We start from the raw sequence: 136300 nt of genomic DNA on the forward strand, positions 1-136300 counted from the left end.
AGAAATTAAATATAAAGATACATGCTTTGAGCTAGAAAGTCAACATTTTGTTTTAAAAAAAAAATCATAAATAGGTTTCTACACTTGTAGCAAACAACATCAACAAGATAAAATGACGGAGGATAAATGCATATTTATGTAATTTACAACCAATTTGGAATGCTTGTATAAAGATACAAATACACCAAACATTTAGGCTCTCAAACAAGGTTGATCAAATGTCTGAAATATCGTTCGGTTAATAATTATGTAATCCCCTCCCTTCACATGTATATGTACAGATTGCTAAAAAATACACCCCATAATAAATAGTTTTATCTACAATATATGAAAAGGACTAGCTGACTAGATTTTCAAATTCAATTGGATACAAACACAGGATTTTGTTTCATCATTGCTGATTCTATGTACAAACTCCATCAATTGATGACCAAATGTCAACATATTTTTCTGCACGTATTGTTAGTCTTACAACAAAAGTAAATTAAATTTGACAAAGTACTCCTCTTCTACACAAAAAAAAGGCTACATCATTGTGAAATTAATTTGGCTACCTGCTCCGCAACCTACCGGGTATCTACAATGCGGATATGAAATTGGCTTTAACAGGAGTTTCAAAAATTGAATCTAAAGTTTCCTGGAACATGATATTATTAGCTGCATGTAGGTATCAATTAAGCTTCGCATGATCGAACATAAAGACAGGAAGCACGACATGTGATCTCTTCTTTTTTACACTCTGAAAGTCCCGTGTAAATCAACACATGAAGATATATCAAACGTCAATGTATAGAAGAGAGTGTTGTTTACACCAAGGACGGATATGTAGTTGATGAACTCTCGGATGTGAAATCATCAATGCGGCCATGTTTGACGTCTGTGTTCGTCAGAGGATGGCTAAATCACACATCTGGGCTTCGTCTTACAAAGAGTTACGATTGATCCAAATCAATCGTAAGTCCTCCAATCAATCGCAAGTTTGCAGTCTCCTATCTCTTATGTACATAGTTGTGATTGATATCTATTCTTTATATGACAGGGCCCAGACTTGGTGAGCAACTGGACTTATCACATCATGATATAATGTCCCTATGCACTTCCACAGGAGTTTGCATGATGTAATTTTTCATTTATTACATCACATTATTTCGATAAAAATGACACTTCCTTGTCTAACTCTAGTGGTCGTTCTATACATGTTTGACTGGACACTAGGGCCCTGTCTTATAAAAGAGTTGAGATTGATTTGGATCTCTCGGAGTCCTCCAATCAATCGCAATTTTGCAGTCTCTTATCTCTTATATACATAGTTGCGATTGATATCAATGGCAAATAAGTTGCGATTAATCATGGCTGTCGATGAGACGATGCCCTGAATCATTTTCAAGATTAATTCCTGATCCTAACCTGCGATTTCTTGTCCTCGATGATATGCATGTAGTGTTTTGTGTTACAGAGAGGTAGCCTTTCTTTCATCAGCAAAAGCAAACATGTGCATAAATCATTTACAAAGTTGACTTCTAAACTGTAGTTTGTGCTAGTCCTGTCTTCAATTGTTCAGAGGAATGTGGTATTATCAGGTAGATCTCTATTACGACCCCTCGCTTCAAACAACTGCCTTATGAGGGCAGCCTTCTCTTGTTCCAGTTTGGAGATCCGGTCACTCTTGGATGAAACCTCCTGAAATGCAGATAAGTGGGAGAAAAAAATTCTGTGTGAATATCAGAGCCTAAATGACTTAAAGTTATGATTTTATAAATTGAAACATATATTTCAGTATCAAAATTTCATTTTGGGACAAATTCAATGAAATATATCAATTGAGAGCATGAATAGCAACCCCAAAACCAATAATTATGTCAATCATCAAATACTAAATGAATGTATTCATTCTAATAATCCATTGATGAATCATAAAATATAGGATCGTCTTGGGGTTTAATAATACAATGAAATATTGGATGAGCTTTGCACAAAATAACAAACGAGTCTTGGACGAATCCAACATAGTTTGTATATCAAGTTCAGTATTTCCTGTATTTGGCCAAATCAAGACATCCAATATCATACATGTACATGTATATCACATAGGCCTATTTTTTATTCTAGTTTTAGTAATATCATTGATGTATTTCCATACCCCTTTTGTTACCTAACTGCAAGAGAGAAGGCATCAAGAATCAATTGTACTTCAAATGCTTTGGTAACAAGTGTCTTAGTTGGTTCGCAAACCTCGTCTTACTCTTGCACATGAAATATTCAGCAGTCTGAAGAACAGACTATTGGTTGAGCTTACAAAATTCAAGTCAGTCAAAGTTCATCAAATATCCTAACAAATAATATTTTGACTCTGAAATGTTTAAAATATTTATATAATTCAATCTATCATACCCTTCTTTCCTTCCACAGAATACTTCTTTCATTTTACTAATCCATTGGAGATTAAAGTTCGCGATGGCCTTGGACTAAACCCATCAACAATGCCTATTCAATTGAAATCTAACTGTCTCCAAAAGGATGAATGAAACTGCTCATCAATAACCCAACTTATTCACCAGACCAAAACAATGTAATCTCTCTTTCAAGCAAGAAATATTCTTTATTGATGAAACTGCTCATCATTAAACCAACATTTCTTTTTGAATGAACAACATAATCTCTTTTTTTTTTAAGCTAAAAAAAACCTTTTGGAAAGTAGGGGTGCCGGGGTGAGGGATAAAGCTTGTCCAATAGCATGAACAACGTAATCTCTCTTTTACGCAAACAAAAATTACTTTGTAAAGTGGGGGATGGGGGATAAAACTAACTTCATGGTCTATTAAATAAGTGATATTGGCTTTGATGGTAAGCCACATATATCTTCTTATAAAGATATCTGTGTTGTTACTAGTACTCCTATTACACACAATAAGCAAAGAGCCTGTTCCAGTGATACTGTATTTTCCATTTACCGGTATCTGCAAAACATTTTTAAAGTAAAACTTTGAAATTTGGAGGTGTTGTGGTCGAGTGGATACGTCACCGGACTGTGGATCACAAGGTCCGCGGTTCAAGTCTCACCGTAGCACTCTTGTCCTTTGGCAAGACGTCATCTACATTTGCCACACTCAACTGGGTGATGTAAACAACTACCTGGCAGGATGTTGGCTCCACAAACATATTTAAACCATTTTTCCCTATCTTGAGCAATTCTATATGCCTTCTGGAAGATACCGCCTACAAGGATGTCACTTTCCCATCTCTTCCTTTGTCTTCTTTGCCTCAGTATTTGTTCCTTTGTTACCTACCTCTGTTAATTGTTTATTCTGCTGTTTGAGTTTGCCCACCATGAGGGGTGCACCAATGTCCAGCTGACTACCGGTAGACTTCCCATACTGGTGGTTGATAGCGAGGTTCATGTGGTTCGGAAAACCCTGCAAGAAAAAAGTACAAATAACAAGTTAAAATAATCATGTAATAATATCAATAATACAGTCAAACCTATTTTAGTGACCATTTGTCTACAAAGACCACATTTTTTTGTTTCTCATTGAAACATATGCACTAAAGGAACCTGTACATAAAGACCACCTGCCTATAAATACCACTTTTCTTGTCTCCCTTGGGTGGTCTTTATAGACAGGTTTCACTGTAGTATGACTCAGAAGGCATTTTTTTTTCCTGAGAATACGAGTTCATGACATTTTTTAATACAGAGCAATTTGGAGACTTTTTTATTTATTTATTTCTAATCTAATCTTCTAGCCCATTCACAAATAAGTACTGGTAGTGGTCTTCCAGAGAGTACCTCGTCACAGCGTCATGTGTGTTTGATATGGTCACAACTTTAAAAATTCATAACTTTCCTACGTTTAATGGGACATTGTTCAAACTTTCACTAATTTGTTTCTCTCTTTTTTCTGCTTCTATCAAAACCAATTCAGTATCAGGATAGACCTCTCCTTTAAGTTAATCTGTCCCCACCGCCTTTCACAAAATCCTTAAAACATCCAATAAAGCCTTCAAGGTAGAAGCTGGCAACAGACAAAAGAACTAGACAAGGAAAACATTTAACTAACAGCCTGCCAAGCAAACAGAGACACAGACGGACAGACAAAGGGAAACAAACAGACACGCAGATGGACAGACAAAGAGAAACAAACAGAGATGGGAGGGATCATAGGCGTTGATGGATGAAAAGATCCTAGCAGAAACACAACATAAGACTATAACAACAGGCATTGCATGTGAGAGCATGTTGGTATTCCCTTGAATTCCAACAGTCATGGCCCAATACATGTATGGCTAAGTCTAAGATACCTATTTAAAATGTATATCATTTCCTGTATGTATTTCATGATGTATTGTACGTATCTATTTGTACATATGTATTTTTATTTTTTTTAGTTGAAATGAATACCGTAAACGATTGAGTAGATGCTATAGTGTACATTTCTCAGACTTGTTAAAGTTCTTATACACTGTTGATGAATCTCTTGTCTCCATGGCAACATTGGTTTCAAAATGATTAGTTATGTTTCTAGGTTTTAATGCAAATAATATAAACCTATAAAATACACACCACACACTATATCAGCATTATAACTACATGTAATAGTTTAAAGATAAGCTTGAGTTCTGGTAATGGTAGAGAATAAATTCTTACAGAAACGAACAAAAATTACACTGAATATTCAAGATTACAAATAAAAATGACATGTGCGACATGATTTTGGTTAAAAATGTATAGTGGCTGAGTAATGAGCATAGAAAGATATGGAAATCCAGGTACATGTAATGTAAGTAGGCCCAACACTATGTGCTTTAATAACACAGGTCACTATGTGCAATCGAGAGTTGTGGTTTTTATTGAAGATGTTTTCCAGCAAGTTTTTGTGAGTTTGTTTTTAATCGACTGGTTCAAACAATCAATCTACTGCAGGATAAACAATCCCGAATGAATTATAGCCATGTTCTCTCGAAAAACGATTCCCATACCAGAGCTCGAGTTTAGCTTTAACTTTCACATTCGAGGACGAAACTTAACGCAGCGAGTACCAAACTTGTCATTATTGCATGACGCATGTTTGAGCATGTTTGAACCAATCGCACAAAATCAACAAACCACATTCTAGGGATAATATGAAGCTTTAAACATGCTGACCTAGATCATTTCCAGCATACCATTCCAAGACTCCCACACAAATATGTGAGTCCATTCAGTACGAGACAATACACAAGTTAAAAAGTGATAAGAGTTCAAATTGAACACTGCTCATGGATCATTTGATTTCCTTCTTTTATTTCATTTTGGAGGGATTTTCTTATTACTCAGTTATCCATGAGGGTACATGTATGTAATACTTTCAGAATTGTGACACTGTGTCAAAAAATGATGGATAGAATTGTGAAACTGTATTTTGATTTTAAAAAGGGACATGTACATGGTAGTAGGCTTGTCTATAGACTTGCTTTTCAGAACTTCAAACTTTTGCTATGAAGGAAAATATATACTTTTTTGTACGCACTTAAGAAATGATTCCCATTGCTTGTTCCTAATTTTAAGTTAATGATATAATCAAAAAGTAAATTATTAGTTTTTATGCTACTACTACTACTACTACTACTACTACTACTACTACTACTATTTCTACTACTACTACTACTACTACTACTACTACTACTACTACTACTATGATGACGATGACTACTACTTCTATTACTACTACTTCTATTACTATGATTTCTACAACTGCTACTACAACTACTTCCACTCCCACTACTACTGCCACTACCACTACCACTACTACCACTACCACTACCACTACCATTACCACTACCACTACCACTACCTCTCCAACTACTACTACCACTACCACTACCACTACCACTACCACTACTACTGCCACTACTACTACTACTGCCACTACCACTACCACTACCACTACCACTACCACTACCACTACCATTACCACTACCACTACCACTGCCACTGCCACTGCCACTACCACTACCACTACCACTACCACTACCACTTCCACTACCACTACCACTACCATTACCACTACCACTACCACTACCACTACCACTACCACTATCACTACCACTACCACTATCACTATCACTACCACTACCACTATCACTACCACTACCACTACCACTACCACTACCACTACCATTACCACTACCACTACCACTACCACTACCACTACCACTACCATTACCACTACCATTACCACTACCACTACCTCTCCAACTACCACTACTACTACCACTACCACTACCACTACTACTATAACTACTACTCCTATAAAGAAAATGCTAATTAAGGACTAATTAACATGAAATGGGAGCTCACGGTCACATTAATTCACAATGACTTTTGACAGCCTCAGACACTATTGAAATGCAGCAAAGCATGCAGAATTCATATGACCTCAATTAACAATACGATCAATATCAACGGGCTATCACAGGCAGCTGCTCACTTTCTGACAATACGATGATTGTTACAGTTCCTATTTTTCAAAGGGCAAACCGTTTCAAATGTCATCACCACCACAACCCCAGCATAATAATTGCTTGAGATCCATGATGCATATATGTGCAATCTAATACTAGTAGTGACTCAGGGAGCCAATATGGACAGAACCTCTGCTTTTTATGTTCTTTCTAAAAACGATTCCGCCGTATGAATTTTCTTTTCATTTGCTTGCCATCCATAAAATGCATGTTCATGCCCTGTTCCAATATCCATATATTCACTTTGGTTCCTGTTTATATTTTGTTTATTTTGCTTTTGATTCATTCTTGGGGTTTCAATCTGATCAGTGGAAGATAAAAAGCTCAAAATCTGTATCATCTGCTGAATACAAAATTAGCCAACAATACAATAGAAGTACCATCTGTCTACTAACTTTACAATTTGAATTTCAATCTGAATTTGGAATTAATCAGAAAATCTTGATTCTTTTTAACATGAACAAGCTCAAAATGGCCTCCTGTTCATCAGGGAAGAAATCAGACGTGCACTTTTTATCAGCATCCTTGAATCAGTGGTTGTATCTATCCAATAATCTTGTTCCTCTAGGCCTGTCCTCATCAGCTTGAGTTTACCAAATAACCCGCTATTTTCAGACTCTGGATATTATCCCGAAGATCAAAATTGTGTCTTCACCAGACCGATACACTCATCACAAACTAGCTCGGACGGGCGCAAAAGTATAGCCCGCTATTTCCCAAATAGTGGGATATCTAGGAAACAAGACCAAGATTTCTCAGGATACTTTTTTGTTATATTTTCTTGACCAAATATCCTGCTAATTGCAAAGTTCTGCGGGCTGATGATGACGCAAATTAACCGGTTAAATCGCGATCGGGATAGTTAAAATCTGGGTTATTTGGCAAACTCTAGCTGATGGAGCCAGGCCTTTTGTATCTATCCAATCATCTTGTTCCTCTGCGTGCAAACAAGGTGAACATGACTTCTCTTTACAACCTCGGTGCTATCTGAAAGCAACGCCCCGAGGCAAGGAGAAGATGATATCTCGGTCGTAATTGAATTGAGGAGAGAGCTTCATATTGGCTTACCTTTTCCGGAGTAGCTATGAGTGCCCTGAGTTGCCTGTTCAGTTCGGTGATACGCGTTGTCCTGTATACAACCATGTCTTGGTGATCAATGTCCTGAAAGAAAGAAAAAAAAGAGAAAAGGGAATTCTAAATACAGTTTCTTGAAATGCAAATGTAAAAACACATCCCCCCCCCCCCCCAAATAGTAGGGAAACTCAATTTTTAAATTTCTATTTTCCAAAATCCATCAACCATATGTCATCATCATCATCATCATCATCATCAAGTACAAGGTCTGTAATACAGACATCGGCAGCCATAGCCCTCCATTTCTGTTAATTATCTGCTATTCTTAAAAATCATATTTAGTATACACCGATTCGGGCGACTTCTGGTGGAAGTGCGCCCTCATAAGGTGACGCCATAACTGGGGGGCGTCTGAGCTGACTGCAGCTAGCTAGCGCAGCGCGCGAAAATATGCAAGAAAATTAAGCACTGACGTAGTGCAGTTTGATACCGTATGTTGTTTCTTCACTTGGTTGTCTCCAGTTTGGAGAACTGCAGGTGGTGCAGGATGACATATATATCATGCAGGACTACGTTGACATGGTGACATAATACTACGTTTAACATGTAAGTCAAGTACAAAACTGAGAGAAGAGTTGTAACTGTTACTAGTGTTAGTGTTAGAGTTCTAATAATATTTGCCGGGACGTGACACACAGAGCGTGTGTACGGTGTACCGTTGTAACGTTAGACCTATGTTGAACAGACATAGACCTAGATCTAGATTCTAACTGGTCTAACGTTAACAGTTAGGGATCTAACAGTTAAATCTAATAATTTCATGAATGGATATTATACTAGAGGTTATAAGGAAATGGTGTGTTCATTTATTTAGGAGTTCTTTCGTGGATGGAACTTGCAGTTGGCTGGTACGGTCGTGAAGGTGGTCAGCTGCAGTGGTCCGAGTGATCAGGACAGGGACCGTGTGGGCCTGCCTTGATAGACAGTTCTTCTGGTACTCTATTTCAGGAGGTACGATTACACAATGTTTAATGTTTAAATGTTTTCATGATCATTGTTGTATGAAGACTTGCATGAAAATAACTGAATATTCTATTGGTTAATAATTTGTGATCTATAGACCTAAAAGTTACAGTAATGTTATCCATGAATTTTATTTGTTTAATTCATTTATGATATCTATACATACGACACAGTCACAGAGAGTGATGTTATATATTGTAAAGCAAACTGGTTAATATGGATTGGGTCGTGTGTTATAAGGTCGCCGCCTTTTGCGTTACATGCCAAGTTTACTACGCACAGCGCCTTCTTCACTTCAAAAACCTGTATCTCCTAAAGTATACACCCTACCCTACAAAAGTATACATTTTCTGAAAGGAAATTCCACAAGGAATCTAAATCTGCATTAAAAAAGTATACCATGTGCAAGATAAAAAAGTTACGAGGACTAGACATCTAGTCTGAAGAAATTTACATTTTTTTTTAAAATCTCATTGTTTTTATCATAACAATATCTACATCACCTAAATGGCAAAAATATTGTTATATTCTGGTAGAAGACATTAAAACCTTTCAAACAATGTATAATTCCCTATGGTTTACAGTTTTAGAATTAAAAATACAATGACCTGAACTTTAGCATTAAACAAATAGCGATTTTCAAAGTTGTTAGGTGGTTGGATCTTGCCAAGTACTATTGCAACATTAAACCCATTTTTTAGTGATATGATGGTATAAAGCAGCTCATAAGCTTCAATTTGGTACCAAATTTATAGTCATATTCCAAAAATTGGCAGAGAAATTTAAGTTTTCCCAAAATCAACCACAAAATCTCAAATTTCCCATTGACTTTGTACAGGCTGCGCCGCTTCCGGCACCACCCCTACTGTCCCCTACTTAAAACGTCGTAACTCCGCCAGAGTCTAGAACAATGATATTTCACAGGGAGCTAGCACACTAATTGAGCTTCAAAATGATACCAAACTTGTTAAATAAACTTTATTACTTTTGGAAAAATTTACAAATTAATGCTGAAAAATAGCAAAGAGCGTAACAGTACCACCCTATTTGGGTGGCGAGCTCATAACACACGACCGTTGTTTCTTGAAAGCCTTATTGTTGGGATGATTTAAATTAATCAAGCTAATAGTGTCATTTTCTTCTGTTAGGACAAAGAAAGAATGATGTATTGAGTATTTGAATTATCAGATGCTAAGTTAGATATAATATTAATAAGGTGAAGACTAATGTGACAAGACAAAGCTTTGTTGTTGGTCTTTAAAAGTGACCTCTTTTATTGGTAAAAGGAATAAGTGAGAAAAACTTGATTGCACTTGGTTGATTTACGGTAGGGTTCATTCTTTTTATTATAGGTGTTCAGCTTAATACGAGATGATGAGCTGTATAGCTATTGATTTGAAGACATCGTAGCTACAACTCCCCTCCCCCCTCCCCCTACAATTTCCAGACCAAGATGGATAATTGGGTCGACGACATTCGCCAGTGGCCTTTTTTAACAGATCAAGGTAGGCCTATGATTTGTACCACAAACAATCACGAAGACGAAGTAAAAAACAATTATTTTTATACTAGTCTAAGTTAAGTCTAACAAGTTACAGTCGAGATCGGCAGCCTTGCATACCTTCAGTGACTCGATCAAACAATCTAAAGTTATGGGGCACTTGACGGCGAGGCTACTCGTCAGCTGCTGCTTCGCGACCGGCGGAGAGCCTCTGATTGTAAATTGTCCGTCGCTCCAGTGGAGTTTCGGAGTAAAATATTCGTGTTAATTCACCTTTTTCTCGTCAGTTTTTTTAGATGATAAATGATATGGGTACCGTCTTCCCATTTCAATTCTATAGACTAAAGTAAAGTGAATTGTTTATTGTTATTGTCTTCACTTCGTGAATTTTTACAAATAATGGTTCACATTTGTACAGTCAACAAAAAAAGAAATTGACCAGTAATGTATTTAAAAACTGAAAATGAAGATGAATACATCATTAAATCCTGATCATCCATGCACACTGATGCATGACATTGATAAATTGCGTTCATATGCAATTTACTTACTTATAATAGATCTAGATCTAGACCTTCTAGACTCTAGATCTAGATCTATATGAATTATAATTTTTTATTTGTTTTAATTCTTTTTAAATAAATTAAATATGGATTCATGGGGGGATTACAGCAATGGCCATATCTAACAGAAGAAGGTATGATGCAATATGTAGTTCAATTACTTTTTACTTAATTTTCTTCATAAAATAGTGTTAATCTGATAGAGTATTGCCAATGGGGTTTCAACAGGGAAGATCCGCTTCATGTTGCTGCATTGCGGTATGTGTGTGTGTGCAATTGTGCATGGAGCACCCGGGAGAGCGAGATAAAGAGTGACTGCGATCATGTTCAAGCATGATAAAAAGATGATAGGTCTACCATTAAAAAAAAAAATAATGTTTTGTTAAGTTTCTTTTCAAAGATCTATGTGCTTACAATGCGAATGTTGAAATTAATGAAATAAAATGAAATGCAGGAACGAGCAAAATACGTCTCAAAATGAAATTAAATTAAAAAAAAACAACTTTAAACTGTAAAATCATTAGGCATATGTACTACATGAGCAGGAATTAAATAGTATTTACTTTTTCACCCTTTTTTCGGTAGGTATCCAGGATTACTTCTTAAAGCGTTTGGCCTGTGATGAGCAACCTAATGCTAATTACCGATCTCTGATTGAGGGACAAAACTATCTAAGATCTGGATGGGTTGGTCAAATAACACACCGTTTGCGAAGTACAGAGGTCATCGTGCTGAAGGGAAAAGTGCGATACTCCCAATCCATTAACAAGTACCATGAAGTAGAAGTGACAATACAAAGAGACAAAGCTGAAATACTTGAAGTTAAATGTGACTGTATGGCTAACCAAGGCAGATGCTGCAGCCACACAGCAGGTCTTGCTTACAAGATTAACCAAGCCGCTCTCAAAGGCTACATTGGTGTAGCATGTACAGATGTGGAATGCTTGTGGAATAAGTCAACGTCAACAAATGTTCTCCCAGACTCTGTTGAAAACATCCGTGCTGGAGACAACACTGTTGCCAAATCAACATTTGCAATAACCACGGCATTCGAAACAGATGAAGATGTCATCAGACATTTAACAACTGATCCAGTGGCTGGCCTGGCCGCCATCCCTGGGACAATCTTAAATCATGTTCTCAAGGCTACGGCAGTGAACTTTTCATCAGATAAGGCCCATTTAGGCCTACCGAAGAACCATGGCAATTGTGAGGCCCGAGATTGTGATCTTTGTAACAAGGTGTATGAGAAGTACATTACCTGTGATGAGCAGCAGCGTGAACACCTTGCAACAGCTACCACATCTCAAGATTCAGCACTATGGCAAGATCAACGCAAGATCCGAATTACAAGTAGTGGGGCTTTTGAAGTGCCGAAGAAGGCCGACCCAAAGAATTGGTTGGACAGAAAACTCAATAACAGATTCATGGGAAACTCCTCTACTCGCTATGGCCAAGAATGTGAACCGATAGCTCGGAGCTACTATGAGCACACCTTCCGCAAGAAAATTACATCTACTGGACTGGTTGTCCATCCAACTGACAACTGGCTGGGTGCTAGCCTTGATGGGATTGTGGACAGAGACACAATTTTAGAGATAAAATGCCCAACTGAAAAGAAACTTGAACAGTACAATGGCAGTTTAACCAACATGCTTCAGGCCAACAAATATGATGTACGTGTTGTGAATGGAAACTACGTTCTACGCCAAACTACAGCTGGTTCTGGCTATTATTACCAGGTGCAAATAGCAATGCATTGTTCTGGTAAAAGTAAGTGTAATTTTCTTGTGTGGACACCATCTGAGCAAGTGATTGTAGATGTTCTGTATGATCAGGAGTGGGTGGGAAAATAGTTGCATCATCTTAATAGAGGAATGTATTTTGGACACTTGCTTCCAGCAATTTCTACCATGATAGCTCATGGACACTTGAAGATAAAGGGCCTCTAAACATGTCTAAATTGTTCTACATCAATCAAGAAAGATTTACCGAAATAGTAGAAAATATTAAAACTTATCATTGCACTTTTGTGCTGATCAAATACTTTTTTGGTAGATCTCCATGATTTAAAGTATATTTCAAGAAATGAGTCAAACACAGTAATTTCCCTGAAAAGTCCTGACCTGAAGCCCACAGTGACACCCAAAAATGTATCTGTCCTTATTAACTGTCAGTTTTTCAAAAGTTTTTTATTACATTATGCTACATGTACTTTGCTCTGAAAACTGGAGTTACACAAATTTGTATTCTAAAAATGTACACTGCAAAACATATGATTGGATATTCAAACAAAATAGGATTAAAAATGAAACTGCCTGTTCTTGTAAAAATTGTAATTCCAGGAAATCAGTAAGATAATCCTAAATCAAGTTCTTGTATGAATCATCTCTGCAAAGAGCTTTTATAGGTTGAACTTTTCTCGGAGTGGGAATATATGTACAAAAATATCAAACATTTTCAAGAAATTAAAGTCTTAAAAATTCACTTTATAGTAGTTATGTTAACAGATAGACCAACACATTCTGCCCTGTAAATTGTGGTCAGGAGCATATAAAGTTTACCCGAAGATAACATTAAATTACCGGTATTTGCACTATTTTGAGCCCTTATCTCATTCAGTAAAACGAATTTCAGTAAATAGATTTGTGTTTATTTAAGCATCTTATTTTTGTCAATTTTTGTTTTCAAAACAGAATCACTGTGGCTGTGCCATGTAAGTGCAAGCTGATTCCAGTTGGTTTGAAGTCCTGAACATATAACTTATGATATTTAAACTGCTGAATGTGTTTGATAAAAATATGTTTTGAAACATATATATTTTTTGCAAACTTGCTATGCTCCACCCTAAGGAAACAACATACACCTGTCGACTACACAACCATCTTCTACAATAGAGGGTGGAGTGTATTTTCCCCTAGCTTAGCACATGCTCATAATAGAATGGCAGTTTTCATGTACAATTTACCCCCCTCATAGCCTATGTATTCTGTGTGATGCTAAAGGATGTCTGACCTACAAGGGGAATGAGATCTGGAAGATTATTTTTATTTTTATTTTTATTTATTTTTTATTTTTTTATAATTTTTTTTTTACAGTGGAGCTTCAGCAAGTTTACAAAAACAAAAAATCATTCATAAAATATTATAAAAACTCTTAAACACATTCAGAAGTTAAAATGTCAAAACAAAATATTTTAGGCTGTCTATCCATTATCTCACTCTCTTCTTTATTTGAATTGAGAGCCTGTACAAACTATGTAACTCTTATCGAAAGATGGCGCATTTATATTATATTGACTAGGCTTGAGGGGTACATCGGAAATATTGACCAAGCTCAGATCATATTGCCCCGAGTCGAAGACAAGGGCAATATGGTCTTAGCGCGGTCAATATGTCTGATGTACCCCGAAAGAAGCCCAGTCAATATAATTATTATTACCTATTTTATTTAAAAATTTTTTTTTTTTTTTTTTTTTTTAAAGAGAAGGTTGAGTTCTGGGAAGAGGTCAAAAATAATTTGTGAGCGTTATCATTCTTATTATGCAAGTGTGGAAGAACATCAGATAGGACATGTTCCCTGAAAAGCATGGCTTTTCAAATGCCTTCATATTCTAAATATGTCATGTAACATCGTAAAACTCGGGGGTAGGATTTTTACGCCACGTGTCTGTGTAGTCCCATATACATCTTTCTGTGTACAGTGTTTGTAACTTTACCAAGACTTGGCCAAATTTCTTATCATTTTGATGATTCCACAACCTTGCAATACACACAAATTCTTATATGCTAGATGATCAACCTTTTCTGGTCGATTCCACACCGTTTCTTTCACAATGCAATCACATGACCAGGACTCAACTTCATCTTTAAGGGTGGAACATCGCTCAATATCGCCCTTTGTTTTTGTAAAGTGGTCTACAGGGAAAACCCGGAAGAAGGCGACATCGCAAATGTTTCCTCCTCCGGTTGGGGATTCGTAGTAGCGCGCAAAATACAAGTTTTTATTTTGCAGCTAAAATGCCTTGTATAGGTAATAATGCTCTATATGCATTTAGAAATATCAATCTACATGTATGCACTCTAACTGAATCTAAATATGCTTTGTTTTACCAGCAGTTAAAGTGCAATTATTCAACCTTTTGTTCGTCAAGTAATCATCCTCCTCGCTGGTCATTGGAAAAGTGTGTAGATTGTAGAGTCAGGTGATACTTGACTGTGAGGCATGTGTTAACGTAGATTTTCAGCTCAAATAAAAAACTTGTTGAAAACTAATATCAATTATGAACTAAGCATTGTCTTGCATATTCCTTTCCAGTTCATGCCTTCTGCTGTATACAAATAAAGAATAAGACTTTGTATAATAGATCAGCTTAGAAAAAGATTATGAATGTTGAATTATGTGAGGAAATCTTTATTAATTAATGATTAAATGTAGATAACTATGATGATGATGATGGTTAAATGCATCTCAAGAATACGATTAATAAACTAACATCGTATGGCCCATTACTTCCATTATATCCTTTCCCTTGTAATGATTTAGTGATAAATAGAATTTTTAGAAATGAGAGAGAGAGAGAAAGAGCAGTACAGTCTACTCCCGTTATAATAACCACAGATAGAACAAGATTTTGTTATAACGAGGCATTTCTCCTAGTCCGATTTCAACCATGCGCACATGTGTCTATGTGTTCAGTATACATGTAGCGAGATTTTGTTATAACGAGGTAATTGGCTTGGTCTCGAGCACCTCGTTATAACGGGAGTGGAGTATTATACAAGAAAATTGGTGGGAAAAAAGAACGAAGTAAGGAAAAATAGAGAGAGAAAGGACAGATGAAGTCAGACAGTGTAGAATAAAGGGGCATAAGTGACCAGCAAAATAGCTTAATGAATGTTTGGAACTGAGATTTTAGGCGCAAAAGTCAGGAATTTTAATACACACGTTATTTTATTGTACATGAGCAAGAACATTCAATACAAAGATATGTATTTTCTAGCTAGTCATTTCAACATACTAGTACAACGAGATTTCGTTAGAACAAGTTCAATTTCCTGGTCCCAACTTCAAGCATGTGCACATGTGTCTATACGTGTGCCTATGTGTTCAGTATAACAATATTTCATTACACTAGTAGGTAATTGGCTTGGTCCCGGGCACCTCGTTATAACGGGAGTGGACTGTAATTAACAAACACACACACACATACCTTTCACATGTAAAACCAAACTATGTTACCGATTTCAAGGGCATCAAAGAACATGGAATGCCTGTAATGATGAATGTGATTGGTCCTCATTTGTGAGGTCGGCGTGAGTGGCATATAAATCATGAAGATCACGATCGAAGTCAATCTTGATCAAAAGGTTTTTTTTTTAAAGGAACCTAGCACATAGATTCCACCACCCCCTCCCCCTTCTTGACAAAAATGTTTAGAAAACATGCTCAAATACACTCAAATAGTCTACCATTAATTATTTTAATTTATCAATCTATTATTTATTAAAGCATTTTTATACAGGATAACAGTGTTCAGGTATATTGTGTTTTCAACAAGTTCCTGTTAACATTGAAAATAGATTAAAATGTGAAATAAATATGTAATCTAGAGGATATAGAGAAATCTTTCCCAGTCTCATACTATAACATCAGCATATCTCCAGATGTAATAGATTGTGCTCAAAACATGCTTAAATACACTAACATGTAAATACATGTAGTCTACCATTGATTGCTTTAATCAATCAATTATTTATTAAAACATCTTGAAGCAGGATAACATGTTCAGGTATATCGTTTTCAACAAGGTCCTGTTAACATTGAAAATAGATTAAAATGTGAAATAAATATTTGATAGTAATCTAGAGGTTATAGATTGCACATCTTTCCCAGTCTCATATACTATAACATCATCAGCATATCTCTAGATGTAATTGATTGGGCTCAAAACATGCTTAAATACACTAACATGTAAATACATGTAGTCTACCATTAATTGCTTTAATTAATCAATTATTTATTAAAACATCTTTAAACAGGATATTTGTTCAGGTATATTGTTTTCAACAAGGTCCTGTTAACATTGGAAAAAGATTAAAATGTGAAATAAATATTCAGAGGTTATAGATTGCACATCTTTCCCAGTCTCATATTATAACATCATCAGCATATTGTTATAACTCCAGATTTAATAGCTGGTGATATATATCATTTATAAATAGAAATAACAAAAATCGGAGCAAGTACTCCTCCTTTAATATGGTAGGGGGACTACTCCTACTGACATTTCCTTTTTTGCAGGAAGTTTACCTTGCGAGAGTACAACTTGTTTTCTTTCATTCCGATAACTTGAAAACCATTTAATCATAAATGATTCTTAAGTTATTGTTCAGAACCAAAAATAATTTTTCCTTCACTGCCAGTGTCCTCACTGTTATCACTGTCCATTGATTCACTTTCTTCATTAATCAAGAGGGGCTGCAGGTTACATAAGCCAGCACATACAATTAAAATGTCATCAACATTTTGAACAGTAGCAGGGATTGTGCTACTCAATATTTTGAAACATTTCAAACGTCGGATCGCCCTCTCGACATGGATCCGTACATTTGCAATTCGTCTGGTTTCCGTCACACATTTTTCGGGTAGGCGACGGTCTTTGAATCCCCTCGTGAATGTTGGGATCGACAGTTTTACACCTGGTGGTAAAATGTCCGTAATGGTGAAGCCTCTATCGGCTAGCACTTCATCCCCTGGTAACAAATGTTCCCCAAAACCACAATTTCTTGAAATAAAAGTGTCACTTGCACGTCCACCAAAGAGTTTCGAGACAAAGCACACAAATCCATTAGGTGCAATACAGTAAAGCGCCTTGTATGTGTTATGGCTTTTGTAGTTTGAATAAGTTTGGGCTCGTTTCATCAGATTTAATGGTCTTTGTACAAAGATCTCGAAACAGTCTATAATGCAGGTAGCTTTCGGATGGAAAGTAGCGAAGCTTTTGGGCCGAATTCTTGCCAGAGTGTCACGTGGCGGCCAGAAGATTATGTTACATCTCATGTAGTTTGCCATGAGTGGCAACCATGTAGAAAATATTGTACATGCTGTCGTCCTGGAGATGCGAAATCGTACTCCAAGGTCTGTGAACATTAAGCCTAGTCTAAGCCTCATGAGAAGAAGAAGAATCTGATCGTGGACCGCAATTTTAAAATTCGGTATAGAGGACAAAGACATGATAAGAGAATTTACAAATGCCCAAAACACAGCCAAACGTAATCCTGTGTAAAATTTCACGACACAATTATCCATGTTTGTAACAGATGCTTCAGGACAATGGTCTGTTTGTGATGCTTTTGACACGGTGCGCCACGATTGGTCCTTAATGGCATAGTTGTGATCTTGAAGGGGGATATCCTGCCACTTAAAAGGGGAATCCTCCATCTTTGGCGTTTCGGTCTGCATAGAAGTGTGAGTAGTGCCATTCCCTCCCTCATCATTGTCAGGCAGTTCATTAGGCTGTTCGTCATCAGTCGCCATGTCTGTCGAGTTGAGTGGCACTCGTCGCTTTGGCTGTGGCCTTCCAGGAGTCAGTCGTTTCTGTTACAGATCAAATAGTATTAATAATAAAAATAATGATAAATTAATAATGTAAGGAATTTGAAGTTCATCACAATCATACTTAATTGAAGGACAAAATTCACGCCCCTCCCTAGAAAAAGAAAAGAGAAAATTGAAGGGGGTATATTTCGCAAATTTCATGTTCGTAATTCTACCCTCCCCCCCAACTATTTTTTTTTAATTTTAAAACATAAATTCAATGGGGGGGGGGGGGATACATGGCATCATTAGAAAAACAAATTAAATACAAAAAGAAGATCATTTTAAATGTCTAAAATAGTCTAAAATCTATCATTGAATTTTCTTTCCACTCTTTTCTTTCTTCAAAATGTCAGATTGTTATTACAATTCATTGGCTATTCTATGTGTGTGGTTTTTTAAAGAATAGTATAGAACAAGATTGTGGTAAATTAAGTGGTAAATTAACTTACATAACTCTTGTAACCCAAGCATTGGAATGGATACGGCTGGTCTGCAGTTGGTTTGCCATCCTTGAAGTGGACAGAACACACCTGCATAAGAGAATAAAGCAGCAATGAATAAAAGCCATCCAGCATACTACTCTAGCCCATAACTAGGGTGCATAAAACATTGTCGTGGACTGGTAAAATGATTGTTTCACCCCTAATTTCGCTTGGAATTTGACGATGTTCCACGCCATTGACTGATGATAAAGCCTCCGACTCCGACTCTGTATTATCAAAAAGAGATAATTACATCCCAAAGTTGTCTTTACAAACCTTTTTGATCAAGAAAGGACACATTTAGACATGTTCTGTTTGTCCAGTTGTACCAATTAACGGCTCCGAAACTACTTTTGGGGTTGGCTACTCAAAACGCTTTGTCCCATTATTGTGATTCCGGTGCTATACTATTATAAAGGCAATTAACTTTTCCTACCAACCACTGGCATAATTGTGGGGTGCAAAAAAAAGGTCCTAAAGTCCTTGATAAATAGTTGATTTCAGGTCACTACTTCAACTGGTTCTAGGACAACTACCCCCTGGACATTTACCCCCCCCCCCCCCCCCGGAAAATTAGCCCCCAAGGACAATTACCCCCCGGAAATTTACTCCCCCGGAAAATAGCCCCCCAAGGACAACTACCCCCCAAGGAATTACCTCCCGGAAATTTACCCCCGGAAAATTACCCCCCAGGACAACTACCCCCTAGGACAACTACCCCCCGGACAACTACCCCTAACCCTAAACCTAACCCTGGGGTAGTTGTCCTGGGGGGTAGTTGTCCTAAGGGGGGTAGTTGTCCTAAGGGGGGGTAGTTATATATCCAGGGGATAGTTGTCCGGGGGGTAGTTGTCCAGGGGGTAGTTGTCCTTGGGGGGTAATTTTCCGGGGGGGGGGGGGTAATTGTCCTTGGGGGCAGGAAGCAGGGTAGTTGTCCGGGCGGTAAACTTCCGGGGGGTAGTTGTCCGGATACCACTTCAACTTATACTTCAACAGAATTTGGCGAAGCCCTCATTACGTCACTGCTGCCAAATGACTAAAGTAAACCCACCCATCTAACGTTGAAGAATTTGCCGAGTAGATCTACTAGATCTATTAGTTAGATCTTTAATAGACCAAAGAATTCTGTCCCTGGTTTAGGGAAGGGGTGACAGAATTCTTCGGTCGACAGTCACTAGATTACTTAGTCTAGATCTAACTTAGGCTAGCTAACGTTAACTTAACTTGTTAGACTGTTTAAATTTAATCCGTTGTAAATTTTTGTTTAGTTGGCAAAGGTTGTAAAAGAAAGAAAAAATTGAAAAACTCACCCTGCTGTTGGCATTTGGTATAAAATTCTTGCGATTTATATTTTTCAACCACTCCTGAAGTTTTCGGGCAGAATCATGATAACGTCCATTTGGGAAACGGTGCATTTGGTAAGGTTGCAAGCACTCACATTCATCGTGCGTCAAAGGTGAATGAATTTCACACACCAATAGTTTCCATTTTCGAAGTTTTTTACTATTGTTTGTGCATCCAACCACTGCACAGTTTTTCCCTGTTCCTGTCTTCGATTTTTTCATGATGAAACAATACACATGAAATCCTTTTTGTCCAAAGAAAAACGTCACAAAACTCGCGAGTAACAGAGGTGCAGCGAATAGAATCGATCGCTCAACGGGTATGCTATACCTATACCTCGCCCAGGCCGGCCAGGGTCGCTGCGCCGCTAGCTAGTAACCGCTCCCGAGCTCTCTGTACTGTCAGCTGGATCGGAGAAGCCCCCCAGTTATAGCGCCGCCACCGGCGGGCAGGTACATAAAACCCCCAAACCGAATCGGTGTATAGCTAGTGAATATACTGATGATGATATGATGTAAAAAGAAACAACATATATTCTAAGAAATATTGATTTTAAAATCTATTGTGAGAATACAGCACAGCAGGTTTAGCAATGGCATCACTGTATTATGCAATACTGTTGTCAGTTGATAAAACTGGATAACATTTACAATTTCACATACATGCTTATTTGATTAACTTTTTTTTTAAATGTACATATGAACAATCATCAAATACCCTTTCCTTTACGCACCCCTTTCTCCCATCACAAAATAAATAAAAATTCACAGCTCCTTTTGGATTTTCTATAGATAGATCTTTCCTAAGCTTTTACTAGCCTGTCATGTAAAATTGCTGTCTTGTCCAGTTCTCGTCTCTGTTGACATCCCCCCTTTTTTTCACCTGTTTTGTTAATTTAATTACTCATTATTTCTAATATCATTTGAGGTGTTCACACTTGTACAATCATTGCCTTTTAGAGGACCCCTCTGTTTCCAATATGTATTTCTACATTTGTTGTAAATATTTATAATTGATTTGTAATAATTTGTTGGAAACATAAATAAATTGAAATTGAAATTGAAGAAAAGAAAGCTTGTGTATTTTATTTTTTTTTTCTATATTTTTTCTTTAGAACGTCATACCTCTGTGAAGTCAACTTGTGCCTTGTTGATCCTGTCCTGTCTGTCCCTGATGCTAGCTAGTTGTTGTCGGTACCAATCTCTGGCTAGCTCTAGAGCCTCCAAGCCCTGCAGGAAGATGTCTCTCTCTTGCTCTAGCTGCTTCATACGCTTCAGCTAAAGAAAAACAATATTACAAAATAATTAAATAAATAAAATAATAATGAAATAAAAATTAAATTGCTTCATCCAGTTCACCAAAGAGAAGTCCATGGTATAACTGGGTATGTTTCTTTAAAAACTTATGTCCCACTACTATCGATTACATTAAGTGAAAATAAGTTGAAATCATATGTTCCATTTTAGCTTCATGCAGTTCAACAAGAGAAGTCCATGGTATTACATAACTATACCGGTATGTCTATTTAAATATGAAATAATTTTGCCACACCACTATCGATTACATTCAGTGAAAATAAGTTGAAATCACATTTTCCATGTTTAATATACCATTGTGTTACGTTTAATATACCATTGTGTTACGTTTATAGATCGACCTACTCGGGAATAGTCCTGTCCATAGATCAAATACAAAAACATCTTCAATGTGGAGTTATTATTCCATGAAAAATTAATGGATTATTTTTAACAAAATGGGGGAAAAACTTATCAAATACTATGCATTGGTTTGGTTTGCATTGATTTCAAACCAAATATTGTACAGATCAAAGTCCTCATAGTTGATTAAAGAGAGAGAGATTACACAGAGATTACTTGGAAAAAATGAATCAAAGCTGCATTATGCACAAAAACTAAGTTATATTACATTGAAATTAGAGTAAGAGCATGTTTAATCAATTAATCTACATTTGCCTCACTCGACCCAGGTGATGTAAATGGGAACCTGGCAGGAATTAATTCCTTGAAATGCTAGAGCGCCGTAATGGCAGCCGTGCTAAAGCCGGGATAATAGTTGTGGAGTACCAGGAGTGTCAAGTCTGACAGACATGAGCGCTATACAAGAACCCACTATTACATATGCATGTATACATTGTACTTATTTTTCACAAAACTTTAAGAACCTGCATCCAAACAAAAATTCAGAGAAAGATGGAAACATGTTCTGACTTGCAAGTTACAATATCTTTTAAAAATACATGAGAAAGTAAAACGTATATCGAACCAAGTAGACACTGCATGTACTAGCACTGTGCATAAACAAACAAAGCATGTACATGTACTATATACCTACATGTCTACAAATGATGAAGTACCCCTTTGCACAAAATAAACAGAAATCTTATCACTTGTATAAACTAGTAATTATCTGAATCTAAATACAAGTTTGCAAACATCATGTACATGTATGTAAAGTGTTATGACATTGGGTCAGCTTATCCACAGAGATTATCATTACTTGGAGCTATGACTTTTTTGTTAAAAAGCGTTCCACAAAGCCCAGACACTGGGGCAATCAATAACGTTGCCCCCATTGTCGAACGGTGCTGATCTTGAATCAGAAATCAATACGTAGCTCTTGTCATCGTCAATTATTCAGGAGGATTACATCCAGAACACAGCTGAGTCTGTGTTCGTTGAGGGGGAGCACGTTTTTGTGTTAGGTCCATGCTTTGATGTTCAGGAGAGAAAAGCAGTGATGTGGGCGGACCATTGTTTAGAAGCGTTGACAAGGCTCAAGAGTTGGTCTTTGCAACTGGCAAGACTTAGGTTAGATAATGGGCAAGGCATCTATTCATGTTTCAGAGTAGCCACTTATGGGTAATATGGTATAAAAAAATCCATGCTTTGATGTTCAAGAGAGAAAAGCAGTGATGTGGATGGATCATTGTTTGGAAGTGTTGACAAGACTCAAGAGTTGGTCTTTGCAACTAGCAAGATCTATAGAGAATGGGCAAGGCGTCTATTCATGTTTCAGAGTAGCCACTTACATGTATATGGTTCTGCAAATGTGACACAATAGGTCCATGCTCTGATGTACATGTACATACAGGAGAGAAAACCAGTGATGTGAATGGACCATTGTTTGGAAGTGTTGACAGAGTTGGCCTTTGCAACTAGCTGGCAAGACATAGAGAATGGGCAAGGCATCAAGATCTATTCATGTTTTAGAGTAGCCACTTATGTGGTTCTGCAAATGTGACATCCATTATGTTACCCCTTCCACACCACTTACGACACTACTTCTGCACCATCTGTACAAAGCTTGCAATCAATTTCAAAAGAAGTCGCATCATGATATGAAAAACATGAAGTCTGGTAGTAAAGACTAATCATCCAGGACATTCTATTGTGGACATCATCTCCTCTGGTCACTAACTGGTCAGCTACCTTCCTGGGCGGTCAGTTACAATGATCAATGGAGTCATTTACCTCTATTCTCTAAAGGACATTGGTCTACTCTGACCAGGAGCTGGTCATCTACCTTGGTAGTTTTTTTTTAAATTGACCAAAGGAGTCGTTTACCTCGAAGACACCCCTAGTACAAACATTGGGCTCTGTTCACTAACTGGTCAGCCACCTTAAGAAGCTGTCTCTGAAAGGGAGGAGAGGAGTCGTTTACCCCTAAGAGACCGGTATCATGTCCTGATGCAAAGTTCACTGACACCCATCAAAGGAATCCGTGAAAGGGTTTAAACATTAAAGAGATAATTGCTCCTTGAAATCAATGAATACTTGGCACTGCTTCAGAAATTTCTGATGGGGGATATGAGATGAAGACAAGTCTGATTCACATTTGAACTTCATATCATGTTTTAATTAAGAGCCATAATGGAATTAACTTTTATAATTGTATCATTGACTAAATACACACTTAATGCCCTTTTGTTTGATGATAACATGCTTACAACTTTATGAAGGCTTGTTTGTATATATATATGCTGTGGTGTACCGCTGCAATTAAACCCAGTTTTTATTTAAAGTGTTCTGCACTTCACCTCTTCATATCTGTAATAATAAAAGACACAGATAAAATGAGAACACAACTCCACATACAACTTTTAAATCCCTGTCTGCCTTTCATTTTAAATGAATGCCAATGAAGTGGGGTGAGAAAAAGGTACTTGTATCTTTGCCCAACAAAGCCCTCAGGCGCGCTCATTGGTAACAGAAACGTGAGGAGCACCAAATGTCATTTTATTTTGCCGTGGGAGGTTTTTTAACGCAGTTTACCGCATCGTACGAGCAAGGCTTCATCTTCTCGAGATGACTCTGTGATAGTATACTGAGGGAAAGATTGGATGAAGGGGTGATGCACTTTGAAAACCTAGAACAGATAAACCTTTTATATATATTCTACCATTCTTATGAATGACTGCAATGATGCAATCAATAGTATTATTGTGTCTTCCTCTTCAAAAGTTTAATCTCCGTCTCATCGCCCTTCAGTGCTTGGGTAGTCTGTGTTCTCTGGTAAACACATAATCGCTCTGTCTAGTTTGCTAAATGCTGACCATCATACTACCTACGTATTAGTGACTTTTCAAAGAATTTGTTACCGGTAATAATACATGAGAGGTACTTAAAATGTACAGTGACTTTAAACAAATCAAAATCAAATCCAGATATTCAAGGTTAGGGTTTGGGTTAAGGCATGAGAATTACAAATGAAATAGACACTATCACATATTTCCAAATACAATCTTTTTTCCTTTTTTATAACAAAAATTAAACAATAAACCATATACTCACTGTTCAGTGCTAGACTTATATAAAATCCTTAACCCACATAGAAAGTACCCGGAGACAAAAGTCTTGCCCACCAGGATTTAATTTATGCCACCTTTCCTATTCCTTGAATATACCGGTAGCTAATAGACGTAATAATTTTCTCTGTAAAGTCAATGGTGGAAGAAAATAGTCCAGTAGTAAACAATTAGCTCATGTATTGAAAAAGGCATCTAATTTTGAATACCCACATGAACATCTAAAAATGTTCTTACTTTAACTTATTTAAGCAAATTAAGGTCAATTTTAACATTTTTTGTTCTACTTTATTTATTCCATTAAAAAAATGTGTTCTATCGGCACTTCATGATAATAAGGAAAGATATATGGCATTTATACCACTTTTGTTGAGACTCTGCTTTATATTTCCAGCAAATAAAACGCTCTTTTATTTCTTACAGAGTGCCGGGTCTAAACATCACATGTCTAAACTTGTTTACAAGCAGGCCTCAGGTGAAAATATGTACTGGTACTTGTTTCTAATAACTTCCTAATACATCGGGGAGCAATTAGTGCCTGCATGGGGGAGTCAAGCAACTTTCTGATCACAAACACCAGAACGCCCCTACTAATGTGAATAGCAAGACAGCATGTTGTCCCCACGCAGTGTTTCCCTTTATGATACCAAGAAGGAAGGCATTGTTGTTTAATATTGATCAGGCACACTGCGCTCAATTAAAGAGTTTCTATTGATGTTTCCTGTCGGGGGTCTGTGGAGTGGGTTCGGGCAGGGATTTACACCTGGTTATTTACTGCATGGCTGGCTTGGTTACCAGCAAGCTGTGACGAACAGCTAGCTCGATCCACTCTCATGATTTATTCATGGTTCTTCATGGAATTTGTACTAGCTCATGGTGCTTACATCATTTCTTAATTAACTTATCAGCAAAGAAAAAAGATACAATACTACTTATGATTTATTCATGGACCTTGATGGAAGTATCATGCAAGCTCATGGTGCTTACATCGTTTCTTAATTAACTTATCAGCAAAGAAAAAAGATATTATACTAGCTACATGTAGTTCTCAATGCTGCATTGTTTATCAAAATTCTAGAAATTAATACCAGGTTTTAAAGGAAAGATGATGTGAATCTTAAGCAAAGGCTTATCACGTCAAGCTGTGCACCTAGAATTAGTTGTGCATCATAAGGATGTCAAATAACTAAGTTTTGATTCAGAGCTTCTCCCTACAAAGTATATTCTATAAATACAATTTGTATTTTACTTCCAGATTCGCACACACTATGAAACAATAAAAAGCCCAAATGAAGAATTATACACAAATTTTTAACTGCCTTGCAAATACATGTATGCAACAAACATCTCTAAATTTCAGAAATGTAAATTTTAACTTTTTATATATCACAATGGCAAACTTCCCAAATATCAATAGAAATACTATTTGCTCATGAAATTTGACTTTTATGTTTTTTGTTTTTTTATGTTTTTTAACAGAGACAGAGACTTTCCTTCAAGTCGATTTTACATTGCAAATTCATTTTTATTTGAATTAATCTGTCAATCACTACTGTTTAAGAGTCTGTGAATCATGCCCGATGTACACTTATTGGTCTTCGTGGATATCATTGATAGGAAGGGTTCCCAAGATTATTCCAGCAGTCCCGATGATTGAAGTATACCGACCTCGCATTCCAATTCTGTTCTATTGATGTTTTAAGCAAATACTACAGAGAATAAAAGATGAAGAAAGTACGGAACAAAGTCTCATTTTTCACGCAGCGAGCAGAAATCTGGATGTCAACGCTGGGCCATTCAAAAGCTCCTTTATGCATACTGTTAATTCAACAATACCCCTGTTCAACCCACCGAAAAATATTTGATATTTTAAATGGTTTATTCTTCACCATCTTAGCACATAAACTGTTTGACCTGAAAAGGAAACATGTTTGAATAAATCACATCGACCCGTGGGAACTTCATTGTTTACAAACGCATTGATAGAGAAGTAATGGGAGGTCATATACATTAATTCCCATCATTATTACATTAGTACTAATTATAAGAGTGTAGTCCTGGGAAAAAATTGCTTAGAAGAAGAAAGAGCAAATACATGTACATACATTTTATAAAGGGGATGTGTAGGTGTGTGTGTATTTATTTAGGTTGGCTGAAGGCTCCACCCTATTAAAATTATCATTTCCAGGGATCTGGGATGACAGTTTAGAAGTTTGTGCGTACAGGCAATGTCCTCTAGGCTAGGATCTCCAAGCCTTTGATTAAAGTAGATATTCATTGAATTTAAAAACTAACTTAATTTCATTATTGCAAAGTTGAACCTTTGATTCGACAAGGTTATCAAAATTCAATGCTTGGAAACATTCGAAGTAATGATTATTATAAATTATAAAACGCTTAAATACAGCCCCGGCATAGCACCTGAAGAGCTCTCCGAACGCTGCTGAGGTGTGTGAGATCACAGTATGGACACGAGTTGCACAAGCAGACGATGTCCCATGACATCTCACACATTTTCAGTGCCTGTGTTTTGATCTTCTCTTGAGTTCTTTCTCTTACTTCACTACCGTTAGGTTAAGTGTATAATCTATTGCCTCACTCTAAACCCCGCACGTGGTTTTATTTTGATGACAAATGCAGCGATACAAAAATAAAGGAATCTTTCGCTTGTAAACAAAATAAGACGCCATTGAATATTCAGCTGCACAGCCCGCGGTATGTTCGGCGTTTCAAGAGGGAACAAATGCCGTCCTTAATATCATTCCGGGGGGTTTTGAATTCGAAAGTCTGGTTTCTGTGATTGTTAATTAACCCCTATCTTGTGTATTTACAAGCAAAAGATTTTAGTTATCGGAATCGGGTCATATCCCCTTTTGAATGGTTTGACATGCCATCACATTTATATACACTAAACTCTTTATAATTTGACAAATAAAAGCTTTGCAATTATGTTCATTCTTTATGGGATGTCGTCTGCTTGGGCAGTATTGGTCCATATAGTGACGTCATTAAAGCATCGTTATTTTTCCTGCGAATCTCTCGTATATCCCAGCTGCTATGCAGGTGGTTGTATTTGTATTTTTATAAATCACCCGATATGTAGTTGACCTAAAACTTGTACGATGGCCGTCTGATAGCTTACCAGTTTCTAGTCATACATTAGTTGACATATTTGTTATTTTCTTTGAATTTCACCTTTTGATTAAGAACCCCCATTCATTTTCACTACTCAATTCTATGATGACTATTTTCCACTATTTTCATGCCCAAATTTTGTCATACTTTATACATTGATCCCCTGTTGCACACAGCCACGCTTTAAATTACAAAGAAAGGAGGGTGACCTGAGTTGGTGGATCCATGGCAAACATAGGAGTGTTCTGAGGACAATCCTCAACCGCACCTTTGCACATGCCTGATCGTGATGATATAGAAAACAATACCTATTTAAAGAGATGGCTATGCTCTACCTGGGTTCCTGTCCTATCAAGAATTGCAATAGAACCACATCAATCCCAACTCAAACTGATTTTGATATCAATTGCAACGCTGTACATAAGAAATTAGCTAGACAATTTTAACTTTATAGTTGAATGATTTCGATTTGGATCAATATGATAAGACGGGCCCTGTACCCTGAAAGCCCAGACTGAGACATCATCGCTCCTCTATCCTTTATACACAGAAGAATGTGTCTCAAAGGAGTATTAAACTGTGGAGGCCGTCAATTTGTTAAGTTGTGTAGATTTAATCAATAGCATTATATGCATGATAACTTCAATGAGCAACTTATCTGTCTGCGAACAGTGTGATATAACTTGGGCCAACTCTGCATTTGTAATGCACACCCAAAACAAATTATATATCCTTCCTCTTACTTCCTTCTTAAAATGTGTCTGAAGTGGCAATCATACACAATTTACAATAAAAGGGAATTCATTTTTTTGTTAATTGAAAGAGTCCCATACATGTATCTTCTCGCTGGGACACTACTCAAAATATATTATGGATAGCATATCATTATAGTACATGTAGGTCCTCTAAAAACGTCTGAAATTGGCAATTTCATAGTCGAGTGGTTTAAGCACTTGACTTGAAATGCAAAGGTAATGGGTTTGATCCAGAATATGGTACTGATGTATTTTAGCACTTGGCATTAATCTGCATTAAGCGCTATATAAATCCAGATTATTATTATCATTTCCTATATATATATCGTCCCTATTTTCACGAAGTGACGGTAGTGAGGAAAATCGTAACACAAAGTGAATGCAATTTTTTTTCACTACCGTCACTTCGTGAAAACAGCGACGATATGTAAGGCCTATTCTTTTCATTTTGCATTGCTATTATGTATGGCCTATAAAATACAGATGTACTACTAAATTGTAGCTCAAAGCTGTACCAATACAATGGAGATAAAATGATCACCCAAACCCCAATTCTAGAGTTCAGCAACGAAATCAAATCGGCATTTACAGGACAGATGAAGAGCAAAAAGTTCAGAAGGCCCCCAGGTACAGGAAGATATTACAATCGAACAAATTTCATCATCGACAACACAGACTTCATTGTCTGCTTTCTTTCAATAGAGTTCACTTAAGAAGGTTAAAGCCATCATGGAGAAGAGCGACCCGGGGCGATATCATAATTATTGTTAAATTGAAATTTCATTCTTCCCGAGCATCACTGGATTTTCCAAATGGATTTCCCAATTTAAAAAAAAACTCAACAGTCATGCTTTTTTGTAGGGGGAGCTTGTAGAATTATGAATACCATTTTTTTTATTGAAGGCACGCACTGCCTTGATTTCATGTTTTAGGCTGGATAACCTTTCATACAATAAGCCTTTTTGTATCATTCTCCCCCCTCCCCCCCCCCCCCCCCCCCCCCCCCCCCCATGAAATGAATTGGAGTAAATTCTAAATATAAAAGCAAGCCCTAATCAAGAGATGAAATATTGGAGGTCAGAGAAGCTGGTGTATGTCTTCATTCTGTACTTTGGCAATTGAAACCTCACTAAAAAACACTATAGTCCATGTCCTATATAAATGTAGCACAAAGAAGAATTCTAGATATTAAACTGATCCTTTAAGCACTTTATTTTTTCTCTCCTTATTGTCTTTTTACATCGATTAACGAGCTGAACAATGTTGAGGCTCCATTTGAACTACCTTGGTTTAGTCTGAATTCTTACAATGTGAAATAGTGGAATACACATCATATCCATACGCATACACTTATTGAGGCACTATGGCTCAGTGGTATCCAGAGCAGGACAGGAGCTGCTTGGTTTGAAACCAATTTGATACGCTCAAAGGGCTCAAAATAGTAAATGTATACAAACAGGAAGCTCATAGGTTTGAATTTCACTTGAAATGGTAATATAAATGTTACTAGCAGGACCCGCGGAAATCCGCGGGATTCTAGAGGGGGCGGGGGGTGTAAATAGATATATAGAGATCGTCAAGAACTTTATTTGCCATTCAGGCCATTAAAAAAATATACATGTTTAGCGTCCCCGCCCGCTTCCTTTTTGGGGGCCGCCTCCTATTTTTTTTTTTTTGTAATATTTTTAATTTTTTTTTTGAGAGAGAGAGAGAGAGAGAGAAAAAAAACAGCGTCCCCGTTTGCTTCCTTTTTGGGGGCCGCCTCCTATTTTTTTTATTTTTTTTTATTTTTATTTTTATTTTTTTGAAAGAAAAAAAACATGAAGAGCACTGCTAAAATGTATTTCTGATTTTAAAAAAAAAAAAAAAATTGTCGGCCGCCATCTTGCAAAATAGCTCGAATGTCAGGGAAAATGTACGGAGCGGCCATTTTGAAAGGAGAAAAAAAAAAAGGGCCTCCTCATTCCCATTTTTCGAAAAAACAGGACGCTAAACATGTTTTTTTTTTAATTTGGCCTTATATAAAAAAAAAAAAACAACGATCCAACTGTACCGGTAGTTATCTTTAAGCCACTGGAACTGCGTAGAGTTCCGTAGTGTGGCGTACCGACTACGCAGAAATTAGGCTGCGTATTAATGGGAAAATTGTCCCTGTGTAGGTTATGCGTAAGCTGGCATACAGGTTTGCTTATGGTTGCTTACTGTGTGGAAAACTTTTACTGCTTTGTCGATCTGGCGTAGGGTATAGCGTACTGTTGCGTAGTCATGTAGCGTAGTGTTGCGTAAAAAGGCGTACTTTCTGCGTCGAGTTTCTACGTCGAAAGTACGCGAAAAAAATTAAACATGTTGAATTGTTTTCGTTCATCTTGCGTACCCCTTTCCGTTCCTCAGCATATAGTAACGTAGGCCAGCGAAGTTGGTACGCAGTACTACACAACTCTACGTATTAACCCAACGCCAATTAGTGACCCGCAAGTGTCACAAATAAAGTATTAAAAATATGCTCATCTGACCCTAATTAAATGCCTAAACCCCCCGAGCTTTCGGGGGTTTATGGCCCCTTGAAACCCGTGGACCCCACGCCTATATTATATATATACACTCAACTCAGGACCCGCGGAAATTCGCGGGATTCTAGAGGGGGCTCCATTTCAAATTTTTGGGAAATTTTCGGGGGCTACTTTTTCAACTTTCGGTGGCTCTTTTTTCTGGGGCTACTTTTTCATTAATTCATCAAAGGATAGGCCTACACTTTGTTGAGATTTATTTAGTAGGCTAAGGTTTCAGGCTTCCTACTTCATAATTGCCTATTTAAAAAAAACACAACATTTTTCTAGTTCAATAACTAAGTTTTCATGCATTGATTTGATGCAAGAACTGTAACGTAATAGATTGTGATTATTTCTGACCATGAATTTCGATAATCATTTTTCAAAGTAAAATTTTCACAAGAAAATCAGACAGTAGTTTAAAAACGTAGACATTAGTAATACTTTTACTAATTCTAAGCTCAGGTTTCGTAAATCTATTCACGAAACTATATTGAAATCGCGGCAATAATGATGCAAACCAACAGAGAACAATTTCAAAGTGTCAAATCTCATCGACTCGAGCTCAGCTCACCTGAACTCACACACACTACAGCATAACTCCAGAAAGCTCGAACACCGGCGCCGCAGGCGTCGGACGCCTACGGTGCCCGGTGCCTGTGTTGGAGCTTCCTGCAAGCTCATCTCAACTCTCACACACTGCACAGCAGCACTGCACTGTGTGTTGACTGAAGGCAGCTTGCGACTAAACTGTCAGTCCAATGGTTTTCTTGTAAAAACTTTCCTTTAGAAAATGATGATCAAAATTTTATATACATGTCCGTAATAATCACAAAATAAGCTTTGATTTCATACCTCCATTCACGAAAACTATATCAAAATCGCGGCAATCATGATGGAAATAGGTCTCTAAGTTTGGACGTCGACGGGAATTAGCCCCGTGTATCTCTCGGGCTTTTGCAGCTATAGTACAAAGCACACCCTATAGCAAGATGGCTTACTCGTGTGTAATCCCGCCCTTTGCATAGAGCATTTAATACGCAACATAATGTGAGTTGCTCGTCGTCTATCGTGTGTCTCTTTGATACGGATGTAACGTTGAATATGCATGAGGTATCTCTGTCGTCACGCATATCATGCATTATGCATATCGCGTCTGTTTTCGCCCTGGACGTCGACACGGAGGAGGACCTCGGGCGGAGTATAGCCAATTCCGCAGAGTAGACTCTCCCGCGGACGATGGCACCGGGCACCGGGATCCCGAGGGGAGGGTTCAGGAGGAGATAGCTGCACCAACTTCGGTCGGCGATCTCATTAAAAAACAATAGAATACAAAGGCTCGCGGAGACGTCGCGCCCCCCCGCGGAGCCTTAGCGTATTATTATTATAGATTATGTTTGTGATGATGAACATTTGCTATATAAATTGTAATGTATTTCTCCTTGTATTATGTGCATGTACAATAATGTACAATGATTGTAAAACCAGTGAAAAAAGGAATTTCCTGAATGGACAATAGATGGCAATTCAATTTAATTCAATTCAATTCAATTCAATTCAACGTAGGCCTACAAATAACAATAAAAACTTTCCAACACAAGATCGAGTAGCAGTATATAGTGACTGCATGGAAGAAATAAACAAGTCTTCCTTTTCATCAGGATTATGCTAGAACGGAAGAATTCCTGACAAGCTTACAAAGAAGAAGATTTACTGATGTGGAATATCCCAGTAAATTGCACTTCAATCAATCCTGAAAATTTCAAAAGGAAAAACTGACTTGTTTTGATTTGTTGAACCTTCTATGAACTTTCATATACCAGGTATATAGAGAGCTGAATGAGGTTTAATCGCAGGGGAGGAAATATTGTGCATGAAAAGAAAACCATACGACATCCACAAGCTTACTTGTGTTTGTAAAGTGCTATTATAATTATATAAACCATTTATGAGTGCTACATACACTGTACTGTATGTTCAAACAAACAAGTATCATTCATATTATCATAATAGGCACAACCTACTGTCGAATAGGAACACTGTACCAAGAAACTTGTCTTGGAAGGAAGTAAACAGTTGTTTACTTTGCATTTGTACTTGAGTTTCCACTATTTATGATCAACAAAATATCACAACACACAGCACCACTTACAGGGAGCATGCCCTCACAAGCGAAAACCTTCAGTCAAATACCCATTTACAAAATCATCATATGGCTATAGGGCTAATAATAGTGTTCAAACAACACATCAAATATACAGAAATAATTTGCAAAACAATACAGACAAAAATATCTTCTGGTAAACCAGAGATTTTAATACACAAGCAAAAAAAAATCTTTACTTACTTCATTTGGAAGAGGTGTCTGTGAAAAGTGGAATAGAAATAGTAATTACATGTACTACCTCTGACAGGCTCTGTCTAGTGTCTAACCATCGGAACTAGATAAAACATTATTTCATTTTATAGTAATGGCAACAAGTGGGCTGTGGAACCTAGCTTTCTCTTTCCATTTCAAAACAAAACTGAATAATCTTTTGGTCTTAATGTTTCGCCTTATAGTCTAGACGTCTAAGGGTTGGTATTTTTTTTATCTTACAGTGTACGTCTTCTTGACTTTAAAGTTAGCTTGAGTCACTAATTTGTTAAACACTTTGAAGCCTGGTCTGGTAAGCTCATCTGAAATCAGTGCATGGTTCGTTTACACCTAGATTATCCGCATGAACCTGATCAAGGCTCATTAGAGGGGAGATTAAACAGATCCTCTTCAGCCTTCATCAAATCAAAAAGAAAAACATGTCTACAGAGTACAGACAGACGGCCTGATTGTACATAGAAGGCTGTTACATCAGACACATTAGCTGTGGTTGTGTAGCCTCTACTATTCACTATTGTCAAATTCCTTGTTGGTCGTAATCGTTGTTATTGTGGGAAGATAGATAATATGATAATTGTCTGTAATGATTGACCTTAACAAGTCGACCTCGGATCCTAACGTGCGTGGACACTGGTCAGGATTAGTTGTGAGCTACTTTTAGAGAAAGAAAGAGTGCGAACAACAGCCATTACAACTTTGAAAGCTATACCGTCATGATAAAGATATTTCACATGTGAAATGACTCTAGGAGAAACAGATGCTGATAATATCCATAATTCCACATGGTCTAATAATCATTTCATATTAGTATACCTCCCATTTGGTCTATTGCACATTTAGTCTTATTTCCATTCTGACAATTGAAAAATATATATGGGAAACTGAGGCACTAAAAATGTCCTCTTCCACACACTTTGTCATGATGAAAAGTAGGCGATGAATGGTGAGTGATTAATTAACCCATTGGCTATGGGAACCTGGTAGTTCCTGTACTAAATCTATTGGAAAGAGAAAATGCAGTAGTCGACAGGTTAATAATTCTCTTAAAGTCAGGTCTATAGCAATATACATGCAACAGCTCAAAAAGGTATTCAAACACACGTACATTCCGCACTTTGTGTTGAATTCAAAAAGTCTACTGCCTTACCCTAATTCCCATTATTTGAAGATTTATTTTTTCTATCTACAATTATCACGTAAAGCTGGTCTTAAGACATCCCGCCGACTTTAAATCTTTGACTCTTTCTGCCAATTGACATCATTCAATATAGAGATTGGGAGGGATTTGGGGCCTCTCTCACTTTTAGGATACGTCTAGAAATGTGTTTGTTGCTCGGTTAGTCCGGAGAGGTGTGTACACAACACCTGTACAATCACTAAGATACTCAACTAGAACAATCTAGGTATCACTCGTTAATTGTTTGTTAACATCAAATAGTTGAATACGGGTTAATGAATATAAGGGGTTAGTGTGTCATTGTCAAATTTAGTAGTTTTGGCATGGACTTACTAAGGATAATTGTCAACCTCATAAAGTCAGGGCAGGGATTATAGGGTATACATTTGTAGATCTGGGCCCCGTCTTATAAAGAGTTGATGTCAATCGCAACATGTACATAAGAGATAGGAGACTGCAAACTTGCGATTGATTGGAGGACTTATTGATTTGGATCAATTCTAACTCTTTATAACTTAATAAGACTGGGCTCTGGTATGTATATGATGCATAAAAACAGGTACATGGAGGGTGGATTCATAACAAATTAGTATCCAATTGCCTAGAGTCATTATCAGTATCAATTGATATTGCTTCTTGGTATCAGTATCGAGTGATATTGCTTCTTGATATCAGTATCGAGTGATATTGCTCAAGTATCAGTAAAGAAAGTAATTCAGCACACAAAGTAATACCCCATTTATTAAGAAGAAATTAGGACAAGCGAAATCATTAATCAGGCCTACAACAAGGATCAGATGCCAAACTGCAGCAGGAAAATACATTTCCCGCTATTTTTCTTTAATTATATTTACTTTTTCCCCCTTTTGCACCATCACATAAAATCTATCAACAACAAAAAAAATCCAGGTAAACTCAAACCCTAAAATCCTAGCAAACAAAAGTAGCTCAAAAGGGAACAAGGGATTGCCCACCTTCTGAATCACTCGCAGTTCTATGATGTTAACACTGAGCAGTGGCTGCTAATAGGACCATGACTCATTCTCAAGTAAATAATTAAAGGATATAAAACCCGTCCATGCTACCATTAATAAAAGGACAAACCCAAACAAATGATAAGGAATGATAAGGAATTTTATTAATAGAACATGTCTTTTTCAACTTCTTTGTCAACTCTCTTTGTACAGCTGATGGAAAATGGTTAACCACAGTATTGACAAAGGTCAGAGATTTGTAGAAGAAAAGAATTTTTTTTTTTTTTTTTTTGGTGCAACCAAGGAGCTTTATAGACAATCCTACCTCCTTGGTGCAAGTAGAGGTCGTTTGTAGCCATTTGGTCTATTCCTGTATGTACAACACCCAGCCTGTCTACTATCCATATGTTGACTAATCATTTGGTCTAATTACCATTCGAGCTAATAGTCATTTGGTCTAATTTCCATTTGGTCTAATCTCCAATAAGTTTCTGACCCATTTGGTCTATTGGCTTTGCTCATTTAGTCCAATTTCCAGTCAGTCTCATTCCCAGTTCGTCTAATGCCCATTTCGTCTACAAGTACTCTCTAAAAGGTCTAATACCGGTAATCATTTAATGAATATTATTGCTTATGATTAAATGATTATTAGACCATATGGATTATGGAATTCATGGATAGTAGACAGAATGGGCATTATTAGACCAAACAATCAATACAATCTGACAAAATAAAAATAACTACATACAGATACCGTAAGCTACCTGGTCTTGTTTTTGTGTATGGTAACAGACTACCATAGTTTAAGGAGAGCCCTTGATCGGTTTGATGCCAGACACATGTTTAGGATCTCATTCATCATTCCTACCATTTAATACAAAGGTTCTCCCTGTTCTAACAAGGTTGCTTAGACAACTTGACCTAACCTCAACTTTTTCTCAGGTCACCCATGAATAACTCACCAAATATTTGTCATTTTAAACACAAAAGACGTAGAAAAGTTGACTCAGGAATTACATGTTTGGTTTCATTTTCTCCCGCTCTTTTCAAACTAATATCACTGGCCTGGGAGTCTGTGATACAGAGAGGCAGCCAACATGTTCATACAGTGTACATTGTACATGTGTAAAATGCTAATCTATGTAAATCATATTTCAATTAACTATCAAGGGCACCTCATTTTCCACACACATTAACAATAGCCTTGCCACAATGTCACAAGAGCATACAAAGTCAGGATACTGGCCTTGAAATTGAATATTATAATCATAGGTTCTTTTTTGTTTGTACTAGCTAATAAGCCTTTGATATTTGAGAATTGTATTTTTTCTACAAGTGTATCTTGTTTTCACTTCAATCTTGCATAATGCTCTTGAAAACTGATTGATGGGTAATATAATCATAAATCACTACAGATCAATCTTCCTTCTATTTTCACTTTAGAATATTGAAAGTGCTTAGAGGAACCAGGGTCCAACGAGATGCAAACGAGGTGAAAATAGTAGAAAATATATTATATTATATTATTATACACAAGAAGCATGGATTGTAATTCATAAGCGCTCATTTGAAAACTGTGTAACCATACTTTTATCTATATATATATATATATCTATATATATATAGCCATGTAAAACAATGAAACGCTCACTTCGCCTGATGAGAATAACTCGAAAGCGCTTGTGAAGTTTAACCCATGCTCCTTGCATATTCCATGTACATGTAGCGCTCTGAATTAATTTTCTCATATTTATATCAATATATATTTAATGCCCACACAGACATTTACTATAAACAATGTCATCTCATAATAATATCTTCAACTTCCTCGAACATGTTTACCTTCACCCTCAGATTATTACAACAGAAATAACTTGGAAGTTCTTACCATATTATAATCGATGCCATTTGAAAGGGTGTGTCTACGAGGTTCATCCTTTTTCCTCCTTCCTCCAGCTTTCTGAGTACTCTCACTCGTCCTCCTCACCGCCTTCTCGTAATGGGACGACTCTGCAGGGTGTTTGGATATATCTCCTGAAATAAAGTGTAGAGTGACAATATATTATAAAGAGGTGTCGTGGATAAGTGGATATGTCAACGGACTGAGGATCACATGGGCCGCGGTTCAAGTCCCACCGCGGCACTAATGTCCTTTAGCAAGACATTGATCTACATTTGCCACTCTCCACCCAGGTGTTGAATGGGTACCCGGTCTTGAAAGCGCTATAAGATCTAGCTATTATTATTATTATTAATTTATCTTATTTTATAAGAAATTTATGGATGTTTCTTTCCTGGGGACCTGGAGATGAGTTATTCCATTAACCCATTTAAACGAATGAACTACAATACCATACTTGGAATCCAGTCTGCATACATTACTTGTTGTTATGTCAGGCAAACCTCGGGCAAGCTTTCAGGGTGTCAAGAGCAACATTTGTTTAAAAAGCATGCATAAAGTTTAAATATGGTAGTATTATTATTTTTACTATTGCATTTACAAAAAACAGTAGCACAGAAAATTGTTATTAATTATGTTTTTTTTACAGAGAATCACAAATAAATATTCAAGAATACATTATGCTATTCAAAGAGAACCTGGTAAATCTACATACCGGTAAAATCAACTACTTGTATTAAAAGTATGAATGGCTAATTTGGCAATTAATTCAACAAAAAAAGGACCACTGGGGGTCTGGGGGAGAGGATTAGGTTTAGAATTACAAACATTATACATGGGACTGTTCTCAGTCAGCTTATAATGTATCTCAAGGTTCATTCTCCTCTCGTCTGAAGGACAAGCTTTGATTTCATACTTTAATTAAAATTTAATTGTATCTCAATTGAAGCCTAACTCAACTTTCTAATGGTATAATACATGTAGTATGTCAGAGCATGGACCTACAGTATTTCGTAACTAGTAAGTCCATGATCAGAGCCAGGTATAGCTACCTTTAATACACTAGTAAGTAACAGGGTCAATGGGGTACAGTGCACTGCAGTCTCTCCTCTGTAGTCTGTCAGTTCAAACCCTATCACTATGAACATGACTGACAATGAGAGCGGACAAAATATACAGTTCCTCAGGTAGACAAAGGAACATCCCTTACTGCTATTATGTAAAAATGTGTAGAACAGGTGTCACATGCATATTCACCTTTTTACATCATAGCTGTGAAGGGATGTTCCATTGTCTACCTGAGGAACTGTATATTTTGTCCGCTCTCATTGTCAGTCATGTTCATAGTGTATGCTATGCAATAAGAGAGTTTACAGATAGCACATGGTACAAATGACCCCAAATATCCACAGATCTTTTACACATGGAGAAGTTCCACTTTGAGCATCTTAGAATAATAACTGCCAAAGTCCTAGATGTGCTTCATGAATACCTTTTGTTTGACCTCTTGAAAAGAATACTTCCACCTGCGTATCAAAGAATGTACCGTTGGTGCATAAATTAATAATGTTACATAACTATCATGAGCGCATATCCAGTATTCATCTCTGTGGGTTTTATTATTTTGGTACAAATGACCTTTATCTGCCCATGCGCAGATTGTATCTGTAAACTTTAACTCCCTTATACAATTGGTAGTGATAGGGTGTGTGTCTACAAACCTGGATTTACTTGGATCTGAAGCAGGATTTTACACTAAAAGTGCCCTTTAATAGCGAATATAAAACCTTCAAATTTTCTCTTATCATCTCATGACCCCCCTCCCCCCACCCCCCCCCCCTGCCCCCTGCCAGAGCAGACATACTGTACAAATATATTTATCTAGAACAATGATAGACAATAGACATTGCAATAATTTGAATTGAATTGATACAATCTTGAAAGTGGTGGCAGTTTTATAGGTCCTTTAAAGCCTGTCTGCACTAGTTTGGCCAGGGGGATTACACCTTTCTGCAAGGTCACTGACAGGTGGTTATCTCATCAAATCAGCTCTCAATTAACATAAGAAAAATGGGATTAGTGGGTGACCAACAGGCACCAATTAGGCATCGTTTGCTATATATGTAGATGGTGCAAATACATGTAGATAAAGTAGCGCAGTGGGGCTTTAAGGAAATGTTCTCCCAATTCAAATCAGAGCTCATTGTCTACATGACAGCAAAGACCAATGATGTGTGATGCCAGACATGTTGGAGCGTTGGTGTTTGACCAAGAGCCACCTCATTTTAATCATAAAAGCAACTCTCTCTGTCGCCCATTCATAGAAAGCGGTGCACGCCTCTGTCAACAAAGTTGAACAAATTGACACCTCTCCTATTCATGGTCAGTTTGTCTTGCAACCCTCTCCTTCCATTACAAGAAAGTAAGTACAAACCGCGTGTGGCAGTGCGTTCTTTCAATTTGAAATAAAAAGAAACAAGGATTTGTTTGGGATGAAAATCTCTATTGTTTGGGCTACAACTTTATATACAGGTAGGTTAGTCTTGAATTGCATGCTTTTTTGGCTGAATGAAACTAGATTATGGATAAAACAAAGTACGTATTACATGTATTACTTTAGTACCAAAACTGATTTTACTTCAAGTCAAGTCAATTCAAACATTTCTTACAAAACTATTATCAACATGTACTGTACACTGATAAAATAATGAAGCAATCCTTCTTTACAATCATTTTCTTAAATGGTTCTTAATTGAAAGAAGATTATCTTTCGCATCAGGAACAGCAGTTTTCATTTCTTTTTAAAACAGCTTTACAAGAAGCCATATACAGTGTACAGAGGTCCTTTTGGATTGCGATGGAGCTCTGTGCTCAACAGTGCGTAACGGCAACGAAATGTTGGATCTACACAATGCTCATTGAACTTACAACTCATTACAAGCCTTTTCAAACACCTTTGGTGCACTTTTCAAGGGCTCTAAGACTTTTTCCAGTAGCTATTCATTGACTATTTGGAGCTATGAACCTTTTGTTAGCTGGGGGTTTTGGTTTAGACAAGTTTTCATTTGTCTTCTGGTATTGAGCATTGTTCAGAAGAGAGTCTAAAAATATATTTTCTTTAAAGTTTAGAAGCCTATCATTTGCAAAGGTGCAGAGTATCAACAGAGGAATGTGAAGAAAAAAACTTTAGAGGAGAAATAAAAAGACAATGAAGCCTAACACCCAAAGCTTTAAATATTTCTCTTTATGCTAGCTCCAAGGAATCAGGGAATTAAAAAAACGGATCACTGAAAATGATGACAGTTTTAAGGGTGGGGACATACCCACAAGTGCAAATATTGCAACTACATGTACATGTACTGTACATTGTCATCAGCAGGGCATTGAGCATATAATTATTGCATAATGGAAATGGCTCTTTATGTATACATGTAAAATAATATCAATATTAATATCACCATCATGTTACCGCATACGCAGCATTATGAAATAATGAACTCTTACAATGCACAGTAACATGACTGCTACATGTAAGTGCATTCCAAATCCAACATTTATTTGGTTGTATTCCCCTAACTTATCAGCTTTGTTTAATTTCAAATTAGAACATGCATACATTCATTATGGTGTACTTTTAAGGGTATCAATTCTCAATTATTTTATTCTATGGGTCTATTACAAATGATATGTTTACATTGGTATTAATAATAACATGAATAATAACAATAAGATTAATGACGATTGATAACGATGATATAAAGAAGAAGAAGAATAACTTTATCAATGACATTGTCATAATTTTTTTTTAAAGCACCCATTTAATTTTTTTTCATGCATTATTCATTTATTGTCTATTTGCTTGGTGTCTTGTTTGATTATATTCATGGAGACGGTTTTCTTCCAGAAGCTTTACCTTGATTTACCTCGATTTACCTTGATGTTGGGCTTCAAGTATAATTACTTATATGACCCTCTGCAGCAGGATTATGTACTGGGGATTGCGCCTACGTCGGAGCTTCGGACCATGCAATAGCAAGGAAACATTTCTTTAGGGTTGTACATGTCATATTTAGCTCTCCATGCTTTTTCCAGGTTGGATTTGAAAGAGTTCACAGATGGGCTATCAATTACATAAGCTGGAAGCGCATTCCATAAATTGACGACTCGTTGTGAAAACGATCCTATTCAGCTTTGGTATTCAAGGTATTCATTTTGTTAATTTCATGTAAACATTGACTTTAAAATATAAATCAGTAAGACCCATCTTTTTTTCTTCTGATAGAGTACTGCGATTCCTGTGAACCTTTACTTTACGACAATGAAATGAGCTTTTTCAACAAAAAAAGAAATGTAAAATTAAAAAGAATTGTGAATACAATACTCAACACATATTTGGATCTACTCACCAGGAAAGCTTTGTGGAGGTTTAGCATACACACTGGTTTCTTGTTTCCTGCCATAAATAAGATCTGGTTGTCTTTGGAATTGAGAGGAGCCTTGTTGCTTTTCTTGTTTCCAGCTTTTAATTGTAGCTTCTACACGCTTCTTATCTGCCAAGGTGGGATTGGCCGGACCATCTATGTGAGTTTGGTGTTTGGAATACAAGTCATCAGATTTATCACTGAACTTCCGTGACTTTTCTTTAGTTTTCTGCATGTGCGCGGCATAGTTAGGTGGGTTAGACGTTTTCTTTTCATCTGGAAGTGCTGAAGTAGATGATCGGGAGTTCCTCATTTGTCTAATCGGTTTTGTAGGAACATCCTGAAGTTGTGGAGCACTTTTTGCCCTCATCGGATGAACGACATTGTTTGGTCGCACAGTTGCAGTGGTCGGCTGTTTTTCATCTTTTGAGTTTCGTGATCCTCTGACCTGTACTTGCCTTGCTTTGCTGATAGATCGGTTCTTCTCGAGGGTGATTTTGAGTCCTGTGCAGAATCGGTCAAAGGACTAAAGTAGGCTGTACGCCTACTTGTTAGAAGCAACCATAACTCACTCACCTAATTTGGCCTTGAGGGTAATTCGTCCTCCAGGTCCGGATAGGTGCTTGATACTTGGTTACTGTCAGTGCTGAAGAGGTAGAATCCGGTCGTGCAGCTAGTGGTGTAGCCAGTAGCTCAACTCGGCTGGCCTCTGAAGTGGAATGCCGCCCTCTAATGGTGAGGGCGGCACCTGTCGTCTGCTAGCTCTGGCTGCTCTGCTCCACTATATTTATGGCCTGCTACATTCCCCCCCGTTTTAAAAAATTAGTCCCCGGGAGAGCCCAACCCAATTCAACCCCAAATCAATCCCAAATTAACCCCCAAAATCCCCCTGCATCACAATCCGTGACAAAGGCCTGAATATTGAATGAAAAACAACAGGCCAAACTACAAGAAGAAAAACTAGATAAAACTTCAAAACTGGGAAAAACCCAAATACCCAAAAACTCAAAACACCCTAACCATAAAAAGGAATAGAAAAAAGTTAAAAGTTATGTCGCCAGTAACCGTATCCCTTTTTAATGTAAAAATGGACAAGGAAACCCAACCAAAATAATTTATGCCAAAAGAAAAACTCCCAGGCGCATTGTGAGCCGGCAAGATACCAGGGCCTTAAATCAATGTGATTCATACCCCCTGACTCCAATGGCACTTCACCCAGGATAGACCGATATTCTTCCAGGTCCGCCCTGGGTCTAATGATGCTTCGCGCGGCATCCAGGGACCCGTTCCCTAGAGGATGTCACTGATAGCGTCAGTGACACCCCCTGCCGGGTGTACGGTAACACCCCGCACGGGGTAGCAGGGGTCAGCCATCCGACTCCCTATCTAACAATGCAGGGGACACTGTCATCACCCCCCTGCACCCCCCGCTCGGCAGGCAGGAGCCTACCGCTGCCTATACAAAAACAGGCCATTGCGGGCGGTGAGCTCGAGAACCTCGAGCACGGTCTCCCGCCGCGCCTTGGCCACCATCTCGGCCACCTCCCCAATATATGCCGGGGTATTCAGTCGGACCCCCTCCGGCGCAAAGTGGGGAGAGTCTGTCTCGAGGAGAAGTCTGTCCCGAGGGACCCCCCTCAATGCAGCCTGCTGGTCCGGGGAGAATGACCGCACCATGGGAGAATACCCAAAGTAAACATGGGGGAATGCCTTCCTCCATGCCTCGGTCTCCCCTGGCCCCAGCGTGCAGCAGTGCAGGTGAATGCGCTGGTGCCGCGTGACCGCGGATAGCAACATGTTCCTGCACTCCTGCGAGGGGATAGTTCCAAGTTTGTCTGAGGAATTTCCTCTAAGATGCAGGATCAGGACCCGCCCTGGCCCCACCAGGCGCAACTGCGCCCGCAGCAAGCTGCGCTGTGCTGGCCATCGGTCAGACGGGACCGAGAAGTCCAGCCCCATCTCACCGATGGCCGTCACGCCACTGCCACATACCAGGCCCGCCACCCTGTCCACGTCGCGTTCTCCCACCTTAGAGGCGTGCTTGGGGTGAATCCCCACCGCCACGTGGAACTGGGGGCTCTCTGGTATTTTGACGTCCCCGAAACGGCCAGGGTCTATGTAATTGGTTACCCCCCCGCACAAGTGCACTGGTATGCGGGGCGGCCTGCCTGGGGTGGCCAACACGCACTCCAACCCCTTTTTCCCCCGAAGGCTATCCTCCAGTCTATCTAAGTGAAAGTGGCTGTCGAAAGCCCGAGGGAGGTGGGGCTGCTGAGCCCTATTGGCGTACGAGGGCGCCGAGGTACTACCTGGTCGTCTTGAAGGCGGCGCCCCACCCGCCGGCGATGATGCCACTCCCGTCCCCTGAGGTGACTCAGAACTCCTGGGTGCTCCTGTTTCCCCGTGCTCAGAGGAGGAATTATCCGGAGCCCCCGACCCGGCAGGTAAGGGACCTGTGGTACCTGACTCGGGACCACCCGGAGCTGTTGCCGACTGCGGAGTCGCTTCCGGCTGCGGAGTCCCCTCCGCCTGTGGTCGTGGCGCATCCCCACTTTCCCGAGGCAACCGACCCAACCGGCGGAACTCCGCCCATTGATCCGTGGTCAAATCAGCAACGAAGCATTCTAGAATCCTCCAGTGGATGAGCACTGCCGGAGAGCTAGGGGGGAGCACGGTTATTGTGGCCTGAACCGACCATCCTGCCGCCGAGGCAAGGTGACGGACCTCCCTCTCAAAATGGTCCGGGATATTGTAGGCATACGGATGCGGCCGCCGCTCGAAGTATCCCTTCAGCCCCCGGACACTCTCTGACCCAGTCAGAATCCGTGCCAAGTAACGGAGGCACGTAACCTGCTGGGCCGTCGCGTTTGGCATAGGGCACTTACCTCCCATCCTAAATCTGAAACATTCAGGCATATGGTCATAGATATGCCATTTCAGACGGTCAACCTGGGCGGTACATCCCGCGATCGGGCAAGCCCGAAGTCGACGATCCCGACGATATTTGTGGGACGGCCCCCCAGCAAAATCGTCGCCATACCCCCTCTTGACACCCGCCCCGGGCCGGCGAACCCCCCCAGAACGCGGTGCCGCTGCCTCATGTGGACGGTCGTGCCGTGGAACTCCCGCAGATGACCCCCTGGCGCGGTTCCAACTTCCCGAGTGCCCAGCTCCTGCGGGCGACCTCGAAAATTCAGGGCCCCGGGGACGGTACCGGCTCCCCGAGTGCGGAGCTTCCGCGGATGACCTCCGCGACTCTGCCCCTATCGGACGGTGCAGGCTCTCCGAACGCGGGGCGCCTGCGGACTGCCCCGGAGATCCAGACCCCCGGCTTCGATGCCGGCTTTCCGAGCGTGACTTTGACGATCCGAGCCCGCCTTGACGACGAGCCTCGCGGCGCGCCTTTGCCCTCGCCTTCCGGGACCTCGGTTTGGTCCACGAGTAATAGCCCTCAGGGCGGTTCGCGGGATCGGTCTCGTCTTCGTCTTCGGGGGTGACGTCCATCGGGACTTCCGAATTCCCTGGAGTACTTGGGTCCGGGTTCGGATCCCCCGAAGCAGACGGGATATCCCGCGTAGCGGAAGAGTCCGCATTACCTGAAGGGGAAGAGGTCGAACCTCCCGAGGCACAACTGCCTACATTCCCACTGCCCTCCTTTGGCGCGGCAGTTTCCATTGGAGGTGTGTCGGGGCGTTCCCCCGGCACTCCTTCGTCCTCCGATGGTTCATTGCCACATTCCTCCGCGAAAAATCCGGGAGTCGGACACGCTCCACTCCCCCACACTTCGCGGGAGGAACATTCCCGGTACTTCCGGGACAGTATCCCGATCGAAACCGGGACACGATGAGTTAGTGCCATCTCCGGTCTCCACCAGGGCACCTCGGGGTCCAAATACATCCAGCCCCCCTGGCCCTCATCGTCCCGGGGGCAGATATTTTCCCCGGGGGGGGGCACCGGATAACGGAGGCACAACACACTGTGGGGCACGCTGTCCAGGAGGTACTCCTGTAAACACCCCACCCATCCGATGTCCTCTTGCTCCAAGGCCATCTGATATAGGAGGTCACACTGTCGGAGAACCTCCGACCAGGGCACCCTATCTGGCGCCATCCGGGTAAGAACCCCCGGATACGGCAATCGGCGGTTCCGCACCGCCTCCTCCACTAGTTGGTCCAATGCCCCCTGGTACGTGAGATCCGTCCCCGGGGGTTGCGGCTCCCTGCCGCCGGTAGAATCCATCTGTGAGGAAGACAAAAAGAAAGGGGAAGGGGAAACCATTACTCTACCACCAACTTAGTATAATCCCAATTTTCCCCAACTTAGTGCCCCCCCTGACCTTCGGTCCGACAAGGGGGACATGAATATTTCTTCATGGCCTCCCCCTCACTCTGTGAGACGTCCACACACTTACCGTGGTACCACTCATCGCAACCGTCACACTGGATCATAAAATCCCCATCATCAGGCTTGCGGCACAAGCAGTAAATGCCAGTCTGCTGCAGCCGCTGCCTCCTGCTACTCCAGATAGGTACGTCCCTATCTGTACAGGGCTTCAGTCGGTCCTGGTGCCTTGTCGAAATAATGTTACGGAGTTCCACCCGATATAGATCAGGCGAAAGCCTTTCCGCTATACGGGCGGGTCCCTTCCAGGGGGGGCTCAGTTTCTTACAAACTCCCTTCAACTTTGCGGAGTCAAGGACATACACCCAATCCCCCTGGTTGTACTGTCGACGGTAAGAATTGACATCATAATCCCGTTTCAACCTCTTCTGAGTAGACTTCAGCTTCGAGCGCGCTACCTCATGTGCCTCCTCCGTCGCTCTTCGTAACCGGGCCTGATAATCCCCAGCCTCAGTGGGCGGGGCTGACCCCGGCACCGGATACAACAGGTCTGCCGGCTGATTCACTTCCCGGCCCAGCATCAACCGGTTCGCAGTGAATCCCGTGCTCCTGTTGACCGTGGACCTGATGGCCCCAGCAATCTGGGGAAGGTACTCATCCCAGCGATTTTGCGTTTTCCCTATGAAGCATCTCACCGCATCCATGAGAATGCGGTTATACCGCTCTACCTGCCCATTCGCCGATGGTCTGTATGGGGTTGTCTTCGCCTTGTGGATCATCAAGGATTTGCAAATCCCTTGAAAGAGGCGGCTCTCGAAATTCCTCCCCTGATCGGTAAATATCGCGAGAGGGTATCCGAATCTACTGAAAAATTCCCCGATTGCGGCGCGGGCTGTTTCCTCCGCGGTCTGTGAAGGTAGGGGAATGCATTCCACCCACTTCGTAAACTGATCCACCATCATAAGAATATTTTCGTTCCCCTTAGACGACTTGGGCAGGGGGCCTAGGAAATCCAAATGGACCCTCTCCATTGGTACCCCGGCATGGAACTGCTTCATGGGACTGCGGCCGTATCTGACCGACTTCTTGCACTGGCTACAGGTAGGGCATGTCCTTACATACTCCTTTACCTCCCGGGACATTTTGTACCAGAAGTACCTCGCCTGTAGCCTAGCCTTTGTTCGATCCCGGCCCGCGTGGCCGGCCGCGGGAATGTCGTGGTTAGCAGCAATCACTTCCTGCGTGAGTGACTGAGGCACTACCAACAACTGCATCCCGTCCACGCGCTTGCACAACAACCCATCCACCATGTGGAACACCTTGCGGTTTATCCAGAGATATTTCTCTGTTGGTCCCCACAGCATGATGGTTGCTTCGTCCGGCTTTAGCTGTTCTAACCGCCAGCGCCGGAGGTGGCTGAGCTGAGCATCCTTCTCTTGCTCTTCCTTCAGCCTCTCATTCGGGAGGAGTACGGAGTCTTCAACAGTAACCACCCGTACCTCCCCTCCCTGGGGGTCGTCCCCCATTACACTTGAGTCGGAGCCTTCTACGTCGGCAGGCTTACTTGCCTCCCGTCCCAGCCCCTCTACTGGACCCACTGCCTGTGAGGCCCTTGGCCGATACGCCAAGGGTATCACATAGTCTACCCCCTCCGAAAACTGGGCCCAATTTTGATGAGCCTTCGTGCAATATGGGCAGCCCTTGCAGGGTAAGTCGATTGGGTTCACGCCTACGAGATATTCCTCGCAGAGCTCCACTTCAGCCGGGATTCGCGATAGCGCATCCGCGTTAGCGTGTTGTTTCCCCGGTCGATGTTCCACCCGCATGTCATACTGGCTCAGCTCCTCCATCCAGCGGGCCAACTGCCCCTGCGGATTCTTAAAATTGAGGAGCCACGTCAGACTACTGTGGTCTGTCCGCACCAAAAACAGTCTCCCGAGCAAGTAATGGCGGTATTGCCTGGTAAATCTTATCACAGCCAATAACTCCCGCCTGGTCACACAATATCGCCGCTGCTCCGGGGTGAGAGCACTGCTGCCGTACGCAATTACTCTCTCCTCCCCCTCCTGCAACTGCAAGAGTTCAGCGCCTACTGCGTCGTTCGAGGCATCTGTATCCAGAATAAACGTATCCCGGTTATTCGGCATGGTCAAGACGGGGGCCCCCGTCAACCGCCTTTTGATCTCCTCGAACGCCTCCTGCTGGGCTTCTCCCCAGCAGAATGCTCGTTTCCCTGTAATGCGATACAGTGGAACCGCAGTCGCAGCATAATCCTTGATAAAGCTTCGGTGATAGTTCACCAATCCCAGGAACTGCTCCACCTGTTTGGTATTCCTGGGGGCCGGCCACTCTTGCACCGCCCGGATGTGCTCCTCTCTGAGATGCACCCGATTGGCGCTCACCTCCCGTCCCAGGAACTCTACCTTCTCTTGCAACAGGATGCATTTCTTGGGCTTTAGCTTTAGTCCATAGTGGGCAAAACGACCCAAGACTTTTTCCAAATTTCCCAGGTGTTCCTCCACCGTGGCACCCAGAACGACCACGTCGTCTAGGAATGCGAGGACGAGGTCCCAGGTTAGACCTCTCAGCACTAGATTCATCGCCCGCGAAAAAGTTGCGGGTGCATTGCAGAGGCCAAACCCCATCCTCACAAACTCATATAGCCCATACTTTGTGGCAAAAGCTGTCTTCCTCCTATCTCCTTCCTGGATCTTCACTTGGTAGTATGCTGAATTAGCGTCCAGCTTGGAGAACCAGGCGTTGCCTGTGAGGGTATCGAGGCACTCCTCGATATTGGGTAGCGGGTACACATCTTTCCGTGTGACGGCATTAAGGGCCCGGTAGTCTATGCACCACCGGACTCCTCCATCCCGTTTGCGGACCAACACCGGAGGGGATGCCCACTCCGAAACGGAGGGTTGTATTATTCCCGCATCCAGCATTCGTTCGAGATGTGCTTTCTCCTCACCTGCAAATGAGATAGGAGTACGTCGCATCTTTTGCTTAACAGGGCTTGCCATCCCCGTCTCAATCGGGTGTTCCATCGCGGTGAAATTACCCAGGTCAAATTCGTCCCGAGCAAATACATCCGCATACCTGACCAACAACTGGCGGAGTTTCCCCCGCTCTTCTTCGGACAGTAGAACCGAAGATTGTTCATACAGTCCCTCAAGGTGTGCGGGGACTTCCCCGCTTTCCTCCATTGTGAGTTGGCGGATTGTAGGAGCCTGGGGAGGGTCTGGCCCTGCTTCGCCCCCCGGCTCCTCCGTATCTGCCTCCAACTCATGTGCCTCTCCTATCAATTCGGATATTTTCAGCTTCACATTGCGGTCCGTCGGGTTGATTACATAAATATCCAACCCGACCCCGCCGCGAAATATCGCGCAGGGCGCCATGACCGGTAAAGAGAGTATGGGTTCGAATACAAAATCCCTTAAAGGTTGGTCTAACACTCCCGAGATCCGCTTTACGTGATTTGGAAGTATTACAGTCCGCTTAGTTAAATACACTCGGGCAATCCTTCCTTGTACCGGCCCTTCCCCGAATTCCATAGGAATATACTCCTTTCCCAGCTGTAGACGTGACTGCCGGATATGGACATTAACCCCATGTTTATGCAGAAAGTCTACTCCCAGCAGCATGTCGTCCTCGATCGGCGCGACATACACATCTTCTGAGAATTCACTATTCCCGAATTTGATGCATACCGGTCCCACTACCATGCCTTTCATTTTCATATTTCGGCCGGCCGCATGCACCACAACCTCCCGCAGTTTGCTAGGGGGAGGTGTTAACAATTCGGATATCCGGTCCGAAATAATCGACACCTCCGCTGCTGTGTCCACTATAGCCTTAATCGGGTGGCCCCCAATTTCTAAGTTCACTCTCAGCAGAGAGCTGGACCGCAGCTTGCAGATTGTTACTTCTTCGGGCTCAGCACATTCCCCCAGCCCCAGTTCCATGGCCTCGTGGTCCCGTACCTCCGAGGTAACCTCCTCCACATACTGGGAAAATGCTGTGACTACCGGGCGTATGCCCAGGAAATCCCCGGCATCGCCCGACTCGGCAGTTCCCGACTTCCCTGGGCCCTCGTCCCTTCCAGCCAACGGGAGGTTCTGTGTCTCCCCTGGCTGATCTGGCGCTATTGCGCCTGGGTCTCGGCCCTGTATTCCTCGGGTTGGAGAGTGGCCTCCTCGTCCGACCCGGTGAAGTTTTCCTCCTCTAATTCTACGTGAGCCACCCTTGTGGGCGATTGCGTGGCCCTGCGTGGGCATTCCCGCCGGAAGTGCCCATCCTCGCCGCAGAGATAGCAGCCCCTAGGCGTCTGCGACAGTCGCGCCCCTTGCATGGGTGCCGGTAGCTTGGGCGTTGGCGTTGGCAATGCAGGCCCCCTTGGGCCTTGCATGGCCGCCATTAGCTTCTCCATGCTACTCTCGAGGCCCGATAACCGGCTATCCATGCTTTTATGCAAACCGGATAACCGACTATCGATGGTCTTGGTCAGACCGGAGAACCGGCTATCCGTTCGTTCCTCGAGTTCGGCAACCTTTGTTTCCAACCGGGAGATTGTCCGGGTATCCGGATTCTCCCGCATCGGCCGCGGTGCGATATCCACCTTCCTGACCCCTGGGCCTTTCTCGCCCTCGTCCAGTGTCAGTGCTTTGACCTGGCGGGCCCGGCCGTACATGGCCCTATGGGAGTGTTGGAACCAGCGGATAGACTCCACTGCTTCCTCCACTGTGGAGAGGCGCTGGTTCAATGCCTGATGCCCAGCCTCCTTATCCCCACATCCCTGGCACATTCGCAGCACCATTTGCCGCTGTACATATGCCTCAGGTACCTCGGGAAATGCCCGAGATGCCAACCGGTGAAGCCGGTCCGCCCATTCCAAGAGGGGTTCCTCGGCCCCCTGCTTAGCGGTGTTAAACTCGAGCAGGACGGCTTCGGGAGGTTCCCGATACCCGAATCTGCCCTCTAGATGGCGCACCATCCCGAAATACCCTACCCCCGGGTCTCGCTCTTGCGTCATGTCAAAGAAGTCGCTTGCCGACCCATCCAAACACCAGCATAGTTGGTTTAGACGCTGCGGGTGGTCCCATTCGCGGGCATCCGCAAATGCGCTGAATTTGCGGAAAAATGCCCGCCAATTTCCCCGCCCGTCATACACCACAGACTTTGGCATCGGCTGGTATGAACCCTTGCCCCGCTCCCATGCCTGCGTGTACGCAGACGGTCGGCTAAATGCCTCTTCCCTGGCTCGTGGTGGCTCCCCGTGGGGCCGGCGGTATCGCTCCCCGCCCCCGCCCCGATGGAATCCGCTTTCCTCGGGGGCAGGCCCACTCGGTTCGTCCTGGTAGGCCCTACGCGGGGGATTGCTCCCCCCCGTATTGTAGCGGGTTCCAAACTCTCGGGGTTGGGTGGTATTCCCCTCCCCCCAAGGCTGAGCATCGCCACCCTTATTCCCAGTCCGAGCTGCCGGGTGAGGGGGCTGGCGTGCCAGTTCTGCTCCATTCGGGGGAGGATATCGGTCGTGGGGGTACACTGGTGCCCCACGCTCCTCATCCCTGTCTTCCCCCGAGGGATCTGCTGGCGTACTGCCAAAATCCCCTGTTTCGGACAACGGCCGAAAGCCGCCCGGCCGTATGGGGAAATCCCCCACGGCCTCCCTTGGGCGGAAGTCCAGACTCCCCTGGAGGTCCTTGACCTCCTCGTAATCCGGAGACGCCTCCAACAGCTCTGGAGTAACTTCGCCACACTGCGCCCGGAGCCCCAACAGACCGGCTACGCGCGCCGGCGTCGCTCCGGGAATGGCGAGCAAGTCCTCGAATGAACAAGAGTTCAACGGAACCTTGGCCATATTGATGCTACCTTAATAGTAGTAAAAACTTGGTGCGGGTCCCCACAACCAAAAGCCTAGGCTACACCTTCAATTTAGTTCCCCCGACTGGTAGATAATCTCTACCAGTAGGCCAGCCAACTCGACTTGGGTAATTACCCCTTGTTTGTATGCCTCGATCACGAGGAGGAGGGTCTGTATAAGCCCCTGAATCTCTATTACAAAGGGCTCTGTTCCCTCAGAAGTAGGCATGAAGTAAAGTGAACTAAAATATACCAAAACAGTTAAAATAACGTGAATTGATAAGTTATTAACTCACCCACTCTCTCCCTAAAAACCCACCGTGAAGGGGAGCTAACCCCCGTCACCACAGGCACACCTCACACAAAAACAATCAAATACGGTACACTAAACCAATACAAACCCACGGTAGACGATGCACTGACTCCGGTAAACGGATAAACACCCCCCTTGCCTGGAATCAGCAACAAAAAAACAAAGAAAAAAAACTAGAAATATAATCTACCCTAGGAACAAAAAAAATATCCCGGTATATAGCAACCGAGGGGACCGGTCGAATACCAATAACACCCAAAAACCAAAAATTAATTAAACCTCTGTAAACCATCCCTTTAATCCAAATACCAGCCATGGAGCACGTAAAGCATAGGCAAACACACCCCCTCACATGGAGACAACCCGACGAAAAAGGACTGACGAAAATATTATCGTGACGGTATTGACTAAGAAAAAGAAAAAAACACCCAGCACGATAATTAAAACAAACAAAATATTTAATAGAAACAGAGGTACCCCTTTAATCCAGGGTTTACAGATGGAGGGAACACGACCCCGTCCCCTGGAGCCAACCCAAACAACAACAACAACAACTTCCATTAGACCAAACAACTGCGGCGGAACTAACCACCCATATCAAAATTGAAAGCTAAAATAAACACACCCCAATATTACAACCGTCCTTAATACCCCATTACACCAGGTTTCAACAGGTGAGGGGAATAGAACCCCTTTCCCTGGAATCAACCCGAAAAAACAACCAAAAATATTTTTGGTCGGACACTGCAACAGCAAGAAATATTGGTCCCAAAAATCAAAGCTTAAATATACAAATCGCAATAATACCCCTGTCCTGAATCCCCCCTCTAATCTGAGTTTCACCAGGTGAGGGGAAAAGAACCCCTTCCCCTGGAATCAACCCAAAAAGGAGAGCTGAATTCCTCCGCCCACCGCGACGAAAAAATAACTCCGTCCCAAAATACATACACATATAGGCCCAATAACCCAATAAAACAAAAAATATAAAAAAAAAAAAAAAAAAAAACTAAATCTTCCCTTTAACTTGAATCCCGAAGGGGAAATATCCCCCCTTCCTTATAGACCCAGTCACAAAGAAAAGCTCCACAAAATGGACCTACCTCTAGAGAAAGATCCCATACACAATAAAAACCAAAAAGAATAAGCACAGGGTCTGGGAGAGGCCTATGCAGTAATATTTAATAAAAATAGATAATATACCAAGACCAATCCGACCTGTCCCTGTAAGCTCATTGGCACACGTGCAGAAAAATCATTCCCCACACACACACAAATCGTCACGAAAAAATAATTCCTTCGCAAAAACAAAAACTGGACAGCCAAAAATAAATTGTGTAGATCTATCTTGTGAAATTGTGCAATATTAGCCTGGTTATGGACCCATCCAAAATAACCCCTCTAAATGCAAGTGGTATCACGGAAGGAAAAATACATCCCCAAAATAAAGGCTGATAATTAAATCCACCTTGAGGTAATTACCTCGCCACAGCAAGGAGGAAATTATCCCAGGCACCTCATCGCCCCTCGCACTAGCTCCCAGCGTGCAAAAGCAGCACGCTCGCTACACACGAGGGCTCCACGCACAAAATCACGAGCACTTCACTGACTTCAAACAATAGCCAGCTAAAGTTCGATTTTACACAAAATAGAAATTAGTTCAGAACTAAAAGAATAGCAACGATGGGTACTCACCCTGCCTTGCAAACGCAACCAGGCTTGAATTCCACTGACACACTCCAAAAACTTGCAAATAAACGATAGTTTTGGTGACTCCGAAAACACTTTCACACGACTTTCTGAAAAAATCTTGCGAAAGAGGCAGACCCAATTTCGCAATAATCCTCCACGGCGCACCAAACAAAAATATAACCCCGGGCTCATGCGGCCTCGAGCTGTGCTGGTGAATGGGAAATCCCCAAATCACCGCGGAGTAATCAATTCCAAAGCGACGCCATATCCAAATCACAAGTGGGAAAAAAGCCCCAACTTGCAAAAACGAACACACAAACAAACAAAAATACAATTATAGCACTGGCATGGCTGCCTAAATGCTCACACACCCCCACATTCCCCCTCTCATGGAAAAAGGCACCGAACTTCGCCGAATCCCTCGGCCCGTCTCGATTCCCTCCGAAGGGGGGGGGGGGGGGGGGGGTCACTCACTTTCACACCAGCAATATTATCCAAATACCCAGCACATACTACAAATCCCCCATTTTCCCATCTCCCAGGAGAAGGCCCCGAACTTCACTGAATCCATCAGCCCTTCTCGGGTTCTTCCCAGGAAGGGGGGGAAGGGCACTCACACCATTCGTCCATCACAATTCACATCATTCACGAATAAAGCAAACATCGCTGAATATGACGTCAGCTTCGGCTCGCATTCGGGAATTCCCAAAATGCATTTGTGTACATGGATACATGAAACAATATTACCTACACCACTAGCATCCGTACTAGATTTACATACATTACGAAACCCACCCGACCGGGGAGGAGAGCACCGAACTTCGCCGAATCCATCAGCCCTTCTCGGCATCCCTCCCCGACTGGGCACAATACCGACCACGGTTACAACGAGTGCCAACCGGAACTACGCGCGGTCCACCCCACTACCATCGCCCGGAAACTAGGTTTCCCCTGCAATGCGCAGCTAGGTTTCCCCCGCGCTTTTCCCGCCGGCGCGGCCAGACTAGGCAAGGGGTCCCCGTTCCGTTAGAGAAAACACACAACAGAACAAGAGACAAAATCTCCCCAAAACGGTGCATCCCGAGGTCCTAGTTGTCCGTGACGCCAATAAAGTAGGCTGTACGCCTACTTGTTAGAAGCAACCATAACTCACTCACCTAATTTGGCCTTGAGGGTAATTCGTCCTCCAGGTCCGGATAGGTGCTTGATACTTGGTTACTGTCAGTGCTGAAGAGGTAGAATCCGGTCGTGCAGCTAGTGGTGTAGCCAGTAGCTCAACTCGGCTGGCCTCTGAAGTGGAATGCCGCCCTCTAATGGTGAGGGCGGCACCTGTCGTCTGCTAGCTCTGGCTGCTCTGCTCCACTATATTTATGGCCTGCTACAGGACAGTCGCCCGTCCTTCGGTGCGATGCCTCTCAGAGAGTCCACAACTCCCGCGGGTAGCCCGGTGACGGAATTCCCCTGCCACCGCTTCTCAATCTCCGCAAGTTCCACATAACCGTCGGAGTCCTCGTCTAAAATCTCAAACAACACCCTCAGAGAACTGACGAAAGCTTTTGGTAATTCTTCCATCTTCGAAGGGCTTACCTTATCAACATTGCCATAGCAGGATAAAGACGATGTTACAGATGAAATAAGTTTTTCCAGCAGAGGACGTTTGAGTTCGGTTATGTTGTACTCTGGCAAAACCATAATAATGCCACACGTTTGCGGACGTGCTAAATCTTAATCACAAGAACACGACGCGCACACTTCAAAATCACCGATTGCCTAGAATGCTAAATCCTTTGAGCGCTAATATACGTGTAGTACTAGTAGTATCAGTTTGCAACTAATTCAACCAAGGTTGAATTGCTTATCCGACGTTCTTTTTTTTTCTCTCCAACATTCAAACTTCCACGAGATATGAAATAGTCCAGTTTATTGATGATAGCGCTAATAAGAGATATTATACATCCAGCTGATTGATACTAGTCAATTTTACAAACTGCCACTGCAGGTACTGAAATTGCTTTCACCACGCACATCACTAAAATATAGCCTATATAGCTGAATAGAAAATTGTATGATAGCAAATACCACTGAACTGTAGGCTTCATTGACCCCAAAGAGAAATGAAAAAAATAATCTTTGGGTCCCAGGGCCAGCTCAATTTCGGTAGCATAATCAATAACGACAGCGAGGTTAGCAGTAGCTGGCGACATACTAAAATAAGCCAAAAAGTAGACCTTGTCTATTATACCACCACCCCCCCCCCCCCCCCCTCCCTAAAAAAAAAAAGAAGATATATGACAAGTATTCCTTTTCTCTAACATTATGATTTGTTGATAAAATCTCCAGCACTTTGTAAGAGTGTATTATTTCGTGAGGCTAATCTCTGTTACTTTACCCTCAGATAATCCGAGAGGGCTATAATCTCATAACCGGGTGCATTGTGATAGACAGGCAGAAAGATAGAAAAGGGAAAAAGTATGGGAGTATACGAGTGAGAGGAAGATGATGATGATGATGATGATGATGGTGATGATAATGATGATGATGGTGATGATGATGGTGATGATGATGGTGATGATGATGATGGTGATGATGATGGTGATGATGATGATGGTGATGATGATGGTGATGATGATGATGATGATGGTGATGATGATGATGATGATGATGGTGATGATGATGGTGATGATGATGATGATGATGATGGTGATGATGATGATGATGATGGTGATGATGGTGATGATGATGATGATGATGGTGATGATGATGATGATGATGGTGATGATGATGGTGATGATGATGATGATGATGGTGATGATGATGATGAATGATGAAGATGATGACGGTTATTTTACCTGAGCGGCTAAGAAAGAATAAATGCTTAATAGTAAGCAACCAGAGGACCGACGGCTTTAGGTCCACTCCGATGAACCTGGTTATGAGGATTAATGCCTTATTATACCAAAGGGCACTAGCGCATCAACTTGGTTTCGAACCCGGGTCATCGGGTGATCATGAAGATGAATGATGAAGATGATGATGAGGATGATGATGATGATGATGATGATGATGATGATGATGATGATGCTGCCGTGCTGCTGCTGCTGATGATGATGACGACGACGACGATGACGATGATGCGTGATGACTTAGTCAACGGTATTTAACTATTTAACGACTTCCTCCTCTGCTAGGAAATATTTGCGCTTCCATTGCAATTTCTGATATAGGGTCGTTCAGAAAGCTCAAATGAGTTTCCTTCCACTGTTCTCTTTCTTCGCAATATTTAGGTTTTATGCCAAAACAGAGAACAGAGAGGTAGTTATAGTTTATTATAAATTTGAAAGGGGCTCAGTCTTCGTCATAAATTGTGGCTGTTCCCAAAGTTCATGTCATGGCCAAAGAAGTAAAATTATGGCTTAATTATGTGTGCCTAAATGTTTCTTAGAAAATTTAGAGATGAAGAGTGTGACTTCGACAGTTAATACATCACTTCTAAGGTTAACTGAATAAGAATAAGACCTGATAAAGTATGGAGACCGCTTAGATAATGGTGAGACGCATCAAGCAGCTAATTTGGGTTCAACACCTGCAACCAGGGGCCGATCCAGCCAGCGGCAGGGGAGGGGGCCAAATTTGTGAGAAAATATTTAGCGGCGAAACAGCCAGCCGATAATTCGCTCAGTGTGTGTGTGTGTGGGGGGGGGGAGGGGTAGTGAGCACTAATTTTTTTTTTCTTGTGGGGGGGGGGGGGGGGGAGGGCCTCGAAAATTTGAAAAATCACCCCCCCCCCCCCCACCCGTTATTAACGTGTTTTTAATTTGCCTATAATTATAATTACATCAAAACAAATAAGAGATTGTTTGATGCGGCAAAACTGTGGCTTAAAAAAAAATTATGATGAAGTAAAGTGTAATACGCTTCACATTTCTGTTTACACGCAAGTCCTTTGTTGCCATTCATTTACACGTTAAAAATAAACCCGAGTTGGGCGTTTTTGTGGCGGTTTACCTCGGCGCCATATTTGAACAAACCTACATTATATATCATATTATGAATAGGGCCTCATTATCCCATAGGCCTATTTGAAAAGTAGAATTTTGAAGAAGAAAAATCTCAAGAACTCGTTGTTTTAGGAGGATGACATCTTTTAACAAAACAGTATGCAGTCTTCAGACTCGAAATCTCTGAGAGCTCGTAAAGGGCTCTAGAATTAAACTGGTTTAGCGCCATCTAGTGACCTAACTTTTTCATTATCTACTTTCTTTCATCTCAAATAATTGTTCATTTATGCTATCAATTATTCAAGTTAAACTTGTAGGCAGGCGCGGATCTAGGATTTCTTAGGGGGGGGGGGAGGGAAATAATATGCGAGCCAAAAATTGATACGTAATGGGGACACCGGCAGTGGCAATTTTTTTTTTTTTTTTTTTTTTTTTGGGGGGGGGGGGGGGGGGGTAGACAAAAACAAAAATCCCCATCACCCCACTCTTACATGCAAGCCCCGCTGAACGTTTCTCGGCGGGGGTCAAGGGGTGGAGCTCCCAGATGCTCAGGGGTTTTATACATTAAATTATCGTCAGATGAGCATATTTTTATACCTTATTTGTGACACTGGTCATGAATTGGCGTGGTGTCCAGGGGCGGAGCCCCCGGAGGCCCAGGGGTGTTAGGCAATAGATTACGGTCAGATGAGCATCCTGGGGCCTGCCTTGGGGTCATTTGTTGGGTTCAGGGGGAGAGCCCCGGAAAATCAAGGCAGAGGCGGCCCTCCGGGGGGGGGGGGGGCAGGGGTTAGATTTTAGTTAGATTTTTTAGATACCCCAAAAGGGCCCCTTTTTACATAAGAAAAGTGCCCCTTTTATTTTGTAAGAAGTGCCCCTTTTACTTTGACAAGTGCCACTGTTACTTAGTAAACGTGCCCCTTCCCCCTTTTCACCTCTAACGAGTGCCCTTTTTATTTTTGACACGTGCCCCTTTTCCTTCGACATGTTCCCATTTTCCTTTGCAATAAGTGTCCTTTTTCCATTCTCATAAATCTTGAAATTATCTTGAATAAGTGCCATTTTTAATCTCTAGTAAGTGCCTCTTTTCAGGAACGAGAAATGCCCCTTTTCACTTTTGATAAGTGCCCCCTTCACCTCTGATAATTGCCCTATTCAAAACTGAGAGATGCTCCTTTTACTTTGACAACTGCCCCTTTTTTTCCTTTGTAAAAAGTGCCCCTTCTCCTTTTAATAACTACCCCTTTTTTAAACTCGGATGAGCACACCTTTCATTTTAATATGTGCCCCTTTTATTTTCTAATAAGTGCCCCTTTTCCTTATGATAAGTGCCCCCATTAAAAAGAGAGAGCTCCTTCCCCTTCTCATAACTACCCCTTTCCCTTTCTAATAAGTGCCCCCTTCTCATTCAACAAATGCACATTTTCCTTTATAATAAGTGCCCCTTTTACATTTTCATAAGTGCCCCTTTTTATATCTGGTCAGTGTCCCTTTTCACCTCTGGTAATTCCCCTTTAATAATGATACGTGCCCCTTTTACTTATAAATGACCCTATCAAAATCTGATGGGTGCCCCTTTTCCGTCAACAAATGCCTATTTCCCATTTTCGTAAACGCCTCTTTTTCATCACTGGTGAGTGCCTCTTTTCAGGTGAAAAAATGCCTCATTTTCACCTCTTATAATTATCCTTTGTACTTTGACACGTGCTCCTTTTCTTTTCTAATAAGTGTCTTATCCCCTTTCGATAATTGCCCCCTTTTCATGTAATCATTAAACGTGCCCCTTATTTAAAGCGACTAAGAGCAATTTCCCCCAAAGTTCGCTCGCTGCGCTCGCTCGCATTTAAAGATGATATAATTATGTTACTTATCAAAGGTCTTTTCAGTCTTCCGTTATGAGAATGTGCCTATAACCCCATCACGATTGGCTTTTTTCCTCTTTATAAGATGTAATTTTTCGCACTGCGACCTCACAGATCTTTTTAAAAAAATTCGCTCGCTCGTAAATGCATATTCCAGAAAGTGCCCTTTTTTGTTGGTGCCCCCCCCCCCACTTTGGAAGTCACTCGGCCGCCCCTGGCTCAAGGCTTTTAATAGGCATTTAATTACGTCAGACGAGCATAATGATACCTTATTTGTGACACTGGCAGGTCACTAATTGGCTTGGGGTCCAGGAGGAGGAGCCCCCAGAAGCTCGGGGTTTTAGGCATTTTTTTAGCGGTTAGACATGCATGCAGTGGCCCGCCTTAGGGCCTTTGGTGGGGTCGAAGGGCGGAGCCCCGGAAACTAAGGGGTCTTAGGCATTCAATTACGGTCAGATGAACATATTTTGATACCTTTTTTGTGACACTGGCAGAACACTAATTGGCGTGAGGTCCAGGGGGCCGAGACCCCAGAAGCTCAGGGGTTTTATACATTAAATTGTCGTCAGATGAGCATATTTTTATACCTTATTTGTGACACTGGCAGGACACAAATTGGTGTCGGGTCCAGGGGGCGGAGCCCCCTGAAGCTCAGGGGCTTTATACATTTAATTATCGTCAGATGAGCATATTTTATACCTTATTTGTGACACTGGTAGGTCACTAATTGGCGTAGGGTCCAGGGGCGGAGCCCTCAGAAGCTCAGGGGTTTAAGGCATTTTATAACGGTCAGACAAGCATGCAGTGGCCCGCCTTAGGGCCTTTGATGAGGCCGAAGGGGCGTAGCCCCGGAAACTTAGAGGTTTAAAGCATTCAATTACGGTCAGATTTTATATTGTGACACTGGCAGGACACTAATTGGTGTGGGGTCCAGCGGGCGGAGCCCCAGGAGCTCAGGGGTTTTTAGGCATTAAATTACCTTCAGATGAGCATCCAGGTGCCTGACTTTGGGCCCTAGGTGAAATCCAGGGGACAGAGCCCCCGGAAGCTCAGGGGTTGTAAGGCAGATGAGCAATTTAAAATAAAACAAATTGGCCTCGAAAATCGGAAAATTACGTCGTAAGATATTTCGTTCAGAGGTTGTGGGAAGGAACACTTTTTTTTGTGCAAAAAAAACTTTCCCCCTTTCCCCCTATTCTAGAAGAAAGCAGTAAAAATCAGAGAAGCAGGCTGATGAAAGTTTGAATGAAATCGGACACAAAAATGAGAAAATTGTAAATGTTTCAAAGTTGCAAGCATGGGCTTTTCAAGTCTGAATTAGGGAGATATCTTGATTGTTTTGGGGGAGATGAGGCGTGATAAATACATCTTGTCGTAGCACCAAGCACGTCATGAAAAGTGGCACTTTTCATACCTAAAATGGTGCGCAGTCATACGAGATGAAATTAGGCACTTATAAAAAGGGGGAAATGCACAAAGGAAGTTTATAAAAAGAGAAAGGGGCATGTGTCAAAGTAAATGGGTACGTATACAGGTGAATGAGGCACTTTTTGCATGTGAAAAGGGGCCAGTCATTAGAGGTTTAAGGGGGCACTTATACAATTGAGTGGGAAGGAACTTTTATTACCAAGGAAAAGGACAAGTTGGCCGGTCAGAATATCAGAGATAATCTTATCAGAGGTGAAAAGGGGGCACTTAGTAAGGGGAAGGGGCGCTTAAATGAAAGGAAAAGAGGCACATATGGGGTAAAGGGATATTTTTTAGAAAGGAAATGGGGCACGTGTCAAAGTAAAAGGGACACTTAATTATTACAGGGGAAAAGGGGTACATATACTTCTCGCGCACCTGAATGATAATAGTAAATATGCCGTTCTTGTGAAGCGCATATCACGTTACGATTTAACCGCTTTATGAGCTTTCAAAGGAACGTAATTACAACCTCCCCCCCCCCCCCCCTGGCATGAGCTCCGTCAACCGGAATTCTACCTAGCAGGTACCGATTCACTATATACTTTACCTGGGTCGAGTATGGCAAATGTAGAATAATGTCTTGCCAATTAATAAAGGCCATAAGTGACGCGGAATTCCAGCCCGGCCCTCCCTTAAAGGCCCACTGTACTGCACTACTTGTAGCTACTTGTGCCCTCTATATAACAAACAATGCCTAATCGGTGACCATTGGTCCCCCATGATCCTCTTTTTCTTATGTTAACTGAGAGCTGAGTCGATGAGATAGCCACCTGTCCAGTGACCTTGCAGGGCGCTCTAATCCCTCCTGTAACCTATGGCAGATAAGCTTTAAATAGTCTTGAGATATATAGTCCCTGCACAGCAACACTCATCAGAGGTGCATGATCAAACACAATTGGGGGTATTTGGGCATTTATTACAATAATATTAAAGGATCAGGGGCAAGTTGTCAAAGTAAAATTAAGGGAAACCTATCAGATTTTAATTGATACTTGATACTTGATGAGGTAATATAATTTATGGGCACTTATCAGAAGCTGGAAAGGGGGCACTCATCCGGCACTCATGAGAAACGGGAAGGGGCACTTGTTAGAAAGAAACAAGGGGGCCCGCACTTGTCTGAAGCAGAAAGGGGCACTTTGGGGTACTTGAAAAAGTGGGTGGGGAACTGTGCCGGGTGCCCCCCTCCCCCGGACCACGCCCTTTAATTAAATAGCTCGATTTCTGACGCAGCATTATATATATATGCGCAGCATATTAATATTAAAAGCATTCGAATTCACAACTTCCGGAGTTTGGTACCAGCAGTTTGACACTTACACAATATGTAGTGTATAGTGTATAGTAGTGTGTAGTGTAGTCTACCCCAAAAATGGCGGCGACTAACAGTAACAAAGCACCAGACGAAACGGAAGAAGAGGTGTTCCTTATAATTGACAGTGATGAGGAACCAGCCCAGGAAAGTACAACAAATACTGCGCAGATCGATTATAAATCTTTATTTGATGAGGTAAGGTGTTACTGTCCGTATTATGATTCGAAATTAGGATTTTTATCAGAGGTAAAACAAAGAGTCGATAACAAAGAAGACACAGAATTGCGTATGTGGGGCATGTATAACTCTATGAGAGTTCACCGTGCACCAATGGCAAGAGTCCCCGCGTTGTTGTGCTGTGCTGCTGCTGTGCCCGGTAGCGTTATTTTTTTATGCGGCACAGATTGGGGCTTTTTTTTAAAAGGGGGTCTTGAAATTAGCTAGGGCGCGTTAAATGATGAGAGGAAAAGGGGGACATCGGAAAAGAAAAGGAGCATGTGCCAGAGTAATTATCAGAGGTGAAAATGGGGCACTTCTTACACCCTCAAAAAGAGGCACTCGCCAGGGATGAAAAAAGTCGGTCATGAATAGGAAATGGGCATTTGTCGACGGAGCAGATTTTGATAGGGGCATTTATAAGATATTACATATTGTTAAAAGGGAAATTATCAGAGGTGAAAAGAGGCAATGACCAGAGATGAAAAGGGGCACTTATGTGAATGAAAAAGGGGCACTTGTAATAAAGGAAAATGTGCCATTAGTAGGGTGTCTGAACGATTTTTCAATTTTCAATTTGGGATCGTTTTTCACCATTTTTGTTTGATATTTGAATTAAAAATGTAATCAGAATAATACATTTCAAATTTCAAGTCTCGCCGATGTTTCTATCAAAAGATACAGCCCCTTCAAAATGCTGAAATATTCATAGCATTTTGCTCAGAATCGACGAAAAAGACGTACACGCAGAGTTATGTTGTTTTGCTAAATTTAGCCAAACAGCTGTATCGCGCGATATGCAAGCGTATGCATATCGTACGCAAGTTGCTCAGCCAATGCGCGACTTGCAAGCTTGAGCCACGCTGTCTCCGCGATATGTGCCATTGACTAGTATGGGTGGCCGTTCCCGCTATAGAACCCGGAAGTGAATACACGTTGTAGTCAATGGCAATATCGCGGAGACAATCTCCGCGATATTGCCATTGACTACAACGTGTATTCACTTCCGGGTTCTATGGCGAGAATCGGCCACCCATACTTTCATTCACTATAAGCGCACATGTTACGATGTAACCATGGTTTGGACTGAGCGGAGCTCACGCCTCCCTTATTAGCTGATTCCAAAAATGTGGGAAGGGTATTTTCAAACTGTTATAACAAATGATCCCTTGGGGCTAGCGAAAAAAAAAGCATCTGGATATTATCCTTACGTCTAGCCCTGCTTAAGCCGCGGGGCGGCAGCTCAGGAAAGTGGCAAATTTTGGAGCTAGGATGCAAACAACATTTCAATCGCTGTTTTGACCAAGATATTTTTAGAATTCTGGGGGTGGCCCCCGATGGGGAATATGGAGAAAAACCTGCTCTTTCATATGACACCTCATTTATTGAGTTTCACCTTCAGGATCATTTGTTATAAAGGTTTGAATTTCAAATTTTTTCATAAAATCATTGACCAATTTTGGATGGTCGCGCAATGCACGTAGACCACATAGGGAAGCGTACAATCTCTATGGGAAGGGTTTTAGCACACAACATTGGGTGCGCGATCAGACACCCTACCATTAGTTAAAAGAAAATGGGCACCGATCAGATTTTAAAGGGACATTTATCGGAGGTGAAGGGGACACCTATCTGAAGTGAAAAGGAGGAACTTCTCGTACGTGAAAAGGGTAATTTACCAGAGAAGGGGCACTTATGAGAAGGGGAAGGGGCTCTTTTTAAATGGGGAACTTGTCATTAGGAAAAGGGACACTTATTAGAAATAGAAAGGAAAAGGGCACATGTGAAAATATAAGGTGCGCTAATATCCGAGTTAAAATGGGGGGTCGTTATTAAAAGGGGAAAGGGCACTTCTTACAAAAGAAAAGGGGCACTTGTCAAAGTAAAAAAGGCATGTACCTCTCAGATTTAAATAAGACAATTATCAGTGGTGAATGGGGCACTTATCAAAAGTGAAAAGAGGCACTTCTTGTACCTAACTAGGGGCACTTACTAGAGATTAAAAGGGCACTTATGTGAATGAAAAAGGGGCACTTGTAATAAAGGAAAATGTGAACTTGTCGAAGGAAAAGGGGCACGTGTCCAAATAAAAGGGGCATTTATCGGAGTTGAAAAGGGGAAGGGGCAATTTTACAAATTAATAGGGGCACTTCTTAAAAAGTGAAAGAGGCACTTTTTGGGTGCTTGAAAAAGTGGGGGGGGGGGGGCACTCTGCCCCCCGAGAGGGACGCCTCTGCACACAATTATGGCTTACCCATTATGATGATCGAACTGCCTCTCAATCGTAATTCTTAAAGGCATCGTTTAACAATGTTAAATCTGAGATGCATGGCCCTATATGGTATTAACCCTGTAACCGATCGTTGGCCGATCAGATATGATCGGACAATAATTTCTGATCGCCGATCAATAAAAATGATCAGAAGAAAATCGGCAGAATTTTTTATATATTTTTTTTTAATGCCGTGGATTATAATGTATGCATACATTTTTTTTCCATTGTCCTTAAAATCCAAGATGGCGGCTTGCATATTTCACCTCTTCTCTTAGAGACCAATATTATTAATTTCAAAGTCATGGAAAGGCATAATTAAATATCGACAAACATGGTCTACAACAACTTCAAATGACAAAATAATCCCAGCTATGCATGTTTTTTAGCATTTGATAGCTCAAAACTTGAACATTTTCGGCATTAAAAAAAATTATACTGATAAAGTTCGAGGGTGTCGCAGGCCTTAAATTTCGTCATTTTTAGGGCAAGGCCAGTTTGGCCTCGAGTACCTCATATTTTTAAGGGCACCAAGGCCAAAATATTTTTACAAAAAGGGCATCGAGGCCAAAATATTTTACAAAAAGGGCATCGAGTATGAGGCCAAAAAAATTGATTCTATTTTTGTTAGATGTCATGTGTATTTTATGAAACTTGTGCAGGATCAATTTCCCATGACTTTTAGCACCAGCTTCTTCACAGAATGTATAGAGGTCTACGGTACATACAAACAAGCAGGCGCGTAGGGGGGGGGGGCACGGGGGGCACGTGCCCCCCCTAAAATTTCCAGGATCGGTTGAAATTTTGTAGACCCCTTTTTTTTTACCTCGATCGATTACATGTATGTGCCCCCCCAAACACCAAACTCTGGCTACGCGCCTGCAAACAAGGCGGTGGCCCGCAAGCCTTAGATTTAGCAGCCAGGAGCAAGGGGCAATTTTTTTTTTAAGTTGCCCTTTGCCACGGGAATTTACCAGAGCAAGGGGCAATTTTCCAAAAACAGATAGGCCGCTTATCTAATCATAAGTTCAAAGAGAGTCTACAAATGTTAATTTCATAATGTGAATAGATCGAACGATCAATTTAATAACTTTTTAATCTTAACAATATGAACAGGAAAGATTGATTAAGAACATCAAACTTGCACATTAAACAGTATTTTAAAGTAACTAAAAATATTGATGAGCAAATGAATAAATAAATTGTCAATTTCACAAACATCGAAAGTCAGAAGGACTTAATTGGCAAGTTTACCGGGCCGGGTATTCCAAATCAAAATCGCACCTCACACACAAACCTTCCGCCACTCTCTCGGTAGTAGGAGCAAATTTGAAGAAATTATCTTTTTAACTGTTGTATAGAAAGGTCTACATAGGCCTAACTAATGAAATAAGATGTAAAAATGTCCTTATAGACATTCGACAGCTGAAAGTGACACGCTCAGCTCAGTTGCGTAACGTGCATTCACGAAACCAAAATCGTTCCTCGCACACACACTCTCGCCACTTTTGGTGGGAAGCTGTCGGGCTGGAAGTTTGCCAGCGAAACCGATGCACCCTCGGAATTTTACCGGGACTCGAAACGTTCGTCTTGGGAAGCTGGCGGGGTAGCTTTTTGAAGCGTGGTCGGCAGGTGGCAAAATGAGAGTAACTACGATCGAGAACATCGTAGGTGTTCTTAACTTATTAATAAGATAATTCTAAATTCTATTTGAGATAAAATAATAAACTAGGCCTACAAACAAACCTCGACAGATCTCTAATGACTATTTGAATGCTTGTTTATTTCTCCATTTGACGATTTGTTTTCTTGATCCTGGCCTTCGATTTGTACGTACGTACGCGTGCGTGCGTCAACAGCATGCACCATATGCATATCATGCGATCGCATAATATGAACGTACGTACGTACGTGCGCTAGCGATAGCGCATTGCCTATATAATAACAAAGGGCGCATTTTCACGGCACTTGCGCCTTATTAAAGCACTAAAATACGAAGCTAGAAGAGAGCTCGTGGGCGGCAAACTGTTCGTGATTCGTGTATTTTTACTGTTCTAATAATTTATGGGCGCATTTTCACGGAAAACACTTGCGCCTTGCCGTCTAGTTTTAGATGATTATGGGCGCAATTGGTGGTTTTATGTGCGCAAATTTAAAATAAAAAGGGCACGTCCAGTTGGAAAAAAAGGCACGTCGGCCAGTTTGAAAAAAAGGGCACGGCCTTTTTGGCCGTGAATATATCTTTTTTTGGGAGGGCACCGCGGCCAGTCATAGGGGCATCGACGGCCTGGCCGTCGATGGCCGTCGATTAATTTAAGGCCTGGTGTCGCTCCGATCTGATCAAAGCCCCTATTTACAGGGTTGCTTTAGACTTGAGACTAAATCGCAACAAAATGACTGTAAAACATTGCAAATGATACTAAAAAATATCCATATCTTTCAGAAATAATGATATTAGAGGAGTAACAAAGACATTGATCTTAAGTTCAGCTAGCTGTCATTTTTTTTATGAGACATTGTCCTGCAGTTTACGAGAGATGGCAGCTGAGAGAAAAAATATGTGGGCCTTTAGATCATGTGAGATTTGTGATAGTTTTGTTTCCTATTGTAAAGACATCTTAATCAGACATGTACCTGGAAATGAAAACTGTCTCGGGTAAATACTTATGGGATGTGTCATAGGATGAATTTTCACTGATGTAAAGTTTTGTAAACCATCCTGATGAATTGGTTCAGCATCTTCTAAAACTTGTTTATTTCTGATTTTTACTTTCCAGTTTGTAACCTACTCAAATGACCAGTTGACAAAGATCAAAGCTAAGGGAGCAGAGAAGATCAAGAAGCATCTCGTAAAAGTGTTCAAGGCTGCAAGAGAAGACTACCTCTCATCGGAGGAGTTCAGAAATACTATCCAGCTGTATCTTGCAGAACTTCAGAATCCGGATATCAAAGACCAGACCATCTTCTCGGTGGTTCGCGATGTATTGATTCATCTCAAGAATGCTTCCAAGAAACCAAAAAAGACGAAAGGTAGCAAGGCAGATTCAGAGGCAAAGAGGAATGGGGATAATATTGTGAGTAATGGGAGCATCGAGACACATACAGCGGGTGTAAAGACTATAAAGACAGAGCCAATATTTGACAGCCATGATAGATCTGAAGTATCTGGGACTAAGGATGTGAATGATGCTATGCCAACAGGAGATGTAGAGAAAGAGGTAGCATCTACCAGTGGAGGTGTTAGCTGTAGTGACATCCCTAATGGGGTTGGAAAGAAAGTGGCAGGACCTGAAGATGCAAAGAAAGCATCTCAAAGTTCTGATCAAGAGAAACCATCATGTAGCAAAGAAAGAGGTGGCGAAAAGGAAGAAGGCGATGTAGATAAAGCAAAACGGCAGAAAAATATCAGAAGAATGGAGAAACTGATGGGAAGGTTAGATAAAGAGATCCGTAGATACGGTGAGAAAGAACTGAGCCTGGAGGAAATGGGTAGAGATGATTCGTCTCATATGATTGAGCATAAACTTAGAAAAAGATTTGTAGAAGCCTGGCAGAAATGGTGTAAGCTGAAGGGCCACGAGGCGAAAAATGGACGTGGTGTAGAAAAGAAAGTTAATTATAGGGGTACGAGGTACCCCGAGATCAACCTTAAAATCAGGAAACTAGTCAAGCTTGGTACATTTCCAGATTTTCATGATGTGTTCTCTGTTATCAAGCAGACTAATCGGGTGAAGAAATTAGACATCCATGAGCTTGATCTGCGTCCGCTGGCTATTGAAGTGTTTAAGGATGTAGGGGAGCTGTTGAGTAAACGTAGAATCAATGACTACATGTTCAATCCTGGGTACGCGTCCTTCCTCGATACGCCAGTCGACCCTGCAACTGAGGATGCAGAGTTGAAGACGAGGTTGGAAGAGAATGACGTCAAGAGTAAGGAGATGATGGACAAGGAACTGGAGAAGCACATGCATCTGGCCAGAGAGTTGCATGTGCCGGGGGTCGAACCAGAGTTTGATAGAACTAGTGAACCAGAGGTTGATCCAGATGGGAGTGAGGATGACCTTGAAGAAGGAGATTGGATAGAATATGTTTCTGACTCGGATGAAAGCCAATCTGCAGAGCCATCAGCGGCCAAGAGTCCCGAGACAGATGTGACAAAGATGGAAATCTGTCAAGACACAAACAATCCAAACGAAAACAAAACAGGAGAATCTAAGAATCATCTGCTTGGAGATGAGTCACTTTGTGGTGATGATGCGCCTCAGGCAAAAAAGATCAAGCTTGAAAACTCTAGCAATGATTCTCAAGTAACAGGGAGAACATCTGTAGCTGTAAATGGAATACCTCAAAGCAGTACAGAGGTCAAATCAGCCCTTATGTCTAAGTCAACAGAAATCTTGCATTCTTCTCAGGCAATTGTGAAAACAGAAGCCGTAAGACCAGGTGTTTCCTTCAAGCCTCCATGTGAAACCACCACTGTTAATGTCCCCTCGCCAAGTGAACTCGGTCGTAGCTTAGCCATGCTTCGGAAGAAGATACTATCGCAACCGTGTACCACCGGTAGCAAGCCCTTGCCTGCCTCTCAACATAGGCAACCAGAAACAGTATCCTGTAATAATACAAGAAAGGAAGTCAGAGTGGTATTAGGTACAACAGAAAAAGTGCCGGTAAATTCAAAAAAAGGAGAAACAGCATTAATAAAAAGAACAGGAGTAAATTCAGGTGTAGGTGTAGGTTCCTCGGGTACTGCAATTTTGCCCAACCAAACTGCATTACCCAGAGTGCATTTCAATTCACCTTCTACAAGTTCTTCTACAGCAAAGTGTAACGGTCCATCACGTATAATTCAATTGAACGTACCGCCCTCGACGACCACAAAGCCAGGTGGTCCATCACGTAGAATTCAATTGAACGTACCCGCCTCAACGACCACAAAGCCAGGTGTTCCAACACATAGAATTCAATTGAACGTACCCGCCTCAACAACCACAAAGCCAGGTGTTCCATCAGCTAGAATGCAATTTAGCGTACCGCCCTCGACGACCACAAAGCCAGGTGTTCCATCACGTAGAATTCAATTTAGCGTACCGCCCTCGACGACGATCACAAAGCCAGGTACACATCCAGGTCCAGTGCATCCCAATAGGGTACATGTACACACCAATGGTAATGCGGTGAAAAGAACTATCATCCCACCAAAAAGGAACTCTAATGCTGCAACCATTGCAACTACGAAAAGACCAGTGGCTCTTCCCCTCGGGCGTAAGAACTTCTCCCAAAAGACATTTAGCAAGCAGTCGAATGGCCCAAAAGGAAGCTATAGGGAAGATGATGATGGAGTTATAGTCCTTGAGTAAGTGTCAATCAGAGTTGTTAATTCATGATCTACTATGATGCATTGTAGACATGAATGCCATGTACATGTAGCCCTTCCAGTGAAGCTAAATCTTATCCTTCCGAGTTTATACAGTGTACATTTATTTATTTATTTAGTGCCAACATTTCATTTCAAGTGGCTGACTTATTATTTTAAAAATAAATGATATCTTCCCTATAATCTTTCGGTAGGTAGTAGTTAATGGAAAGTACCAGTACAGCGGTACTGCAATGAAGAGCAAAGAAGTATCAACTGCTAGACATTATCATTCATTATTTATGCTGTTACCACCAATAGTCAATTTGATCTATACACCTTTTTGCAGAAGTATTACTTGAAAGCTGATATTGTTAATAATATAGCACCATACGGCATGAATACATCTCATTTTCAGAATACCTATACTTATTCTGTGGGGTGAGGTTTCCTTTAACTTAAATGGAAAAAACTACTTGGTATGAACGCTAGACTTCGCCTTATCATTTCAGCATTTTTAAACAATCTCCTCTTTATCTCAAATTCTCAATCCATATTAGCAACACAATGGGCATTGTAGGTCATAGGTCAGGAGTCAAGAATGTCATACATTTATTTGAAATTTACACAAGCATGTACCTGTAGTCAAATACAAAATGAGTACAGGAGTGTTTCTAAGATTGGCACTTGTTCATGTTATTACTTATTTATTCATCAGTTTCAGTTTCATTTCATGTAAAGTATAACGTAAATCCCACCAGTTTGAAGAGGACAGTTGAATTTGTTCTCAAAATTGTTTTCATACACCCTGTAGGACTATTCAATGTATGTTATTGTGTAAAACTATCCTGCTCTTCTGAGTTGAATGTCTTGATGAATATTCATGAAGTGTGCCTTCCCATGTTTATGATGCAGAATTTGACCTGGGTCGAATTCACAGTTCACAACAACCCCAACACATTTTTGTAAATTTTGTTCATGTGCACAATTACAAGATTAAACGGTTACTTAAAAGTCAAATTTGTATTGATCTTTTTAAAGTTTTAACATTCATAGATATCATGTTTCATTTGTCAATAGAAAATTGGCAACTAAATTATGTGACTATGATAACATTTCAAATGTTTTATGAAGATGCCCTTTGATCAGGTACTTTTTTTTTCCCAATTTTTTTTCCCATTTTTTTTCTTCATTTTTCGTTTTCATTTTTCATTTTTCCTTTTTTTTTTTTTTTTTTTGGGGGGGGGGGGGGGGGGGGGGGGGGGGGGGGGGGTGGGGGGACGTGAAAGTGTTTCAAGAGAATTTATTGTTATTTGGGTAATGAAAAAGGAAACATGCCACCTATTGCCAGTATTAAAGTTCTCTCCCTATATGTATGTTTGGCAAATATCTCCAGTTAAAATGGCTGAAATTGCCTGCAAAATGCAAATTTAAGCATTTTTGAGAAATTGCTTCCTTTGTGTTTGTTTGTTTGTTTATTTGTTGTTTATCTTGTATGGATTGAAGTAATTCTGTAGAAAGTGCTAAGTGATGACAATGGACAAGACTGGAAATCATAGAGGTATTTTTGATGTACTTGATGTACCAGTAACTTGCAAGTAATCCAGTCCAATATCAGAAGCACTTTATTTTAGTTTTTATCAGCAATAGGTTCTCACGTTATGAAAGAATATACAGGTATCATCCCCTTTCTTCATTGGACATTAGACATAAAAGTTCAGAAATAGCAATATTAATATCATTTTTTGAGAACAATATGTCATTTGTAATCATGACTTATGAGGCATCGCATTGTAAGTCTGATAAGTTTCATGTTTAGGCTTTATACAACTTGAAAATGATGTGATAGGAATTGTGTATATAAAAAAAAAGAAATGTATAACTTGATATGAATTTGTTTGTTTTTTAATCGGGTATTAATACATGGAAATATGCTTTTGAAAAAGATCAAAATGTCTCCCTCTATGTTGGACATCTGATGGTGATTCATTTAAAGTCAAGAACATGGACAAATCAATTTTGTCAAAATGTGTTAAATTTGTAGTTGAAAATAAAGCTAGAGATACAAAGAAAACTTTATCCAGCCATCGATATAGCATCCAGTTTATCACACGAAAGAGTAAATTTTCATCTCATATCCATGTGCTTTAGAATATATAATATTTTCTTTACACTTCTTTTACCAACTTGAAAAGAACTACCGGTATAAAGAATGTAGATATATTTTTATATGCAGGGCAGACTGTTCCTCTGACTCTTGATTTTAAGTACCGGTACATGTTCATTTGTAGTGGAATAGTGCAAGAACAGAATAAATATAAATTTGTTTATCTAAGTGCTTTAGAAAATGAAATATGTTGAATGTTCTATTCATTCATTAATGAATTTTAACCAGAACTAAGAATCTGTTTACTTATTGCTTTGACCAATGATAATGACTGCTAATGAAGAAAACAGGCCTGTCTTCATCAGTTCGAGTTTGCCAAATTACCCGCTATTTTCAGACTCGGGATATTATCCCGAACCTCAAAACCATGCTTCGCCAGACCGATATGCTCATCACAAACTAGCTCGGACGGGCGCAAATAAGCCTGCTACATGTATTTCCCAAATAGTGGGATATTTTGGAAACAAGACCAAGATTTCTCTGGATGTTTTCTCGACCAATAATCCCGCTAATCTCAACTGCGGGCTCATGAAGACGCAAATTAACTGGTTAATTTGCAATCGGATCATCGGGATCATAGTTAAAATAGCGGGTTATTTGGCAAACTCGAGCTGATGTGGACAGGCCTAGTGGGTATATTAATGAACCATGAGAAAAAGGAAGTAATGTACTACATAGACATGAAGGCAGTATGTACATGTATAAAAGCTAATCTTGAGCTTTGATATATGAGCATCGTATGTGGAGAGAAAGCAATTCATTCTGGATTGATTATCCTGCAGTAGATTGATTGTTTGAACCAGTTAAATAATCTCACAAAAACTTGCTGAAAATCAATCATCTTCAGTAAAAACCACAACTCATTTGTGTTAAGCACATGGTGTTGGGCCTACTTACCTTATGGTAATTTCCTTATCTTTCTATGCTCATTACTCAGCCCCTATATATGTTCTACCAAAATTGTTTGGCATATGGCATTTATTTGTAACCTTGAACATTCAGTGTAAGTTTTATTGGATTATGTGAGAAATTATTTTCTATCATTACCAGAACTCCAGCTTATCTTAAAGGAAACCAAAACCTTCATACTAAGTTACTTTTATTGTAAAGTTTAAAAGATTTGAATAATTTGAACAAAATCGGGCAAGGAATAAGAAAGTTAGGGCTTTTTTAAATGACTAGTCACTAGAGGGCGGTATTCAATTTGATGACATCATCTGTGAACAACTCCATGCCTTTTGTACATAAAATTTCACAATTTTGTTGTTTTCTTCGTATTTATTTGTGCTCTTGATCCGACTTTATAACATGTGAAGTAGAATATCATTTTGCATTCTATATCTTGCTTTCAGGGGAGTACATTATCTCAATCACAAGAAAGAAGGAAATACATGTACATGAAATTGATGTACAAAAGGCATGGAGAATTGTCCACAGATGATGTCATCAAATTGAATACCGCTCTCTATTGAGTAGTAATTTCAAAAAGCTCTTACTTCCTTATTCCTTGCCCGATTTTGTTCAAATTTTCACTGATATTTTTCAAATATCTTAAACTTTACAATAAAAGTAACTTAGTATGAAGGTTTTGGTTTCCTTTAAACCTACCGTCAGTGTTTCTTGTATTCATTGAATAAGTTTATTATTTATTGTTACTCTTCTTTGAGATTTATTGTGATCGTGTAGAAAATCCAAGATAGGTCTAGGATATGAGAAAAGAGTTTTATATTTAATGACTTTATGTTACGTATATTATGTACATCTTGTGGATTTTATTCTCTTTGGTAAAACTGCTTATGGTCCAGTACTTTCAAAATGTTTTCTTAAGTGCTTGCTGCGGCTGTATGCATTTTTTTCAAAAGAGTCCATCATCAAAATTGGTTATATAAATATTGCAAAACTATTTACTTTACCTGTATCAAAGAACTATTGCTGAGCTAGCGCCATGAGCGTCCCTGCAATAAACTATTATTTTTATTACGGTATTATTATTATTTATCAATGAGATGTTTAAATAGTTTGATATTACTGAGAGGATGAGCTTGGTCCATTTCTTTAAAGATTACAAAACCAAAAAAAAAATTATTTAATAAGTTGACCCAGAGTTAAAAGGTGACTTTTTATTCAAAACAATTCAAACCAAACAATTCTGCACAATTTGTATCATGGTTAAGTAGCATGTTATTTTTTTCTCCCTTTTCACCCTTTTTATCTCATTTTCAAGTGATGTAAATAGTATTGTAAATGAAAATTTAATAATAAATGTTAACAATTATTGTAATTTTCTATTTCTTCATGTTTTTGTTCACAATGTCAAAGAGTTGCAATATAAATATGATGTGAAGGAGAGTGTATGTTTGTGGAAAGGGAGAGATGTCAGAAAATGATTGTAGTAATTTCTCATGAATTTAAAAGTAGTTGCTGGTAGTTGAATTGCATACTTGTGTTGCATACAGTGTATTACTTGTGTGGAATGTTTCAATGATTTGTAACGCATTGTGATGGAGAGGGTGTGTAACGTGTGTTTGAAACCATGTGTAAAGGGAGAGATGTTAGAAAAGATTGTATTACTATTCACATTTTAACGTTATTTTGAAAGTACATGTAGTTGAATTGTTTATTATTTGTTTGAAACATAAAGGAGGAATCTATGTTTTGTTCAGTGTCGATGAGTTTCAATACACTGTGAAAGAGAGAGTGTGTTCGTGTAAAGAAAGAGATGTTGGAAAAAGATTTTCACATTTTAACATGAATTTGATAGTAGTTAAATTGCATATTATTTGTTAGAAACATAAAGGAGTAAAACATGTTTTGTTCACAGTGTAAACAAAACTGTCTATGAGTTTCAGTATGTTACGAAGGAGAGAGAGTGTGTTTTTGTCAAGAGGGAGAGAGAGATATGTTAGAAAAAAATATATAGTACCATTCACATTTAAATGTTATCTTGAATTGCAGATTACTTGTGAGTATGTACAGAGAAAAACAAGGGAAACATTGTTTTAATAGTAGGAGAAAATATTCTTTGTTTTATTTTCATAATATTAAAAGTTGCCCTCGGGAAACTATAAAATCAGATATGAGGATCAGTAGTTCATATTTATTGTCTATTTAACAATTTATGGAATTTATGGTGTACAGTTAGCATGGTATATGGGTAGGCCCTACACAAGAAAACATGTACATTCATACAAAAAGACAAATTCAGTAAAATGGTTTTTAGTTGACAGAAAATAACAAAAAAACAAAAAAATAATATAATAGAATAACAATTTTGATTGATCCTTCACAATGTGATAGCAAAAGTCAAATGGTACTGTTTAGTAGTAATCAAGCTTCTTCTTCCCCTTCTTCTTCTTCTTCTTCTTCTTCTTCCTCTTCCTCTTCCTCTTCCTCTTCCTCTTCCTCCTCCTCCTCCTCCTCCTCTTCCTCCTCTTCCTCCTCCTCCTCCTCCTCCTCCTCCTCCTCCTCCTCCTCCTCCTCCTCTTCTTTTTCTTCTTCTTCTTCTTTTCCTCCTCTTCCTTCTTTCTATATTCTTCTTCATCATCTTCTTCTTCTCCTCCCCCATCTACTTTAGTGTCAGAACCCCCCCCCCCCCCCCCCTGGCATCCCTTTTCAATTCGAGATTTTCTTTTAGTGTTTTCATTTTCATTTTATTTTGAAGGCTTTGGCTAGTTTAATTAGGGAGCTGAGACTTTTGTCCTCCAACAATTTCAAAATCTAAGCTTCCTCCCAAACACATACTAATCTTATAATCCTTTAGCTGCCTATGTTTTTTTTTAAATTAAAAAAATTAAAACAAAATAAACAATCAGGAGATAATAATCTACCAATTAACAATGAATTATATTTTCTTCTCATGAAGGGTTTCATCTACGTTCCCCTTTTTAATTGGACATCAGACATCAAAGTTCATAAATAAGTTAATTTAGGCCTAGACCTATACTCTTTATACAAAATAGCTCAACTGTGTCTTTCAAATATTCAAGAAATAATGACAGATCTTCACGCTAGGCAAAACTGATGTCAGCTTTATATTTTAACTCTTTTCAGGCAACCAACCAAAGTTCATGAGTTAATACTTCTGACTTTTTTTTCAGGAGTGTCCAGAGCAGAGTTGAGATGCGATATACAAGCTTTGCTACCGCTGACAAAGAGATTCGATCATACACAGTAGGACTAGAGGGCCAACTAAAATCGTGACCTTTGACATTTCATAGGTTTTGCATTGGATGCATTATGGGGGTTTTGTCCGATTTGAACGACGGTTTTGGAGGGTCAATGAATATTCATGAGCAATGACGTAAAAAATACGCCAACTACTGTTTGTTGATTGGCCATCGACAAAATGTTTTATGTATTAGGTCATGCATAAAACATTTTTTGCATTCCCAGAATTCCCTACGATTTGAGCAAGAAAATGATGAAAAATGGCGGTTGTATGAACTGCGACTTTGAAGTTTTTCAATTACGAACAATGAAACATTTTTCTTGTAAGTGAAATCGAATTTCTATTAGAATAGAAGTTTGTCAAATACATCTCAGTTGAGCAGAAAATCTTCAGGCGAACATCGACATCAAAGTGATACCATACGGATACCAAAAAAGTAAGTAAAGATAAATTTTGTGTGAAGATATCTGAAATGATTGTGATGTGTTCGTCATTGCAGTGAGGGGCTCTCCGCATTGTCACAACGTATTACCCGGTTTAACCCCCTACCCCATCCTTTTTTCTTTGTTCTGACCAAAGAATATTACTGATTGAATGAACTCTAATTTAAGTCGTCGACGGTAATATTTTTAAAAATAATCAGGAGTTTACCGTAGGTTATTTCATCACAGCACATCTCGTAATTTTAAGTTCAGTTCATAGCTTGATTACCGATAGTAATCGGTAGTAGATGTAGACCTGTTGTAGACTGCGCAAATGGCTCATTGCTAGTCCAAGCCGATAACTATTTCGTGGAGCGGTTTATGATTTTCAATTCGCCGGTGCTAGCCGCCTGTAACACTCCACCAATAAGCGACTGCGTTTCCTGAGCTGGCGCGGCAATAACTGGCTACACTTTAGTGTTACACTTACTGTAAAGCCTAGGCTGGTATTCATAGCATAGAGTCTAGCCTGAATTTTCTGTCTCTTTCGTTCGTTAGCCTCTGATTTGGGTAGAGTCGGCTTCTCTCTTTAGCCAACCCTACACAAATCAGAGGCTAACGAACGAAAGAGACAGAAAATTCGGGCTAAGGGCAAGGCATAGGCCCTGGCCTAGGCTAGGGTCTAGTCTAGATCTAGTTATGCTGTTGCTAGTGTGGCATTATGTATCCAGGTCCAGCTTAGTTTGGATGTAGGCTAGATAGACTATATCAACAACAACAAAACAAAACAAAAAGGGTGTCCCTTCCTAGCTTCCTAATTTTACCCCCCCCCCCCACCCCACCCCCACTCCTCTTTTTTCTTCATTGTGCTCTAACTTCTAAGTTATGGCACTGTGCCTTGTTTGAAATATTTAGAGGAAAATGACATGTTTAGAGAGAAAATAGGTTTACCGTATATTATTTACGTATTACTAATGTCCGAATATTTACCTTGTTTACAGTAAAGTTTCAGGACTATTTGCTACCCCCTTTTTATTTGGTATTGCATGGGTATTTTTAACTCTAGTCTAAAAGACATGAACCAAGTTATAAACTGATAACTAATGCAAGCATTTGATACTATTACTTGCACGAACCTTACTAAGTTTCTGTTTTCTTTTAATTGTAGATCCTCCCAGATAACAATACGGCGTTGGGCCAACGTCGGCCATGGTCGGCAGGGTCGCAGTCGGCAAGCCAACGTTGGCTAATCGTTGGGCCATCGTCGCCATTTTTTGCTGATAAATGGTGGCTATTGGTTGGCTCATTCGACGTTGGGCCAATGTTGGCTGAACGTTGGTCCATTGTCGCCATTTTCACTGATAAATGGTGGCTATTGGTTGGCTATTCGACGTTGGGCCAATGTTGGCTGAACGTTGGTCCATTGTCGCCATTTTCACTGATAAATGGTGGCTATTGGTTGGCTATTCGACGTTGGTCCAATGTTGGCTGAACGTTGGTCCATTGTCGCCATTTTCACTGATAAATGGTGGCTATTGGTTGGCTATTCGACGTTGGGCCAATGTTGGCTTCATGTTGGTCCATTGTCGCCATTTTCACTGATAAATGGTGGCTATTGGTTGGCTATTCGACGTTGGACCAATGTTGGCTGAGCGTTGGTCCATTGTCGCCATTTTCATTGATAAATGGTGGCTTTTGGTTGGCTATTCGACGTTGGGCTATTGTTGGTTTAATGTTGGTCCATTGTCGCCATTTTCACTGATAAATGGTGGCTTTGGGTTGGCTATTCGACGTTGGGCCAATGTTGGCTAAATGTTGGTCCATCGTCTCAATTATCACTGATAAATATTGGCTATTGGTTGGCCATTCGACGTTGGGCTAACGTTGGCTCATTGTCGCCATTTTCACTGATAATTGTTGGCTTTTGGTTGGCTATTCGACGTTGGGCCAATGTTGGCTGAACGTTGGTCCATTGTCACCATTTTTACTGATAAACCTGTAAATGGTGGCTTTTAGTTGGCTATTCGACGTTGGGCCAATGTTGGCTGAACGTTGGTCCATTGTCGCCATATTCACTGATTAATGGTGGCTATTGGTTGGCTATTCGATGTTGGGCCAATGTTGGCTGAACGTTGGTCCATTGTCGCCATATTCACTGATTAATGGTGGCTATTGGTTTGCTATTCGACGTTGGTCCAATGTTGGCTGAACGTTGGTCCATTGTCGACATTTTCACTGATAAATGATGGCTATTGGTTGGCTATTCGACGTTGGGCCAATGTTGGCTGAACGTTGGTCTATTGTCGCCATTTTCACTGATAAATGGTGGCTTTTGGTTGGCTATTCGACGTTGGGCTAACGTTGGCTCATTGTCGCCATTTTCACTGATAAATGGTGGCTATTAGTTGGCTATTCGACGTTGGGCCAATGTTGGCTGAACGTTGGTCCATTGTCGCCATTTTTACTGATAAATGGTGGCTATTGGTTGGCTATTCGACGTTGGGCTAAAGTTGGCTCAACGTTGGTCCATTGTCTCAAATATTACTGATAACTGTTGGCGTTTGGTTGGCTATTCGACGTTAGGCCAATGTGGGCTGAAAGTTGGACCATCGTCTCAATTTTAACTTATAAATGTTGGCTATTGGTTGGCTATTCGGCGTTGGGCCAATGTTGGCTTCATGTTGGTCCATCGTCTCAATTTTTTTTTTTAAATGGTGGCTTTGGGTTGGCTATTCGACGTTGGGCTAACGTCGGCTGAACGTTGGTCCATCGTCTCAATTTTAAATTTTAAATGTTGGCTTTTGGCTGGCCATTCGATGTTGGGCCAATGTTGGCTGAACGTTGGTCCATCGTCTCAATTATTACTGATAAATTGTGGCTGTTAATTGGCTATTCGACGTTTGGCTATTAACGTTGGCTCAATGTTGGTCCATCGTTTCAAATTTTACTGAGAAATGGTGGATATATGTTGGCTAATATACGCGACGTTGGGCCAACCCGGGGCAAACCTTGGCTTAACGTTGGTCTATATCGTCTCCATCTTTACTGATAAATAGTGCATGTATATATTGGTTGGCTATATGACGTTGGGCCAACGTAGCAAATACGACCTAGTACCGCTACATCCGGGTAAAAAAAATTGCATGCGTGCGCACGCCCATGTGCTCATGCAATTGCAACGTACGTCAGCCATATCCTGTCCATTTGTCTGGATCAGTTGCCGGGGAGTACCAACACTGCATGGTAAATGAATGATTTTCTTTCTCTTTCAACGTTATTTTTGTGAGCATGTCGCGTGAAACTGATAAATTGTATAGTGTGAGAACTCCCCGTCACAATTAAAGCGAGGGAAATAGCATGAGAAATTGTTAAAGTAATCATTGATAATTCCCTGTCCAAATGAAAGTGAAAGTGAGTATAGTGTACCGCTCGGCGTACGCTTATAGCATGCACACCCGCTGCGTGCAATTGAAGTGTGAGTGATGGCTATGATGGCTATGATGGGGGCCGAAGTGTCGGCATCAGATGCATTGAGTGTTTGCCGTGATAAATGTTAATATGTTCCTGACTTAGAGTTAGACCTAGGTGGTGTATTGATGCATCATGTTGCAGCGTCCGTGACAGTGATAATGTTCATCCCAATATGCAATATCGACCATGAATCAAATGATTGTGAATCTGTTGGTGTTACAAGTGTTGAAGGTGCTGATGCATTGTTGGAAAGACCAATTGAATCAAATAGAGCTGAATGGGAAGACGCATCATTTTTGTATGCATATCTAAATGATATTATAGTCTCTGATACTTTCAGATTTAGAAGTAGGTCTATACTATACTCTGTAGTAGCTCAATATATGCTGATGATGATTCAGTTCGAAAAGGAATAAATTACGAGATTGAGCTGTGAATTAAGATATCCCGCTAGTACATGTTTCTAGCCTCCTGAAATCTTACAAGGGTGCCAAGTCTGCCAAAATATGCAAGAACTTTGTATCAACACATTTAGTGGATTGTGAGTGTGATGTGAAAGAGGTAGCTGGTGGGAATTACCCTCATTTGCAATCATTTAAAGTCGCAATTGGCCAAGAACCTCAATTTGATCAAATAGTAAATAGGAAAAACTATTGGGGGCGGGGTAACACTGATCGATCCCATAATTTTCATTCACAAATTTGATTATTGCTGCATTTTTATTCTCATTTTCAAATTAGTTTTTATTGTTTATGCACATGTATATTAAATTGCTATAATTTGAACTGAAGGTAAATATTCTAATTATTTATTTTTTAAATTCTGACGTTCTTTATTAATACATTCAATTCTATAAAGCTCTTCCAAATCCCAATACTTTTTTCTCCCATAATCCCTACAATTCTGAAATTTAAATATTAAATCCTGCATTTCATATCGTCAACTTCACAACAAATTCCAGATTCCTCTACCCGTTCAGATCCAGCTACCCCTACCTCGATCATCCAGAACAGCATCAACAGCACCAAGGACCCCTTCGACATCGACCCCATCAACCTCCAGAACTCTGTCGACCCCAACGACCCCATTGACCTCAACATTCAGAAATATGGGTATGTCATTTGGTATTTTATTCATTTTGTATTTAGTTATACATGTAGACAGGATAGCACTTCTTAGTATTCGTTATAGTTGTGCCCTGCACACAAAGTACAAATGTACTGGATTAATGTACGTTTGTGTAGGACATAGCTGCTAACGGATGCTAGAATCTTTTTCCTGATTATATTGAGAAACTGCATTGTGATCACTTACAAAACTATTCAACAACAACAAATCATGAAATACAGCTTATAGCAGTATTTTTTTGGAAACAATTCTGAATGCAGGGTGCCACAAAAAACAAAACACAGTCAATTGATTTGTTTCTTGTATAAGCAACTAACGATATAGCTTTGTGTTTTTGTTTCTACTTTGAAGCCCCTCGAGCTCTCTCGAGTATTGGGAGCTTACATAAATACAAAAAAAAGTATTGGGAGCTTCACATTTCACTTCAATGTTATAATGATGTGAAAGAAAATGCCACTCTTCTTCAAACATTTGTCCTAAAATTAGAAAGAATACAAACTTACTAACTAAGGGTTTTGTGTTGTATGCAGAAAACGCAAATTTTGTATTCTTTCATCCATATTCTACTTCAAACACATTTGTTAGGGCAATATTCTATTTGCAGAAGTGTCCAGGTGTTAATGACATCCTCTTTTACATCATACCATTTAAGTGAGATTGTGCCATCTATTCTTTGGCTAATTTTGGGATCCAACACTTAAGAGGGGCTTTAAACTGTTATCAATCAAGCATCTCAACACTGAGCAAACAGATACTATAAATTGGTTCTTTCTATTGAAGAATATTACTGCCATTTTACCTCAAATGTATATTTCCTTTGTTAAGAAGAGTGTTTGATGCTACTCTAATTAAACAAGACAAAAATAAAAGAAATCCATTCCTTTCTAATTTCCATACGTCTGGGTCATTCGCTCTAAAGTTTGAACGAAGTTATTTTCATGACAAAGTACTTCTATCCATGAAATGTCATCAAAACTAGGGAGGATGTGCCACTCAGGACTACTTCCCTTGAATGCCGTACTATTTGATTAATATCCGTACTATTTCAAGGTGATGTTTCCATGATCTGCTTTTAAATCTTGTTTGGTTTCTTTCTTCTTCTTTTTTTTGCCGCAGATGTCGAAGCTGTACCACCACAAGCTAGACAAGATTTTGATTCCGACTAACCCATTCTTTAAAGGTCCATTGCCTTAGGAAATTAAAACTTTTATGTCTTGTATCAAGACCCTTTTAAAGCAACATAATAACAATTGTTTCATAAATAAATGCCTCCTTATATTTTTTACAATTTTTGAAAACCTCTCCAAGTTGCTCGTCTAATGGTGGACCCCGCCCCTTACAATTCTCAGAGTTCCTCGGAATGATTGACCAAAGGATTAGTGATGTTATATCAAGAACGATCTCCGCTTAGGCAAGCTACGGTGCTTGCTAGCCAGCTCTGCAGGCATTATGTTTTGTACACAAACATAAACAATAATTTTTGTTATTAAATAGTGTGCTATGCATCTTTACTTGTTATTTATTGTGGTGAAATTTCACTAATGGCCCAATTTTAAAAGAGAGCTATACCATGAGTCGAAGAAGGTCGTAATTGATTTGAATGCCTGTATAACGTGTCAACTAAATGCATGCTATAAAGAATTTCAAAGGTAAGAAAAAAATGTTTCATATATCTAAGTGACTGAATGTTTTTCGCACTACCTTCTTCTCAATTTAAAGAAATATTGAAAGTGGTATATCAGAGTGAAGAAACTTGTGTTTTTCCCTTTACAAGCTCTGCTCTTTCTTACTTCACTTTCAAATTTCCTCTCTTGTTATATAAACATTTAGCGATTGCTTTACTTCACACATTCAAACAATGTATACTATCCCTCCTAAAAAAAACAGTTTGTAGATGTGTTAACAATAGATATGGCGACGAAATGTATCAGTATCTCTGAAATGCTTAAGCATAAAAAATGTTGGCAATTTCTCTGAATTTTATTTTTTATTTTTTATGGAACATTGTTTACATTAATTGCCTAGTTCTTGGTATGCAAATGGTGGACACTTTATTAATTTCTTTATATTTTTGTGCTGTACATATGTAGAGGAATCTTGTCATAAGCAATCGTGTTCGTCTTCCAGAAAGTTTGTTTTGTTTTACTCGGGAAGTTGTGAGGATTGTTTATTATATTCGTACAATGAATTTCAGTAATTATGTTGTGTTACGTGTAAGCGACAATATATTTTATAACAGCTCCTATCGTCCTAGCATTCATTGATAGTAGGCCTATATTGTGACACATTGAGATACCTTGAACTTGAAACTATGTTTACATCTTTTTCGAATTAAAACGAAAATACAAAAGAAAGATGTACAATAATTGTATTCACATTTACAACAGTTTGTTTATTAGACATAAAATAAAGTATGTTTTATCACAAAATCAGTTTATTTTCCTTGTTCTTTTGTTTTGGAGGGAGGGGGGTGTATTCAGAGCAAATTCTAAGAAGCAAGATGGTGAACTTTTCATTAAAATGGGACAAATAAGTTGTTATCAAGTTTTGATAGTGATTAAAATGTACAAGATAATAGACATGACGAAATTAAAATAACATGTCCCTCTTGCTTCAATATTGTTATTATACATATCTTCCAGAGGGATCTAAGTCGAGTTCTATAATGAACTTTTCTCAAATTCAGTCTAATTTTGATGAAATTGTTACTATCTTCATTTTGTGGATTTTGCTCTGTTTATTTATTTAATCCAATCTTAAACTACTTGGCTTTTCCTTGTCACGTTGTGATGCATGTGTTTGAATGATTGTACATGTCCGATGTAGTATGATCTTGACGATGTTCTTATGAACGGACGACTGATGTTGGTGTGAATATGTTTTTGAGTTGGTGTTGGTAATGTCAGAAGGATGTTGGCATGAACTGGAAAGGGGAGGTACAACGTCGGCACATGGTGGGATACGGGTTGGCATAACGTTGCTTCTACGTCGGCAAATGGTGGAGAAGAGGTTGGCATAACGTTGGTCTAGCATTGGCACATGGTGGAGGAGGGGTCGGCACTTGGTGGGAAAAGGGTTGGCATTATGTTAGGACAACGTCGGGGAGACGTCGGCACATAGTGTAAAAGGGGTTGGCATTACGTTGGTCCTACGTCAGGGAGACGTCGGCACATGGTGGAAAAGGGGTTGGCATTACGTTTGTCCTATGTCGGCATATGGTGGGATAGGGGTTGACATGACATTGGTCATACGTCGGGGGGACGTTGGCCCGATGTTGGCTTAATGTCATTTCGTCGCTGTCGAGCCAACGTTGGCCCGCCGGCAAGAAAGCCGTTGGCCCAACATCACATTGGCGACGATGGCGCAACGTAACAGCCCACGACGTCGGCACATGGTGGGATAGGGGTTGGCATAACGTTTGTCCAATGTCGGAACTACGTCGGCACATGGTGGGATAGGGGTTGGAATAACGTTGGCCCTACGTCGTGGAGACGTCGGCACATGGTTGAAAAGGGTTGGTATAACGTTGGGCCAATGTCGAGGAGACGTCGGCACATGGTGGGATAAGGGTTGGCATAACGTTTATCCAATGTCGGAACAACGTCGGCACATGGTGGGATAGGGGTTGGCATAACGTTGGTCGTACGTCGGCACATGGTTAAAAAAGGGTTGGGACGACGTTGGTCCAATGTCGGAAAGACGTCGCCATACGGTGGAAAAGAGGTTGGCATAACGTTGGTTCAATGTCGGGAGGACATCGGCACATATGGTCGGATAGGGGTCGGCATAACGTTGGCCCGATGTTGGCTTAATGTCATTTTGTCACTGTCGGGCTAACGTTGGCCCGCCGGCAAGAAAGCCGTGGGCCCAACATCGTGTTGGCGACGTTGGACCAACGTAACAGCTTACGTTGGCCCCACGTTGGCGTAACGTCGTATTGTTATCTGGGCTATGCAACCAAAAAGCAGATAATGACCACAGATGTGCAACAGAGACTACCAGTACCTGATCATCATATGTTATGGTGTAGATCTCAGGAACAGGACACCTAAGTTGAACTCTGGCAAGGTATGTTTGTATAAAGTTCGAAAATATTCAGGCTGTATAATCTAAGGCTAAGCCCATGCCAACATCGCACTCATCTTGGACTAATCACCAATTACCATCTTAATTATAATGTTGCATTATATCTTGTAATTCTCATTTATTCTCTAGCTTTATTTAGGTGACAAACTACAATGTTGCTTAATAAACAAATCACTTTATTCTCTCAGCATGATATTACAATACGTACTCAAAGGTTTTTTTTTTCTTCTTCAATATTACATATCTATCAAAATTTTTCTCACAAAATCAGACAACTAAACAGTAGATACTCCTATGTTTATAAACAACTTAAAATTATTCAATAGACTTCTACCTCTACATGTACTGCCTGTTGTATGTAGCAAATGTTTCACAAATAATAATAATATTATAAGAAAAACAATTTTAAAGTTCCTTGTTCAATAATTGGAAATGAATATAAACCTTTACTCTACTCTTCAAAAAAGGCCCTATCAGATAGACATAAGTCTATCATTTTGTAATAAAACTAAAATGTAAGACCTAAAAGTGGGAAAGGGTACTATTAAACAGAAAAATCTAATGTAGTGCAGCTAGTTTTAATCTCATTTGCTTTCTCTCTTTTTGTTTGTATTATGCAGGTTGTCCCATGCAGAAGGTTTGATACCCAGGCTTCTTTCTATCCACTCTCATCTTGAGAACTCTTGAGATCTCTACATCAGCACGCTACATCACAATGGAAAATACAAGAAAACCAGCAGTGTGACTGAGATGATCAGCACATTTTAGTGCATACATGCCAACTGTTCAGATTAAAGAGGAACATTCCTCTTTTTGGGAGAAGATAATTATCATTTTAATGCAGGTGTTCCTCTTCCTGTACAAATTTGTCTGTAGTATTGAATAGGAGAGTTAGGATTGTTCCTCTTTTTTTTGAAAATAGCATAATTTGTACACATTTCTGATTTTCAAATGTTGGCATGTATGTTAGTGGCATACCTTATCTACAAGGCACTCTGCATGTAGACTGGGAATTGTGCACAAGGTAGTCAATGGTCTCTCTGCCTTTCCCTTGAAAGCCCTATTTTCTTTCACATATCACAAACATGGGAGAACCAAGCCAGAAGCGACATAGATCCGTGATTTGCCCAACGCTCCGTCCCAAAGTTTAATAATGGAACTGGCTTCCAGCAAATGTATGCCGACAGTCCTGCCAGGTCGAACTGCAAGGGACTACTCCTGAGGCATCTAATGCCCTTATCCCATTAAAAAAATATCATCTGTCTTCCTCGCACCCCTTCACTAGTTCATCTTCGTGATAAGCTGTATAGCCCTTTGAATAAAAGTATTTGTTGTTTTAATGTGTGTACATGTAAGATACAGGTAGCTTTTTGATATTTAATCTGAATTCAAATTCTGACCAATATATTAGGGATGCTGAACTGGATATTAAATTCAAGGTGGGGGAAATAAAATGATGTAGGAATAGTACAATAGTAGTACTCTAATAGTATTAGTAATAATTAGAGGATAATAATAATGATATTAATAATGATGACAATGAACAAAAATGTCCAATGTAAAAGAAAAAGTACTCGTACCAACCGCCCAAGGGAAACACAAAAAGTGGTCTATGTAGACAGGCTCGTTTAGTACATGTTTCAATGAGAAACCATTTTCAAGGGAAACAAAACAAATGTGGTCTTTGTAGACAGGTGGTCACTAAAGCAGGTTTGACAATATATACCCATGCTTTACATGTTGATAATTGAATAAATCATATGGATTTTATTTTAATATATCTAATTTTCTAAATCTATAGTAGAATTATACATCTGAACAATTTTAAGTTCAAGAGACGACAGCCACCCCTCCCCCGTTCATTTGTTACCTTTCTTTAGTTCAGGTTGTATTTTAAAAGATCATTATAGAAAAATTTATGTTCATAAATGTTAATAAAATTAGTTAATACTGCTTAATTCTTTTCTTTTCATTTTCTTATTTTTTGGAAGTTATGTGATGATGCTGGTGATTATAATCATCTTTCCTAATGAGAGAAAAAGCGGAAATGTAACGAGAGAGTGGGCAAGACTTAAGTATAAATGCAATATAAAAATTGGTTTACAATAGATATGGGGGTGGGGGGGGGGGGGGGGGTTAAATAAAGAATAAGTCAATGCCAACATGACAGCATAGGTAATGGTGGTGGGGTTGGAGGAGGGAGGGTAATAGAGCCTAGTGAAATGTCAATATTGGAAGAGGTCCTGTATTGAAAATGTAACTGTAGGGGGGGGGGGGGGTGGGGTGGCAAATTATTAAACAAACCAGTGGCGACGAATGCAAGAATGAAAAGAACGAGGCAAAATTGAAATTTCATTGGGGATATGGGGCACAATATAAAAGATCATTGATGGCGAGGCGAGAATGATTCATTATTTGGACACTAGAAATATGAAAATATCATTTAAGTAAATAAACGAACAAAATAAAACACACAAAAAAGAGGTAAAAAATGAATTGAGGTACCACGGTGAAATGGGGTCATCATTTTTGCTTTTTAACTGAACTTAATTTTTGTCAATGTACTTTCCATTCTGGTGACAGTGAAGTTTGTGGCCTTAAGTCACAACCATTTGAAAGTTATTACTCCCCCCCCCCCCCCCCCCCCCCCACCTCCCCGACTCTGACCTTTGTTCTACATTTATCGGCCAAATTAAGGATTCTGTCGATATAGTAACGCATGCGCATTGTCTTTTTTTATTGCGATAATATGCTAATAAGTGGAAAAGAGCTCATGAATATTCCAAATTTTAATTTAAATATTTTGCGCGCTGCGCGCAGTCCAAAATCCCCATTTCGCTGGTGCACTAAAAAGTTTGTCGTCTCCATAGGCTAATACACGATAAGTGGAAGCAGTGTGCACTTTTGACCCTCCAAAATTTCCCCATGGCTAGACGGATGCAGAAGCGGAGTTGAACCCCCCTGACCGCTGACCGGTGGAGCGCCACCTTGTGATTTGCGGAATTCAAGGGATAATAAAATTAATAATGAGCTAGCTAGATCAAATGACTGATTGTACACGTAGTAAAATCATCATGATAAAGAAAAATCTGTTTATTCGATAATGGACTTCTGTTTAGGCCTACGATATTATTCCCACTATATTGTAAAAGAGGATATCTTGATAACATGTCGATTCGATTGAGAGATTAATACGAAGGTAAATACCAGCTCAAGATTATTTTTTTGGACTGCCCCGAAGTGGTGGAGGCGCGGCGGATCTCGGGTTGCTGGCGGAAACCTACCGGGAAGCTGTGGCTTGCGGACGTGAAGTAGTTCGCTTCCCAATTCTGTCCTCGGTAGATCGTCTCTGTGACAAAATTGGAAAAGGTCGGTTCCATTTCGAGTAAATATTTTATATTCACACAGTTTAAAAAGACATATTTCATGTATTTATTCCTGAAATTTAAGCTCTAGACAGAGTCTACAGTACAGTACAACTAGAGAAATAGAAATTCTCAAATAGAAGCTAGATTCTAGTAGAACAAGTTAACTTTTTTTAATAGATTAGAAGTTGGGTCTAGATTAATTAGCTTAGCTTACGAGTGTGGCGTGTTGTATTGTGAATGCAGATTGGAATGCTTGTTCAAGCAAGGTTGCACTGACAATAAAATACATGATAAATTGTATTCCCTTTTCTTTATTTTATTGAGGTATGCTACACTTGCAAGTGTAGTCACTAGACTAGTCGGGCAAATAAATAACTCGGAATAAAGTCATGAGATGATGAGGGAGAAATCCGAATATTGCACAGAGATAAAATGATCATGTACTAAATCTAGTAAATGAGATGGACATGAATTAATGTAATAAGAATAAAAACAGCTTACAACAAAGTAGAAATGACGGATGATGAATGAGGAAAGGGGCTCACGTGATGATGATGCGGAGACTTGAAGGCGGAAAAGCGACTTCATTGACATTGACGTGGCTGAAGAGCTGTGAAGAATGCGACGTCGACGCTGACGCAGTGACGCTCATGATGATGATGGTGCTCTTGGACGAAAAGAGAAGAGAAGAAGTGTGGTGCTCGATGTCTGAGGCCAAAGTCAAATAATAAATAATAAATAATAAAAACATTACTTATATTGTATAAAGCGCTTACCACCAAAGTCTCTAAGCACTATAACAAACAAAATAGACTGAAAAACAAAACAAAAAAACTATGTCATTATAAATACAAACTTTCTTTAACTACACATACATGTAAGCAACATTGAATTATTTATGCAAAACAATTTTTCAGAAACAACATTTCAAGGTAAGAAATTAGGTCGAACTTGTACTGATGCAAAGCACTGCAATTACTATAATCACGCAGTATGGCGTAAGTTACAGGAGAAATGCTACAAAGCCTTAGCTAGGACTAGTTAGTATAGCCTTGCATGGCCTGTCTAGATTCTCAAAATTAGATAAACTATTAAATTTAAGGCTAGGCCTAGGTGATAATAGCCTAGCCCTACCTAGTAAAGGGTTTGGTGATAATGTAAAACATGATATTGATATCACCAAGCCTTAAAGGGAAAGTCCACCCCCAAAATAAGTTTGTTTCGATAGAGGCAGAATAATAAGAAAATCAGGTGAGTGAAAGTTTGAGCAAATTCTGAATGAAAATAAGAAAGTTATGAATTATTGAAGTTGTGATCAATCAAATACAAATTGGCAACTCTGTGACTTATTATACGAGCTCTCCTTCATTTGCTTTGTGCATAATATTCCATAAAATCATGTTTTCTTCGTTATTGATGACGGAATATATATTTGTTCCTTGCAGGGGGAGTATAGAAACATATTTGCAATTATTATATTTAGGGTGCATGTATGGTTGAAATTTTTCTTGAGGGAAAATGAAAATTTTAGATTTTTTTAGTACTGAGCAAATGGAAGTTGAGCTCGCATGATACGTCATAGAGTTGCCAATTTGTGTTTGATTGATCACAACTTAAAAAATCCTAACTTCCTTATTTTTAATCGGAATTTGCTCAAACTTTCACTGACTTGTTTCTCTCATTTTTCTACTCCTATTAAAACTAACTTAATTTCAGGGTGGACTTCCCCTTTAACTGGCACCCAGCCATAGACCTGTGCGGAGAGGCAGGTAAACAAAACCTAAAATTCATCCCTTCCTGCACCAAACAAACATTGCAAAATGGCTTCAGACATTCAGAGTTTGCTAGTGAACTCCACTTTCTTCTCATTGCCGGTACCCTGAAATACGTTTTAAAAGAGTTTAAAAAAAAAGTATATGAGATTATGATACTGGAGACGTGGAGTGATGGCGATTTGCTTACCTCCCAAGTGCTCCTGATGACAATTTGGTGCAATTTATATTACAAAAACGCTGACCTCTTATGAGAGTTCAGGATGTTGGTTCCAGCTGAAATGCAAAGACACGCGGTGTACACAAATTTTTTTTTTCTTCAATCTGATACTTATTTTAGGATGATAAGTATAAAAGGGCACCCGGCACACTCATAGGGAGTTCGCTTAATATAGCGTATTCACCTGGATTCACCTGTTTTTTCAGACTCCTTAGTAAGACAATTCAATCAATCAATCAATTTCGGTTTTATTAAAAATATACCAAATAAAAAGTTAAAGACTAACAATAACTGGCTCACATTGTATCATATAAAAATGCATTAAAAACAATAGATTAAAAATTCAGTAAGAAGTTAAAGTCCGGGGAAAAAAAGGAAAAAAATGATTCTAAATTATAAAATGGTGATAATCAATTTGTCAGTGAATTGAGAAGAAAGAAGAAAGAAAGAGTGAAAAGTTGAAGAGGGGAGAGGGTAAGGATAAAGAGAGATAAAATTTGAAAGAGAGAGAGAGAAGGAAAAAAAACAGGGAAAAAAGATGAGGGATGAGAGAAAGAGAGAAAAAAGAAAAGAGAGTTCAATTTATGACCCCCAAAAAGTAAGCAAATGAACGAGAATTGAGTTGATTCAGCTTAATGAAGCATTGTAAAAGTAAAATGCACATAATACGGATATGTCAAATCAGGTGCGGATCCAGGGGGGGGGGCCGAGCGGGCCTTGGCCCCCCCCCCCCCCCCCCCCGCAAAAAAACCAAAAAAAAGGAGAGAGAGAGAAGGAGAGAAGGAAAGAAGGGAAAGGGAAAGAGGAGAGAAAGGGAAAAAAGAAGAGGAAGAAGAAAAGAAAAGAGGGAAGAAGTAGATCGGGGGGGGGGGCAAAAGGACTTGCCTCCCAGGCTGTTGCCCCCCCCCCCCCCCAATTAAAAAATAAAAGAGAAGGAAGGAAAGGGAAAGAAAAAAGGAAAAGAGGAGATACAAGAAAGGAAAAAAGAGGAAGAAGAAAAGAAAAAAAAGGGGATAACGACACAACAAATCGTCTTCTTTCTCTAATGATTTAATGAAACGTAAGCTTCCGCTAAGCGCGGGAGGGGGAAAACTCAATTCAGACGAGGATTATTTTTATGGAACGGTACAACAAATCGTCTTCTTTCTCTAATAATTTATTGAAATGTCAAAGCTTCCGCGTTTCGCGGAGGAGGGAGGGGGAAACTCGCCCCTCCCTGCACCCACCCACCCCCAATTACGTCACTGCTGGTCACCATTACGAACCAATATTTGAAACGCATAATTTTTAATTTTGCCCCCCCCCCCCTAAGAAATCCTGGATCCGCGCCTGATGTATATACAACGGCAACAGTTTCAATATAAAATGTAAGTTCTTCTTACTTAAATCATTGGTCTGGAAACAATTATTTGCCCATTGTTGTGTATTGTATTACATTTTCACTGACAATGAATTCACATTGTAATGCAATTTTCAAGTTTCCCAGGCTTATTTAGGAGAACAGAAGATTGATATTGTTTAGTTGTACGATAACATCACTCAGTTTGATTTGATTTGATTGGAGATATATCTCATTAAAAACATAGTATAGGCTATACAGTTTCAAACAAACCTACACCATTAAACTTCAAGCTCACTCACACATGATTTATTGCGACACTTTCAAGGCTACTTATTATTTCAAGTTCATATATATACAAAGGGCAACAGCTTCAATATTAAACGTAATTAAATCAATGGTCTGGAAAATGTTAATGCCAATTGTTGTATATTATACAACATTTTCCATAACGAGGAATATACATTGTATAATGCAATTTTCAGGAAAACCATACTTGTCATTACTGTTATATTTGTTATATGATACTAAAGCAAATCGTTTCGCTTATGGATAAGATAAATCAATGTGAAGTACGTGTCAAATAATGAAATCATTACGTGCTATTTTTAACCGGACTAGACATTTGAAACGTATAAAAAATGTATACACTATTGACAGCAAGCAAGTTTTTTAAACAAAGAATTCAGAAATTGAACAACATTGCACATTTTAGTCTACACGGCATGCTCTACACCCTTAGTTGGACTGTAAACAGTTGTCTTCTTAAGTCTTCCATATAAATATAAATTTAAAGGAGGTCAATAATCATTATGAAAACACCCCTTTCGTACGGTTGACACATCAATATATATTGTGCACACATGTAACAATGTGATAATATTTTTTCTAGGGGGGGGGGGGGGGGGGGGACGGGAGGAGGGCAATCCAAAAAGGGACTGATATGTGAACATTAATATTGAAGAAAATATGTATTCTGTTGGTATCACGTATGTACAAGTTACACTGTATGTTAACAAGATTAAAAGTTATAGAAATAGATCAGTGTTCCAAAAATGAATATTCAGCTTGCTCTTTTAAGAAGTCCCTTCCTGCTCAGTCAAACTAAAATTTACCTAGTAAATATTTACAGCCCTTCGGACTGCACACTAGATATCGGCAAAGTAAAAGTGAAGCGTGAAAAAAGTATATTGCTTGTTTTTATGCTGTAGTTTTGCTAAAGAATGTAATTTTGTAACACAACAAAACTTCAAAAACCTGTGAGGGGTTTACATATAAGACTTATCATACAGCTTTATGGGGGTAGTCCCTTCCGTCACCTCCGCCTCTTTCACTGGCGTACTGATGGGGGGGGGGGGCAGTAACCCCCCTCCCCAATACAATTTAAACATGGGTTATTTTTAATTTGATACCAGTGATTTACAAGTATTGCTAAAATGGCAGTATTTTTCCATGAGCTCCCGGGGGCTCTACCCCCTGGAACCCACCAAGGGCCCTAAGGCAGGCCCTGTTTGCTCATCTGGCCGTAATTAAATGCCTAAAGTCTTTGAGCTTTCGGGGGCTCTGCCCTCTGGACTCAACCAAGGGGCCTAAGGCGGGTCCCTACATGTAGATGCGTAATTTGGTGCCTAAAAGCCCTTCCGTTATGTATTTCTTATGTATTTCTTTCTCCATATCCTCTGCACTCTCCTTATGTATTTTTTGTTTTCCCTTTTCTATTACCTTCTCTTCCCTGGGTATACGTGCTTGCACATGAACTATATATGGCTAAACAGTTTTGTAAAAAAAACGGTCAAGGAGTAAGAAGAAGGCAAAAAGAGAACAAAGACGGCATCCATGGAAGCCATGTGAGAGTGTCCACTTTTTTCGCTTTTACTTTCACCCTTGCATTCTTTCCTGAATCAGAGTTTTCTCACACCTTGTAGACTCGTGCAGGTTATGAAATTGCATTCAAACGAGGATAATTTTCGAGAACGCTATAACGAATCGTCTTCTTTCAATAATAGTTTAATGAAACGTCAAAGCTTCCGCGCTGCGCGGAGGGGGGGGGGGCTGAATTAAGAGAAGGATTAAGAGTCGAGAACGGTACAACGAATTGTCTTCTTTCTCTAATACTTTAATGAAACGTCATATATAGCTTCCGCGCTTTGCAGAGGAGGGAGGGGGAAACTCGCTCCTCCCTACATCCCCCTGCATTACGTCACTGCTGGTCACCTTTACGTACCAATATTTGGCTCGCATAATTTCAAATTTGGGCCCCCCCTAAGAAATCCTGGATCCGCGCCTGTGTCAAATGATACATTAATACGAATTCCATTATGGAATTGTTATAATACTGTTTAACATTGGTGAATGTCAATGACCTATACATATTGGTGAAAATTATGAATGAATAATGAGTAATTATCACATTGTCAGAAAATTGAGAAAAGGAAATACAAGACAGAAATAGAGAAATAGTGGGAGGGGGGAGGAGTGAAATGAGAAAGAGAGAGAAAAGGCGTGTGTGTAATTGGGTTTTTACAGACGTGTATCAATCAGATATGATTATTTACGTCTGGGGACCGACCTTTAACGTCACCATCCGAAAGACGTGACTCAGTTTCGAACCTGCGTCCTCGACTGAATCAAAGAGAAAAGGCTAGAGAAAGGGAGAAAGAGAAAGAGACAGACACAGAGAGAGAGGGGGAGAGAGAGAGAGAGTTTGAATAATGACAATACATTGTAAAAAGGTCTAACAAGATTTCAGTTGATTGAATTTAGCATAAGAATAAGAGAGGGAACTGTTGATTTTTTATAGCGCCGCGTTCTGCATCGTGGTGAGGACAAATGATTGGAGTTTCTCAAGCTGCGGCAAGTAATGCCCTCCCATGGCTCATCAATACACCACTGCAAAGAGTTCATGCCTGTGCCTTGTTTCCTAAACTAATTGCTAACCTGAAACATTTTTTTCTCAATACCTCTATGAACAGGGTCACCATCAGTGAGTGTTTACCAACAGAGGGCCGTTGAGGGCGACATGCTGCCGTTCACAAGCAAACCATCCAGTGGGGATTATGATAACAGCAAAGCTCGGAGAACGCAGTCATGCTGGAGGGTAAGGTTTTTATTGGCCATTTTAATTGGATTAGATATTAATAGGAAGTGATAAGTAGGGTACCAGCATCTAGGTCAGTAATATCAGTTTACAATAACATGTAGTTTAAAGCCCCACTGCACTACTTATAGCTAGTTGCGCCCTCTATATAGCAAACAATGCCTTAGCGGCGCCTGGTGGTCCCCCATAATCCTCTTTTTCTTATCGGTATGTTAATTGAGAGCTGATTTGATGAGATAACCACCTGTCAGTGACCTTGCAGGGAGGTCTAATGCCTTCTGGCCAAATTAGTACAGATGGGCTTAACATTTTGGAGACAACTGGCAAGTTTTCCTGCACTCCTGAGAACTTTCCCAAGCCACTAACTGGTTCACGTTAGGCATGAGTCGTCACAATTTCCTATAAAATGGGGGCCGATGGGTGAAAACTGATCAGGCCCCATCGCCCCAATTTTCCAATATTACAAGAGTACAGATTTTCCAATAGATTTCTAGAACTTGGCTTGATCAGGTCAGAAAGAGCAATCAAATTTCACTTTTACTTTATATTGCATACCACCATTCATTCTCCAATAAAAGATATCAGAACTCATTCATTTGATACTATCTTCTGTTGGATTCCTGTTTCAAAGTCCATTTCCTTTCAAAAAAAAGAAAACAGTAAGTGTCTCTTAGAGTTGTCCTTGTCAAGCTGATATGCTTGACCGTGATCTTAATCACCATCGCAAACATGACCTTACAGTCGCTAATCAAAGCACCCTGCTCTATAGAATACACCAACAGCTAGTCAATATTTGTCTTCCTCACCTCATAACCATACATCAGCAGAAGACACCACACACTCAAGCTCTCTGTTCCTTAGGCAACAATCGATTCCTACAAGTATTCATTTTACCAGTTATTGCCCCAACAGTTGCTGCTTTCCAGATGGCCACCCTGCCTGTCACCAGAGGGTTGGAACCTCCTGTAGGTTCCAGAATGCTGTAAACCATATAGCAGCATGATTATTTTTACTTGCACGTCACTATTTTACTGTATAAAGCAATTGTACACCCTTTTGTTGTCTGCACCTTCACCTGCTGTCACAACACATCCCATCCCAGTATAGCTTGGAAAAGCTGCTTCAGGGATTACCTCATCAAGTATCAAGATATTCTGAAGCAGTGTTATCTGTGTATTCTATTAAAGATTAACTTAAACAGTACTTTTGTATGCATATTATAAAAATACTGTGATCTAAAGCAGTAAATAGTTAGTATCAGGGCAAATATCAAGAAGTACAATGTATATGCTTAATACTAATATGATCAGAGTCATTTGGGCATTTGGTCAGAGTAAACAGTGAAAGGCTCTACATTAACATTTTGGGAAAGAACTATTTGAAATCTGTATGAAGGAGCCCTATGTCAAAACTTCAAAATCTTGGGGATCCGGACTTATATTCTGAGTGCCAATGAGTTACCATCAAGCCATAGATTTAATAGTGGAATTGTTTTCGACGGTGCCTAAATTGGCAATATCTTCAAAATGAAAAACAGTCCTTCCGCATGTTTTCTTCTCGCTCCGTTGCAGTTGTGGAGGAGGTTGTCCCGCCTACAGAGGAAGGTCGTCACTGCAATACTCCTCATCAGTGCGCTCGGTGGCTTCATCGTCTTCAGACATTTTGTGCCCGATGAATCCAAGAGCGGGTTGGACAGCGATGCCTTTGCGAGGAATGCTGCCGGGCGTAATAAAGGTTGGCTGGGATTAGGAGGAGGACAGGAGGGGCATGATCCGGTCAACGATGATTTTAATCCTGGAGTTGGAGGAGATGAAATGGGAGTCGCAGGAGATGAAATAGAGCAGGACAAAAGCTTAAAGGTGAGAATCTATCTATCATCAGTCATTTTGATCTCTGGAGGCATTATTTATCACAATATATGTAATCTTTTCCAAATACTTTTGTTGTTAAATCACGTTGACAAGAGCTATACTTAAACTTTTCATCTTGCACTCATCAAAGTAAAATTTTAATGGATTTTACTGGTATTGTATTTTTACCAGTGTTTTTTTTTTCTTTCTTTTTTCTTCTTTTAAAAAAAAAAGAGCTTTCCGGAGCTGGGAGAGTATTATGTGGTAGCTGTGATTTGATTATTATTATTATGATTATTTGTCTGTGTTTTGAATTACAGGGTAGGCCGGGGAAGAGAGGTCCACCCAAACTGCTGGGAGGCAAGCCAATCGGGTTTCAGGATACAGAGAATGTAGACCCCTTAGAAGGAAACCAGCCAATCGGGGAAGAGGATACGGAGAACGCAGACAAGGAGAAGGGGGTGCCTCATCCGGGTATCGAGCTACCACCGGGCGTGGTCAAGGAAGGGGTGAGGAATAAAGAAGATGAAGTGTACATGATAGCCGAGAACGATGACGATGACGACAAGGACGATGATGAGGAATATGATATAGATCGGTCGGACGTGGGTGCTGCCGCAGGCGCCCCAGGGGTAACACAAAATTGTTGAAGAAAACAAAATTGGTGTGCATCTGTGGCTCTCTTTCCATCATCGTTCTTTTATCTTTTGGCTGATTATGCTTAGTATAGCATGAAGGATCGTGTCGGTGTACTCAAGTAGTGCATGCATTCTTTTCAGCGAAGGAAGGGTGTTTCTTCCTTCTGATGTACACTGTATTAATGCATGTATTAAGTACAGTTAAACATGATTTAAGATTTCAATTTTATTTGGAAGGGGTACTTCCTCGAAGGTATTTGGCCTCTATCTCTCGTCAAACATGCATGGAATGTATCTTTAAAGCTCTTCATTTCTGATTTAGGTTATAAATTATGCAAATAGTTGTCAGCTTTCTCTGCCAATTCTAGTTTGATTTGATAGCTTTTTCAAAGCAAATTATTTTGTAAAATATTGTATATATTGTCACTTATTCATTGCTCTGTGATGACTCTTTAATGTCTTAGTGATGTTGTATTATGGTTTGAAGACTCTTATATTTCGTAGGATAGAATATTTTTCAACATTTTATCATAAAAATATGTATATTTTTACCTGCTATACATTTGATCTTTCACAATTTCCAATTTTTTTTCTCTCAAAATGTGTGGGTCATAATTAGAAAATGTTTTAGGTTTAATGTTTAAGTCTTAATGTTTAAGTCTTGAAGCAAAATTGTTAGGCGATACCACAGATTATGAGAAGTTTTGAAAACCTACCTATACTGTTTCCATGGTGTGACAATTCCTGATCAATCACTGTTCATTATATACCGGTAGGCTTGAATTTCGGTCACCATCTCGGTGGCTGTGTTTCGTTTTAAAGTAATACTCTGCTAGTTTATTTATTGTTTATAAATCTATTTTCTCTAGTAGATGTGAAGTGATTTTAAAGGGATATCTTAACCTCTCGACTATGAAGCATTATCATGACATAGAGAGTAAAACAACGTTTCATTTGATACAAAAAGCATTGCTGTAGGCCAAATAATATGGTCTTGCAAGAACAATAGAATCCATGCGATACGTCACAGAACAATGGCAACGTACTGACAATTCTCAGAGCCGCAAAAAAATGAAGGATTCCAAAGAAGAGTTACGTCCTCCCTTTCGTCAAATGTATGATGTTTTGTATTTTTTTAGATGTTTGAAATGGCCTACAAATTGAAATTAAGATGTAGTTTGAGGTTAATTCTCAATTAATCTTTACATCTTTACTAAGCCATGATAACCTCTTGAAAATCAAGGGTATTTAGGAGACACTGAACTCACCTTTACTGTGCACTCACGTGTCTTTTCTATCATTCATTTAGGAGGCTGACGAGAAAGAAGTGGTCCTTCCTCTTCCTGACAATGAGAAAGATAAAGATAACCATGGCGATAGCGACCCTCAATCATTGTATGGTAAGTGACTTTGTGCTTTTTGTTTACAGGTCTCTCAGTGACAAGGCTCCCTGACCTCATTCTTTTGACCTAGTGTCAATAACGCAATCAAATGATAATAATCAGTATTACCATTGACTTTGGATAAAGCATTTAGTGCTGGGATGAACTCTTTACATGCCGTACAAACATTGTCCCTGTGCACCCTTGTATTGATTGTGGGATCAGGATTTTTTAACTGCTTCTAGTGCAAGATTAATCTATACCAGAGTTGAATGGGTTGTCATTTCATTTTATTTATTTCATTTCCAGGACCATGTAGCAATAACAAAGAATACAAGAAAACAAATTACAAGGATAAAGATAATAACAGAAAAAAGGCCATCAAGTAATGGCTGGGTTTTACCAAAAGAAACAGAGTTTCTGTAGATTAGTTGATGGTATAAAACATAACTTTACACAAATATACATCAATATACATAATTAAATAAGGTAATATTATTCAATACCAAAATGATGCAAAAGACGAATCAAGAGATCCTAAATATAAAATAATCATATAAAATAGTCATGGAGCTAATCAAGACTGGAAGTGGGACATTTTGCAATGCCATTGTGTTGCACAAAGCAAATGCTTCCGTTTCATTGCTGCCCACTGTTTTGTAATTTGTGTGTAAAATTGCATCTGGCAAATGTGCGACGGTGTAGAGAGGCGAGGAAAGTACCGTATATTGTTATATACAGTTAACAGCTAAATTTTTTTATGTTTTTTGTGTTTTTCTTAACTCAAGAATGAAAGGTGGACTGGTTGAATTAGGACCTTTGTAGAATAATTAATTTGTTAACTGTAGCTGTTCATCATTTGAAAAGAGTTTGCGAAAATAATTTGTAAGGCTTACTGGCACTTTACATTGATTTGAAGATAATCACAGAATCAGCCTGCTCCTGACATCATTTCACATAGTGATTCTCATGTTTTTTAAGGTGGAGAGGCACGGCATATGGGCATTATAAAATATATTACTTGTAGATGGTTCAAAATCTCAAGCGTCGTTTGTTTTTCTCTCTCCAGGTGCTAAGAACGAACGGCAGCGCGCGGTGGTAGATGCCTTCAAGCACGCCTGGAAGGGCTACAAGGCCCATGCCTGGGGCCACGATGAGCTCAAACCGATCAGCAAAAAATGGAGCGAATGGTTCACTCTCAGTCTGACCATGGTGGACAGTCTTGATACAATGGTCATCATGGGTTTGACCGATGGTAAGTCCAGCCCCTAACAAATCGTCGCCCGGCTGGCAGAAGGGCGTTTTTCGCGCAAGCGACTCGTAAACTACTTTTCAAATTATTCGCAGTTAAATATTTGTTATGCCTCCGTTACGAAGTAGCCGGAGGCATTATGTTTTCGGGTTGTCCGTCCGTCCGTACGTCCGTACGTCCCGTTCTCGTGATCGCGTTATCTGAAGAACCGATTGATGGATTCCTGCCAAACTTTGGTCATGTATGTATCTTGCAGAGCCGATGAACTGATTAGATTTTGGGGTCATGAGGTCAAAGGTCAAAGGTCACAGGGCTCATTATGTATGCAAAAACAGCTCGTGATCGCGTTATCTCAAGAACCGATTGATGGATTCCTGCCAAACATTGGTCATGTATGTATCTTGTAGAGCTGATGAACTGATTAGATTTTGGGGTCACGAGGTCAAAGGTCAAAGGTCACAGGGCTTATTATGTATGCAAAAACAGCTCGTGATCGCGTTATCTCAAGAACCGATTGATGGATTCCTGCCAAACTTTGGTCATATATGTTACTTGCAGTGCCGATGAACTGATTAGATTTTGGGGTCTTGGTCAAGGTCAAAGGTCATGCGGCTCATTATGTATGCAAAAAATAGCTTGTGATCGCATTATCATTAGAACAGATTGATGGATTCCTGCCAAACTTAGATCATGTATGTATCTTGCAGAGCCAATGAACTGAGTAGATTCTTGGGTCATGAGGTCAAAGGTCAAATGTCATGGGCTCATTATGTATGCAAAAATAGCTTGTGAACGCATTCTCATTAGAACTGACAGATGGATTACTATTTAACTCAGGACATCTTGCAGAGCCAATGAACTGAGTACATTTTAGGGTCAAGAGGTCAAAGATCAAAGGGTCATATATGTATATGAGAAATTGCTTTTTGGTTTGTAAACTTGCTCTATGACGGAGGCATCATTTTCGACTGCGCGCAGTCGAAGTTCCATCTAGTTTTATATTTAAACTGCTTTCCATCCCAAAAAGACTAATAGAAATGTTATAGTAGAATTTGGGGGGGGGGGGGGGCAAATAAGTCAGTTTTATAAAAGTTTGAGGCGATTTAGTGCTAACAACCTTCTGCTTAGCCCTTCATTTTTAAACTGAAATTCGAGCTAATGCCCTTCTACCAGCCAGGCGATGAAATCATGATCGCAGGAGAATAGAATCTGCAATATTTGAATGGTCATTACAAAAATATAACATTATTTCTTGCTGTAAAGATGACCCATGTTTGGGATTGAAGAAGTAAAAAACTTACCTTTGCACACCCCCTTTATCTCGTGAAGAACAGATTTCAAGCCACATAAAAAAATGATGTCTTTCCGGTTATTGCTTACCAGGTAGTTTTTTGACAGTGGTCACATCAACTTTATCTCATGAAGAAAATGATGTCTTTCCCGTTATTACTTAAATATATTTGTTTACATTGGTCATTGTTGGGTTTAGTATTTCAGTATTGACAGTTTAGATCAGCCAGTTATTCACCATCATCATGAGAAACGGATCTCCCATTAAACTGAATAAGATTATTAAATTGTGATTTTAAATCATCAAATCGGTCTCAAATGGGAAAGTTATAGTTGGTCCATCACATTTCTGAACATTGACACTGTTCTTGTTTCCGTTTTTACAGAGTTTCAAGAGGCCCGGGATCACATTGCACAGATGAGTGTAACTCCTAACAAAGATGTCAATTTATTTGAAACAACAATTAGAGTTTTAGGAGCCTTTCTCAGTACTTACCATCTCACCGGTGACGAAATGTTCCTTCAAAAAGCAGTAAGTTCAATATTGATACAGTCAAACCTGCATTTAATAGCAACCACCTGTATAGAAAGACCACCTGTCTATAAAGACTATTTTTCATGTTTTACCTTGAGCGGTCTTTATATACAGGTTTTAGGAAGCTTTCTCAGTACTCACCGTCTCACCGGTGATGAAATATTTCTTCAAAAAGCTGTAAGTTCAGAATTGATAGAGTGAAACCTGCTTTGAATAACAACCACCTGTATAGAAAGACCACTTTTCATGTTTTACCTTGAGCGGTCTTTATATACTTGTTTTAGGAAGCTTTCTCAGTACTTACCATCTCACCGGTGATGCAATGTTTCTCAAAAAAGCTGTAAGTTCAGTATTGATACAGTCAAACCTGCTTTTAATATCAACCCCCTGTATAGAAAGACCACCTGTCTATAAAGACTACGTTTCCCTTGAATAAGGTTTCTCATTGAAACCAGTATTAAGGAACTTGTACATTAAGACTACTTGCCTATAAAGACCACTTTTCATGTTTCCCTAGAGCGGTCTTTATATACAGGTTTCACTGTATATTATTTAACAGCGTGCTGATTAAAATTGAATCATGTACTTAGCAATTTATTTCTTGTATCATACCTCCTTTGAACTAGTGGTTTTACTTGGTGTATTGCAGTCAGGCTTTTTCTATGATTTTTAAAGATATGTCTTAAGCTTCTATAAAATACATGCTACATTTAAGAGGCTGGTTTAAAACAAATACAAATGTTCAAGGAACATGTAAATGCAGAGATCAAATGTACAAGGAAACATATTTCAAGTAGCTAGACAGTCCTTGTCCCATTGAACTTATTCTCCTGCCCTGGGGGGTGTTTCACAAAGATCCTAAGTAGAACTTACATGTAACACTAAGTTGGACTTAAAAATTATGGACAGCCATTGGAGCCTTAAAATGAAATATATTCAAAAGCAGAAATTCAAGTATTTTAGACTTTTTATGAATTCCACATCTAGAACATGAAGTCTCCTTGATGATAGATACTATGAATGATTTAAATCAACATTTTATGCCTTTCAAAATAACTTTTACAAAATATTTTCAAAGATGCTAATGGCTTTCCATAAATTGTAAGTCCAACTTAGAGATAAGTTTAACTTAGGATCTTTGTGAAACACCCCCTGGATATAAGTAACACACCTTGCAAGACAGATAAGGGAAAGATAGAGTAGAAATGAAGGGAAAGATAAAATGAAAAGGAGCATGTGTGGTGATAATTTGTCATGCCGCACAGCACCCTTTTCCCCAAGACATAACACAGTTAGATTGTTGTGCCAAGCATGAGGGATGTAAGAAATAATGGAAGAAATAACAAATTTCCTGAAATAGTTAATAGATCCGTCAATTGATTATAAATATCATCCTGCATCAATACGCAAGGGCTCCCATCCTTTCTGAGATGCTGCAACCCAAATTCACTTAGGTTGCTACCACTTGCAAGAATGGTTGCAGTAAGCTTACTGTCTTACTGATCATGAATATTTTGACATGATGCTCAACTATAATCATCTAGGCTATGCACACCTGTACCCCACAACAATAAGGATGTTCTTATCTTCATCATCATCATCATCATTTGTGGAAGTCGGCATTTTCCATCTTATGAGGGGTTACTGACTTTTCACGCAATGTAGACACTCCCTCCCTCCACTTCTTCTTGTCTTGAGCATACTTGTCGTAAATAGACCAACCGTACTGCTTTCTTTCTTCACCACATCTTTCCATGAAATCTGCAGTCTTCCTTCCCCTCTTTTATATGCCATCCACCTCCAGATCACAGGTTCATCATCTCCCCTCCTCCCTTTTAACCCATGCACATGATTATCACCAATGTATCCAATCTGGGGGGGTGTTTCACAAAGATTTTAAGTCAAACTTAACTCTAAGTTGGGCTTAAAAATTATGGAGAGCCATTTGTAGCCTTATAATGAAATACATTCAACAGCAACATTTCAGGTATTTTAGACTTCTCATAGCTTCCACATCAAGAATATGAAATCTCCTTTGATAATAGAAAATATGAATGATTTGAATCAACATTTATGCCTTTAAAAAAAGTTTTACAAAATATTTTCAATGATGCTAACAGTTTTCAAAGTCCAACTAAGAGATAGATAACTCAAGATCTTTGTGAAACACCCCCCTGATGCATTATCAATATCGTCATCAAGGTCATTCTCAACCCCTGTTCTTGTCATCAACAGGTAACTCTTGGGGACAGCTTGCTGAACTGTTTCCAGAGTAGAACGGCCGTACCCTTCTCGGATGTCAACCTGCAGACGGGCAACGCACACGCGCCACGCTGGGGACCCGACAGCTCCGTCTCCGAAGTCAGTACTATTCAACTCGAGTTTCGAGATCTCTCCTTCACTACCGGTGATCCAAAGTACAAGGAGGCCGTGGATAAGGTTAGAATTAGGCCTAGGGGGTGTTTCACAAAGATCCCAAGTTAAACTTAACCCTAAGTTGGACTTAAAGCTAAAGACCAGTTATGGTCATGCGATTGCATTGTGAAAGAAACGTTGTGAAATCGATCAGAAAAGGTTGATCATCTAGCATAGATGTACTGCAAGGTTCTGGTATCATCAAAATGATAAGAAATTTGGCCAAGTCTTCATAAAGTTAGAAGCACTGTACACAGAAAGATGTATATGGGACTACACACACGTGCGCGACATGTGCATTTCATCTCTCAACAGGCGAGAGATACACTAATTTACCAAATATATCAATAAGTAGGCGGTTTCCCGTCAACATTTTTATCATCATGTAATATTCAAAACATATTCTTTCACATGATTGGTAATAAGAGCTTCCATTTCATTTTTTGAAATTAGGGCATTTCCAATACTGGTCTTTACCTTTAAAACTTATGGAGAGCCATTTGTAGCCTTAAAATAAAATATATTGAAAAGTAAAAAAAAGTACTTTAGACTTTTTATAAATTCCACATCAAGAATATAAAATCTCCTTGATAATAGAAAATATGAATGATTTGAATCAACATTTTATGCCTTTTAAAATAACTTTTACAAAATATTTTCAATGAGGCTAATGGCTTTCCATTATTGTTAAGTCCAACTTAAAGATAAGCTCAACTTAGGATCTTTGTGAAACACCCCCTGTAAATGTTTTTCCAACTTGGGAAAAATTGTGATCATGAGCTTCTGTTTACATTGTAAGGACAGGTCTATGCTTCATCTTGGTATTCATGTGTCACTGGGTGTTGTCACTGAAGATTTTTAAAATAGAACAATAAGTATACTTTATGAGTTAAATTACTACCCATGTTCGACCAGACTGTAAACATGTACACGACTTTATGTTCCATTATTAGAAGGAAAAAAAAGATGTTTTTTCCAATTTGTATTGAGCAAAAACAACTGGCAAAGATCACTACATAATTAGACCAAGCAGCGGTATCATTTTCACACGCACATAACCAAAACTGATTGTTCCTTTAACCAAGTTCTTTTTTTCTTTTTTTTTAAGGTTATAATATTGTTGAATTTAAACAGAATTGAAAAAAAATAAATGCTACGGTAAGTAATCAGTGACGAGTTCCTTTTCATGTAACCACTTCCCTGATACCTTAGTAAAAAGAGATTGTTATTGTTTTCTCCGCACAGGTAATGATGCATCTTCACAATTTGCCAAAGAAGGAAGGTCTGGTACCAATCTTCATCAACGCCAACTCTGGTCAATTTCGACCCAACTCCATTTTGACCCTGGGAGCACGAGCAGACAGCTACTACGAATATCTGCTCAAACAATGGCTGCAGACGAGCAAGTCGGAGAAACGGTAAGCATTTTACAGCTCATTCAGGGATTTGATGAGATATGAAACTTGTTCTTAGTTACAAATAATTTTGCTGTCTGAACAGCCCACTACACGTATCTGCATGATGAATAAATTTGACTTACTGTTTAATAGCCATTTTTTCTTAAAGCCCCACTGTCCTACTTGTAGCTACTTGCTCCCTCTATATAGAAAACTTCCCCAATCAGTGCCTGTTGGTCCCCCATGATCCTATTTTTCTTATGTTAGTTGAGAGCTGAGTTAATGAGATAGCCACCTGTCAGTGACCTCGCTAGGTGGTCTAATCCCCTCTGGCCCAGTAGTATTGACGGTCTTTAATATTTCATTATCAGACCTAAACATTTCCTGTTAAATGTGTCTTCGTTTCTATTCATATTACTTGCAAGGTGCCTTCTTTGTAATGTGAAGTTACTTCTGTTACCAATCAGCTCATGAACGTATCCATGTATTTGATGAGCTATCTCCCTCTGCTTCTCTTTCTCTCAATGTTTTCCTGTCAGTATCCTGTTTTCTGTCCCTTCTCTTCTCATAATATGCCCAACAAACTGAAATTGTCTTTTCCTTATGATGTTAACGAGGAATCTATCGACACATGCCTTATTGAGCACTTCTTCCTTTGCTATCCTGTCAGTCCAAGATATCTATACAATTCTATTCTATACAGTAGGCTTGCGGGTGCACCATGTGAGAGAGAGGGAGGATTGAGGAGTCCTGAAAAGGACTCTCGGTAATCTTTCTTGAGGGTGTGTAGTCCTGAAAAGGACTGTTGGTGTAGTCTTGATACTTACAAGCAGCATCTAATTCTATTGTATTTATATATCTGTGTGAATGTGTTGATTTCAGTTTCCATGACGATTACATAGAAGCAGTAGAAGGCATCAAGAAGAAGCTCTTAGGACAATCAGAACCCAACAAACTGACATTCATCGGGGAGCTTCATAGAGATACATTCTCCCCCAAGATGGTGAGTTCTATTAAAGTGGAAATTCAAAGAAAATCACAAATATGTCATCTAATGTATCACTAGAAACTGGTGAGCTAACAGATGGCCATCGTACAAGTTTTAGGTCAACCACTGTACATATCGACCAATTTATAAAAATACAAATACAACCACCTGCATAGCATCTGGGATATACGAGAGATTCGCCAGAAAAATAATGATGTTTTAATGACGTCACATAATGGACCAATACTGCCCAAGCAGATGACATCCCTTAGAGAATGAACATAATTGCAATGCTATTGTTTCCTAAATTATAATGAGTTTAGTGTATATAAATGTGATGGCATTTCAAACCATTCAAAAAGGGATATGAAACTGATTCCGATAACTAAAATCTTTTCTTTGAAAATACACGGGATAGGGGTTAATTAACAATCTAAGAAACCAGACTTTCAAATTGAAAAACCCCTGGAATGACATTAAGGACGGCCTTTGTTCCCTCTTGAAACGCCGAATATACCGCGGTGTATGAATATGGCGTCTTATTTTGTTTACAAGCAACAGATTCCTTTATTTTTGTATCGCTGCATTTATCATCAAAATAAAACCATGCACGGGTTTAGAGTGAGGCAATAGATTATACATTTAGCCTGACGGTAGTGAAGTAAGAGATAGAACTCAAGAGAAGATGAAAAAACAGGCACTGAAAATGTGTGAGATGTCATGGGACATCGTCTGCTTGTGCAAATCATGTCCATCCTGTGATCTCACACTTCTCAGCAGAGTTCGGAGAGCTCTTCAGGTGCTATGCCGGGGCTGTATTTAAGCATTTTGTAATTTATAATAATCATTACTTCGAATGTTTCCAAGCATTGAATTTTGATAATCTTGTTGAATCAACGTTTCAACTTTGCAATAATGAAAATAAAGTTAGTTTTTAAAATCAATGAATATCTACTTTAAGGACTGTAGTAATCATCCACAGTTAAATGGTGGCATTCTCGAAAGTGGACTAACTTTAGTCAATGGTTTAATCCACCGACTAAGTATGGAATGCTAAGTGTCCATATGAATATATTTTTGAATAATTTGATATGTCCCTAAATTACCATGATAACATACATGTACTTATATCGTAGTTATATCGTTGTTTATTAATTAGGTTATTAAATTTTATTGTAATTTAGTGACAGATTAAATTATTCAAAAACATATTAATATGGACACTTGGCATTCCATACTTAGTCGGTAGATTAAACCATGGTCTAATGTTAGTCCGCTTTCGAGAATACCACCCAAAGAGAAGGTTGAGTTCTGGGAGAGGTGAAAAATAATTTGTGAACGTTATCATTGTTATCATGCAAGTGTGGAAGAACATCAGAGAAAAATGTTCCCTGAAAAGCATGGCTCTTGAATGCCTTTATATTCTAAATATGACAAGTAACAGCTAAAAGATGAGGCCCGATTTTGATGCCACCTGTTTGTGTAGTGCCATATACATCTTTTTTTTTACAGTGCATGTTACTTTACCAAGACTGGGCCAAATTTCTTTTCATTTTGATGTCTCCAGAACCTTGCAAAACACACCGATACTTATATGCTGCATGATCAAAATTTTCTGATCGATTCCACACCGTTTCTTTCACAATGTAGTCGCATTACCAGAACTCAACTTTATCTTTAGCAACTAAATTATTCATACCCTTACCAAGTTTTGTAATTTTTCAAGTATGTTAAGAATAAAAAACAAATTATTCATACGCTAACCAAGTTTTGTAATTTTTCAATTATGTGAAAAATTGATTTGCCCTGATATATGTTTTTTGAGAATGTGACATATCAAAAGGTACAGCTAAAAGTATTCAACAAATGCTCTAAGTCAACCAGCCCACTTTTCATTTTTGAGTAACAAAAAGACAGAAAACATCAAATTCGTCCTTGTTTTCACGAAGTGACGGTAGTGAGGAAAATCTACACGCAAAGTGAATGCAATTTTTTTTCACTACCGTCACTTCGTGAAAACAGCGACGAATTTACAAGGGGTATGGATAATTCTGTTGTTGACTGACTTGCAGGTTAGAAACAGCATCAACGCAGGCAATGTTATTTCACAGTAATACAGAGAGAAGTATGGGGTTAGTATGTGTATGTCTTTAAGAGGTGAAGTTTAGAGTAAGGTATTGAAAAGAACCGACTGTCAAAAACTGGTGTTGAGGGGGGGGGGGGGGGCGGCATCTTGTTACACAACCATGAAATGAAGATTTGGTACAGCTATGAGGGTAAGAAGTAATGATTATTTTTGGGGGGCACTACTAGTGAAGATGGAAAATGGAAAGTTAAATGAAGGAATATCATTTGTATTATGTGTATTAGTGCTACCTGATTAATTATATGCAACAATGATTAATTATATGCACCAGTTTTTTGCACATTCCTCTGCAGCTCTCATATTTTACTCTTGTTCTGTTGTTTATTTTTAGGATGAGTTGGCATGCTTCTTTCCTGGTACACTAGCCCTCGGCCACCACAACGGTCTGCCAGACTCTCATCTGGAGCTAGCCCAGGAGGTTGCCCATACCTGCTTTCAGATGTATGCCCAGATGCCTACCTTCCTAGCTCCAGAAATCACTTACTTCAATACCTTGCCTGGTATGAAAGAGGATCTCAATATCAAGGTATGTCAGTCAGTCATTAAGTCTTTAAAGCCCCACTGCACTACTTATAGCTACTGGCGCCCTCTATATAGCAAACAATGCCTAATCGATGGCCATTGGTCCCCCATGATTCTCTATTTCGTATGCTATAATTGAGAGCTAATTTGATGAGATAATCACCTTTCAGTGACCATGCAGGGAGGTCTAATCCCCTGGTCAAACTAGTACAAACAGGATTTAAAGTCTTTAAGACGCACTGGGCCCTGTTTCACCCAGTGACTAATGACAGTTTTTGTTATAAGCTACTGAAATCCTTGGTTCTGATTGGTTATTAGCAGATTTGTCACTGATTTTTGTCATTTTTCATTGAAAGAAGGCTTTGTGAAACGGGTCCCTGCCTCTACTGCATCACGGGACAGAACTCTTAAAATCTAATGATACTCAATGTCCATAGGATTCTGTTTTAATCCATCACCTTTCTTATCTCTTCTTTTCCTTACGTGAGCAGCCAGCGGACGCGCACAACCTGCTGCGACCAGAGACCCTCGAGAGCTTCTTCTACCTCTACCGCATCACAGGACAGAACTTCTATCGCGAGTGGGCGTGGAAGATCTTCCAGGGCTTCGAGAAGTACACCAAGATACCCGGAGGAGGCTACTCGTCCATCAGTAATGTTAAAAACCCTGATAACGTCAACATGAGGGACAAGATGGAGAGCTTCTTTCTCGGTGAAACATTGAAATATTTATTCCTGATATTCAGTGATGACCCCAATTTAATATCGCTCGATAAGTATGTATTCAATACCGAGGCCCATCCTCTCCCGGTGAGAGATGGACAAGGCCATCAAGTGCAATAATTGAAATTTATATAAACTTAAAGGGTGGTATTCTCAAAAGCGGACTAACTTTAGTCCATGGTTTAATCCACCGACTAAGTATGGAATGCCAAGTGTCCATATGAATATATTTTTGGATTATTTGATATGTCCCTAAATAACCATGTTAACATATTTATATCATAGATATATTGTTGTTAATTAATTATGTTATTACATTTTTTTTTTAATTTAGTGACAGATCAAATTATTCTAACACATATTCATATGGCCACTTGGCATTCCATACTTAGTCGGTGGATTAAACCATGGACTAAAGTTAGTCTGCTTTGGAGAATATCACCGATATTGGGCAGAGGAGTTTGAAAGCCTTGTTGACACATGACACGGTAAACCATCTCACGAAAACTGCCACCGCAAAATAGAAAGGATTGTAATAATAATAATTATCCTTGCTTATATAGCGCCTAACACTTACTTTATCAGAAGTCTCTAAGCACTCTACAATAATGCAGCATGATTGTACAGTCAGACCTGCTTTAGTGACTTTCTGTCTACAAAGGTCACCTGTCTATAAAGACCACATTTGTTGTTTCCCTTGAAAATGGATTCTCATTGAAACATGTACTAAAGGAACCTGTCTACAAAGACCAGTTTTTGTGTTTCCCTTGCGTGGTCGCTATAGACAAGTTTGACTGTATCTTTAAAGAATAGGCAAGTGGTGTTTGAAAAGGATGGGTGCATACAAGAAAGGATGAACAGCATACTCACCTGTGTTTAGAGCCCACGGCATACTACAACATCGTCCTGCGATCTGATTTTTTGGAAGAAATGTCAATCAATTGGATAGGAAATCCAAACAGACATCATCTTCCTGATTTAACTGCTAAATAATGATGAGAATACCAACATCCGGAAATTTAGTGCATTGAACCCGTCTAGTCAGAAGACAGCCGAATCGACTTCAAATCGTAGACAATCGCAGTGGTGGTCTGACGTTACTACGATGCTGAGCCGATATAGCTTTTCCTCTTCCGAGGTAGCATGAAATTCCTTAAAAATGTAGATTTTCTTTATGACTATTCTGATCCTCGGTCATTTACACATTTGAATGTTTGTATCAAATGCTAATATAAATTCTTCAAAAATCACATTGTAGTTGGATCGTGGAGAGTGTGTGTGTAATTGGGTTTTTACAGATGTGTATCAGTCAGATATCATTATTTACGTCTGGGGACCGACCTCTAATTTCATCATCCGAAAGACGTGATTTTGTTCGAACCTGCATACTCGGCTGAATCAGTTTGTAACTTTTATTGTTAGCCGGGAACAGGCGCACGCCACAACGCCCTGTAAAGAAGTCATTTTATTTTGCTCCAGTGGTATTTGTTAGATGGTCTACTGTATTAGTGGGAGCGAGGTTGAAATAATTTTGAAGCAATTTACTAGCATTAGCATTATTTTTTTCCTGCCAAATTTTTACATTATAATGATAAATTTTGTTTCAAGATGTACAAACTATTTATTAAGAATACCTAATATAGCATTTTGTGGATGGTGGATAGTTTGCTACTTTAGAACTGCAAGAGCATTTGGTGCAAGTGTTATTCATGCTCTTTTGGTTCGAGAATATATATGAAAAATCTATCTGTCAATCATACAGCATTGATTGACAATGATTGTGAATATTTTATTGACATTGACAGTGATATTAATAGTTATAACCCGTATCAGACATCTGAGCAATGGTTTTACAAAATCGTAATACACTTGTTGTAGTCCTAAAAGAGATGATCAGTAAATGTGAGACCATATTACCTTCTCATGAAAAGCCTATGGACTTTACCTGTTAAAAAAGCAGGAAATAAAGTCTCATGTTCACCGCACCGTATTTCATCACTTTCATTACGCATCTATTATGCGTACGAGAACCTGCGCAGTTTGTGCGCACTCTATTGTGATGTAATAATCACACCAAATTACATGTAGGTACACTGTTACAGTGTATCGACAATTTTGTCAAGCACTGGATGCTGTGTGCTGGTTTCACAAAGCTTTTTCAGTTCTATGAGATTGTCATGGTTGATTTATGTATTTGCTTTAGATGTCTGATTTGGATAACAATAACAATATTGACTGGCTTATTAACTTTTGGGAGATACCACATACATTTCCCACACAAGACCCATATTGCCCTCGTCTTTGACTCAGGGCAATATGAGTCTAGTTTGGGAAATATATGTTGTATCTCCCTCAAGGCCAGTCAATATTATATATTATTACCCGTATCAGACATCTGAGCTGGTCATTTACAAAACCGTATTGCCCTAGTTTTCACTAGCAGTGGGAACGGAGGGGTATATTCTTTGTATTTTCCTTGGTCTCCCTGCGCGTATTGACTTTGCGTGTAGAGACGAGTGAAAATATACCTTGGTATTTTCCACGGTCTCGCATTTTCATTGCGCATCTATTAATATTATGCGTACGAGAACCTGCGCACTTTGCGCGCACTGTATTGTGACGTAATAATCAAACCAAATACACACTGTTTGTAGTGTATCGAAAATTTTGTCAAGCACTGGATGCAAAGTGTTGGTTTGACAAAGTTTGTTCAGTTCTTGAGATTGTCATGGTGGATGTCTGTATTTGCTCTAGATGTCTGATTTGGATAACAATAAAAATATTGACTGGCTTTACTTTCGGGGGATATCAGAAATATTGACCACGCTAAGACCATATTGCTCTCGTCTTTCGACTCGGGGCAATATGATCTGAGCTTGGTCAATATTTCTGATATACCCCTCAAGGCCAGTCAATATTATATAAATGTTTATTATGATGATAATATCAAGATGATTTTATACCTGCTTTGAGTACACTGTGCTTCCAGAATCCAGATATTAAGTTTAATGAGTTAAAATATTTGTTGTTGTAATCTGGACCCTGTTTCATAAGACTTGTTATCGATTACATCTGGCACAGATCCATGACAAATCTTACCTGTAGCCAATCAAATGCAAGGATTTCAGTGGCTTGTAACAACTATCATATCGTGTTTTTTTCGATAACAAGTTTTGTGAAACAGGGCCCTGACGTGTATGTTGTCTGATTTGCATGGTTTAAACCTCAGTCCCATTGCCAGACCGACTCCGAACTGACAGATTTGTGGCCATTCGACATAATGTATTTTGTGTTCGGTCGGTTGGTTGTCGGTATGGTGTCGGTCTTGTTGGTACGACTGAGGTGTTAAAAATACAGCGATGTTTATTTGTGCCAAATAGATCTACACATATCCCTCCGCCTGTTTTATTTTTCGTTTCAAAATGACGTAAATTCAAGTTGTGTGCATATGACTGCTCTATGAATTGACAAAATTCACTTTGATAATGATATTCTTCTTTTTTTAAATAGAAAATGACATAGCAACTCTTGGGTTGTGGAAAGATTATCCTTAAAAAATACTCTTTATGGAATTAGTTTATCTGGAGGGGGTATTGACTGAAGATTGAGTAGAGATTACCAATGACCAAAAGATATATATTGGTATGTGAATTTGTTGAATATTAATAGATTTCACATCGTATTCACCGATTACTGCACTATTTTCCTTGTTCATAATTGACGTGGTAAGCCAACAACAACTAGAAAAAGGGGAAGGGAAAAAAGAAACTGCAGTTAATGGATGGTGAGTGGGTATGAAGGCCACTACTAAATCTTACTCAATTAATATCTGTACGTTGTACATGTGAAGCACAATTTTACAGTGTTCAGAATTTTTTATAGGCAGCTTTATTCATCATGAGTGCACAAAGCCATAGGCTCAACAATGTAAACAGCATTTAGAACTGTGTATCTTTAACAGTATGTTTCACTTTAATTAAATAAGAGAAAAATTTATTTCTAATACTATATGCTCAGCTTTGAATGTCATTTGGAAGGGATGACCCATTTAAACAAACTCGATAGACAACTCAAGAATCTGGTACAATGTGTGAAATCGTCCTAACAAGACCCCTTTTAAAAGTATTTTTAGATTATATATCTATTAATATGTAATGGCATACAAAGCATGCTCATGTCCACAATCAATTATGGGTTGGGTTTAGACCATGGATGTGTGTGGTATGTGTACTGTGTATAGCAGATGGTTTGTTCACATTCTATCTCTAAATGTCATTTTTGTAATGGATATTTTACTCAGGGTTTGTTACTTTGCTTGTAAAGATGTTATCTCTGCCAATTCTAGACCATTATGTTTTCTCAGTCCTTTTCTTGGATTATTGCAAAGAAATGTCTGACCGTTAGTACCGACCCGGCGGCCTGGTTAATTGTCCAAAGCACAGTGGAATCCTCAATCGCACATAAGGCCATGTAAAAAAATAAACATGTTTAGCGTCCCCGCCTGCTTCCTTTTGGGGGGCCGCCTCCTATTTTTTTTTTTTTTTTATTAAAAAAAAAAAAAATTAAAAGAAAAGAAACATGAAAAACACTGCTAAAATGGATCTATTTCTGATTTAAAAAAAATATTTAAAAAAATGTTGTCGGCCATCTTGAAAAATAGCCCGACTGTCAGGGAGAATGCACCGAGCGGCCTTTTTGAGCAGCCATTTTTGAAAGAAAAAAAAAAAAAAGGGCCTCCTCCTTCCTAGGCAAAAAAACAGGACGCTAAACATGTTTTTTTTTTTATTTGGCCTAACACAATAAGCTGCCTCAAAACAGGGTAAACAAATCCAAAGAGATCTTTTTTGACCACTTAGGTTTTAGAAACGTACATGTAGACCACTTCAGGTAGCCACTTTTCTTTGTTTCATCACAAGATACAGAAAATCTTGTCTGACATTTGTATTGCCTTTAGTTCCCAAAATTGTAGGTCTTTCTGCTATTTTCCATATATTTAACCCCAAAAATGTAGCACAAAATGTAGTTCTTAATAATACATCATCGTATCATTTAGGATATCTGAACCTATATGACCATTTACTGAAATAAATATGCATTTTGCGAGTTTTGTAATACTACCTAGGTTTACTGTAAACACAGAATTTCTATGGGCATGAAACTCTCTTTCATACCATGAGTGATTGAAATTTGTGAAATTAATTAATGCACAATCATTATTGAATATGCGTACTTAACATTAGATTATGTCATCAAGTTTTATGGTTTACAATTTTCGATTTTTCAAAGCTTTAGATTTAGAGTTTTGAGAGAGTTGTTTACTCCTCAGACATTAAAATAACATATAATTGATCTTATTGTTATATATGGCATTATAAGCTTTCCGTTGATATATAATTCATCTATTTAATTTTTCACTTCTGACAGGGTCTTTAATAAGGTTAAATTGTATGTGAAACTTGAGGGATGGAAGCGGACAATAATTGTTCACCAATTAATATTCTTTCTATTCTTTCTCTCTCTCTCTCCCTATCTCTCTCCCTTTCTTTTTCTATATATATACTACAGTTAAAAAATTAATTATTCATACCCTTAACAAGTTTTGTAAATTTTCAAGTAATTGAAAATTGACTTGTAGTGACCTACACTTCTTGACAATGTGACATTTTAAAGCTTATATCTAAAAGTATTCAACAAACGCCTCAATTCAATTGGTCCACCTTTTACTCTTGATTTACATGTATGCAAAACACAAACAACATCAAATTTACATGGGGTATGAATAAATTAGTTGTAAACTGTATATAAAGAAATGCATCGTCTCTTAATACCTAAACTAATCCCTATGTTAGTCATGTATTTAAAAATAACATTTGCTTTTCATTATAGGACTCTGCATCCTTCTAGATTTAGAATTTTGTTTGTTGATCATCTCACAGTGTTGTTCAGTTGATTGTTTCGACATTCAGGCTAAGATTTTAGTCAAAAATGAATCAATCTTCGAGGGCATCCTTGTAAAGTGAGTGTTTGTTTGAGCAGAAACTATTTTGCTTTAAAGTGCCTTGAGTTGAACGAATTTGTAGGTGCTATTCATGTTGAAGAAAATAGGAGAATAGATAAGCATTTCTTTGGGGGGAATATCTGTTGTTTCTTAGTCGGCCAGAGCACTTAAGTCTTGTGATTGTATGTGTATTAACATGAGCAGTATTTGACGTGGCCCTTAGGGTAACTAAGCAGGGACTTTTACATGGCAACTTGTTTCATGCATATATATTTTTTTTAAATATCGATCTTTGTTCGTGTGTTGTCAACATCTGTCAAGGTCAGTCGTACGGGAATGCTGGATAATGGTTAAGGATAAAGTCGAGTTCTGGTCATGTGATTGCATTGTGAAAGAAAAGGTGTGGAATGGATCAGAAAAAGTTGATCATGTAGCATGTAAGTATTGGTGTGTACTGCAAGGTTCTGGAGTCATCAAAATCATAATAAATTTGACCCAGTCTTGGTAAAGTAACAAGCACTGTACACAGAAAGATGTATGGGACTACACAAATGGTGTCGGGCCTACTTACCTTCATCTCCTTATCTTTCTATGCTCATCACTCAGCCAGTATACATTTTCTACCCAAATTGTTTGGCAAATTACATTTATTTGTAACCATGAACATTCAGTGTAAGTTCTGTTTGATTCTGTGAGAATTCATCTTCTTTTTTTTACCAGAACTCAAGTTTATCTTTAATCTGATTTAGATTCTTTTTATTTAATGATAGTAGATTTATCCTGAGTTTCTCAGTATCGTTTTTTTTTTATATTTTAGAAGCTTCATTCATCTGTTTTTCTTACTATAAGATCATGGGGGTGTTTCACAAAGATCCTAAGTCAAACTAACTGTAGGTTGGACTTAACAATTATGGAGAGCCATTTGGAGCCTTAAAATAAAATATATTCAAAAGTGAAAAATTCAAGTATGTTAGACTTTTTATGAATTCCAGATCAAGTTCATGAAATCTCCTTGATTCTAGAATATATGAATCAACATTTTATGCCTTTTAAAGGAACTTTTACAAAATATTTTCATAGATGCTAATGGCTTTCCATAATTGTTAAATCCAACTTAGAGATAAGTTCAACTTAGAATCTTTGTGAAACACCACCATGTGGGTGTGTCTTGAAATTGTTATATTTTAATATGAGACCAAGGCCCCGTCTCATAAAAAGTCGGAATTTATTCAAATCCATCGCAACTTGAAATTAATCGCAACTCGTTTCTCCTAAGTACTACACAGCTGCGATTAATTTCAAGTTTCTGTTAATTTGAATCAATTGAAACTCTTTATAATAATACAGGGCCTACGTCGTATGATACATTCTAAAGGTTACTGGTATTTATATGCTTTTATAAGCTTTTTCTTTCATGTTTGGGTTTGTGGGTATTCTAGCAGTAGCGTTTGACGTGGCAGGCATGTGCCTAAATAACACCAGATCATGGAATAATGATAATAATAATTACATTTAAAGGGCGCTTTATACAGGTGTATCTAAGTGCAAAGGTGGTACTGTCTAACTCGGTATAATTATTCAATATGTTCAATAGCTTCAAAGCAACAAAATAAAATATAGAATGACAATTATCTAGAACGTCTGCATGAAGAAAACAAATCATATCACCTTTTGAGGATGTTTTTACACAGAAAATCTCAGTGATCTAAGTACGGACTTTGCAGTCACCAGATTTATGCAACATAGACCTCATTATTTACTGTACCTCACTAAGCAAAGGCCGATATACAGAAAATTACTTTCACATATCATTTCAAAAAGCTATAATTTATTTGTGGAAACCTTTATTTGGTCAGTTAAATACTTGGATGTTTGTAAACAAGGATATAAAGTAATGAATTTAGTGTGGGTGTCTCGTTATATCATGAGGAAAATGACAGTTGACTGTCTCTAACTAATCAATGATTTAGGAATTGATGATTATCGTGCTAATGCAATGTTGTACTGTTGATGGTAAATGTGTACAGCTACGTCGTGTACATTTATACATTTGTATAATGCTTTCATTTTGAGATTGTATAAATTCTAATAAAAAGTTCAACTTTTATTTAGATCATACTGTTCATTGCCTATATTAAATGGGAGTGCATTGAAGAGTTATTTGAGAGGAGAACAAGACTGGGATGTTTCAGTTCCGTTCATATGGATATAAAACTATGTGATTGATACATATGGTTGCAAGTGTGTGGGTGTGTGTGTGTGTGTGTGTGAGAGAGAGAGAGAGAGAGAGAATAAGACACTGACGAAAAGTCCACCCCTCCCATTGCGGAAAAGGAGAAAAAAAACATGACTCCTCCCCATACCCTTACCATCGGGATGACCGGCGGGATTCCTGCGAGATGAAAAAATAACGTTTCCGGGAAATTATTTTTACTCCCAATTCCACTAACAGGTCATGAATTCTGGATCATTCACTTCCCGGAATCATGTTCCTGCATGGGCAAATTACTATCGGGAATAAACAGACAAATCAAGCGGGTTGGAGGTTTGGTTTCATAGCATTCAAGAATATTATTTAGGGTTTACTGTTGGTTGTCTTTGTCGGCAGAGATAATTTAGGCATTCCCTTTAAAAAAAATCTGTGATTTGGACCTAATGATGATATTGTGTTTAATCTGCTAATGGAAATGAATACTATGATGACGATATCTACGTTGATGTGTCCTTCTAATCCTGTTATCCGCACCACGTCCAACCCGAACCGTTCACCTCATCCCTCACCATCACATCATATAACAGTTCATTACACATATTCAAAAAACAGTTTTCATCCTAAAACTTACTTGCCTTGCGAAGAGACCTTTTCACTTACTCACCCACTCACACATTCACTCACTCATTCAACTACCCACTCATTCACTCGTTCACTCACTCACTCATTCACCTACACACTCATTCGCTCACTCACCCACCCACTCATTCACCCACTCACTGCACCCAATCACTGACTCATTCACCCACCCACTCACTCACCCACTCACTCATCCACTCACTCACTTACCAACTCACTCACTCATCCACTCACCCACTCACTCACCCACTCACTCACTCACTCACTCATTCAACTACCCACTCACTCACCCACTCACTGCACCCAATCACTCACTCATTCACCCACCCACTCACTCACCCACTCACCCATCCACTCACCCACTCACTCACCCACTCGCTCATCCACTCACTCACTCACTCACTCATCCACTCACCCACTCACTCATCCACTCACTCACTCATCCACTCACCCACTCACTCATCCACTCACTCACTCACTCACTCATCCACTCACCCACTCATTCATCCACTCACCCACCCACTCACTCAATCAATCAGTTAAATAATCACTGAACTAATTTAATAACAAAGCAAGCAACCAACCAAGCAACCATAATCAGTGACTATAACAATCAATAACAACCAACCAAACAAGCAAACAATCAACCAATTAACTAATCAATCAACATTCAAACCAATAAACCAATCAACCAACCAATAATAACTCAATCAATTGTTAAATCAATTAATTAACTATTTAACTTATCTGTAAACAATTGGGTCGATCAGGAAAGCATTCATCCAACCAAAGTCTCAACAAACAACAATCAATCAATCAATCAATCAATCAATCATTCAATCAATCAATAAGTAAACAACTCAATGAATAATCAAATTGTAAATAACAAATCAACAAATTCACTCATAAATCAATCGGTTCATCGGCATCATGCGTGATGTCAAACTTACTTAGCATTCATGCGAGCATTCATTTATCAAATTATCCATTATCCAGCATTTTCATTACGTCATAGCAGGGAGGTGTTTTCCCTGGTCATAGTCATGAAAGGTTACTCTTCCTATGTCGTTTCCGAATGTGTTATTTTTCACAAGTGACTCAGATAACATCACAATGACAAAAGAGAGGCAAATATATGGAAGGGTGGTAGATTTTACAACATTTTACTCAATAAGAAACAAATTTACACGTTTTATCGAATACCGTTATCACAATAATTTAATAAGCATATGAATAATCTTTTTTTCGTGCAGCTAATGCAACGACGTTTAATAGATTAAGAAAAAAAGAAATATAAAACAGAGACAAAAACAGGTTGTTTGAATTAATCGAATTCTACCCTGTGACGTCATAATGTTTTGTCATGATAACAAATGACAGCATTTTATTCTCCTTATGACAGATCTATCAACAATGAGGACTAGAAAATACTTCTTCATCATGCATTTTGAGAATGCACTGTTTATCTTAATTCTTGTTGAGTTTGCGATATAAACGCGATCAGATTGTGTGGAGGTGTAATCAGGGTAAATTTCGCGGGAAATTTCGGGCGTTTGGAGATATTCTTCTTGAGAATGGAATCACTGTTCATGGGAATTCAGTCAATATCATTGATTGTTCACCACTGGTACCACTTTGCACGGGGAGGAGTCTCTGGTTCTGGCTCGGGCTCGGCTTCGTGCTCGCTCTCGCCTTCAGGCTCGCCGTCCAGGTTGAATGCGTCAAAGTCGATGCTAAAAGATAAACACAAGTAAAGGATTCGAAAGAATAAGAAAATAAATACATTTAATGTATTTATTTTTATGGTAGGTGATAATTTATCACCTACCATACAAACTAAATAAAATATGGATTTCACTTTACCTACTTTGTTCACGATCATGATTATACACCAGTGGCGGAACCAGGGGGGGGGGGGCCCGGGGGGCCCGGGCCCCCCCCCCCCACCTTGAGAAAAAAATCATGTAAAATCACGTGATTTTTACCTTTTTGGGGGGTTGGGCCCCCCTGGCGCTCAAGGGGGGGGGGTGCAAATTGAAATTTTTTTGAGGATCAAAAAAAAAAAAAGTGCTCACTACCCCCCCCCCCCAATGAGCGAATTTTTGGCCGGCGCGTTTTTTCAAATTTTCGGGAGCAAAAAAAAAAAAAAAAAAAAAATTGTGCTCTGTACCCCCCCCCCCCCCCCCCCCCCCCCCCCCCCCCCCCCCACTGAGCGACTTTTCGGCCGGCGCGATTTTCAAATTTTCGGGAGCCCAAAAAAAAAAGTTGGGCCCCCTCCCCTAAGAAATCCTGGATCCGCGCCTGTTATACACATACATTTTGTAAAGATATTTTGTATTGTTCAAATCTATCCACAGTCGGCTTCAGGAAAATCCTTTTCCATCATTATATTAGGCGTAATTTGCTATCTTGAAATCCATGTACTTATGGGGTTGAACTTCGATATAAATTATAGAATAACGCAATAATTTGAACAGTTAGATAGCATATACAGGGAGAAGAATATGTGATTATAGCACCGGAACAGAGAGACAACATGAAGAACTGGGTGCCGTTTTAATATATATACAATTTTGCCACGTAAGGGACTGGGGGGGGGGGGGTGGGTGGTGTAGTAACTTCGAAATCCTTCTCTTCTTTAATTAAGCATTGTTTCGTTTTACTTTGTTTCGTTTTTTTTTTCCTTTCTTTTTTTCTTTCTTTTCTTTTCTTTTTTTGTTTGTTGCTTCTTCTTACTTCTGGAAAGAATGTCAAGCGATAGAAACCATAAATCATTATGACACATTTCATTGGAAACTGTGAAAAGAATTTTGGACCAAAAATTATCTCATATAGTACTATGGCTCTACGAACCAGATGGGATGGGGGAACGTACCCCTTTTCCCGGTTGCGTTATTTTTTTCAGCGGCACAGATTGGGGTTAGGTGCGTGTTGAGCCTATGGGAAAGTTTAGGGTTAGGGTTAAATCAAGACCTCTTTTAAAAAAAAGCCCCAATCTGTGCCGCAGAAAAAAATGCCGCTTCCCGGTTACCCGTGGATTGTCATATAAGATGACTGGTTATAATTATATCGAGTTCTACTTCGTTCTATAGATTGTACCTGTCAATAGCATCCTGGATGCGTTTTTCAATTTTTTCGGATAGCTCCCTCATCTGGGCATCGAGCTCTTCAATGGTGGGATACTCGTCTTCGCCTGGGATGGTTGGGAGCTCGAGTTCGGCGAAAAAATCGTTGACCTTGACGTGGGTATCCTTCACGTTGTCGATGACAACCTGGGCCTTTTCTTTGATGGTGATGATGGGATCCGTTTCGAAAAGGCCGCTGATATATTCCCAGAGGCCGGCTTCTTCCTCCGTTGGAGGCGTCTTATGAAGTAAATTGATAGTACAGAGTTATGAATAGCTAGTTTTTGGACCCCATGGAAGAACACAGTGGCGGATCCAGGGGGGGGGGACCCGGGGGCCCGGGCCGCCCCCCCCCCCCCCTTGAGAAAAAAATCATGTAAAATCACGTAATTTTTACCTTTTTTGGGGGTTGGGCCCCCCCCCCCTGGTGCTCAAGGGGGGGGGTGCAAATTGAAAATTTTTTGAGGATCAAAAAAAAAAAAATGTGCTCACCCCCCCCCCCCCCCCCCCCCCCCCCCCCCCCCCCCCCCCACTGAGCGAATTTTTGGCCGGCGCGTTTTTCAAATTTTCGGAAGCAAAAAAAAAAAAAAAAAAAAAAAAAAAAAAAAAATTGTGCTCTGTACCACCCCCCCCCCCCCCCCCCACTGAGCGACTTTTCGGCCGGCGCGATTTGAAAATTTTCGGGAGCAAAAAAAAAATATATATATATTTTTTTAAACTTGTATGTATATATGGATTTCGGAAATAAAAACAAACAAACAAACAAACAAGTTGGTTGAAACAGCGGAATAGCAGCGGCACATGTCATGAACGGTTCTAGGACACCTACCCCCTGGACGTACATCCACCCCCGGATAACCACCCCAGTCAGCTACCCTCTACGACAGCTACCCCCTAGGGCAACCACCCTGTAGGACGACTACCCCCGGACAACTATCCCCCTGCCAACTACCCCCTACGACAACCATGCTCGAGGACGCCTACCCCCGGACAACTATCCTACGGGTAGTTGTCCTGGGGAATTGTCCGGGTTTTAGTTGTCCGGGGGTAGTTGTCCGGGGTAAAGTCGCCCTAGAGGGTGGTTTTCCGGGGACAGGATGTCCAGGGGTAGGTGTCCGGATACGGCTATGAACTTATGAATTCTTACCAAGAATTTCTCAAAGTCTGATACAAAATTTATTCTCGCATCGACATGATCGAGGAAAGTTCAAAGCCCCTCTGCACTAGTTTGGCATGGAGGGATTAGACCTCCCTGCAAGGTCACTATATATAATTATTATTATTGTTGTTATAATCATTTTTTTAAGGATTTGACTACAGCTCTCAACTAACATAAGTGCAGTGGGGCTAGTACCGGGGCACAGATGCTGTCTTCGTATACAACCGTGGGATTCATCAAATATGAACAAAATAGAAATGATTGGAAAAGACTTGTAACTATACTATGTAGAAAATAATGACGGTAGTTTAGCTAAAAGGAGAACTGAAGAAATACTTTAGCTAAAAAGAATAGTACTGTGGTGGTTTCGTTCTAGGGCCGCAAGGCGATAAATATTTAGTTGGAAAAAAAAGTATCTCACGTGTCAAATAAGTATTTTTTAACACATATGGTTATCAAACAATACATAATTATGAAATTATTGTCCAGTTCAAGAATATTAGAACGGACCAACTATTGCCCTTCACATTTAGGAACACTGCTGGATAAAATAGCTTCTTCGGCGAGTCTTGCACCCAGGCGCGGATCCAGGGGGGGGGGCCGAGCGGGCCTTGGCCCCCCCCCCCCCGCAAAAAAAAAAAAAAAAAGAGAGAGAAGAAGGAAAAGAAGGGAGAAAGGGAAAAGGGAAAGAAAGAAGAGGAAGAAGAAAAGTAAAGGGGAAGAAGGAAATCGGGGGGGCCGAAAGGGCCTTGCCTCCCAGGCTGTTAACCTCCCCCCCCCCCCCCCCCAATCTAAAAAAAAATAAGAGAGAAGGAAGGAAAGGGAAAGAAAAAAAAGGAAAAGAGGAGATACTGGCGTACTGATAGAGGGGGGAGGGGGCTTGGGGGAAATCAAATTCAAACGTGGTTTATTTCTGATTCCACAACAGTGTATTACAAATAATGCTGAAATGACATAATTTCCGAAATTTTTCCTCACTTTTTAGTAAATTATACGTTTGTATGTGTTTGTTGGAAAATTAAAAAAATTCCTAAATTTACAACCAGGCAAAAAATATGATTCTTGAAATTCCTACATGTCAGGGCCCGAGGTACGGCGGGGATCAAGAGCCTCGAGGCATCAAAATATGCTCATCTGACCGTGATTAAATGCCTAAAACCCCTAAGCTTCCGGGGGCTTTGCCCCCTGGATTCCATCTAGGGCCCTACGGCGGTCTCTTAGATGATCATCTGACGGTAATTTAATGCCTAAAACCCCTGATTTTTTGGGGCTCCGCCCCCTGGACCCCACGCCAAATAGTGACTTGCCAGTGTCACAAAATAATAAGGTATACACAAAAATATGCTCATCTGACCTTAATTAAACGCCTAAAACCGCTGGGCTTCCGGGGGCCGGCTCCGCCGCCTCGACCCCACCTCTTTGAAATTCAGACAAGGATTAAGAGTATAGAGAACGGTACAACGCATCGTTTTCTTTCTCGCGCAGGAGGGGAGGAGGGGGGGGGGGGGCTGAATTGAGACGAGGATTCAGATTCAGAGGCGAGAACGGTAATACGAATCTTTAATTATTTAATAAAACGTAAAAGCTCATGCGCTTCGCGCGGGATGGAGGGGGAACTAAATTCCGATGAGGATTATTTTCGAGAACGGTACAATGAATCGTCTTCTTCTCTAATGATTAAATGAAGATTAAAAGCTTCCGCGCTTTGCGCGGGAGGGGGGAACCTGAATTCAGACGAGGATTAAGAGTCGAGAACTGTAAAACGAATCGTCTTCTTTCTCTAATGATTTAATGAAACATAGAAGCTTCCGCGCTTCGCGCAGGAGGGGGAGGGGGGGGGGACTGATTTTAGACAAGGATTAAGAGTCGAGAACTTTACAACGAATCGTTTTCTTCCTCTAATAATTTAATGAAATGTAAAAGCTTCCGCGCTTCGCGCGGGAGGGGGGGGGGCATAATTCAGACGAGGATTAAGAGTCGAGAACTGTAAAACGAATCGTCTTCTTTCTTTAATAGTTTAATAAAACGTCAAAGCTTCCGCGCTTCGCGCAGGAGGGGAGGGGGGCTGAATTTAGACAAGGATTAAGAGTCGAGAACTGTACAACGAATCGTCTTCTTTCTCTAATAATTTAATAAGTCGTAAAATTTTCCGCGCTTCGCGCGGGAGGGGAAAAACTAAATTCAGACGAGAATTATTTTCGAGAACGGTACAGCGAATCGTCTTCTTTCTTTAATAGTTTAATAAAACGTCAAAGCATCCGCGCTTCGCACAGGAGGGGGAGGGGGGGCTGAATTTAGACAAGGATTAAGAGTCGAGAACAGTACAACGAATTGTCTTCTTTCTCTAATAATTTAATAAATCGTAAAATTTTCCGCGCTTCGCGCGGGAGGGAAAAGCTAAATTCAAACGAGAATTATTTTCAAGAACGGTACAACGAATCGTCTTCTTCCTTTAATAGTTTAATAAAACGTCAAAGCTTCCGCGCTTCGCGCAGGAGGGGGAGGGGGGCTGAATTTAGACAAGGATTAAGAGTCGAGAACTGTACAACGATTCGTCTTCTTTCTCTTATAATTTAATAAGTCGTAAAATTTTCCGCGCTTCGCGCGGGAGGAGAAAAAACTAAATTCAGACGAAAATTATTTTCGAGAACGGTACAACGAATCGTCTTCTTTCTCTAATAATATAATGAAACGTCAAAGCCTGGGAGGGGGGACCTCGCCCCCCCCCGCATTACGTCACTGTTGGTCACCATAACGTACCAATATTTGGCTCGCATAATTTCAAATTTGGGCCCCCCCCCCCTAAGAAATCCTGGATCCGCGCCTGCTTGCACCACTCCCCCCTTCGCACGGCTCTGCCTGCGCTTATTTAAAATCAAGAATGCTGACAAAATGTCATTAAAGATGAACACCTAATTAACCGATGCATATAATAGGGTCGAACATTCAATGCGTTGCCTTTTGCAATGAGTCTCAGATGTCCCAAAATAATATACACTGCACATCCATGGATTTACTATACATGTACTATTACAAACGAAGAACAAAAAAGATGGCAGGGTATGTTCATTACCCCCCCCCCCCCCGCCCCCACCACCCCCACCCAGTGTTATAATTTAAGGTATACGCGTATGCATGTTCCCTCTCTTTGAGAGCACCCCTCTATCTCCGGTGTGTAATACACGCCGGATTTTTGTGTATTACGGGCTGGACTTTGTTGAGTGAAATGTAGCCCTTTACCGGAGATTTTGGGAACACGTATGCGGTCCCTCCGACCCCAGAGTGGGGGAAGGGGGGGGGGGTTCATTACAACAATACCGATCTGTTTTGGAAGCAATTATCTTGTCTGCTAAAAGTAATTCTCTCACTTCAGTCTTATAGTTGATTTGAATTACACATACAACTAAGCTAGTTTTGTAAGTCTTTTTTTCTCGATATCATAATAAATCATGAACTGAGAAACAGAGGTTTTTACTAATAATATTGATAATAGAAAAATGTACACAAATCCAGTTCTAGACTGCCAGAATAAAAGCGTAACGCATAACGCCTCGAAACATGATATAATTATTCCACGTGAATTATATAATTATCATAACTAGTTTTTTGATTTAGGAAATATTGATAAAACAAAATAATAATGATTACAGCATCATTCTAGACATGGTAGGTTCATATTATAAGTTGAATGGACTAGGTTTTTTAGAGTGATATATATCCTATTTGCATGTGCCACACTGGTTTAAGCTTAAATAAAGAGCGCACCGACTTGAACTGTCAAAAACGGAACATTTTAGATTTTCATTCGTTCGTTCGTGTCTCCTTAGATCAAGAGTAATGTACGGTTCCATAGTTAAATTGAGTCCTTCCTTCAATTTTCATTGATAGTATATACTGAAACGTATATCAGAACAGAATCAATAAAGAAGTTTGCAATGTGTCATTTAAATTGATCAACATCGTCCCCGGTTGTACTTGCCTAAACGAGTATCTTCTATAGTGTCGACAAATAACTACAGGCTCCTATAAAGTATATAGAATAATACCTATTTTATTAAAGAAGGTTTGCTGTGAAGTGCCTTGTAACATTTAACGCTGTACATGTCGGAATATTTTCTAATGGGTTTAAAAGCTTCTTTTACTACATGGCTATCTGGTTGTGAATAAATGACACAATTAAAAAAACACGAGTAGGGACGAATAGAAAATTAGAACGAATTAATGTAAGGAGATCAAAATTACCTGAGCTACGACGAAAGGCACAAGGGCCAAGCAAACGAGGATCATAGAAACCTTCATGATGGCTGGTAGAGTTAAATTGAGTGTTCTCGAGAAAAGAAAAAGAAAGATTGACGGTCCGCTGTCGTCTGCTAACTCTTAGAGTGCACAGATAACAAATGAGATTACGTATCATCCATTCTGATTGGTTGAATGTGTCGTTATCAGTACGGAGCGCGTTTCTGATTGGATAGCCCTCTATGTCAACGAACTAACTGATCTTTGTTATCGTGCGTTTGTACTCGAGCGTAAGATCAGCTGAAGGGGAGGACCAAAGGTCAAGTCTTTAAATGTGTTTTGACTTTGACAATTCTTAAGATTATAACTGTCATGTAAAGAACTTTCGCTCCCATGCAGAGTATTCAATAGGTAAGTGAACAAAAAAAGGGGTAATGAAGAAAAAGCGATGAAAGGGCGGTGAAAGGGATTTTAACTTCATATAAGCGGCTTTTAAACTTCAAAACCAGAATGGTGAGCTTACAGGTAGAGACTGAAATCGAATTTGTGTGCCGGTCGACCCATTCTATGCTAAATAGATGAGCATTGTATGCAAATCTAGGTTGGAGTTGGGCGATGTTATTGTGCAATGCTCGAGTTTACCTCTGGATAAGGTCACCTTCACATTACAGTGTATCTGATTACGAACGAAACCCAACGCTAGTAAATTTGTCAATGAAGTTAAAACAATCATTTCCATTGTCACAATTCCAGGTACATTGTTGAAATGATTTCTCCTAAAAGTGTGAGACAGAAAAAAAGAAGAAAGAAAATGGTCTCTAATTAAACGAATTTCTAAATGATGAGTTTTACAATCTCACTTTGCTCTATAGCTGTGCCTTTTCATTATTTAGGTTATATTTTTCCACTTGATTTCAAGATAGAGCGGTATGATGAATTTCAGAATGAAAACGGGAATTATCAAACATAGGCCGACACGAATTTATTTATGACTCTTATGTATAGGCTCATCATAATTGTGATGTAAGAGTATTTATTCAGAATTCTAAAATTTAGAATATTAAATTTATTCAAAGTTGTCTGTGCTTTTCCGACCCACTTCTTCGCAATCCCTACCACCCCCCCCCCCCCACCGAGTCAGGGCAAATGAACTGTGTTTTTCGTGCTGATATAGACCCCCCCCCCCCCATCCCCAACGCCATAAACAACACTTGCACGACTGGTCCAACTTTATGAATGTTTGCTCTATATTCGTGCTCGTATTGCCAAATGGACTCAGTTAAACCAGGGAATAACTTCCTGGTTAAACCTCCCATACCCATCACCCCGACAATAATGTGTTTCTACAGTGATTAACGGTTCATGAATTCGTGGTTAAAAGAGATTCATGACAGTTGGAGAATACATGTTTGTCTTATTGCTCCTTGTTTACATAGAAAAACAAATAGTCGTATCCAGTGCGTCAAGGGCACAACAAAGTCATAATTTGTCCTACCGTCTACGCAAATAGTATACATATGATTTAAGAGAAATACGATCTAAAAATGCTTTTCGGAAGGGGTTAACGAAACATCTAAATACTTTGAGTTAAACAAAAGTTAAGAAAGAAATCTCAGATTAGAGAATTTCTAACAAGATCACTAGATGATGATATATTTTTTATTTACTGTATGTTTGGTTCTGATACGGAAGTTGACACACATTTGACTTACATATATATATTAAGTAAGGAATATTTCAACTATTCTATTTCTTTGTTTACTTTCATTATATAGTATGTAATATAGTACAGTAAAACATAATTTTTAAATTCTTGCCAGAGACAGGGAACCAGACTCGACTAGCACTTGTGCTAACTTCTGGTATACCCCCTTTTACAACAAAAGTGTACACATAATCTTTTATTCCATTTGTATACAACATACTTTGTAAAACAATGTTTATATTATTCATGTGTAATGTTATCGATATTGTGTTATATTGTTCTATTTTATGTAATCATGCTTGAAACATTATGTTTTACTTATTATTTTTGTTGTTAATAAACTCAAACTCAACTCAACTCAACTCAACTCACAATAGACATACGAAGTGAATGTAGGTCACTAATTATGATAAAAGTTAATAGAACAAAACTTACTTCTTGTACATAAACGCCTCTCGTACCCCCCCCCCGTACAATAAATCAATGTCATCAATATAGTAGTGAATATGATTAATAAATATTAATTGTAAAACTTGGATCAGCATTGTCACCATATAGGCGTGACCTTCAAAGGCATCGATAATTTCAGGATTGATGGGCGCAATTTATTTATTATATCATATTATTATTATATCATATTGACCAACCTTGACCTAAGCCTTCCGCACCATCTGGGAGATGTGTGATGGCTTCTGCTTCATGACCTCAAGCCAGATCTTCCTATCTGTTGACGTTCTGGTCGCTTCTGTGAGGGATCCTAGACATCGATCATAATTTATATTTTATAATTATTATAATATATTGTTATTATGTTATATCATTTTTTAAGGATATGACTACAGATCTATCGTCATCTATCGTGATTTTCTTTACTGGCCAGGTGTGTAAGATATTGAATAAGTGTGATATATTCATTTTGTTTAATGTTTAAATGACAAGAGTTAACATTCTGATATCTCTGTCATATGGAATGAGCAAACGAAAATATACTCAAAGATTATGGTTCGGAAAGTGGAGATAAAAGACTATATCAGAAATTATTCAAACATATTTGTGGCTTATAAAAAATATATCAGAAATGTTATCAAAGAAGGCTATAGGATTTCATAGAATTTTGTTGAAGTATGGGCGACTGACAGATACTATACTCTGATTGTAAAACATGTCGTTGAGATGTATTAGCAATCAAATATTTGAAAGTTAGAATACTTTTTCATTTTCAGAGTAAAGTATAATCAAAATAAAAATGTACACAACCGTCATGCGCAATCCAATCGACGTCATTTAATCTTACTTTGAGTTCAAGGCGCATAATTAACGATGTTGTCATTTCGAAGAAACAAGCAAATCAGATGGGATGTTTTGTGTTGGCCTATTGCCAAAACTAGTATTGAACTAGCCCAGATAATATCATCTTTGGCTTGAACCCATGACATGTGATTAGCAAACGGGTTGGGTTCTAGGACAATTACCCCCTGGACAATCACCCCCGGTCAATTAGCAGCGGGACAATTACCCCCCCCCCCACCCACCCAGGATAACTCCGGAAAATTATCCCTCCCTCCCCCAGGACAACCAACCCCGTGGACATTATTATTCCCCCTCCGAGATTCATATGCTAATTCTATAATTATTTATATTGAATCCAACTGTTTATATTCACATTTAATTGTAATATATATATATCATTTGAGTATCATGGCCCCCTCTTCTTGTTACTTTGCCAATATTTCACAACTCATTTTTATCTTAGCTCGGTTGACCGTCTGCTCAAGCTTTTGCTTATAACGGCGACCTTCTGCATTTTTTCTTTATACACGCAATGGCCCAACGTATAAATTTACTCTTACTCATGTATTATAAATTTGTTTCTATATTTTGTATATTGTTTGCATACCTTATGTCTTATATAATTATCCATATTTGTTGTATAACTGATTTGTTTGATTGCAGAAAATAAAGTCTTTGAAATGAAATGAAAAAAAAAAATGCTTTTATTAAAATTAACTTGTTATCAGAGTGGACTTCCTTCAGGGGGAGGGGGTAACTTTCGGGGGAGGGGGGGGGGGGGCTAATTTTCCGGGTCATTTGGGACGGTTTTGCGGGGGGGGGGGGGTGTAGTTTGCCGGGGAGTGATCACTCAAGGGGCAATTGTTCTGTTACGAGCGCATTGACATTTCATGTCAGGTTACTATCTCAAAAGTCTATGTTAAAGATGGCATCGAGCCAAAACATCTTTAAAGTGTCAATAATATATTGGCCAAGGCTCAAAAATATCTGAATATGTCCTAACGTGGGCTTCGAATCATGGGGGGGGGGGGGGGGGGGGGGGTAGTCAACACAGTCACCTTCAAGAATTTGAAAATGAACTGTATAGGCCTACAAAGGAGCAGTAAGATCAAATTACTGCGCTTGCCCCCCCCCCCTTTTTTTTCACTCCTGAACATGGATAGGCGCCCTTGAGTCCATGTGAAAGTTTGGCAAAACCTTCTGATCAAGTCTGTCTGTTTCCAGGATGATGAAAATAATGTAAATAAACAGCTTGATAATCAGGTTAACCATACTATTACTGCTAATATATATATTTTAAATGATCATCCCTGAAAGGTATTCAGGTAAGGAAACACACTCCACATTGATCATAACCACAACTACCTCAATATTTCCTGCCATTCATTCTCTAGATCATTATCATAACGTTGGTCAAGGTGGGGGTACTGCAAACTTTTCCTCGATAAAGTTCATACAATGTCGACCATTTAGTACAGCGGATAAGCTCCCAATATAATGAAAATTGTGCACTTTTTGATAAAAGCATGAAACTTCTAGCATAGTTAGTTTAGACCATAAGATTTATTTTCAGATGTGGAGGGAAGTCAGATTTGACCTCTGATGACCCTGAGAGGTCAAATCCAAAATGGCCGCCAGTCCGTATGGTCTAATGTACAAACATGCTTAACTTTTGAACCAAATAGTCCAGAAAAACGTTTAAGGTGTCATTTCCAACTAACTTGGGGATGCCAATTCATTTGGTAATACTGTTGAGATCGCCTCAACTCAGGGTTTTGCATTTAGGTCAAGGTCAAGGTCAAAATTGACTTAAAATAGCAAGTTTTGAATGGTTACAAATGAGATTTGTCATTTGTTCTCAAATTTCTTTAGGAATGGTTCCCCTTGCATAGTCCTCCACCTTAATCCTTTTCAGGTAGTTTATTTCACTTTTTTTTTTACCTCTGATGACCCTGAAAGGTCAAATCCAAAATGGCCGCCAGTCCATGTACAAACGCGGTAACTTTTGAACCAAATAGTCCAAAAAAACGTTTAAGGTGTCATTTCCAACTAAATTGGGGATGCCAATTCATTTGGTAATACTTTTGAGATCGCAAGAACTCAGAGCTTAGCATTTAGGTCAAGGTCAAGGTCAAAAATGACTAAAACAAAGCAAGTTTTGAATGGTTACAAAAAGTTTTCCCATTTATTTGTCATTTGTTCTCCCCTGTGTTCTCAAATTTCTTTAGGAATGGTTCCCCTGCATAGTCCCCCACCTTAATCCATTTCAGTTAGTTTATTTCACATTTTGATTTGACCTCTGATGACCCTGAGAGGTCAAATAGAAAATGGCCACCAGTCCGCCGCATGGTCTAATAATTGTACAAACATGCATAACTCTTGAACCAAATAGTCCAGAAAAACGTTTTAGGTGTCATTTCAAACTAACTTGGGGATGCCAATTCATTTAGGAATACTTTTGAGTACGCCAGAACTCAGGGCTTTGCATTAAGTCAAGGTCAAGGTCAAAATTGAAGAAAAAAATAGCAAGTTTTGAATGGTAACATACAGTTTTTCCATTTATTTGTCCCCCTATATAATGTTCTCAAATTTCTGCAGGAGTGGTTCCCCTGCATAGTCTCCATCGTAATCCCTATCAGTTTGTTTTTTTCACTAATTATAGCACCAAACCATTTGTCTTGTAACTGACCGTATGCATAGCATGGTCAGTGGGCAGCTAGGCAGTATACGGCAAAAACCTCAATTCAAGTCAGGAAAACTGCTCCTTTTCATTACTGCTCAATAATACTGGTAAGATGTGTTTTAAGTTACTTTGTGTTTTATTTGGTGCTAAGTAATTTAAAGGATCACTACAGAGTTTGAGGAACAGGCCATAAAGCAAAATAACGGTTCTGCTAACACTAGACAACATGACCATGACCAGCAACCTGGAGTGCAGGCAGCATTCTTGAGGGATGGGAACTTCTGACAGTACTGAAAGAGATGGGGGAATCCATTTCTAGAACAAAGTCAAGACCTACTAGTCATTGGCAGTGTACGACACCTGTCACACAAACACTTCATACGAACAAGTTGCCATTTTTCAGTTGACAGCCGGCGAAGGTTATGTTAAAACAGTAGACACAGCTTGCTGTGGTCTCTTTTTGAGGACGTACATCTTGTGTCAGACAAGGGATGGAGATATGGACAATTTCTTCTCTCATGAAAACCAGGCAGCTTTGTTAACTGGAGGAAAATGCGGTTTGGAGTTAAAGCAGATCTACTTCGCTGCCTGGAATCAAATCTGCTCGAAAACAATAGTGCACCTGTGGCCCAAGCAATAATTATTGATGGTGAAGCTGCGGTTCAAATGCTCAATCCTGGAACATCAAGAACATTTCAAGAGTATGGAGAAAGAGTGTTTGCCCCATACATCAACTCGAGAAAAGCATCCGCATCGACCTTGGCTATGGTGTATACTTACCTGCTAGCCTGAAAGCCTCAATAAGGCAGGAAAGGGCACCAGGAAAAGGGTGGCTCTTTCTACTGTGCTGTCAGAAAGCTGGAAGGACTTCTTTCGGGTCAATGAAAACAAACCCGAATTGTTGGATTTCATGTCATGTCGTTCATCTTCCTCTACCACAGGGCAAGGAACTGTATAATATGCAACAGATGGAAGTGTAGTACTCTGCTCTCCTGCTGAGTCACACTTAATTGGCAGGCCTTGCCCCATGGGTGTAAAAGGGTAACCATACGTACTGGTGGTACTGATGCGGTTGAACTGGCTGTGGCTTCATTCAGCAAGACAGCTCCTGATGCTGTGGATCGCTTTTGGGGTCAGATCAAGCTTTCGCTACATAGCTTTTCACAAAATCATGATGGTTGCCACCATGAGTCCGACACAATGTATGACTCTCCCAATCTTCCATGCGTTCACCGGGTGTCAGACTGTTTCTGCATCCAGAGGAAAAACTTAGAAGTCTTTCCCAGAAGTGAATGATTCCTTCAGTGCACGAACTCCTGTGCATGCCTAGGGAGGTCAGTGAAGGATCAATGTTACTGCCAGAGCGATTTGTGGTGCTGATACGACCGAACCAGTGAGAGCATGGTAGTGAATGATGCCAGGAAACAGCTCTTCGCACAGAAGTCTAGAAACCTGGAGAACTTTCCTCCAACCCAGACAGCACTCAAGCAGCACATCAAGCGCACTTGCTACCAGGCCAATTGTTGGAACCAGATATTGGCCAAGAATCCAGAGATGCCAGAGCCATCTGACTTGGGCTGGACAAACGAAACAACTGGGTGGCAGCCTCTTTTGGATCACTCTCCCGGAAGCATCAAAATTGTGCCATGAATAATCCACTGTCGCTGCAAGAAAGGATGAACTGAACTCTGCTCTTGTTCTGGAGACTGTTATATTTTGATCGTTACCATTAGGATAATTCATAAGTTGTGGATAGTGCTAAATTCATGGGGTAATGAACAGGTTTTAAGTCGTATTTGGAATAGCTTTTTTGGTCTTCTGGGCCCAATTTCTTAAAGCTGCTTAATACCGGTAATCAAATTTTCGTGCTATAACTGTAGCAGACAAATTTGGTTAGCAAGAAAACAAGGCGTCCACCTTGTGCGTTCACAATGGATTTGCATTGTTACAAAATTAATTTTCGTCCAGTAAGCAGCGTAAGGTTAAT

The 136300-nt window shown here is 39.7% G+C and overlaps 5 protein-coding genes across 5 annotated transcripts; 2 read left to right on the top strand and 3 right to left on the bottom strand.

The window, feature by feature from the left end:
* Positions 1 to 451: 451 nt before the first annotated feature.
* On the bottom strand, positions 452 to 42737 carry LOC100890606 (suppressor APC domain-containing protein 2). Its single transcript, XM_030997117.1, has 6 exons — positions 42189 to 42737; positions 37771 to 37916; positions 21215 to 21367; positions 7570 to 7662; positions 3288 to 3413; positions 452 to 1680 (listed from the first exon to the last, which is right to left on the bottom strand). The coding sequence occupies exons 1-6, from the start codon at positions 42571 to 42573 to the stop codon at positions 1558 to 1560; spliced, it is 1026 nt and encodes a 341-aa protein (XP_030852977.1). The 5' UTR covers positions 42574 to 42737; the 3' UTR covers positions 452 to 1557.
* LOC105446175 lies at positions 16719 to 20589 on the bottom strand. Its single transcript, XM_011682637.2, has 3 exons — positions 20057 to 20589; positions 18714 to 18794; positions 16719 to 18261 (listed from the first exon to the last, which is right to left on the bottom strand). The coding sequence occupies exons 1-3, from the start codon at positions 20309 to 20311 to the stop codon at positions 17047 to 17049; spliced, it is 1551 nt and encodes a 516-aa protein (XP_011680939.2). The 5' UTR covers positions 20312 to 20589; the 3' UTR covers positions 16719 to 17046.
* A 20355-nt stretch (positions 42738 to 63092) lies between the features above and the next one.
* LOC585922 (death domain-associated protein 6) lies at positions 63093 to 71911 on the top strand. Its single transcript, XM_785727.4, has 2 exons — positions 63093 to 63245; positions 68316 to 71911. The coding sequence occupies exons 1-2, from the start codon at positions 63108 to 63110 to the stop codon at positions 70893 to 70895; spliced, it is 2718 nt and encodes a 905-aa protein (XP_790820.2). The 5' UTR covers positions 63093 to 63107; the 3' UTR covers positions 70896 to 71911.
* Positions 71912 to 89385: 17474 nt separating this feature from the next.
* On the top strand, positions 89386 to 111463 carry LOC115919045 (endoplasmic reticulum mannosyl-oligosaccharide 1,2-alpha-mannosidase-like). The gene is made up of 12 exons (XM_030997915.1): positions 89386 to 89702; positions 96005 to 96129; positions 97701 to 97988; positions 98300 to 98488; positions 99927 to 100017; positions 101069 to 101254; positions 102928 to 103073; positions 105312 to 105515; positions 106737 to 106909; positions 107771 to 107891; positions 110354 to 110548; positions 111036 to 111463. Exons 2-12 carry the CDS (start codon positions 96052 to 96054, stop codon positions 111384 to 111386), a joined length of 2022 nt encoding a protein of 673 aa, XP_030853775.1. The 5' UTR covers positions 89386 to 89702; positions 96005 to 96051; the 3' UTR covers positions 111387 to 111463.
* Positions 111464 to 121262: 9799 nt separating this feature from the next.
* Positions 121263 to 128772, bottom strand: LOC115929328. Its single transcript, XM_030998092.1, has 3 exons — positions 128642 to 128772; positions 123215 to 123480; positions 121263 to 121848 (listed from the first exon to the last, which is right to left on the bottom strand). The coding sequence occupies exons 1-3, from the start codon at positions 128696 to 128698 to the stop codon at positions 121734 to 121736; spliced, it is 438 nt and encodes a 145-aa protein (XP_030853952.1). The 5' UTR covers positions 128699 to 128772; the 3' UTR covers positions 121263 to 121733.
* Positions 128773 to 136300: the final 7528 nt, after the last annotated feature.

This window comes from Strongylocentrotus purpuratus, unplaced genomic scaffold (genome assembly GCF_000002235.5).
Source record: "Strongylocentrotus purpuratus isolate Spur 01 unplaced genomic scaffold, Spur_5.0 spur5_scaffold_4, whole genome shotgun sequence".
Taxonomy (NCBI): domain Eukaryota; kingdom Metazoa; phylum Echinodermata; class Echinoidea; order Camarodonta; family Strongylocentrotidae; genus Strongylocentrotus; species Strongylocentrotus purpuratus.

Bases quoted from the DNA above. Each gene is read 5' to 3' on its own strand.
- LOC105446175 (XM_011682637.2), bottom strand. From the start codon at position 20,311: ATGAAAAAATCGAAGACAGGAACAGGGAAAAACTGTGCAGTGGTTGGA. The intron at 18,795-20,056 runs GTGAGTTTTTCA...TCTCTTATGCAG, and splicing joins TACCAAATGCCAACAGCAGG to GTGTGTTCTGTCCACTTCAA. The intron at 18,262-18,713 runs GTAAGTTAATTT...GATCTGTAACAG, and splicing joins GCTTGGGTTACAAGAGTTAT to AAACGACTGACTCCTGGAAG.
- LOC100890606 (XM_030997117.1), bottom strand. From the start codon at position 42,573: ATGAGGGCAAAAAGTGCTCCACAACTTCAGGATGTTCCTACAAAACCG. The intron at 37,917-42,188 runs GTGAGTAGATCC...ACTTTATTTCAG, and splicing joins ACCTCCACAAAGCTTTCCTG to GAGATATATCCAAACACCCT. The intron at 21,368-37,770 runs GTAAGAACTTCC...GTTTTTCTTTAG, and splicing joins ATGGCATCGATTATAATATG to CTGAAGCGTATGAAGCAGCT.
- LOC585922 (XM_785727.4), top strand. From the start codon at position 63,108: ATGGCGGCGACTAACAGTAACAAAGCACCAGACGAAACGGAAGAAGAG. The intron at 63,246-68,315 runs GTAAGGTGTTAC...TTTACTTTCCAG, and splicing joins ATAAATCTTTATTTGATGAG to TTTGTAACCTACTCAAATGA.
- LOC115929328 (XM_030998092.1), bottom strand. From the start codon at position 128,698: ATGAAGGTTTCTATGATCCTCGTTTGCTTGGCCCTTGTGCCTTTCGTC. The intron at 123,481-128,641 runs GTAATTTTGATC...TTACTTCATAAG, and splicing joins TGCCTTTCGTCGTAGCTCAG to ACGCCTCCAACGGAGGAAGA. The intron at 121,849-123,214 runs GTACAATCTATA...TTTATCTTTTAG, and splicing joins ATCCAGGATGCTATTGACAG to CATCGACTTTGACGCATTCA.
- LOC115919045 (XM_030997915.1), top strand. From the start codon at position 96,052: ATGCTGCCGTTCACAAGCAAACCATCCAGTGGGGATTATGATAACAGC. The intron at 96,130-97,700 runs GTAAGGTTTTTA...GCTCCGTTGCAG, and splicing joins GAACGCAGTCATGCTGGAGG to TTGTGGAGGAGGTTGTCCCG. The intron at 100,018-101,068 runs GTAAGTGACTTT...TTCTCTCTCCAG, and splicing joins CGACCCTCAATCATTGTATG to GTGCTAAGAACGAACGGCAG.